At 64.2% G+C, this 135,799-nt stretch overlaps 4 protein-coding genes across 28 annotated transcripts in view; 2 read left to right on the top strand and 2 right to left on the bottom strand.

The window, feature by feature from the left end:
- The window catches only part of ARFGAP1 (ADP ribosylation factor GTPase activating protein 1), an 11,703-nt gene extending 4,665 nt beyond the window's left edge, over window positions 1-7,038 (top strand). For 2 of the 6 annotated variants that reach the window (XM_033410244.2, XM_033410241.2), the window contains 9 exons: window positions 219-305; window positions 781-877; window positions 1,661-1,717; window positions 2,841-2,873; window positions 3,489-3,518; window positions 4,218-4,274; window positions 4,769-4,828; window positions 5,374-5,450; window positions 6,448-7,038. In XM_033410244.2, coding sequence (XP_033266135.1) covers window positions 219-305; window positions 781-877; window positions 1,661-1,717; window positions 2,841-2,873; window positions 3,489-3,518; window positions 4,218-4,274; window positions 4,769-4,828; window positions 5,374-5,450; window positions 6,448-6,793 — 844 coding nt within the window. In that variant the 3' untranslated portion in view covers window positions 6,794-7,038. The remainder of the gene's footprint in view (window positions 1-218; window positions 306-780; window positions 878-1,660; window positions 1,718-2,840; window positions 2,874-3,488; window positions 3,519-4,217; window positions 4,275-4,768; window positions 4,829-5,373; window positions 5,451-6,447) is intronic. The other 4 variants (XM_004282346.4, XM_033410245.2, XM_049700094.1 and 1 more) reach the window with 3 other exon arrangements.
- Window positions 7,039-10,890: 3,852 nt separating this feature from the next.
- On the top strand, window positions 10,891-38,144 carry COL20A1 (collagen type XX alpha 1 chain). The gene is made up of 33 exons (XM_049700096.1): window positions 10,891-12,073; window positions 14,017-14,127; window positions 18,785-18,928; window positions 19,102-19,245; window positions 20,585-20,743; window positions 21,079-21,198; window positions 21,769-21,933; window positions 22,583-22,747; window positions 22,928-23,097; window positions 23,322-23,451; window positions 24,150-24,295; window positions 24,387-24,510; window positions 24,671-24,810; window positions 25,274-25,403; window positions 25,597-25,739; window positions 25,888-26,024; window positions 26,345-26,477; window positions 26,661-26,790; window positions 27,830-27,868; window positions 28,515-28,653; window positions 29,875-30,017; window positions 30,179-30,288; window positions 30,730-30,888; window positions 30,979-31,056; window positions 31,594-31,680; window positions 32,376-32,429; window positions 34,344-34,397; window positions 34,523-34,909; window positions 35,741-35,812; window positions 36,222-36,257; window positions 36,363-36,429; window positions 36,619-36,765; window positions 37,982-38,144. The coding sequence occupies exons 1-33, from the start codon at window positions 11,746-11,748 to the stop codon at window positions 38,005-38,007; spliced, it is 4,317 nt and encodes a 1,438-aa protein (XP_049556053.1). The 5' UTR covers window positions 10,891-11,745; the 3' UTR covers window positions 38,008-38,144.
- Window positions 38,145-40,024: 1,880 nt separating this feature from the next.
- CHRNA4 (cholinergic receptor nicotinic alpha 4 subunit) lies at window positions 40,025-57,539 on the bottom strand. Of its 2 annotated transcripts, XR_007472153.1 has the most exons (7): window positions 56,052-57,539; window positions 54,415-54,566; window positions 51,194-51,238; window positions 50,984-51,093; window positions 46,271-47,612; window positions 40,518-43,580; window positions 40,025-40,389 (listed from the first exon to the last, which is right to left on the bottom strand). XR_007472153.1 is itself a non-coding variant. In XM_004282347.3 (6 exons), the coding sequence occupies exons 1-6, from the start codon at window positions 56,719-56,721 to the stop codon at window positions 43,455-43,457; spliced, it is 2,445 nt and encodes an 814-aa protein (XP_004282395.2). In that variant the 5' UTR covers window positions 56,722-57,539; the 3' UTR covers window positions 40,025-43,454. The 2 variants fall into 2 exon arrangements, 1 of the variants encoding a protein (XP_004282395.2); XM_004282347.3 differs by having other exon boundaries at window positions 40,025-43,580.
- Window positions 57,540-74,051: 16,512 nt separating this feature from the next.
- Window positions 74,052-129,765, bottom strand: KCNQ2 (potassium voltage-gated channel subfamily Q member 2). 19 transcript variants are annotated; one of them, XM_004282349.3, is made up of 17 exons: window positions 129,264-129,765; window positions 114,485-114,575; window positions 113,007-113,133; window positions 112,565-112,740; window positions 111,444-111,569; window positions 107,451-107,561; window positions 106,677-106,772; window positions 101,374-101,468; window positions 100,246-100,275; window positions 95,734-95,802; window positions 94,847-94,876; window positions 90,738-90,791; window positions 87,141-87,364; window positions 86,606-86,714; window positions 86,050-86,181; window positions 81,192-81,315; window positions 74,052-80,551 (listed from the first exon to the last, which is right to left on the bottom strand). In XM_004282349.3, the coding sequence occupies exons 1-17, from the start codon at window positions 129,557-129,559 to the stop codon at window positions 79,817-79,819; spliced, it is 2,625 nt and encodes an 874-aa protein (XP_004282397.1). In that variant the 5' UTR covers window positions 129,560-129,765; the 3' UTR covers window positions 74,052-79,816. The 19 variants fall into 19 exon arrangements, 15 of the variants coding, with proteins under 15 accessions (XP_004282397.1, XP_049555739.1, XP_049555741.1 ...); XM_049699782.1 differs by having other exon boundaries at window positions 86,606-86,711; window positions 129,264-129,612; XM_049699784.1 differs by having other exon boundaries at window positions 87,141-87,328; window positions 129,264-129,612.
- Window positions 129,766-135,799: the final 6,034 nt, after the last annotated feature.

Genomic DNA, 135,799 nt, shown 5'->3' with positions numbered 1-135,799 from the left:
GCGTGGAGCTGCTGTGCCCCCCACCCCGGGCTGCAGCACCTCCCCCTGCTTCTTGCCGGCTTCAGCCGCCGAGCCGAAGCCTGAGCCACCCTCTGCTCCACGCTTTGGAGGAGCCAGGTGTGAGCAGGTGGGCGTGACGGCGCCTCCCAGAGACCCCGTGATCCTGTGGGCGTGTGCCCACCCCCTGTCGGCCTCTGACCTCTGACCCTCCATTGCAGAGCCTCTGGCCAGCTGCAGAACTCCACCCCCTCCGCGGACAAGGCTTTCGAAGACTGGCTGAACGATGACCTTGGCTCCTATCAAGGGTAAGGCCTCCGGAGGGCTTTGGGGAGCTGGGGCAGGCCCAGGCAGACCTGGCCCCCGGGAGTTTGGCCCCTGTGAGGGTCGGGGGAGGCTGCTGCCCACATGTGCAGGGGATGCAGAATCGGCAGGCCTCCTGGGGTGCTGCCTGGCAGCCCAGGTTCGGGTGGGGGGCTTGAGTGGAGAGAAAACCACGGCTCACAATGCTGGGGAGCAGAAAGGACGTGCTTCCTTCCTGGAACCTGCCCGACCTGTGGTCGAGCCTGTCCCACTCCCTGCAGTGACCGGCTGTCGCTTTGGGTCTCGCCAGGTCCTCTGGCAGGTGCAGCAGGAGGGCCTCGTCCCACCAACAGAGGAGAGCCTGACCCCACACTGGGATGTGGGAGCCGCCGTCCTCCGGGGTGCCCGTGTCCCGGGTCTGGGCACGTCTGCACCCCCAGCTGTTGGGAGCCGCAGGGCTGTTGCTTGTGTCCCCGCCAGGGCCCAGGAGAACCGCTATGTGGGGTTTGGGAACACGGTACCGCCTCCGAAGAGGGAAGACGACTTCCTCAACAGCGCCATGTCATCCCTGTACTCGGTGAGGACGCCCGTCCTGGCTGTCCCCTGCTCCCCAGGGGCCTCCCGGAGCCTGGCCGTCCTGGGATCCCGCGCTGGCCCCTCTCACAGAGGCCCCCCTCCCTTTCCTTCACTGACGGCTCTTCTTAAAGCGCCGTTTATGGTGTTTAATCCCACGCGTGTTTTGTCGTTCGTTTACTTTGGCTACAAAACATGTCCCTCAGATTTAGCAAGGCTCGTTTTCTCTGAGTGGAGCCCGCCTGGCTGCCCGCTCCTGGCAGAGTCTCCCAAGCATGTGGGTTCTGGGCCAGGGCTGCCCCAGGGAAGAAACGGGCCGTCGGCCTGGCCCGCCGTGCAGGAGCCCGTTCTCCAGAAGCGCCTCCCAGGCTGTAGTGTGTGTGTCTCCGTGTCACCCCGCCCCGCCATGGGGAAGAGGCCGCACGCACTTGTCTTCTCAGTTCCTCGCGAGGGTCCCTCCGCGTCTCCTTCAGGTGGAACAGGCCGAATTGGGATTTAAATGAAGAGTTTCTGTTTCCAAATTGCTTTCATCTATCTCGGAGGCTTAGGGGAAACAACCTTGGACTTAGAGGAAGGAGGACAGCTTTCAGTGCCCCCAGCGCCCCGTGGTCTGTCTGGAGGGGGGAAGGCATGTCTCCAGGGAGCCGGGCCAGGAGCTGCTTCTGGGGCCCTGGCTGTGTCCTTCCCACAGAACGTGGGTGCGAGGCGGCCGGCGCGTGTCTGAGGAGCACCCCCTTGGTGGCCATGTGTGGAGCCGCCACGTGGCTTGTGTGTCGCTTCCTTTCAGGGCTGGAGCAGCTTCGCCACTGGAGCAAGCAGGTTTGCCTCAGCAGCGAAGGAGGGTGTAAGTAGCCTGTGCCGTCACGCGGCCGCGCGGGCCGGTGGCTCTGGGGGACCAGGGGTCCTGACGGGGCTCAGGCCGCACGTCCATCTGCCCTGAGGGGGTTTCGGTGAGCAGCCTCTCGCCCTGGCGAATCCCCCAGGCCCCACGGACGTTCTTTGTTGTGACGGTTGGTGGTGTACCGGGCAGAGCGGAGCTGCCTGCAGGGGCTGGGCTGGCTGCAGAAGGCGGGTGCCGGCGGGGCGTCAGGGTGACCCAGGCTTCCCTGCCTCCCCCTCCCCCGGCCCAAGCAAAGCCTGGAGTTTCTGCTGTTGGGTCTCCAGGGTATAGACAGCCCGAGTTTCCTCTTGCCCTCGCCTGCTCCTGGGCTTGAGGCGAGGCAGGATTTGGGGGTTTTGCCAGGACAGGCAGCTGGGCCGTGGGCATGTGCTCGGCTCCTGGCAGTGACTGGGTGGAGGCCAGGCGGGAGGGGCCAGGCCAGAGGCGTGTGCGAGGGTACGGGCCTGGCGAGGAGACCGTGCCGTGGCGGGGACAGGAACGCCCGGAGCAGGGACGGGAGGCCGCCTGGGAGGCTGACCCAGAGCACACAGGCCCTGGAGAGGCCAGGACGGGAGTTTCTGAGGGCTAGAGCCCAGGGAGGAGCCTGGCGCTGGGGCACCAGTGCTCTGCCACGTGGCCTCTGCTGATTCTCTCCGGGGCTGTGCGGGGCTGCGGTGGGGATCCAGGCCTTTCCCTCTTTGCTTATTATGAGAGTGGCCGGGGTGCTGGGCAGAGGTGAGAGGTGTGACCAGACCGCGCTCGGCAGCGAGGGGGAGAGCTCGCTGGAGAGGGACCTGCCCCACCTGTGGGCCCGTGGGCGGCCTGTGCGCCCTGCATTCCAGAGCAGGGAGGTGGGCGTCGGCCCTGCTCCCTCATCCTGGCTGCCCCTCCCCTGACGGCCTTCCTCCAGGGGAAGCGGATGTGGTGGGCAGCTTTGCAGGGCCCCTTAGAGCTGCTGTGGGGTGAGCACCAGTGCCTCGCGGCCGTCAGGAGACCAGCACGGGTGTCTGGGCCCCAAGGACGTGCAGCCCTGGTGGCCAGCGTCAGGCGGCTGACCAGAAAGCCCTCTCTCTGTGTTTCCTTTCAGGCGACAAAGTTTGGATCCCAGGCAAGTCAGAAGGTAACAAAGGAAGCCTCTGCATTCGTGCTCTCAAGGGTTGCCCGTGCGTGCGTTCGCCTCCCAGGCTCACATGTCCACGTGTCACTTTGGGCGCCTGCGGGTTAGCAGGTGGAGGAGGCTTAGATCCTGCCCCGTCCCTGGTAGGCGGGCAGCCATAGGCCCCTGTGCCCTTGGCCTCGTGGGGAAGGAGGCTCTGTGCCATGTCTGGGCAACCGCACACGGGAGGCCCAGCGCCCCCCAGGGGACCGGGGTCTGCATCCTGTGGCAGCAGCGTGCCTCTGTCCCTGGTTAGCGCCCTCCCTTCTCGTGGGCGGCGTCTCGGGCCCTGGTGTTCGTCTTTTTCTCACACCTTGGCTGGCAGCCCCGGCGGTCCTGGCGTGGTGCCAGGCCGTCCAAGGAGCCTCTGGGGCCAAGGGCTGATCTCTTTGAGCCCCCATCTCAACTCCCTAACCGCTCGCTCCTACCGTGCTGGAAAGCTCCCAGGTGGGAGGTGCTGGGTCTAGAGAGCGTGCGGCGCCCACGGGACCGTGTCCTGGTTGTTGCCGAACACTGCTCCCACCGCCTCGCTCTCTCTCCCACCCCCACCCCCCGTCTCCCCATGCTGTCTGGGTGAAGTTCTGGGGTTCCAAGCAGCAGCCAGAGCTGGTAAGGCCGCGTCCATGCTCGTGCACGCCCCCCCCCACCGCGTGTCTGGCGTGTGCCCCGCTCTGAGGTGTCTGTGCCGCGGCTGCATGTCGGTGCTCCCTGTCTTCACGCTCAGAGCTGCTCCCCAGCCCGATGGGCTCCCGCGTGGCCCATCCACGGTGCTCAGGCATCCGCGTCTCAGGCAGGAGGCGTGGGATCCGGATCCTGAGGCTGCTGCTGCAGCGGTGCTGGGGAGTCCTATGCCAGTGGCGAGGGCCCCGCTCCGTGGTTGCCTCCCCTGTGTCCTGCCTGCCCCCCACCTGAGCTGCTGGCCTGGGCTCGCTCCCCAGCTCCATCCCCTTCTGTTCGAACTCCCGCAGGGCCCCTGGAGGGCAGGTGGGGCTTGGGATCCACCCGTTTGTGTCGGGGGGATGCCAGGGGCTGTTCTCCTGGGATGGATCCTGTGGGCTCCGACGGGCAGAGCCTGATGGTGGCCACCGGATGGGGTGGGCTTCCAAGAGCTGGCTGCCGTCCGAGCCCCTTCCCAGGGTGCGTAGGCCAGGGGCAGCGGTCTCCAGCCTCTGCGACAGCGCGGAGCATCGGGTACTGGCGGGCTGCTCGCCGTCTGCAGCCTCCCCTCCGTGGGCAGGGCTCGCAGTCCTGGGGTGAACGTGCTGCCACGTACGCGGCTTTTTCTCATCGCATCTGTCCTTCCAACAGGCATCAGAGTTGGGCCACAGTCTGAACGAGAGTGTCCTCAAACCTGCCCAGGAGAAGGTAACGCGGGGACTCCGGTACTCGGCTGCGTGCGTCTCCCGTGGGCCTCATTCGGGGGGCGGTGGTGCTGGGAGGCGCTGTACGGGCTTCAGACTCCCGTGCTCACTCCCCGTGTCCTCACGCATGCGTTGTGCCTATGGCTCTCGTCCCCCAGCCCAGCAAGGCCTGGCCTTTACTCTGCTCCCGCGTGGCTGTGTGTGTGCCCGGCCCCTCACCCCGGAGGAGGCCAAGGCGGCGAGAGAAGCTCCCGGGGGAGGGGGCGTGCGGTTTGCGGCCAGTGCCAGCCCGTGCTCGGGAGGCCAGCGGGGGAGGGTCCGGGCGAGACCGGCCCGGGCTGCGGTGTGGTCGGCTTGCTCCTCGCCCTCACTTCTGGGGAGGGGGCGACGCGGCGTGGAGACAGGTCCCCTGACAGGTGTCGGTGGGCGTTGTCCTTTGTCAGTAATGGGCAGCGGGGCATCTGCCTCGGCTATGATGATGCTGTTTCGATCCACCAGGTGAAGGAGGGAAAGATTTTTGATGATGTGTCCAGTGGGTTCTCTGAGTTGGCGGCCAAGGTAGGGAAGCCCCGCCTGACAGGCGGGCTCGGCTGAAAGCGTCGTCTCCATATTCCAAGGAGCCCGGAACCGCGAGCAGGAAGGGCTGGGCGCTTCACGCCCCGTATGGCTTCTTGGCCCGAGGGGCCTGTAGGACGTGAGGAGGGTCAGGTAGACGCTGCGGTGCCGACAGCCTGAGGAATATGGAAACGGCTTGACGGGCGCCCGTCACAGCCACTAACCTGTTGCTTCTTTTCTTTCTGCCCTTGTCTTGCTGCTGCCGACCTCCCCTGGTGAGTGCGCTGGGGGCGGCCGCCTTCTCTGCCTTAGCGCCGCTGGGGGCGGGGAGGGGCGGGTTGGCGTTTGTCCTGCTTCCCACCCAGGAGCTTCTCCGCTGAGCTCCTGGGGCCACAGCCTCTGCGTCCACACAGCGGGCATCCCACCGTCCCCAGCGCCGGGGCGAACCGCCCGAGCCCCGTGGTGTCGCCATGTTCCTAAACTTCACCCAGGTCTCAACTCTGCACTTGGCGTCAGAGCCCAGGCTGAGCGCCTACGTCTCCTTCCAGGTCCAGGGAGTCGGTAGCAGGGGCTGGAGGGACGTCACCACCTTTTTTTCTGGGAGAGCGGAGGACCCGTTGGACAGGTATACTGGCCCCCCTTCCCGAAGTGGGCCCCCTTCCGTGGCATTCTCCCCTGGGGTCTCTGGGAGGCAGGTGTGTCTCGCCCAGGGGCTCAGGGCTCACAGTGCAGAAACCCCTGGAGCCCTGGGGGTGCAGAGAGGCACGTCGGCCCCCTGACCTCTCGCTCTGAAGCCCTGCTTTCGACCTCGTGGGAGCTGCCACCATGCAGGGCTGGGGAGGGAGAGTCTCAGCCTCGCCTCTGTGGGACAGGCTGAGGGAGAGGGGGTGCGGCTGGGCTCTGACCCCCCTCCCAGGACTCCGGAGCATTCAGGGCTCCCGCCCGGGCCTTTCTGCTGCGAGCCCAGACTGGGCAGCCTTCTCCTTCTCTGACCCCAGGTGGGACCCTGGGGATCTGGTGGGGGGATGGATGGTCTCGGGCCAGGCCCAGAGCAGCGGCCGCTCCGGCAGTGGCGCGTGCTGTCCTGTCCGTGTGCCCGAGGCCTGGGCGTGTTTCCCATGCTCGCGGACGGGATGCCTCAGCGCTTCCCCCTCTGCGTGCTGTCCGCTGTGCTCAGTGGTGTGACTGTGGTTTGAGGGACTGAGGGACTCCACGGTGCAGAGAAGGGTCTGGGTTTTTTTCCCCCTTAATCGTTGCAGGAAACCAGCGCTTTACATTTTCCTTCAAAACATCCTGCGTTTGGGTGGGACTGGTGGAGAGTGGGCTCTGGTGGCAGGAGGCCTGAGTCCCTCCCACAGGTTCCACGGCCTCAGCTCTGTGGTGGAGCCGCCCTGAGGCTGGGTTTCCTCTGCCCTAGAGCGAGAACAGCGGCTCTGGGACCCTGAGTGGCACTGGCTGAGTGCCCTGGTTGGGGGTGGGGCTCTGGCTGGGGGCTTGGACTTGGCCTTGACCCCCGTTCTCTGGGGAGGAGCCTGGGGAAGACCAGGCGGCTCAGGGCCACGACGGCAACCTTCTGGACCTCCTGGTTCTGGGAGCCGCTCAGAGACCGCTCTCTGTCCCAGAGCCCCGGAGGGCCGGAGCTGTCAGAACAGCGGCGGGGACAGCTCCCAAGGCACTACCGACCGGAACTTCTGGGAGGCCTTCGGGAGCACCGACCCTGCTGGGGCCCACAGGTCCCCAGGCAGCAACAGCTGGACGTGTGCAGACCCCTCAGCCGACAAGACGAGCTCAGATGGCTGGGACGCGTGGGGCTCGGGCCCCGCGTCTACGTCCAGCAACGGGGGCGGCGACATTGGTGGTCGGGAGGCCTGGGGGGCCGGGGTGGAGGGCAGGGCCAGGGCCAGGGCCGTCAAGGAGGCGGCACCGCCGGCCGCCGTGGACGACGGCTGGGACAACCAGGACTGGTAGGGCACAGCGGCCGCGCCGCCGCCTTGCTCCTTTCCACCCAGGAAGCGCCGGCCGCTTGGGAGGACAGCCTCGGCCGGGACCCCAGGGGCGTGTGCCTACCTGTCCTGGCTCTCCTGGAGCCCCGGGCCGGGCGCTGTCGCAGGAAGTGCTCCCTGCTACTGCGGGGGCCACCCACGCCCAGCCACCACCCCCAGTGCGCTCGGTAATAAACGCCCTCCCCAGTGGTGCACGCGGCTGCCCAGTGACCGTGACTGAGGCCTGTCTCCTTGAAGCAACTTTCACTTCTCGGTCGCTCTCATTCTTTCTTCCTCTGGAAGAAATTGCCTGGCGTTTGAGAGCCGCCACCTGCCCCCTGCCCTCCGCTCCCCAGTCTGTCTCTGCACCAGTGCTGGCCAGCGTCCGCCCGACCCGAGCACCGCCTTCCTGGCCTTGCCGTCACCCTAGAGCCCATCATCAGCTCGGGGGGGTCGTGCAGCGGTGCCCTGGTACCCCGGCCTTCCTCGCAGCCCCTCTTCCAGCCTCCTTGCACTGTGATTTGGATCTCACTGTCGCCCAAGCCCACTCGACTTCGATGGCTGTGCGCCGGCCACCTCGTTCTTATGGTCCGGCGCTGACGACCACGTGACACGACGCCGTGCTCGGTCCTCTGTCCCCGCACTTGTTTCTGCCGGCCCTGAGGCCGTTCAGCCGGGCTCCCCCAGGCCTCCTGTGTGGTTTGTGGGCCACGTCCCTGCTCCCTGCCCCGCGGGACGGGCCGTCCCCGTGTGGACAGCCAGATGGCAGTGGCTCATGTGGCAGGTCTGCAGCACGGCCACCCACACTTCTCCCCAAGGAAGACGCCCAGTGGCCAGCACCTCTGCCTTTAGCTGACCCTGAGGGTCTCAGTCACTGAACCAGTAGTCTGCCACACGGATCTGAGGTCAGAGATCAGGCTTAGGGTGATGAGAAAACCCAGGTCAGCCCGGGAGCCAGGGTCAAACGTGGTCTGCCAGCCCGAGACCAAGTGTCCCAGAGCAGAGGCACTCAGGAGGGCCAGGTGTGAGGTGTGGGTCCTCACCAGGGCTGGTGGACTGCACTGCAGGCAGCTCTCAGATCAGCGCCGGGCCGGACGAGGGGGTGCGGTCTGTCCTGACACTCTTGTTTCCACGCTGTTGGGATCGGGACTCTGGGGTCCTGCCCCGGCCCTGAAGGCTTCGGGGGCACCTCGTTCCTGTCGATTCTGGTCCAGGAGGCCCTGCCCCGGAGGCCGTGTTCAGCTGGAGTAAGTTGCCCTCTGCCCGGGAGCCCCTCGCGCTCATGCGCATGGCCCTGAGGCTGACTGGTCTGAGATGTGCTCTGCTCTCAGGCATCACGTCAGGACACTAGGTGGGTGGCCCGAGACCCCTCACGGGCAAAGGACAGGCGCCCCTGCTGTTCTGCAGTTCTGTTTGCTGGGCCTGGATAGTGCCAGGCCCTCTCCTCCCGGCTGGGTTGGCAGTGAGGGCCTGAGCATCCAATCCAGCTCCCTTGCCACACACAGAGGCATCTGCGCGGCACCCTCGTCCGGGGGAGAGGGCAGTTCTATAAGGACAGTCCGGCGCTCCCCTGGCCCTGGGTAGACTTGGGGCCGCCAGCTGGCGGTCAGCCAGCCTGCGTCATCCTGAAACTGCCTGACCGAGGGCACCTGTGGCCGCCACGCGGGGCCGACTGGAGGCTCCGGGCTGGAGCTGTGTCTTCTGGGTGGTTCTGTGCTGTCCTGTCCCAGAGCAGCGCTATGGGCAGGGGGGCCCCGTGGTGAAGGCAGTCGGGTCTGGGTGGGGAGGCGGGTCGGGAAGCCAGGGCACCATGTAGGGCGGTCCTGGATCATTTTCTCAGCTGAGCCCCGGTCATGCTGAACACACGGGGCCTCTGCCTCTCCGGACGACATACCCGTCAGCTGTGAACCTGCCCTCGGCCCCCTGGCCGCTGCGTGCTGTCCTCCCCAGATTCCGGCTCCAGGAGGCCAGGCCAATCCACCAGCTGAGGCCTGGCCAGCCTCTGTCACCTGTTTGCCCCAGACCTTCTGGCCAAGACACCACGACTGACCAGCAGACACCTAAAGGCAGCCCTTGCCCAGCTTAGCTTCCTTTTCCAGAGCTTTCGCAGGTGACCTGCGCTACCCAGTCCAACCATCTCTCCCAGCCAGATGGCCCTGCCCCGCGGGCCCAGGCCTGCGGCACGCCAGATGCTGGTGGCTCTCCTGGGACTCCACGCCCTGAGCCAGTCCTGGCAGGAAGATGGGGAGTAGGGCTTCTTGGGCACCATCTGGGGGGCTTTCTGGGCAGTGGGGGTCCTGCCCTCTGCACCTCCTCCCCAAGGGGCCGGGGAGGCTCTGCTCAGCACTGAGGGCCGGCTTCTCGAGCGGTCAGGGCTGGGACTCCTGGGGCCACCTCCCCACTGCTGGGGCTGGGGGAAGTGGGGCCGTTGCTCGGGGTCCCCACCTGCACGCTAGAGTGAGGGCCGTGACGGCCGTGCCGCTTCCAGAAGGCCGACGGGACTTGCCCAGCAGGGGCAGCCTGGCTCTGTCCTGCCTTTCTGAGCTGTGACCGTGGGCAGCTTGTGCCCTGGCTGAGCCCTGACGCTGCTAGGTGGGCTGCGTGGCCTCGGGCCTCGGGCATGGAGCACGTGCCAGGTGCAGGGACTCCTGGGTGGGCACATGGGTGGGGGGCTGCCCGGAGTCTAGCCAAGAGCGCTCAGGACGCGCTGGCTTGCGAGCGTGGAGAGTGGCACCTTGGTGGGCTGCGTGAGTGTGCACACGCATGTTCCGAGCGCCTGTGAGCCGTGGACGTGGACAGACACGTGTATGCCAATGTTTGTGTGTCTGCGGCCACCAGGCCAGGCGCCCTCTGCCGGCCTCCACTCGGGACTGCAGGGCCTGCCTCTCCCCACCCCACCCCCACCCCCACCAAGCGCCAGCACCCAGTGCAGGGCATCCACCAGCACTGCGGCGTCCGGCGTCCAGCCATGGGGCCGCAGGCATGGGCGGCTGGCTCCCAGGCCACGGCAGGTCTCAGAACTACCTTCGTCTCGGGTCCTCAGGCCCCTCCCAGCTGCAGGAGCACCAACCGCAGGGCAGGACTGGAGGCCAGGAGGGGCTCTGAGGGTCCTGAGTCAAGGCCGGGAGTTGGCTGGATCCTGCAGCGCCTGCCCAGTGGCTGGGGGTCGGAGAGGGGGACAGGAACCTCCAGGGGCTTTGGGAAGGGCCCTGCCCCTCCAGCAGCATCCAGCCCCCGACCTTTGGCCTCTCCCAGTCTCCAGCAAACGTCGACTGGCCTGTGCTGCGCCCACCTCTCCCAGAGCACCTCTGCCTCCAGAAGCTGAGCCCAGAGCGGGGGCAGGGGGGGGTGGCCAGAGCCACCCTGGCAGCCTCAGAGCAGCTGGGGGGAGGGGGCCGGTCCGGTCCAGGTTGGGGTAGGGTGGTTCTGGGGGGTGAGTCCTGGGGTCCAGTAGGGGTTGGGTGCTTGGGGCCCAGGCTAGGTGCCCCCCCCCAGCCCCCGCAAGCCCTGGTTACCGGGCCCAGCCTGCGGGGAGCCTAGTCGGTTGGGGTGGGGCCTTCCGGGTGGGTGGGGAGGGCTGGGGGAGGGGCTGTGCTAGGCGGGCCCTCACGGATTGCAGAGGGTTGTAGAGAAGGGGCAGGTGTGGAGGAGGCTTGGGGGACGGGGCACTGGAGAGGGACCCATGAGTGGCTTGGGTTTGGGGTCACGGGTCTTGGGGCGCGTTGTGAGGCTGGCGTGACCCTGGGGTCCGGGGGCTGCTCCAGGCTGCCAGAGATCCCCATACCCATCACCCACAGCTTGGTGCCCAGGAGCACACGTGGTGACCTTGGTCCCTGAGGTGCGTGCCTCGTGGGCCTCTTTGGAACAGACCATGTGGAGTGAGGGATAAAGGTGTTTGGCCCCTTCGTGCCTTGGATCCCGCCCTGCGGTGCGATGGGGTCTTTTACACTGGGACCTGTGTCCCCCACGCTTGGAGAGCCGTCCTGGGCAGCAGATGGGAAGAGTGGAGAGCTGGGGAGGGGGGCAAGCCGCGGGGTGGGCGGGGGGTGGGCCGGGCAGTGACGTCGGAGGAAAGAGGCCTCATAAGCCACGGCCTCCCTGTGGATGCAGCAGGACCAGGGTAGACGGGAGTGCGCGGGACGGAGGGACGCTGCTCTGGGACTGGAGCAGGTTGGTGACTCGCCTCAGGGCCAGGTGGATGGGGAGGGGCCACAGGGGATGCACCCAGGTCTGTGATCTGAGGGTGACCTTGCCCTTCCAGACAGAGTGGGGGCGGGCTCAGCAGGACCGGATGCACAGTGTTGGGCTGGGGAGGAGGTCTGGCCCCCCAGGGTCACGGGTGGAGGAAGGAAGGCGCTGCGGAGGAGTCCTCTTCACAGCCTTGAATTCTGTGGGGAGGGGAGGGGCCTGGCTTGGGACCTGGGGTGCCCGGATAACCTGTGCACCATCCTCTAGCCCATCTGCAGCCCCGAGGACCCCCTTGGGCTCCACTGCCCTGGGTGTGTCTGGGCCGGGGCTGGCCGGAGGCCTGAGATCCTGCAGTACGTTCCCCTCTGCTCTGTCGGCAGAGGCCCAGAGGCAGCCCCCCAGGACCCAACCCCACTTTGGGGCTCCCCCCACCTCACTGAGAGGCCAGCTCTGGAACCAGGGGGCTGGTTGTCCTGGGTGGCCGGTCCTCAGCCAGGACACGCCCCTCCTGGGGCCAGCAGGGGGAGCGGCACAGCTGGGGTCCTGCTCCAGCAGGGGTCCCGGTCCCAGCTCTGATGCCACTCAGGGCTGTGGGCAGGGCCGCCCCCCACCTGGCCTTGGTTTCCTCCCCAGACCCCTTGGCCCTGACAGTGGCCACCCCAGGCTGGTCTAATGACAAGTGAGTGACCAGGGCAGCAGCCAGGCCCCGAGCTGGCCTAGCTGGCCTGTGGAGGAGGTCCCAAGGGCGGGATGCAGAGGGCGCGGGTGGGCAGACGGAGGGCAGCTGACCTCCCGATCCAGGAAGCTCCCCCAGGCCTGTGGGATGCTGGTCCCTGGGGACAGGAGGGCAAGTGGCTGGAGGCCTCCGGGTATGGGCTCGGCCCCAGGCCTACACAGGCGCAGACAAAGAAGCTCTGGCTTCGAGGTCAGGAGGGGACAGAGGGACAGACGGACAGATGGCTGAGTGGCCTCTCCTCCTCCCGCAGGCCACACACCATGAGCATCCATGTGTGCCCCCGCCTCGGGGTCGGCCTCTGGCTGTGGCTGGGTGTCACCCTGGGACTCGGCCAGGGACAAGGTGAGGACACGGGTGTGGGCTTCCTGTGGCCCCTGCCTGCCCCCCACCCCAGGCCGTACCTGCCCAGGGCACAGGTCCCCCAAGGGACCAGCCTCCCTCTGGCCCTGAGCCCCCAGCAGCTGCTATTCTGGGGGGACAGATGCTCAGGGGGCAGAGACGGGAAGAGGGGGCAGCTCTGCCCACAGTGTCGCCCTCAGCTGTGGCTTGACCATTTGGCCTTGCGGTCTTTCTATTTCTTTGGGCTTTTTTCGTTTTCCGGTTGTTGTTGTTTGGGTTTTTTTTTTAACAGTTATTAACACACTGGGTGTGCATTTAATTCCCTCTTATATTAATACTTTTTCCATCACCCCCAGATGCCTTTTCAATGTGAAATTTTCAAACAGCAGAATCTAGAGTAAAAAGTGATGCCCCGCCCCCAGGAGAGCCCACGATGCTGCCTCCAGCAGGTCCCTGCTCATTTAAGCTCCTCTAAGGCGCACATCACATCAGCCCCCTGCCCCCTGCGGGTAGCACCTTGGGCGGGTACACCCCATCCAGCGAGGGGACGCTTCTGCTCCCTACTGGACGTTCACAGTGTGTCCCTTTCGGGGTAACGCTGGTCGCAGTATCCTTTGCAACACCCCAAACCCGTGGAGGAGGGCTGCGTAGATTGACACTGGGAGGTGGTGTCCACGTCCCAGGGGCCGTCCGAGGCTCCGGTTACCCAGTGAGCCCCCTCCACCCCTGCCGGCCACATCCCTGGCGTGCACCCGGGTCCCACGGGTGATCAAGAGGCAGGAGACTGCAAGGGCTGGCCTCATGGGGGGCGGCAGGGGTGCATCGTGCCGCCACCCAGCCCGGAGCCCCGGCTCTGGTAACCGCCTTCTTACCGGTGGTGCATCTTCGTGGTTATACTTTTGCACGCAGGTGGTCGGGGCCCTCTGTCCCTGGGGCTCTGACAGGATCACCCCGAGGGGGCCAAATCACTAAGGGACCCCTACAGACACTTGAGTCCAGACAGCACGAGGTCCCTGCAGGCTCTGGGTAGACAGGGGAGGGCTAGGGCGGGGCGGGGCCCCACATCCACGCTGCCCTTCCCCGAGGGTGGCCCCGTGGGGGGTGCCCCTGGGTGGGTGCTGTCTCCCAGGCGCCCCACCAAGGCCCTGACGTGCAGACTCAGAAGGCAGCTGGGGATGGCCCCCAACATGCCAGGGGCGCGGGAGACAGAGGCTCTTCATGAGCTGGGCTTCCTGTTCACAAGTGGCTTTTCAAGGCCCCCGCTCCTGAGGCGTTCCTGCCTTTCAGCCCAGGCCCCAGGGATCAGCGGGGCCCGCCCAGCAGCCCGGCTCAGCTGTTCCCTGCTCTTAAGCGATCATTGTGTCTGCCGTGGGCTCCCCCCGGCCCTGCCCTTCCCCTGTGCCCCAGCTCTGAGGGGGGCCGCCAGAAGAAGCCCAGCTCTGTCCCCTTTCCAAAACTAGCCGCCTCTGCCAAGGAGCCCCCGGAAGCTGGGGGCCAGGCTGTGCCTGAGGGCTGAGGCCTCGCTACCCCGTCCTCCCCCCAGAGTGGCCGGGCCCACCCCAGGGCACCCCACCCTCATGGGCTGTGTGAGCCTGGTGGTGACCTTGGGGTCTGCAGCTGCGGGGACTCGGCGGGGACATCCGGGCGGGATGGCAGCTGCAGTGCTGGCTCAGTGCCCGCGTCTCCGGTGGGGCAGTTACGGTCGCTCCAGGAGGCTGGCCTCAGTGCACGGGGGGCGGGGGCCTCCCTGGACAGAAGTCTGCCCTCCCGGGTGCCGCCAGGCGGTCCCAGTCCTCTTTCAGCCCCGGGTGGGGCCTCTTCTAGAGTTCCCCCAGGTGGGACTGGCCCCCTCTGACCCCTGATGGGGCCCCAGCTGCCTTGGGGCCCCCACAGCTGGTTGGGGCGGTTGCCAGGGGGCGGCCCTGACCCCCGTCCTGCCTTCGCAGCAAGCGGCCGCCTGAGGCTGGCGGTGCTGCCTGAGGACCGGCTGCAGATGAAGTGGAGGGAGTCGGAGGGGAGCAGTCTCGGCTACCTGGTGCAGGTGAAGCCCAGGGCAGGTAGGGGCCCGCGCCTCCCCTCTGCGCGCACTGATGGTGACCACGGTCAGCATGGCGGTCGCTGTGCCCGGCTTCTCGCGACTCTGCCTCCCTCCTCCCCTCCTGCCCCGCTAACACGGGGAAGCTGTGGCAGGAGAGCGGGGCCCCTGGAGTCCCCACCGCCGTATCCCCGCGCCTGGCGCACGCAGAAGGCGCTCGCTCACTTGGAAGAAACAAGGATCCTCCTCAAGGTTAGAGCTCTTAGGGCTCTGCCAGCGCCCAGCGCCAGGGCAGACTCACGGTATCAGAGCGCGTCCCACAGGAGGGCAGGCGGCAGAGGCACCTGGCAACCCGACACAAACCTCCAGACGGGATGAGGGCTGCGAGTGTGAACAGCCTTTCAAAAGCTGAGGTTTGACACACAGACGAGCCCACAATCGTGGGTGTGTGATTGCAGAATGGGTACATGCACGATGCAAAGGCAAACTGGAGCTCATGCCCTGGGTGAGGAGAGGCCCCTCCCGGTCTCCACCCCCTCCGCTCCCAAGCAGAACCCCCTTGTTGACTCGCCTGTGGTTTTCTACTATCTCAACTAAGCCAAATTTATTTACCTTATTTTTCACATCTTTTTTATCTTTGCTGATTTCCTGTGCGTCTACTTATCCCATTAGTTACTGAGAGAAGTGTTTTAAATCCCCCATCGTGACTCTAGGTGCATCTTTCTGTGGTTTCTCACTAATCTTTGTTTTATACATTGAGACTCTGATATTAGGTGCATACAAATTCAGAATTATCATATCTTCCTAGTAGATTGAACCTTTTTCATAATGAACTATTCTCATTATCTCTGCGGTTGCAGTCTTTTCTTATAATCTCTTTTTTGTGAGCTCAGTGTTGGTCCACCAGGAAGCGTTTGCACTGAAAACCTTTTTCCTTTCATTTACTCAATTTTTCTTTAGCCTTTCATTTTAGATGCATCTTCTAAGAAGCATAGAATTTGTGTTGGTTTTTTTTTTTTATTTTTTTATTTTTTTATTTTTTTGTGTTGTTTTTATGTTACAGTCTTCTAATTGAAACATTTTTCCACCTACATTTAATGAAGTTACTGATATATTTGGGTTTAAATCTACTATCTTCCTACTTGTTTTCATTTTGTTACACTATAATTTTTTCCTCTCATTTCTTGTCTTTTTGTGGCACTGAATTTTTATGGAAAATTTTAAACACATGCAAAAGAAGAGAGCGTGATGTAATGAAGCCTCATGTTCCCAGAATTTAGCTTTAACAGTTATCAACGTACGGCCACTATTGTTCCATGTCTGTCTCTCCAACCCCTTCCTTATAGTGTATTATCTTAAAGCAAGTCTCAGACACTATATAATTTTGTCTATAAATATTTCAGTATGTTTCTCTAAAAGGAAGGACCAAAAAAATAACTCTGGTACCATTGGCATACCTAAAAAGTAAAAATATTTCAGAACCATCAATAAATAATTTGTTGTGTTAAAAATCTTCCAGCTTGCCTGATAAACATCTTTTGCAATTGACTTCTTTGCACTGAGATCCCAACAGAGTCCTTACACTGTGCTGTTCCCGTGTCTCCGGTAATGTTCCAGCTACAACAGCTCTCCTCCTTTTCCTTGACACTTATTTGTTGAAGAAAGAAGGTCGTCTGTCCGCCAGAACTTCCAACATTCTTTGTTCTGCTGATGGCATCCCCGTGGTGCCACTTTTATTGCTCCCCTACCCCCGTCTGTCCTGAAGATTGACAGGTCCCAGAGGTTTGGTCAGATTCAGGTTTGATTATCTTTTGTTGACAACAATCCTTTATAAGTGGTTCTGTGTCACTCCTGCTGCACCACAGCTGGAGGCCCACAGCGTCTAGTGTCTCTTTTTCATGTGTGAAGTTAAGATTGATGGGTAGGTGGGGGACGATTGAGCGCTGTTTATCATCCCATGTCCCCCTCTGCTCAGTAGTTACGTATCCCTTTACTCCTGCAGTGATCACCCAGAGACCACCGTGCCATCCTTTACTTATCAGCGTGTAGCATCCATGAAGGCTACGTTACCTTTTCCCACACAGGAGCAGCACAACTACATTTATCCCCTTTTCATGCATGTTAATCTATATCCATATTAAATCTCATAAAACATTTTCATTTGCATAGTGTATAAATTCGACATGAATTTGGACCAGCTCACGTGTTTACCCTTTTGTTGTTCTCTTTTCCTTCCAGCATGTCTGGGGTTATTTTTCTTCTGCCTGAAAATGTTTCCTTTAGTAGGGGTCTGCTGGTTACACATTCTTGTGTTTTGGGGGGTTTTGTTTGTTTGTCTGAAAATGTCTTTATTCCGCCTTCATTCTTGAGGGATATTATTGCTGGGTATAGAATTTCAAGTTGGAACTTTCCTTCAACACTTTGAAGACTCCTTTGAACATCTCTTGGTTTCTGTTGTTTTTCCTGAGAATTCAGTTATCAACCCAGTTGCTGTCGTAACGTCTTTTTCTTTTTCCCTGGCTGCTTTTGAGACTTTTTCCTCTGTTTGGATTCTCAGCACATTTAATCTGATGTTCGTGGGTGTGGGTCTCTTTTCTCCTGCTTCAGATTCACAGGACTTCTCAAATCGGTGCCTACTGTTTTACAGTTCTTTAGCTGTATCTCCTCAAACATTGCTTGTGCCCCATTCTCTCTCTGTATCTATGCCTTTTACTCTTTCTTCTATATTTTCAATCCCTTTATCTCTCCGTGCTTAACTTCGTGTTTTTTATTCTGACTGATCTTCCACCATTTATCTCTTCATTTGTGTGTAACAAGCTGTTAGGTCATTCTTTGAATTTCTAACATCATGTTTTGTGTTTTTCTCTTTCTTTTTTTAATTAAATTTATTTATTTACTTATTCTTGGCTGCGTTAGGTCTTCGTTGCTGCGCACGGGCTTCCTCTAGTTGCGGCCAGCGGGGGCTACTCTTCGTTGTGGTGCGTGGGCTTCTCATTGCGGTGTCTTCTCTTGTTGCAGAGCATGGGCTCTAGGTACACGGGCTTCAGTAGTTGTGGCACGTGGGTTCAGTAGTTGTGGCTCATGGGCTCTAGAGTGCAGACTCAGTAGTTGTGGCACACAGGCTTAGTTGCTCTGTGGCATGTGGCATCTTCCCAGACCAGGACTCGAACCCGTGTCCTCTGTGTTGGCAGATGGATTCTTAACCACTGCACCACCAGGGAAGTCCCTGTGTTTTTCCATTCTAGAATTTCCATTTGGAAATTTCCGTTTGGTTTTTGCATTCAAGAATTCCTTTTTTTATGGTTTGATATCTGAATTCATAGGCTCGTCTTTTAAAATTTCAAACTACTTAGCATAGTTATTTTAAAGTTTCATGACTCCATTATCTGGGAAATCTGTGGCTCTCTTTCTGTTGTCTAATGTTTCTCTTAACATTCAATCACATTGCCTTGCTCCTTCGTATATCCGGTTATTTTTTACTGCATACCAGACATTGTGACAACTTATAGAAATAATTTATGGCCTTTGATAACATTGCCTTCCTTCAGAAACAATTTATGTTTGTTTCTGACAGACAGTGATGTGAACTAGCAGTTTTGGGTCATCTTCACTCTGTTTTAGAAGTTAAGATTATTTGAAGTTGGGCTTCAGTCCTTTCAAGAGCCAGTCTATCCTCATTAACCCTTGCTCCTGGGTGGAGCTCTTCAGTGTCTCAACCCAAAGAATGGCGGGGGCGGGGGGCACATGCCAAGGACTCACTTCCTCAAAGGGCCTGCCTGTACTTCCCTCCCCTGTGCAGGCGGGCCCAGGAACCCAACAGACCTGGGTTTAAATCCTGGTTCTACCATTGAGTAACTGTGTGACTTGATTTTCCCACCTACAAAATGGGGGGATGGTTTTGTGAGAATTACAGCTTGAGTCATATGAAGCACCAACACCCGCGCCCTCCCGGCCTGTCCCACCTCCCCACGTGGGGCTGGACCCAGGCTGGGGGCCGTCCGCCCCGCCAGACAATGGACTATGGGGCGGGCGTGCAGGTCCTTCCTCTGTTATCCCCTTCCTAGCACCTGAGACCCGAGAACCGCTAGGTGCTTCCTGACCTCTGACTGCAGTCTCTCCAGTCGGTTCCACGACTGCCTCCCCTGAGAGCGTGGCAGTGTCCCCTTTGGAATAGTTTCTTTTTTTAGTCAGACTCACAGAGTCACAGTGGGACGTGTTTGCAGGTTCGCTGTTTGCCGTCCAGCCCCCGGCACACGGGCAGGTGGGGCCTTTCTCTGTGTGCAGCCCCCGTCTTCACACCTTCACGCTGTCCCCAGGGCTGTTGTGCTGGGCATCTGGAGGGTTTATGGGTCCTCCCTCTGGGGAGGATAAGTCCTTCTGGGGAAGCTTTGTAAAGGCATCTTATTTTGCTGCCGCAGAGATACATTCTTTCTCCATTTGTTACCCAGGAGGTCCTGGAGAGGGCAACAAAGACCTCTCCCCTTTTCCCCTCCCCCGCCCCAAGGGGAGGAGCTGGGGGAGGGGGAAGAGGAGGCGCCTGGAGGATTTTGCCCCTCCCTGACATACCTGCAGGCACACGCAGGACAGAGTGGGCGCAGCACACCTGCACGCACAGGTGCACACACGTGCACACAGCATCCACCTGGGCGGGCTCGACAGTTCTCCCCACCCCCACCCAGGGGACCTGGAGCAGGAGGTGATGCTGACTACCAAGACCCCCAAGGCCACGGTGGGGGGCCTGAGCCCCTCCAAAGGGTACACCTTGCAGATCTTCGAGCTCACGGGCTCAGGGAATGTCCTGCTGGCTCGGAGGGAGTTTGTGAGTAAGTCCCTCCGGGGGTGCATGTGTGCAGAGGAGGCTGGAGCTGAGCCCTGGCAGCCCCTCGACTGGGAGCCCCGTGGAGCCTGGACGAACCCTCGCGGGGAGGGTTGTGTGCAGCCCCAGGCCTCTCTTCCCTCCCTGGTGGTCCTGACAGCCCCTCGCATCTCTCTGCAGTCAAAGATTTGAAGAGTAGCTCTGCGAGCAGGAGCAGCCGGAGGCCACTGGGGGCAGCCCTGCAGCCCAGCCCCTCCCACGAGGGGAGCCCAGACCTCGAGCCCCCAGTGGCCTTGGCCCCAAGCCAAGACCTGCCCACGCCTGGTGGGTCCAAGCCGGGGGACGGTAAGTGCCTGGGACGAGGAGCGGTCCTGAGCTTCCCGCGGATCCTCTCCATGCGGCCAGGACGTGCTTCCTCCCTCTGACCTCACACTCCCCAGCTTCACTCAGGCTTGGCTGCCGCGCTCCTCGGTTCACTAAACCCACTGGGGCAGGTCATCTGCTCGGGGCGTCCTTGGGGCCCCAGTGCCTGGTCCCACCACCCTGACCCCTCTCAGGAGTCCCCCAGCCTGAGTGTGGCTGGGGAGAGGTGACACAGCTGTGGCCACCCCCCCCCAGGAGTACCTTGTGAGGAACAGCCCCCACCCAGGGGCCCTGAGGGGGAGGCCCCTGCCCAGCGCACCCCAGACCTGGAAGAGCACAGCCACGCCAGGGCCTCGGCTGGAGGGAGAGAGAAGCCAGGTAAGACGGCCAGGGTGCCAGCCTCCGCAGGCTAGCGGGATGGGACCACAGCACCGCACTTCCCTTGAGGCCCTGCAGGCAGGGCTGTGCCTCCCCCATCAGACCTGAGATGTCTCTGATTTTGTTTCTCCCACCAGACTTGGAATGGAAGAAGGTACCTCCTTCCTTAGCCTCATGTGGGGTCCTGGGGTCCGGGCCGCCTGCTGTCTCCCAGTGGACTTGAGGCCAGGGCCTGCCTCCCCCACTGGGGGGGCATCTCACCACACCTACCCTGCCCGGGAGCCTCAGGTGGGGTCTGGCCCTGGCTCTGGGGCTTGGCCTGGGGGCACTGTCTGTGCAAAACTCAGGGAGCCCCAGATCGAGGGGTGTGACTTTGTCTCCAAAGAGCTCTTGGGTCCTTTGGACAAGCCCCCTCACCAAACGATGAGGCCTCAGCCCAGAGCTGGCAGGATGGGCAGCTGCCTGGAGCTGTCCGTGGTGCTGACGCAGCGACCCCGGTTGGCACCCCGTTGGGCAGCCTCTGCCCGCTGGGCCCGGGTGTCGTGTTGGCCGGATGAGGAAGGTGGAACCCCCCTACCCCTGCCATAGACAATCGCACAGTGACCAGCACCGCCAAGGCTGATGGAGGGCAGAGGTGCCAGAGCGGCTGGATGTCCTGTGAACCCTCTCTGGGGGGGCTCGGAGGGCCTGGGATGATGGGCTGAGTTCCAGTGCGGTTTTCTAAGTCTGGGGAGACCCTAGTGCCTGTCCCCCAACACCCAGCTGCCCACCTCACTTGAGACCGGAGTCCTGTGGCTCCTTACCCTCTACCTGCCCCAGGGAAGGAGATGCTGGGGCTGCAGCCCGCCTCCGGGGCGGATCAGGGTCCTGCAGCAGCAGCGGGTCTCGCCCAGCACCTCGCCTCCCTCCCCTCCTTCCCCAGCCGGACCCCAGTTCCGCTGCACGTCCCCCACACCCGTGGACATGATCTTCCTGGTGGATGGATCCTGGAGTATTGGTCACAGTCACTTCCAGCAGGTCAAAGACTTCCTGGCCAGCATCATTGAGCCCTTTGAAATTGGGCCAGACAAAGTCCAAGTAGGTAGGTCCCAGCCCTGCCCTGCGCCCCACCCGGGGTGTCCTCACAACTCCTGCCAGCCCCCAGCACAGGCGATGCTTGGAAAAGGGAGTGAGAATCGGGGAAGGAGACACGCAGCCTCTGGGAACGAAGGCTGAGTTCCCACCTGGACAGGCAAGGGTGGGGTCCCGACCTGCACTGGGGGGACAGCTGGCTCCTGGGGGGACATTGTGTGGAAAGCGAGGCTTTGCAGATGTGCCTCCCTGGTGACCCGGCGAGGCTGTGTGTGTCCTGCCCGCCTGCTGTGTGCCCACCCCTCCCAGCCTGACTCAGTACAGTGGGGACCCCTCCCCTTCCAGGCCTGACTCAGTACAGCGGGGACCCCCAGACCGAGTGGGACCTGAATGCCTTTCACACCAAGGAGGAGGTGCTGGCCGCCGTGCGTGGCCTCCAGTACAGAGGGGGAAACACGTTCACAGGTCTGCCTGGCCCCAGCCCCACCCTCGGGGTCTATTCAGGTCTTGTCCTGAGGTCGGCTGCCCTCGCGCCTTTCCAGATTTGGAAACGTGTGTTCTGAACCACGCCTGAGAGCTGTGTATTCACGCCTTTGCAAAGGACAAGTCCACCTCGTTCATCCATGGTGAACGTGGTGTGCTGGGCAGTCCTGCTGAAACCAGGAGACTCCTCTGGTCGGTAGAAGCCCCCGGGAGGGCCCACCAGTCGCTTGGGGGGGCCCTGCCAGCAGCAGCCCCCCTCAGGGGGTCTCGCCCTGGCAGACCCCTCCCCCCACCGCAGGTCCCCTCCCTGTTTCCCGTCCTGGGGCCTCACTGCTCTTGAGAAGACAGCAGGGTGTGGGGCGCCGGCCCCTGAGTCTCTGGGTGCCTTTGAGGGAAGGAGAGGGGGCATCGCTGCCCTCCGGGCCCCCGCAGCCTGAAGGGGCCAGGACCGGCCTGGTGGGCGAAGCAGGGGGCCAGCGGCTGGTGGAGCCTTCGCGAGTGGGCAGGGAGGGTGCTTGGAGCTGCCAGCACTTTCTTCTCACTGCACCCAAGGCCTGGCCCTGACCCACGTGCTGGAACAGAACCTGAAGCCCGTGGCGGGTCTCCGTCCGGAGGCGGCCAAGCTGGTGATTCTGGTGACGGACGGCAAGTCCCAGGACGATGCCCGCACTGCTGGCCACATGCTCAAGGGTCTAGGCGTTGACGTCTTTGCTGTGGGTGAGCAGACCCCGGGCTCTCACGGGGAGTTTTCACAGCAGGTGGCTCCCACGCCCCCACCACCACCGCCCCCGGGGCTGCAGGTCTTGTGGCCTCTGAGCCCCAGCCCGCTGTCTGCGAATGGGGAGGACAAGTCCCTGCTCCGAGGCAGCCGCGTGAGTCGGCGTGGGCAGCAAGGCCGCTCTCTAATAAAGTGTCTGTAGACGTGTCCGTGCCCCCTCCTGTCTGCACGGGCCCTGTGCACGGCCCGGAGGCCTTGCTCTGCTCCCTTAACTGGCCGGTCATTGACTCTGTTCCTTGGGAAGGAAACTCCAGACTTGGGGGCAGGGATTCCTGGAGGCAGAGACCGTCCTCGGTGCCTGACCCCAGCCCCAGGGTGTGCAGGACGCCGAGGAAAGCACACTGGCCTCCCTCCTGGCCCCAAACCCACAGACAGCCAGGCAGGCATGCACAGCCTGAGGGGGACCTTCGGTGTCTAGCCCCACCTTCACACCAGCCCGTCTCTCACGGGGGCCCGGCCGGGTGGCCCCGCTCTGGGCCTGTGGAGTCTTGGGTCTGTGGCTTGGGAAGGAGCCTCTGCCGGCTGCATGCCTCGCAGGGGCCCAGTGGTCCTGGCTCGCGACGGACAGCTCGCCCCCCCCCGCGGCAGGCGTGAAGAACGCCGACGATGCGGAGCTGAGGCTCCTGGCGTCCCAGCCCCTGGACGTCACCGTGCACAGCGTGCAGGACTTCCCCCAGCTCGGCTCGCTGGCCGGCCTGCTCAGCCGCCTCGTCTGCCAGAAGGTGCAGGGCAGGCGCCCGCGCAGCGGCCCCGGTGAGCGAGCAGGGGTGGCACGAGGGCAGGGTCGCGCACGCGGGCCGCAGCCCCACCAGGCCCCGCCCACGTGGTTCTCAGGGCTCTGAGGATACCTGGGGGAGCATTGTCCTTCCCGGAAGTGGCCCCCAGGGGCGCAGGCAGAGCCACTGTCGCCAGCTGCCCCCTCCCGTCCCACAGTTACACCGGCCGCAGCCGCTCCGGCCCTGGACCCCCTTTCCGCTCCCACCGGCCTGGTCCTGACCCGGGTGACCTCCTCCAGCATCCACCTGTCCTGGACCCCAGCCCCGCGGCCACCCCTCAAGTACCTGATCGTGTTGCGGCCTTCTAAGGGTGGCGCCCCCAGGGAGGTGAGAGGGCCCCCCCTCACGCAGGCAGGGCTGGACCTGGGCCCACACGTGGAGGAAGAAGAGTGGCAGGGGCAGGGGGCTACCAAACCGCAGCCCCTTGCCCCCGCAGATGGCCCAGACCTGGACAGGGACGCAGCCGCGCAGAGAGCGCGGGCTAACCCAGCCCTCCCCAGCCCGCGCCCCCCGCCCCCGCCCCGCCCACTCTGTCGCGGCTTCTGTTCCAGGTGGTGGTGGAGGGGCCCGCCTCGTCGGCAGAGCTGCACAACCTGACCTCCAGCACGGAGTACCTGGTCTCCGTGTTCCCCGTCTACAAGGCCGGCGTCGGTGAGGGCCTGCAGGGCCCGGTGACCACAGGTGGGCGAGGGGGCACCTGGGCTCAGGGTTGTAAGGGCTGCCCCCGCCTGCAGCCTCCCCTCGGAGCCTGGCACCGGGTGGGGCACACCCCAAGCCTGTGACCGAGGCCGAGGCACTGGGCCTCTCCAACCCTGTGTCCTCTTCTGAGCACAGTGATGTCGTTTGTGTCGTCACCCCGGTCGTGGCTGGGACCCAGTACTGCTGCTGCCTGCACTCTTGGGGCTCCCGCCTCGTCCAGCCCGCAGGCCCCCAGGGCCTGCGTGAGCCGCCCCCCAGCAGCTCTACTGAGATACACCCTACGACCCTCCCATTTACAGTGTACAAGTCGGTGGTGTCCGTCTGTCCCAGCATCGCACACCCAACACCTTAGCAGTCACCCCCAGTCCTCCCCTTCCCCAAGGCCCCTGCCCACCCCTGATCTCTTTTCTGTCTCTGGGGTTTGCCATTCCTGGACCCTCCATATAAATGGGACCACACAGCATGTGGCCTTAAGTGAAACCAGGGTGGCCCAGGGCGAGCCGGGACAGGGACTTCAGTTGTCTGTGCCCCCCACCCGCGTTGGTCTTCCCCGCTCTGTGTCTCATCAAGACACACCTGGCCTGCGCTGCCCGAGACCCTTTGTCCCGCTGGTTTATGGGGCTGAATTCTGCCTGTGCTGCGTTTCTAAAGCCCCTCCACGCCCGCCCCGTCTCCCCCAGCGCCCCTGCCCCCACCCCAGGCGCTGACCTTGGCCGCAGTGATGCCCAGAGCCATCCACCTCACCTGGCAGCCGTCGGCAGGGGCCACCCGGTACCTGGTGCAGTGCTCGCCCACCTCCCCCGAGGGCAAGGAGGAGGGGAGAGAGGTGCGGGGCCGAGGGGGAGGGGAGGCGGGGGAACCAGTCTGGGCCGGGGGGGCGGGGGGCGCAGGCAGGGGCCAGCGTGAGCCTCCCGCAGGTGCGGGTGGGGCAGCCCGAGGCGCTGCTGGATGGGCTGGCCCCGGGCAGGGACTACGAGGTGTGGGTGCGGAGCCTGCGAGGGGCAGAGACCAGCGAGGCCCAGAGCATCCGCGCCAGGACCCGTGAGTGCCCTGCCCGCAGACTGCTGCCCACTCTGGCTCCCCGCAACCTTCCACGGGTGGGGGACCCCGACCCCATCCAGTAGCCCCATCAGCCCTGGCCATCGCCCGCCATTCCCCCGTACGTGTGGGGCGGTCCCTGAGGCCTTGGTGTGCCCTGCAGCCGCCCTGGCCCCCCCCAGACACCTGAGCTTCTCGGACGTGAGCCATGACTCGGCCCGAGTGTCCTGGGAGGGCACCGCGAGGCCTGTGCACCTGTTCAGGGTCAGCTACGTCTCGAGCAAGGGCGGCCACTCAGGACAGGTGAGGCCAGCCCCTGCCCGGGGCCGATGTCCTGGGCTGTCCAGGGGCATGAGTTGTCCATGGGGACCCAGTGCCCTCCGCCTCCCCCACTGGGCGCCCTGCATTCAGGGTCAGTGGGTGTGGCCAGGTCTCCCCAGGCACAGCCTCAGCCGGTACAGGGGAAGTGGAGGGTACCTGACACCACCTGGGCCCTTGTGGGCCCATGGGGGCGGCAGACGTGGAACAAGGAACCGCACACGAGAGCCCTCGTGCATGTGGGCGGGGGGTGCGTGGCGTCACGAGAGGCGAAAACACCGGCTTGTTGGGCGGGCTGGTGGGCAAGGCCCCACCCCCGTGCCATGGATCCTGCGCCCCGTCCCTGTCTCCCCAGTCTGGGGGTGGTCACAGGGCAGGCCTGGGTCTCCCTCTGGCGGGCGCTGCCCCCTCCGCAGCTGCCCATGTCCCCACCCCCACCCGCCTGCAGACGGAGGCTCCTGGGAGCGCCACCTCGGTCACTCTGGGCCCCCTCTCGTCTTCCACCGCCTACACGGTCCGCGTCACCTGCCTCTACCCTGGGGGCAGCTCCTCCACGCTGACTGGCCGCCTGACCACACGTGAGTGTCCCCAGGCTGCTTCCCTCTGCGCCCCTGGACACTAAGATCAACATAGCTGCTCGGTGTCTGCTCTGTGCAGCACCAAGCCAGGTGAGGGCGGGTACCTAGGCAGGTGTGACAGTGGGCCCTGTGAGCACTGTGCGTGAAGACTGGGGGCCCCTCTGCCACCCCAGCCTCAGTCTCCCTCTTCCAGGGAAAGTCCCCAGCCCGAGCCAGCTGTCAGTGACAGAGCTGCCTGGGGACAAAGTCCAGCTGGAGTGGGCGGCCGCAGCGGCGTCTGGCGTTCTTGTCTACCAGATCACGTGGACGCCCCTGGGAGAGGGGAAGGCCCATAAGGTGTCGGGGGAGAAGACCTTCCCCACCCCAGCTTCCGGGGTTCAGACCCCCATGCTGCACCCTGGGGACATTGGCCTTCATGTGGCCCAGGCCGGGCCCCAACGTGTGGACACAACACGGCTGGACACGCGGTCCCTCCTCTCCGCAGATCTCTGTCCCGGGGAACCTGGGCACGGCCGTCCTGCCCGGCCTGGGGAGGCACTCGGAGTATGAGATCACCATCCTGGCCTACTACAGGGATGGGGCCCGCAGTGACCCCGTGTCCCTCCGCTACACCCCCCGTAGGTGACCCCTGCTCTGCCCCAGACCCCTCGATCTGTGGGCCCCCGACAGGCAGTCCCCCGAGTCCCTGACTCTGCAGCTGGACCACTTGGGTCCTGAGCCGTCCAGGCAGGCATCCCTGGGATGGCCGAGGGTCCAAGTCACCTGGAGTGACACAGTGCCCAAGACGGTCCTGGAGCTGGCCTGGTGACCCTGTCTTGGCCGAGGCCACTGGGCAGCGTGGCGGGGCCGTGGAGTGGGAGGGTGGCAGACGTGGTGCAGAGCGGGGGACGTGCTGCCATCTGAGGCCCCCCTGCCCCTTGCTCCCCCGCAGTCAGCTGGAGCCCACCCTCCAACCTGGCCCTGGCCTCGGAGTCGCCTGACAGCCTGCGGGTCAGCTGGACACCCCCGAGTGGCCGTGTCCTCCACTACCAGCTCTCCTACGCACTGGCCTCAGGCTCGGGACCCGAGAAGTCGGTGGGTCTCCCTGGAGCCGGGAAGCCATCGTCCCTCATGGGCCCCTGGGTCCTGGGCCTTGGGGGAGACAACATCCCACCCTGCCTGTTAAGGGGGCCACTCTTCCATGGCAGGACCCACAGGGAGCTGAGACGCCCAAATGAGCAAAGACGCTCAGGTGACCATCTCCCCCACCCCCCCCAGATCTCCATTCCAGGACCCAGAAGCCACGTGACTCTCCCTGACCTGCTGGCGGCCACCAAGTACCGGGTCCTAGTCTCAGCCGTCTACGGAGCAGGGAAGAGTGTGGCAGTGTCTGCCACGGGCCAGACGGGTGAGTGGGCACTAAGACCCCCAGGCCCCAGCAGACCCCAGCCGGACCCAGGACCCTGGCAGGTCCCCGGGAGCCAGGATGTGTGGGCCCTGTCACTCCCGGAGGCACCCTGCACTGCAGACCTTAGCGGAAGGAGATCCGGTCTTCATGCAAGACCTTCCTCGGTGTAGAATGCCAACCGGGACCCCAAGGGTTAAGGCCACTGCAGTCCAGCTGAACGCGTGCAGGCTGACGTGGAGGGGATCGCGGCTGTGGCCCGGCCTGCAGGTGCCCAAGGCTGGGGAGCGGCCGGTGTTCTCCTGGATCTGCGTCTGGGAGGCGCAGGGCAGACGTCCAGCCTGCAGGAGCAGGAAGCCGGACGCAGACCACAGACGGGGCGGCTGCAGCGGAGCCCAGGGGGAGCCGAGGGTGGCTGGCCCCACCCTCGGGGTATCGGTTGTCCCTGGGGTCCCACCACCTGCAGGCCAGGACCCGGCTGAGAGGAGTCTTTTGTTTTGCTTTGCTGCTTTTCTTGGGCAATCAGACGCTCGGAGTAGAAGGCCCTCAGAGGCCAGTTAGCCGACCGCCCCAGCTTCCCTCTGTGTCCCCTCCGTGGGGTTGCCTGGTTTTGGCTTGAATACCTCTGGGGACGAGGGCCTCACTACCTGAGGCTCAGCACCCTTCCTATTTTTTGAGGGGGAGCCGCTTCCCGCCCTGAGGGTCCTAGTTTCTGCACGCACTCGCCTGTGAGTGATCCTGAGCGCCCACGTAGAGCTTGGCAGTGGGCAGGCCTGCAGAGCTGGGTCCCGGGATGGCGGTGCCCCGGGCACGTCCTCACACCCAGGCATCTCCCTGGCCCTGCCGCCTGGGGCGCATCTCCTCTTGGGTGCAGCTCCCAGTGGCAGCACCCAGCCGGATGCTGTCTTCCTGGGGGTGGAACCTGAGGCAGCAGGACACTGTCCCTGTCCCATCCCCGTCCCTGAGGTGTGGGGACCACAGGGCATGGTGTCGGGCCACAAGGGGCCCCTCCCCACTGACCCTGACCTCTGTCACCTCTCAGCAGCCTGCCCGGCCCTCCACCCGGATGGCTCCCTCCCAGGTAGGTCCCCCACCCTGTGTGGCAGCTGCTTCCCACCAGCCCCTAGCCGCCCCTGCTCTGGGTCCTTGTCAGGGGGGTGGCCTGGGACTGGGGTCAGGCAATGCTGGAGGCCCGGGTCCTGCGTGGCCTCCGTGAGCCTCTGCTGACCAGGAACGGGGCAGGCGAGGGGCTGAGCCAGGGTCCCTGGCATCGCATCTTTACTGCTGTGGGTCTGAGACAGCCAGAGGGAAGGCTGACACGTGGGCCCCCGTGGTCAGGGAGACCTGCCAGGTCGGGGCGGTGGGGTCGGGCTGCAGGCGGGGGCCCAGCTTGGGGCGGGGTCTCCCGCGGGATGTCCAGCAAGCTGCTCAGCCCCAGCTGCAGGGCCGGCGAGGGGATGGGGGTGGGATGGGCGGGTCCGGGCACTGAGGGCCACTGGGAGGCGAGGGCTGCGGGCAACAGAAGGGGCAGGACGGTGCTGCTTGCGTGTCCTTCCCCAGGCCAGGATGGAGAGAGAGGGGGAGGAGCAGGCCCCCGAAGGCCTGCGTCTCCGTCTCCCTCGCTGCCCCTGCTGCCTCCCCTCACCTGACACCTGGCTTTCTTCTCTGACCCCTCCCCCACCTCCCCTCCCGTCTCTGCTTGTCCCTCGCGCCCCACCCCTCCCCAGGCTTTGACCTGATGGCAGCCTTCGGGCTGGTGGAGAAGGAATACGCCTCCATGCGTGGCGTGGCCATGGAGCCCTCGGCCTTTGGCCCCATCAGGACCTTCACGCTCCTCAAGGATGCTCAGCTGACCCGCCGGGCCAGGTCGGGGCGGCGTGGGCCTGGGAGCAGGAGGGCACCCTGCGGGGGTTGTGGGGGGGGACGTCCCCCAGGCCCAGTGGCTGCACCCCAGAGCCAGCCAGGGAGACTCCCAGGGGGACGTGGGCTCCAGGAATCCGAGTTCCACAGATTAATAAATCTCTTGTGGGCGGAATGAGGACACGGTTGGGGGGGTCCTTCTCCGCATGTGGCCCAGGGATTGACCAAACTTGCAGACTTCTGGGCGGGGGCCACCAAATTTGTCTCCCTGAGAACTGCCTCCTTTTTGCTTTCATTTGATGCTGCGAATATCCGGGGTTTCTAAGAAACCACTGCTTCGTGACTCACCACGATCAAGGCTTGTGATGACCTCCGAGGTCTAATAGTTGCCCCACTTCGTATATGAAGGTGTCTTTAATCACTCATTGGAAATTCCACACGCACAGCATAATTTTTCTTAAGTTAAAATGTTTTACGTTGCAAAGGCAAATCACGTACTTTATAATAGAAATTTGAGAAATACAAAATGCAACCCTGGGGCGGCTAAGAGTGGAAGGGGCTCCTCCCTGGGTCAGGAAGGCTCCCCAGGAGGTGGCAGAGGGTAGGAGAGAATGGGAGAGGGGAGGGCGCTCAGGAAAAGGAGCAGCACGTGCCAAGGCCCTGGGGTCGCTTTGCTTAAAGAATTGCAGCCATGAGGCTGGGCTGTGTCTTCCAGGCCCTTGGTTATCCCAAGAGCAAAGGAAGGGCAAATAGGGAGGCTGCAGGCCATTAGGAGCGATTTTATTGGGTGACTCAAGACCCTGTTCCCTGCCCCTCCCCACCGCTGAGCACCAGGGTGGGCACGGCACCAGCACAGACCCCAGCTGCCCACCCAGTCTGAGCAGCTCCCAAGGGCAGAGCTGCCTCTGGGCTTGTGGGCTCCTGGCCCAGGAGACAGGCTCAGAGACTTTGCTGGGAGCCCTCGACCTGCACCCTCCCCACCCACGCAGAGACCCTGAAGAACGATCATCGTGGACACTGGCCGTGGTCCCTGCTGGGCCTTGGGGGAGCTGTTCCCGTTGAAACCTGACAGGCCCAGGCCGGGAGTCCTGCCCCTCACACTCCCCACGTTACTCATGGGGAAGCTGAGGCAGGAGAGGCTCAGCCTGGCCCCAAGGACACCACTCTGCGGTCCCGGGGGTCCGGCCTCCTCTCAGGCCTGCGGTCGCCCCTGCTGTGTCCCCACAGCGACATCCACCTGGCCACCCTCCCCACGGAACACACAGTCGTCTTCCTCCTGCGCCTGCTCCCCGAGACGCCCCGTGAGGTCTTCGCGCTGTGGCAAGTGGCGGCCGAAGACTTCCGGCCAGTCCTGGGGGTCCTGCTGGACGGTCAGTTGGAGGGGAGCAGTGGGCCCCGGTCACTCCTCGAAGGCAGGGGCCACTGGTGCAGCACGGCCTCTGAGGCTTTGCACGCCCATTGCGGCTCCACTCCGGTGCGTCCTCCTGCCTTTCGCCTGGGGGTCTCACGTGCTCCCTGCCCCGCCCCCCAGCCAGCAGAAAGTCGCTGACCTACTTCAGCCGTGACCCCAGCGCCACCCTGCAGGAGGCCACCTTCGACCTGCCCGAAGTGAGGAGGATATTCTTTGGGAGCTTCCACAAGGTCCTGGAAGGTCCTGGAAGGACCCACGCATGTGCCTCCCTGCCTAAGACCCTCCTGGCTCCCAAGTTCTGGGGCAGACCCCCCACGGGGCTCTGCAGGACACAGGCTGCCCACCCCCGTCACCGTGGCTCCCCCTCTGCTCCTGTGGTCCCCTCCACCCTGGACGTCCTTCCCTTAATTTGGGTCAAAGAGCTTCCAGCCCTTTCTCCTGCGTCCCACAAGTCCCTGGGAGGGGCTGTGCGGGATGTCATTTGGTCCATTTCACAGGAGGGAAACTGAGGCCCCGCGAGGGGGGTCTCACGAGATGGGGTGGAGTCAGGATCCTGACCCCAGGCCCCAGGGGATGGTCACCTGCCCCTCCCCGCTCTGGCCCTGGCCTGTGAGCGTGGAAGGGAGCCCTTCTTGGCCCGGGGCCGCAGGAGACCTCCTGGTGTCTCCCAGGTGCACATAGCCGTGGGCCGCTCCAAGGTCAGGCTCTACGTGGACTGCCGGAAGGTGGCTGAGAAACCCACTGGGGAGGCCGGCAGCCTGCCCACCACCGGCTTCGTCACACTGGGGAGACTGGCCAAGGCCCGGGGCCCCCGGAGCAGCTCAGCCTCGGTGAGCCAGACAACCCGGGGCTGGCGGACCCCCTCCCGCCCCCTGACCCAGCTGCGCCTGGCCGACCCTGCCTCTCCCCCCCACCTGCAGTTCCAGCTCCAGATGCTACAGATTGTGTGCAGTGACTCCTGGGCAGAGGAGGACAGGTGCTGCGAGCTCCCGGCTTCGGTAGGCGGGCAAGTGCCCACTGAGGGCAAAAGATTCTGGGGGTAGTCTGGCCATCCAGGTCATTGCCGCTCCAGGAGAAATCCAGACAGCCTTCCTGGAGGAGGCAGCCCCCAGGGCTAGAGCCGGAGCTCAGGGCGACTGGATGTGTGTCCTGGAGGCCCTGAGGCAAGGCAGGCTGGAGCAGGCCTGGAAGCTCCCAGCCCCAGGGGTGGCTGCTTCCACGTACTCAGGGCCACTGCCCTTTTCTGTGGGCACAGTTGTGGGCAGGGGTCCTTACTGACTCCCCTGGGTGCCCACACCGGGCTTGGCCATGCTGGTGGCCTGCAAGGGAGTGAGAGAGGGAGTCCTGTTGGGGGCTTGTGTCAGGCAGCTTGGGGGGTGGGCACCCAGGACCAGGTCCTCCCCCTCCCCCCCAGCCTCCCAGGGGTGGGTTTGGAGGCTCCCTGGACCCTGGTGTCCATGGATACCCCGAGCTCTAGGGTCGAACAAGAACTGAGGAAAGGGTCCATTTAATGGTGGGGGTCTCCTTTCTCCCAGAAGGATGGAGAGACCTGCCCTGCCTTCCCTTCTGCCTGTGCATGTTCCTCGCAGACCCCTGGGCCCCCGGGCCCCCAAGGACCTCCCGTGAGTCCAGCAGCTCCTTCCTGGGGTGACCAGGGACTCCTGGCATATCTTGCTGCCAGCGGTGATGAGGGTGGCCCCCGCATGCCCTAGCAGCCGTCCCTAGGCCCACCACCAGATGGGATAGACTTCATGAGTGTCCTGCCCGCCTCTTCCACCCCCCGGCCCACAAGTCCCCTCCTGCAAGCCCCTTCCTCCCGATGGCCACCCTCTCCCGAGCAGGCCCCTCTCTGGTGTCGGAGCCATCCTTCCCCGCTGGGGTGGGGGTCTGGGCCCAGCAGTCTGCAGTGCCGCGCTGGTCCCTGGCCACAAGGCGCAGCCACACAGGCAGCCTCTGTCCTGGGCACGCTGGGCTGTAGGGTAGCCCTGAGGGGCCTTTCCCCGGGCCTCCAAGGAGGCGGCACCAGGCCTGGGCCCCGCTGTGGGGCAGGTCCAGACCCTCTGGCCACCCTGAGGCTCCAGGACCCGTTCTAGCTGGTGGTCCACAGACCTCACCAGGGAGGGGCCAGGGCTGGAACCCAGACCCGCCTGAGCCCATGAACGCGGTAACCAGTTGGCTGTGGGAGGGCAGGGTGGGCCAGGACGCCCTCGCCCCCAGAGCCCCTTCTTCTTCTCCCCCTAGAGGTGGGGACTGGAGTCCAGGGCTGCTGGGGAGGCCAGCGTGCAGCCCGGCCTCAGCCTCGCTTGTGATTCTGCAGGGCCACCCTGGGAGGGATGGAGCCCCAGGAGAGCAGGGCTTCCCAGGGCCCAGGGTGAGTTGTGAGGCATCCTGGCGGGGGGGTGCAGGACTGAGCCCCCCGCAGCCCAACCCCAGGCGGGAGCGGGGCCCCCCAACCGGGCTGCGGGGCCCCAGCCTAGGGACCGCGTGACGGGCAGTCTTGGACGTCTGGCCAGGACGTGTGTCCTCTGCCCTCAAGTGTGTTTCTCTCCCCAGTGGCTCCACCGGCTTTGAAAGTTGCTGGTGTTTTCTTGGACGCGTGGCCTCCAGCGCCCGCTCCGCTGGGTTACCTCTTCTTCTTCGCTCGTGGGGCTCTAGGCTTAACGGAAACACCTGTGCCCTGAGTTGTGCCTAGTTTACCCTGTTGTTGTCTTTTGACCTGGCCTACCGTACGCGTCTCCAGGCAGATTTTAGGATCGCCTTTGTCTAGTGGACCGCGCGGGTCTGTCTCTACGGCTCCTGACTTCCGCACCGCGTTTCAAGGCTTTCCTCAGTCTGAGAGGGCCCACCCGCTCCTGGTCCCTTCTGGTGCTTCTAGCACCTTCCGACACACAACGTGCTTCCTCCTGCCTTCCCAGACCACTGCCCTGTCCGTCCTCCCAGTGTTGGGTAGCCACAGCCCCCGCCAACTTCAAATGCAGCCTAATCACATCACGAGTTTCCACGGACTCCAGAGTCCAAAGGACTGCCTCAGACGCGGGTCCTGGTGTCCAGCTCCGCCCTCAGCTTCCCCAAATCCTCCGTCCTCTCTGTGTACAATTTTTGTGCCCCATTTACTATTCAGTTATCTTATTTGCAATAGTTTTTTATTTTCAGATGGTTTTCTTGGAATTTCCTGGTTTAAATTTACATCACCTGTGAAAAATCACTTCACTGACTCCGATTTTTATCACATTCGTTTATTTTTCTTTTTCTGTTTCTTGTTTATTTGTCTGGTGTGGTGACACTCCAGAGTTTGTCAGAGAACCGCGGTGATAGAAGACGTCCTCATCTTGACTTTACAGAAATGCTTCTGGTGTTTACCGGTTGAGTGTGGGGCTGGCCTGGGAGCTGAGACAGATACATTTTGCCATGTGCTAGTCAAATCCTACCCTTATTTTATTAGGAGATTCTAAAACTCAAGAGTGGGCGTTAAGTAAGATTGAGCGCCTCATCTGCTGCTGTGGACGCAAACAAATCATTTTTCTTCTTGAAGCTATTAGTTTGGTGAACGATTTAATCTCTCCCACGTTCTGAGCCGCGCCTGCTCACGTTAAAAGCCGGCTTGGTCACCGCGCGCTCGCTGCCCACTTAACGGGCCGCAGGCTTCTGTGCGCTCAGGTTCTATTTGGGATTCTCGCGTTGATATTCACAAACGGGAATGCCTGTGGTTTGCTTTAGTTTGGTGCATTGATATGCCTGACTCACATGATTATTTGAAAGCAGGCTTTGTGTTTTTAAACTGCAAATCAAGCAGTTTAAATGGCGTTAGTGTCATCTGTCCCTTAGAGGTTTGGTAGAATGTGCTGGTGTCTGGGGTTCAGGGCTCTGTGCTGGCCCGTCCGGAGTCGGCCCAGCTCCTGGCTATACAGTGGGGGCATAGCAGGACCCCTCCCTCCCAGAGTGGTCTGCGAGGGTGAAGATGCCTGTGACAGGCCTGGGTCTGGAGACCATGGGCCGGCAGGAGGGCGGGATCGAAGGAGGGGCCGCAGGACGGCCACACGTCTTCTCAGCCCCACCACACACCCCCATGTCTCCAGGGAGAGCCCGGGCCACCCGGACAGATGGGACCCGAGGGTCCTGGAGGTCAGCAAGGGTCACCAGGCACCCAGGGCCGAACCATCCAGGGACCCGTGGTAGGTGTTGCCTACCCCCCAGCACCCACCCCCCGGCCCTCTCCCCTCGCCCTCCCGCCCATCCCCCCGGCCCTCTCCCCTCACCCTCCCGCCCATCCATCTTCCCCGTCCAGGGTCCACCAGGGGTCAAAGGAGAGAAGGGGGACCACGGACACCCCGGCTTGCAGGTAGTGGGTCAGACCACACTCGGAGCACCGGTGCTGTGTGCTCAGGACGGAGGTCTGGGGACAGGGCCTCCCCCTCCGGGTCGGACCTCGGGCCAGCCTGACTGGCTGCCTCTGTTCTATTCCAGGGCCACCCCGGCCTCCAGGGCACCCCTGGGAAGGTTGGCGTCCAGGGACCAAAGGTGGGAGAGGAGCCTGGCCGGGAGGGTCTGGAGATGGAGGCTGTGGTGGGACTTCCTTCTCTGCCCCACACCCACCTCCCCCCCTATCCTGCCCCCGCCAGGGCCTGGCTGGTGGGAGGGGAGTGTCAGCCCACACAGACTGCCCGGGGCGGGGGCAGGCCCTGGGATGGACCAGCCTCAGCCCGGCACAAGCACGTACCCCCAACAGTGGTGGGTTTTGGGGGTCACTGTGGGAGGGGCACCTGCCTCTGCCCCGCCCACCCCTTCCTTTGCCCTCAGGGAATGAGAGGCCTGGAGGGGACTGCTGGCCTGCCCGGACCCCCTGGCCCTAGGGTGCGTATCGCCTCCTCCGTGAGCCCCCAACACCACTCACCCCACCAGCCCTCCCCAGGTTTCTTGGGGCTGAGCTGAACAGTGACCGGGGCGGCCTCTCGGCCCCAGGCTGGGGCCTTGTCAGTGGCGGCGCTGGGCGCATGACAGTCCTTATCCCAGGAGCGCAGGGGCCGCGCCCCCCCGCCCCCCTCCCCACTCCCTGCATCGGGCAGGTTGCTAGGAAACGCCACCATTCCACACGCAGGAAGGTGCCTGGGCTCCCGGGTGGGCCTGGCTGGGGGACGTGGTCGGGTCCCCCTTTTCCCTCTCCGCCTCCAGAAACCCTCACCTCGGCGGCCCAGGCCGCCCTGCTGGAGGGCTGGGGGCACGGCCGTTCACTCGGAAGCACCTTCCCTCCCAGCCTGGTGTTCCTGGAGGTCAGAGCGGAGCTCAGGGGCTGGGAGCTACTCTGAGTTGGGGGTCCGGGGCCGGCAGCCCAGACCCGGCCAGGATCTCCCGGGGATCGGCCTCGCTGGGTTCCTGGAAGGCTGAACTGCCCCTCCTGCAAGAAGCCCCCGCGGGGGGCCCGTCCTGCGGTCACACCCGGGCTACTGGGACGCGGGCGGGGACGTATTAGTGCAGAACTACCGACAACGGGCGGGGCGTGCGGGGGGGGGGGGGGCTGCCTGGGCGCGGGGTGGGTAGGAGGCACGGCCTGCAGGAGGCTGGGGACAAGCTAAGGGGTCCCCTGATAGCTTGTCTTAGCTTTGCTCTTGGTCCAGAGCAGGCGGGACCGAAGGGAGGGGCCCCCGCACCGGAGCTGCAGCCAAACCGGAACCCCCGCCTTTGCAGGGCTTCCAGGGCACGGCGGGGGCCAGAGGCAGCATCGGGGAGCGAGGACCCCCGGGGCCTGTGGGGCCCACGGTAAGCCCCTCCCTACCCAGCCCATCCGCCCGACAGCAAGGGGGGGGTCACATGTGTGCAGACTTGTCCCCGCTGACCGCTCAGGGTGTCCTGCGACTGGCACATTGGTAGAGCAAGGCCAGCACTAAGCTCGCAGGGGAGAGAGCCCAGGCTGCCCCCTGCCCGGCCCAACACAGACAAGGTGGGGGGCAGGTGAGGGGACGTGGGCTCTGGGGGCCGGGAGGGGCAGACCTGGGCCTGCAGGCTGGGTGGGGCCCAGGGGGCAGGGAAACTCCCTCTCGCAGCGGGAGAGGTGGGTCCTCTGTCCTCTGGGGACTCCTGGGATGAGTCCCGCACAAAGCCTTCGGTTGGGGGGCGCGGTGGCGGGCGGCCCCGGGGTCCAGATGCTTCTCCTTTTCCTCCCACTCAGGGGCTGCCGGGGCCCAAGGGGGAGCGAGGAGAGAAGGTGAGTGTGGGGAGTCTGGGGTCTGGGCCGTCCCTGGGGAAGCAGAGGGAGGCACTGACTCGGGCTGCTCAATCCACTGGCCACGTGGCCCGTCCTCCCTTCCAGGGCGAGCCACAGTCCTTGGCCACCATCTACCAGCTCGTGGGCCAGGCCTGTGAGTCCGCCATCCAGAGTGAGTGGCCCAGCCTCCCGTGAGGACCCCAGAGCTTCCGCCTTCACCCGGGAGGGAAGGGACGCCCGGCGCCCGGTCGTTAGCGAACCCAGCCTTGCGGCCGTTCTCCTGGGCCACGTGCCTCGGACCAAGGCAGGGAGCGAGGGAAGGTCTCCCTGCCCCGCCCCCTCTGACCGTCCTCCCCCGCAGTGCACCTGCTGAAGCTCCACGCCTGTACCCACGAGAGCACCCGGCCCCCCATGCCCATCTTGGAGGCCCCCAGGGCCTTTGGCACGCACAGAGAGGCCCGGCTCCCTGGAGAAGGGGGGCACGGTGGCCCCCGCCCAGAGGACAGAGGTATTGGCCCCCGTGGGGAAGGGTCTCCCCCAGTCCTGGGGCCGGTGGCTCTGTGTGGCCCTCCTCCCCCAGGTGATGGGTGGGGAGACAGGCCCCCTGAAACCACACAGAACTGGGGCTGCCTGGCTGCCTGGGGCCCTCGAAACAGCCCCTTCCCCAACCGCCCAGCAAGCCTGAGCTTAGGGCCTCCTCCCCAGCCTCTGGTCCCCTCCCTCCCGTCCCTGATCCGTCCCCCTCTCCTTGGCTGCCACAGCGGGAGGCTTGGTCCAGTGACCTTGTTGTAATGAGTCCGCCCATCTGACTGGGGCTGCAGCGCTGTTCACGGCTCAGATGATGATGCTGAGATGGATGGAGAAGTTGATGAGGGGAGACGGAGCTTGTGGCCTCGATGGGGAGGAAGGAGACGGCTGGGGGTGGGATGTGGCGGCTGGGAGGACAGCTCTGCGCCGAGGACGGGGGGTGGACGGGGATGGGCGGAGAAGGGACCCCCCCGACTGCACCCACCACAGTCCCCCAGACATTGTCTTTGCCGTACGTGCCCCCCGTTTGTACCTGCCGTCCAAAGCTGGCAGGCGCTGTCATGATGCCCACCCCAGCCCCTCCCCCATCCCCACCGCACACTAAACCCCGGCCTCTGAGACAATGATCAGTGCCTGTTTGAGGTCAGGGACCCCCGACCCTAAGCTTCCAGCCTCAGCCTGAAGGCTGGACCCGCTGCCCCCAGGACCCGCCTTCCCCAGGTCAGCATAGGCCCCTCGAGAAGGGAAAGCACTGCCGCCTGCACCCCTTGGGCCGGCACATCCCTCCTGCCCCTCAGCTGAGCCTGGAGCCCTCAGTCGGACAGGCAGCCCTGGGCCGCAGCGGGGAGCGGTGGGGGGTGGGAGCAGCAGGGAGCGTCGTGCAGGTGCCAGAGAAGCAGCTGGGGTGGGCGCAGTGGGGCGTGTGGGGGCCTCAGGGGAGCCGGCAGGACTGAGGTGGGTGCGGGAGACCGAAGCTGGCCCAGTGGGAACCCAGGGAGGCCCTGATGGGGGTCAGCACCACAGTGGACACCCGGCCGGGGCAGGGGCCCAGGGGGCAGCGTCCTGAGGGGCGGGTCTGTGCAGACCCGGGACCCGGGGGCCTGGTCCACGCAGCTGTGCAGGCCGGGCATTGCTTCCTGACGGCTGTCTGCTGTCCGCCGCCTCCCCCAGACCCGCCCACCCTTTCCTCCTGCCAGGACGGTCGCCCTGCTGCCCCGAGTGAGCCCGAACGTCCCCCCACCGGATCCCGGACACCGAGCGCAGCTGGAGAAGAGGGTCTGGAGGCGGAAGGAGGGGAGGCAGAAGCCGGGCCCAGGAACCGTTCCTCTGGGCGCTTCCTGTTCAGATAAACCACGTGTACTTGTCAAGGAGGGTGCTGCTCATTGGCGGGGCCCCACGTCCGCCCCGTCGGGTGGAGTCCCAGATTCCCCACCCCCGTCTCTCGGAGAGGAGCCGCCATCCATCCTCGGCCTCAAGGACCCCCTGCCATAGTCTCCCTGTAACCCTGGGGCTTGCCCCCACTTCCTGTGAGGCCACTGCAGCCCCCAGGCCCTGGTGCCCCGGTGCCCCCGGCCGGCCCCTCCAGAGCTCAGGACCCGCTTGGGGGTCTCAGCCTCGGCTGCACTCTGAGTCCGCAGGGTGGGGGTGGGCTTGGTGAACGCTGGTGTGGCTGCCCCGGGCCCAGCCAGGGGCTCCCTGCCTCCCTAGTGGCGGCCCCTCCTCTAGAGTCATGAAGTCTGGCTCAGCCCCCGTGTGCTCAGGCCTCGTGGGACCCCAACCCGCTGGCCCCTCGCCTCGTCACTGCCCCGCACGCCTCCCCCTCCCTGTGACCAGCCTGGACGCCACCGTCTGTGCAGTGCCCATTCCCCACCCCGCTCCCCATCCACCTGGGAGGCTCGCCAGCCAGCCGTGGGCCCTGGGGTCAAGCAGTTCCCTGAACACCAGGACGAACCGGGGGCGGGGCCAGTGAAGGCTCCGAGGTGACACTGGGGCAGAGACAGGACAGAGTGGGAGGAGGAGACCGTGGAACGTTCCGGGCAGCCTGGGGCCGGGCCTGGCTGTGCCTGACCCAGAAATGGCAGGAGGACAGAGTGAGCTGAGCACAGGCCCGGGAGGGGTCAGCCCGGGGAGCGGGGAGCGGGGCAGGGGCTGCAGGGAGGGGTTTGGGTTTTGTCCTCAGAGCGACTGGAAGCCCCGGGGTTCTGAGCAGGGGCTGCCGTGACCTGGTGTCTGTGTGAACGACCTGTAGATGAGAGTGCAGGTGGCCAGGTTGGGGGGATGCCCACTGGCATGGAGGTGGCTGGACTGGGGAGGTGATGGCTTGGAAGGGGTGGGTGGGGGCTGAGCCCTGGGCGAGGTGGGGTCCAGGGGCCCAAGAGCAGCCAGGTGGGGGGGGTAGGGGCTGGGTGGGTTGGCGAGAGTGGGGTTCACGGGGGCAGAGTGTGGGTGCTGCCATCTCAGAGCAGCAGTGAAACAGACTGGGCTTATCCCAGGACTGAGTCTCTCGTGTCTCCAAGGCTGGGCGGGGAGGGCCGGGGGCAGCAGCAGGAGGGGTGGACGCTGCCAGAGACCGCCCGTCAGGATGCAGCTGGCAAGGGGCAGAGGAGAAGGCTCCAGAGCTGGGGAACACCTGCTCAGGAGGCAGGCGACGCCCCCGCAGCAAGGGCGGGATGGGCAGGAGTGGGCACTGGCCCCTGCATCGCCTCTGGCCCTTTACGGTCTGAGCTGCCTCGAGGGCTGACATGAAGCCCTCACAGGACAGTAAACGTCCCTCCCCAATTTCCCCGCGCGCACACACACGCGTGCATGCATCTCCCCCGTGGGCACACGTGCTTCCGCACATTCACACGCGCAGCGCTGCTCCCGGGTCTGGGAGATGAGTTAACGGGAAACGCGACATGTGAGCCGCACGACCGCCGAGCAGGTCTCGGGAGTTGAAGGCGAATGCGGGTCCCCTCTCGTCCATTAATTTAAAATTACAGTATCTTCAAAGAGGGAAGGACGGGTAGTAATAACATGGAGCTGAAATGAACAGGTGCGAGGAAACGTGGCGTGGGAAACAAAAGGAGAAATAAAGTCGGTGAGGCAGGCTCAGTAATTACGGGCCCAACTTCAGACAGGCTGTGGGATTCGGGGGAGAGAAGCCACCCAGGGGCTCCGGGGAGGATAAAAATGGAAAAAGCATTGCATCCTCATGAGGGTCTCCAAGAAGAAACAGGAAGTCAATGGAGGGGGCAGAATGTTGAAAGAAGTACTTTTTTAAAGATTTGAGAATTAGAGAAGGATTTAAAATCCCAGATGGAAAGTCTCAGAGGGCGAAGTGGGACCGACTTTTAAAACATACCCTTAGATTCACTGATGCAAAAAAACAAAGACGGTGGCGAAATTCTTTAAACGCTTTTCTACAAAAAGACAAGAGTCGCCCTACGTCAAAAGGTGGGGGAAATGACCTCAGAGTGTTGAAGGGGAAAGGCTCGAATTTTACGCCCAGCAGAATTACTACTGAAACGAACAGCGTGAAAATACATTCTGAGGCCCACAGAGTCTGAGAAGGCAGGTCACGCGTCACAGGGGATCCTCTTCGAAATCTGGTTGGTGACGTTTTCTGCAGAAAGGGAAAGTAACCAGCACTTAGGCCCGATACACGGAAAATCCCAGGTAAGTAAAACCCTAGTGACATTCGCCGTTCACAGAATCGTCAAGCCCTCCCCAGACCATCACATCGGTGGCAACCTAGACTGGATTCCAGGCTGTTCCAGAATCCCTGAGGCAGCCGAGGTGCTTGCTTTCTTTGGAGGTGGGAGGCATGATGGAGACAGTTTTCATATCATCTTGTTAAGCTCTTGAAAGACACCAACACTCTTTAAGTTAGGAGCAGCCGCCAGCAGGGAAAACACTGAACATATAACCTTCAAGATTAGCCAACGAGATCAAGTCTTCTTGTATGTAGAGGGACAGAACACATGCAAACAGAAAAATCAGAGAGATGGCCTAACCATATCCCAGTGTAGCAGAAATTACAACGAAGAGCGGGGAGTTTAACCCTTCAAAAGATTGCTTTCTACTTCTAGCCGTGATGGAGTAACCCACACTGGACCAAAAACCCATTAAAAAGCAAGGAAAATATACGAGGAAACTGTTTTTAGGCATTTTAATGTAGAAGGGTCAGTGTTTCAAAAAATGGTGCTGAAACAACCCTCTCCCAGGTGTGTGAGGCCCCCAAGGTGTCAAAACATCACAAGACACAGAAAATGAAACACAGTCAACGCTAAAAGGAGGAGGACACCCAGTGGGACCTACACACAGTGGCTTGAGTCAGAATGACCGGACAGAGGCCAGCACAGGTGACAGAGACACAGACTTGCTTTAGTTTATTTGGACAGAAGAACACGACTCAGCAAATAACGACAAAACTGTTTATGGATGGAGACACAGCCATGGTGGGTGTTGACCGCACCACACCTGGTGGAAGACCACAACAGAAAGGCTGAGAACGGGGGGTTCCACTCACACCAAGGTCAGGGACAGGCAGAGACCACCTCTGGTGAGGAAATTAGAGCCATCACTGCCACCGGGGCACAGGCTGGAGGGGGCTGGAGGGGGCTCTGGGGGATGGGGGCCTTGGGGTCGAATCTAGTAAAACTCACTGATCTGAGGGCGTAAGACCAGGCATTTTGTCATAGGTAAGTTTCATGTCAATCAAAACAAACCAAACAGAAACCTGGAGGCAAATACCGCACAGTAGCGGTCATGGTTAATTCGGTGGGAATGTGGGCCATGTACTCTGTGTGCAGATTTTCTGACTTGTGTTTGGGTCTCAAAAAACAGAAAAAGCGGAAACCAGAAAAGGGAAGCATCCCCATCCCTGGGGCTCCTGCTGTCTCCCGACCCAGAAAAGAGCATCTGCAGCTGGGCACCCCCAGGGCTCCCCACAGCTGCCCCGTATCTGGCGCTGGATCCGCTTACGTAAGGAGGATTGAGGCGCTGACATCTGAGATCTGCGTCCTGGCTGCGTCCTCGGGGGCCTGGCCCTCCCCCGCTCCGCCGCCTGGTCCTGGGTCCTGGGGAACGCCCACCCGGGCTCTCCCCCAGCATCCTGGGATTGGTGCCCCAATGGCCCCAGGAGGCAGGTGCCGATCCGAGATGGGCAGATGGGGGCCTGGATGTCCAGGGGGCCGTCCCGAGCTTCACAGGCGGCGGGGTGGGGGGGCTGCAGGCTCCAGCCTCCTCCGACCTGGCGTTGCCCTCCAGCTGCACCTCTACAGCAGCATCTCTGAACTTCACTAAATTATTCACTCCATCCTCCCCAGCACCTTGTGCGGGACCCAGGCACAGCCTGGGGAGTGGGGAGACCCAGGGCTCCAAGGGGGCCGGCTCCAACCTGCCAGCCACACCCCCCATGCATGGGGTCTGGGGAGGTGGGAGCTTGACCATAAAGGGGAGCGATTCTTTCGGCCTGGGGGGCCCCCCACCCAGGTGCCACTCCTGGGGGAGGGGCCACATTGTCCAGGACCCGCCTTGGCACCTGGAGCCTGAAGGTTTGGAAGAATCAGAAGATGGGGGGCAGCATTCGCCCACCCCGACACCACCCCCAGGGCTGGTGTTTCCCCAGAGTCTCCAGGGACACTGTTGGTGCCGCCCAGCGCTTAGCCTTGGGGTGGGGGGACACTGGGCCCCCAGGGCCATTGCCCGCGCACCTCCCCCCACCACCTCGGGCAGGGCAGCCCCCGCATGGTGTGATGTAGGGCTCCTGGGCTGGGGGGAGGCCTGTGGAGGGTCCCCTCCACCCCCTTGATGTTCTCAGGGGCTCCACCCCCAGGGACCACACTCCAGAGGGTCTCCAAGTCGGCCAGATGAGCTGTCCTCGGGTCCCCCCAGATCACCATGGCTACTGTGTCAGGGAAGTCCTACCTGTGTCTATGCCCCAGAGGGGAACCCACGGGAGGTGTCGGGGAGCCCAGTCCTGAACGTGGCTCTGGGTCCCTCACAAAGTACCAGGGCCCACGGGGGTCTGGGGGCATCACAGGCCCCTGCGAAGTGCTGGCCCGAGACCCCGGCACCCCTGGAAGGCAGACATCTGGACTCCCTGGGGCTGAGGAACCCTCACCCAAGGGGGACCTGCCACTGGATTCTCCCGAGCAGGACCACGTCTCATCACTCCGTCACCAAGTCCCCGCAGGCACAAAGTCTGGGTTTTCGTTAATCTACTCAGAACAGACCAAGATAAAATCCCTGCTTGGACCCTCCCCTGGCAAATGAGGTTCGAATGTTTGCTGACTCGCCTCTGGGGTCAGAGAGAGCAGGTCTGAGGACCCACGGGTGCCCCAGGCCCGGGTGGGAGAGGCAGCCAGGCCTGGCTCAGTGCCTGGGCCTCGGGGATCCCACAGGGACGAGGGGCTTTGGGGGCTGAGAGGGGCTGAGCGTGGCCACGGGGCGTGGCCCTGGGACAGTCAGGGCTGCTGGGACATTTGCCGAGAGCGGTCAGACGTGCGTCCTGGCGGGAGGCCATCATGTCACCATGCTCCGGATACGCCGCCCTGCAGATAGACAGGCATTTACCAGCCTCCCGGGCAGGTCCCCAGGAGGCAGCTTCCAAGGCCATCTCACAGCAGACAGATGATGGGGGGCAATCTGGTGAGTGGTATGATCGCATCGAGTGCGGGGAGTCCCCTAGATCATGCCGGCCAGCCAAGGCGGCAGGAAGAGGCCCACCGTCCCCAGCAGGCAGACGAGAACGAACACCCAGAGGAAGATGCGGTCGATGACCATGGCCACGCACTTCCAGTCCTCCTTCACCTGCGGACAGACACACATGGTCACTCCCGGCTGCACCCTCAGGCCTCACCGCAGCGCGAACCTTCTAGAAGCTCTCTTCCTATCCTGGCCTCCAAGGGCACAGGCACACCTGTACTGGGGTGAGAGGTGGAAAGGGGCCACAGAGAAACGGCTTGTCCACCTCAAGTCCGGGCTCAGAAGCAGTGGGCTGCGGGGTCAATGCCCTCTACGGGGGCTGGAACGCAGAGCCACTGCAGGGGACAGGGTCCAGCATGGTAGCCCCACCTGACTTCACCTGCCTGAGCTCCAAGATGGTAGTGGTGCCTCTGGAGGGATGCCAGGGTCCGCACTGTCACAGTGCAATGTGCTCTGGGTTTGCTAAAGCTGGCGGCACCGTGGGGACCAGCCAGTACACCCCCATTTGCAGGTGGGCAAGTGAGGCGCAGGGAGGGGGCACCCACAGCCCCTTGGCTGTGCAGGGCAAGAGCCAGGAGCAGCCTGAGCAACGGGGCCTGGTCTCCAACAAAAAGCCCAGGGCAGGCTCCACGGTGGTCGGCGTCCCAGGAGTGACAGCTGAGTCCCAACTGCCCTTCACTCCTGCCCCCTGCCCCGGGGGTGGCACTCACGGCCGGCTGCCCATGTGGCTTGAGCCCCTCATGGGTCAGGGGGTCTCTCGGCTCTGTCCCTAAAGCCGCTTGAGGGCGAGGGTCACATGTGAAGGAGGGCACAGCCCTGTGCTGCCTCTGAGCCGGGCAGCTGCCGGGGCAGAGGGCTCCATGCAAGGGCGAGCGGGGACCCCGGGCTTGAAGTGGGTGCACACACGCTGAGTGCAGCACCTGTGGTTGCTGCCTTGGACTCGACGAGGAAGGTGACTGCACCATCCCGTCTGCAGGTGGGACCCTGAGGCCCAGGGCGGCGCAGGATGGGCCGTGGTTACACGTCCACACTGTGCGAGCAGGTCCCGGCCTCCACCTGGTGTGACCCCACGGCAAAGGCTCAGGGAGGCCACAGGTGGGTCCTGGGTGGGCAGCTGTCAGCCCTTGAGTGACCAGAAAGGATGCGGCCCCCAGGCTCAGGCCAGCCAGGCGCCAGTGGGTCTGATGGGCCTGGGCAAGGGCAGGCTTGTCACACCCCGTTTGGGGGCCGTCGAGGGAAAGAAGACTTCTCACTGCTGTTTCGTGCCCTGATTTTTAAAGTAATCAGAGGCGTCCTGATGGTTTTAAGCCAAAGTTTATTGTCAGGAAACCAGAGCAAACGGGGTCACTATAAGCGAGGGAGCACCAGGACCCTCTGTTCTGGGAAGCAGCCCCGCGGCGCGCGGCCTCCGCGCTACCCTTCAAACCGCCCCTCCTCCCAGGATGAAAGGCTCGCAGACAAAACTGCCCCAGCCCGGATCCCAGGCTGGTTCCTGTGAAGTCACTTTGCTCCCCAGAGCCCGGGGACGATGCCCAGAACCAGAACCAGGTCGCCACAGCCAGGCCCGCGATGCTGGTGGAGGGGTCTGGGGATGAGGGGCCGGCCCTGTGCTGAGGACCGCTGGGCCTCCGAGATCCTGGTGACACTTCAAAGGCGTCAGTCTCTGCTCAGCAGGCCCTCAAGCCCTCACCAGAGCCAGAGGTCCTCTCGTCTCAAGAGCTGGCTGCAAGATGGAACCTTCCAGAAACCCCCAGGTGGCCTCACAGCCCCTTGGGATTCAGGGGGATGACCAGCCGGTACAGGGAGACCGGCTCACTGCTGGAGGCGGGGCCCAGCCACGGGACAGACGCATGTCCGGAAAACGATCACGGGCCATTCCCAAGAAAGCAAAGGGACCAGGAGGTTCCTGGAGGGAACGGCAGTGTCACACCCGCCCCCAGGTCCAGGGAGGGGACAGCAGTGTCACGCCCGCACCCAGGGTCCATGTCACGGGCAAGAAGAAGCTAATGCGGGGCAAGGTCAACGCAGCATAACCGATGCCCAGGTTGAGCAGCCAGTAATGACCAGGCTGACTGACCAGTGCCCTCCCCCTACCCACCTGTCTCTGCCCATGCCCTGAACTGGGGCTCGGCCGCCAGCCTGGACCCACCCTCACAGGCACCCACGACGTGGCCAGTGGAGCCTGAGCCTCGGGGAGCAGCCCCACTGCCACCCCCCACCAGCTCCACGGGGCCCTGAGTCTCAGCCATGTCTGAGCACCCGCCCTGCCCACCCAGACCCCGGGCGCCCTCTCCCCAGCTGGGCACAGGGGCGCCGGCCAGAGAGGCACGGCTGTGTCCCAGGCCTGAATTCTCCCCGCCAGGCCGCTGAGGCCACTCAGCCCCCTCCTGTCTCCTCTCAGCCCCTCTCACCCCAACCCCAGGGCCCAGACCCCCCCGCCAGTCCTTCTCCGGGAGCCCTTGGCGGGGTGGGGGGTGCTCGAGATCGGGGGAGGCGCTCACCAGGTACAGATGGTGCTGGCAGCCCCACCCCCGCCTGCAGGCTCCCTGCGCCCTGGAGCCCCAAGGGGGTGCCCGAGATCCACTCTGCTCTCTGCCAGCCACTCAGTCACCGCAGGGACCCCCGCTGGTCTCGGAGGCTTGGGGCAGAGGGAGCAGACGGCGGGGTGGGGGTGGGGGGCCTCCAGCTGAGCAGCGGCTCTGGGACCTGGTTTCTGGGTCTTTCACCGGCCACCCCCTCCTTCAGAGTGGACAGGGCAGCGGGGCCCGTCCAGCACGGCCGTGGCACGGACTTACCGAGAAGTCCATGTCTTCCGCCTTCAGGTGGTCTGCGATGTACTGGACTCCCTCAACCGCCCGCGCCAGAGCTGGCGACAGGGGCTGGGGTGGCGTGCCGGCGCCGGGGGCCTTGAGCGCGGCATTTGGTGCCTCCGCCTCCGTCCTGCACTTGCACTTACAGGGGGAGGCCTGGTCTGGGGGCGGAAGCTCGGCCGAGGGGGCCGTGGTCAGCGAGGCAGGGGAGCCGTCCGCCGGGCGGTCGGCTGGGGAGGCGGCCTCCTCTCGGGGCGCGCAGTACTGGATGCTCTGGGACCGGCACCTCACGCCGCCCTCTGCCACTTCGCTGGGGCCGGACACGTGCTGGACGCTCAGGGACCGGGCCTTGGCAAGCCCTGGGGCCCGGGTGCCAGTGGGGGGGCGGCAGGGCCCAGGCGAGGGGCACGGGCCGGCCTTCTCGGCCTCTGAGGGCCGCAGAGCAGAGGCCTGGTCTGAGGGCGACGTGCAGGCCGGCCGGTCCGGGCCGCAGGACGGGGTCGGGGATGGGGCGGGGCCCCTACTCCTGAGCTCGGGCTCCCCCCGGGGCTCCGGCCAGAAGCGCGGGGCTCCGGCCGCCTCGGGCACGGACCCGACGAGCCGCCGGCAGTTGTCCTTGACCGCGGACGGCCGCTTCATGAAGAGCAGACGCGGCACGACGTCCAGGAAGACGCGGCGGACCCAGGCGGGCATGGTGTGCGTGCGCGGGGAGCGGTGGTGCACATTGAGCACGAAGACGGTGATGGTGATGGAGAGCGTGACGAAGGTCATGGTGAAGAGCAGGTACTCGCCAATCAGCGGGATGACCAGCGAGGTGGACGGGGTGATCTCGGTGATGAGCAGCAGGAAGACGGTGAGCGAGAGCAGCACGGAGACACACAGCGTGACCTTCTCGCCGCACTCGGATGGCAGGTAGAAGACGAGCACGGCGAGGCAGGAGACGAGCAGGCAGGGCGCGATGAGGTTGACGGTGTAGAAGAGCGGCAGGCGCCGGATGACGAAGGCGTACGTGATGTCCGGGTACACCTCCGCGCAGCACTCGTACTTGCGCGTGTTGTAGGTGCCCACGGCGTCCACGATGACCCACTCGCCGCTCTCCCAGAAGCCCAGCTGGTCCACGTGGCTGTGCATGCTCACCAGGTCGATCTTGGCCTTGTCGTAGGTCCAGGACCCGAACTTCATGGTGCAGTTTTGCTGGTCGAAGGGGAAGAAGGTGACGTCGATGCTGCAGGAGCTCTTGTAGATGGCCGGCGGTGTCCACTGCACCCGCCCGTCGTGAAAGAGGTGGGCCTTGGTCAGGTGGGTGACGGCAAAGTCCCCGTCCGCGCTGGGTGGGAGACAGAGAGCGTGGGTGAGGTGCCCGGCACCCGCGGCCCGGAAGCTGTCTTCTCCCCTGCCCGCCATACGCGCCCCCACTTCGCAGTGGCCTCACCCAGGACGGGGCGGCCCTGGGCTCGTTGCTCCCCTGCCCGCATCGCTGTCACCACCCCTACCCTGGGGGCAATGCTCCGTGGAGACCGTCTCAGCGGCCCACATCGCGCCTGACGCCCAAGCTTGATGGTGGTGATGACCGTGATTATTTGGGGGCCGGAAAGGCCGTCCACGCCACATCAGGGGCCCCAGGCACACAAGTGGCCCCTGGGCAGCTCGTCCCCTGCGGTCACCCCAGAGCTGGGCAGAAGTCGGACCTGTCCGGCCACCTTCTCGTGCTCCAGACTGGTGTTTTCTCCCCATTGACCCCACCCCCCCAAGCTTAGAGGCAGGACCCCCCTTCCCGCACAGGTGAGGACTCCAAGGCCCAACGAGGCAAAGACCAGTCTGGGCCCACCCCAGGCAGGACATGGACCCCAGGCCCTCAGCCCTCCTGCCTCTCCCTCGGCCTTGGGGTGCCCTGTCCACAGACCGGGATGGGCAACAGAGCGAGGGGCTGCTGTCCCAGCCCTTCTCCTCGTGGGCAGAGTGCCCAGCCTGCAGCCCTAGCCCTGGACCTCCCAGACAGTGACGTCCACCTCAGTTTTCTCCACCAAAGACACCCATGGTGGGAAGGGGGGCACACTGACACCGCGAGAGGTGAGGCAGCCGGCTGTGGGGACACAGGGACACCTGCTCACGGCCCCCCGAGAGCCCTTCTTGCCTCCAGAGTCAGCCACTCTCTTCTCTGCAGCTGGAAGCATCCGGTCCCCAGTCTGGGTCCTGAGTGGGTGTCACCTGGGCCTCGGAGGCCCCTCTGTCGGCCTGTTTCCCACGAGGCCTGCACTGCCCACGCCGACCATGCGTGGTGCCCATAGGCCTGAGCTGCCCATGCTGACCGTGCGTGGTGCCCACAGGCCGGTTGAGGTGGCAGCCGTTCCCCCAGCCCCTCCAGCAGCCCTGCCGCTTCGGCTCTGAAACGCTGATGGGAGACCTCGCCCCCTCCCCCCAGGACACCCCCCCAGACAGCTGGCCCCAGCACTGAGGGCCACCGGACGCTAGTCACCAAGCCCGTGTCTTCACACTCGTGAGCGGAGGGCACATCAGCCCCGGCCAGGTCCTCAGAGGGCCTAGGGCTCTGCACGTGGGACCTGGCGCCTAGCGCAGCCCCAGGAAGAAGCAGCTTTCCCCAGGGCACGCTGTCACTACCTGTCACCGCTGCACGAAGTCCCGCCCCCCCCACAGCTGGTTCCTGTGTCCCCAGCAAGCCCAGGGGTGTGGACGGCGGGACCGCATGACAGCGCACGTGGGAGGAGGGCAGCCCGAGCCGGCTGGCCCCGTCCCTGCTCCGGGCCGCAGACGCCCATCCACGTGAGACCCTCTGGCTGACAGGCCGACGCAGGGGAGCCCCCAGTGGTGGCATGGCCTCACGTGCACGCCCTCCAGCCTTGAAGGGGTGCCCCAAAGCTATCAGAAAAGCACCCCCGACCCTTCCCCCCGCCCAGCAGCCTGCGCTGACCGCTCAGCCTCACTCAAGTGCACGCGGCCCTGGCCGTCAGCTACCCGCTGCCCCTGGAAACAGGCCTCCTCAGTGGCCGTCCGGCCAGCGTCAGCCACCAGCTCTGGGGTCTGTCCTCACCCGTGCCCAGCCCCATCCAGAGCGGGCCTCGGTGCCGATCTCCATTCCCAAGAGAAGCTGGAGGTCCATGCCGCTACCTCCCAGGGGTCTTGGTAAGGAGGCCAGAAAAGGAGGGGGCTTGGGTGGCGGCCCCACTCCTGGGCTGCCGTCCCAGGGGCTGTACGGCTCCCAGAGCAGTCCTGACCACGCCCCCCTGGGTGCCGGGGTTCTGACCCTGGTACCTATGTTCTGGATCAAAGAGCCACGCAGGCGTATTCCATGCCAGGTCCCAGCGGGGCAGGGGGCTGGGGGAGCTGAGCGTGGACCCGGGGGGCCCGGGTGGCTGGAGAACTCCAGGGCGCAGGATCAGACCGGGCAGCTTGCAGAGGGAGAGCGGAGAGCCCGCCCCGCCTTCCATTCCCCGAGCGGCCCCCCCTTAATGCAGCCCCGAAACCCATCTCCTCCACGTGCGGCCGCTCTCCCACGGCCATTACTGGAATCAGTTAAGCTGGAAGAGAAGCCCAGTCGTTCTTAATCAAACAGCAGCATTTTGTAGGTCAGGCCCAAGCCTGGGGGCCCAGGAGGGCTTTTGTGCAGAAGCACTGAGGTCTTGGGGGGAGGGCAGGGCTCTGGGCAGACGGCTGGGACCAGAGGGGACCGAGTGCTTCCATTGGCTGTAGCTGTAAGTGCTGTGGAACTGCCGCCACCCAGGCCCGAGTCTGCATCTGCCCGTGTGGATTCAGCTCAGGGTGAGCTGGCCCGGCAATGACACAGCGGGGACGCGGGGACGCGGGAGGGCACCAGGCTGCCCCGAGGTCGGGGACACCTCGAGGATCCCGGGAAAGGACAAGTTCAAGGACGCCAGCCCTCTGGAGCCCAGTGTCTGCCACAGCCGCGCCCCAACACCCCGGCCTCTGGGCGGAGCCCAGTGTCTGCCACAGCCGCGCCCCTAACACCCCGGCCTCTGGAGCCCAGTGTCTGCCACAGCCGCGCCCCTAACACCCCGGCCTCTGGAGCCCAGTGTCTGCCACAGCCGTGCCCCTAACACCCGGCCCCCAGCACAGAAACATCCTCCAGGAGATCAGACTTCAGAGCCAGGGACAGCGGCCCAGATAGAGGCTGTTTGCTTGAGTGCGGTTAGCGGGGTCTGGGGAGACTGCGAGCACAGACAGAGGGGCAGGAGGAGGGCGGGGGCGCGGGCAGCGAGCCGGCATGGGGCTTCCTCCCCTACACCTCCCGGCCTTTGTTCCCCGACGCGGTCCGCTGCGTGTGCAGGGCCCACCTTCCCCAGACAGGGACTGACTCTGGAAAGGACTCCAGCCTGAGGGGGAGCAGCTGCAGGGCCTGCAGTCATCCTGGGAGGAGCTCAGACCCCTTCCCGGCCCGTGAGTGACCGAGGCCCCTGCCCCAGCCTGGGCAGGGACGGAGCCCCCAGGCGCCACTGCTGCCCCCAGGACCCCGTCTCCTTGCCACTTTGCCCGCTCATGGGCCCGCCCCCCACACCCCAGGCCTCCTCACCCTCCTTTACTCACTCCTCCTGCTTCCGAGCCCGCCCTCAGCCCACACAAGCCACCTGCCTCTTGCTCACACCGGCCCTGGAAGAGCTGCTGGCCGGAGCACGGCTGGACCCGGGCACCTGCCATCCTGCCGGCTAAGAACCCCGGGCTCACTTGTTGTACAGGACGATGTCCGGCCGCCAGATGAGCTCAGAGGGGATGCGGATGGAGGTCACGTTCTCGTAGTCAGCGGGGTCCCAGCGCAGCTTATAGTCATGCCACTCCTGGGGGAAGCCGGGGCGGGGGGGGCGGTGAGGGGGAGGGGCGGGGGGAGGGGCGGGGGAGGGAGGGGCGGGGGGGCAGTGGGGGCTCCCTCCCACTCACCTGCTTCACCCACACATTCGTCGTCATCATCTGGTTCTTCTCATCCTAGGACACAAACGAGAAGAAGGCAGGTTGTGACGCCCTCGGGTTCAGGAAACGTCTCTCTGGCCGAGTCTCCTTACCCAAAAGTATGGGCCAGGGCTGAACGTGGAGAGTGGGGGACCTCAGGAGGGAGTGAGCGCCTTGTCCCTGGAGGCAACCAAGCCCAGGATGGCGGGCCCGGAGGGGACTCAGGGCCAGAAGGAAAGTGAGGATAACATTCAACTGACTTCACTCGTGGCCAGGCCCGTCCCCCCTTCCAGCGACCGAAGGGTCTGAGGAGAAGGGAGACGGCGCCCCTTCCCAGGCAGCCGTGCTGGGCCTGCCCACCTGCATTGCTCCGTCCTGGCTGGCGGGGCAGCTGCCCTGAGGATGGGCTCCAGGTTAGCTGGCGTCTGCCCCTCCTGCTGCACCAGGGCAACACACTCACTGGCCAAACTGCCCCCCAGGGCCTGAGCCTCAGGACCTGAAGGTGAGGGGCTAAAACAGGTGAGGTGGGAGCAGGAGACCCAGCAGGCCCCTCTCCAGGTCACTGAGTGGGCATCTGTCCAGATGAGAAGGGCCGGACCACACACGCTGTGAGCTTCCTTCTGGCCTCTGCACCTCCCCCGACTTCACAGCCCTCCCGGGGTCACGGACGGGCAGTCAGGCCCAGCAGAGGCTGGAGGCCTCTGGAGAAGACCGCCAGGCTCCGTGCAGGGACGTAGGGGTCCTCACACCCCACTCTGAACCAGCCTCCAGGGACCACGGCCACACCCAGCCCACTCAGAGGGCAGCTGGGCTTGGGGGCTGGCTCCTTGACCAAAGTTTGGGGCAGGACACTCAGCAGCTGATGGGGGGGTCCCCTCAGAGAGCAAGGAGCCCATGGGGACCAGAGAGGCAGGGGCTCTTTCCCTGGGGGAAGAGGGACTGGACACGGGACACAGGGTGTGGGGAGCAGCGCCTGAACGAGCCTTCCCCGACTTGCTGATGGCCCAAGCTTTGCCCCCATCTGCCCCAGACCAGGGACACACAGGCCGTTGGGACGACTGCTGAGGCCAAAGAAACCAAGGGTGGTCAAGCAAGCAAAGTGCCCAGGGCCGGGGGTGTGAGCTGGTGTCCCTGGGAGCCTCCCCTCCTGCTTCCCCCAGGGGACAAGCCCCCATCAGCCAGCTCACAGGAGGGGACATCTCCTGCGGCCCAGGCACCGCCCTTGGTCCTGCTCTCTCTCGGGGCCACCTGGGACGGGCTGCCAGAGGACACTGACGGTAAGTGTGACTTGAGTGGGGCCCGGACACCACGTCCAACGACCTCGACCTTGGCAGTGCAGCCCCGCGGTGCGGCCCCCATCACCACGTCCCTGCCCTTCCGCCCTGGGGACAGGCTGCCAGGCTCTGCCCCAGCCCCCACCCCCAGGCTCAGAACAAGCTTCTAGGTGGCTGGGCCTGGCCTCCTCCCCTTCGTGCCAGCCGCCCCCCCAGCGCAGCTGTCCCCCCAGGCACCCGTTTGAGGGGCCCTCTGTGCATTCCAGCACCTGCAACGCCAGCCGGGGCCCAGAAGCGCCCAGGAATTCCCCAGCCTCCTCTGCAGGCGTGAACTCACACACACAAGCACTCTGCACCGGGGCACAGACCTGCAGCAAACACCCGAGCCCCACAGACAGTGGGGCAGGGAAGCGGCCCCTTCCACAAACGACCAGCACCCAGATGGGCAAGGACGTCTTGTCAGCACACACGCGTGTGCAGGAGTGCCCTTGGCCAGCGTGGCTGCGGACAGCAGAGCCTGGGAGCAGCTCCTGTCCTGCCTGGTGCTGCCACGGGGCCTCGGGTGGGTCCCTCGCTGGTGTCTCGGAGCTGGTGTGCTACAGGCTGTCTCTCCTGGGCAAACCGGGGAAAAGCGGTGATGCGGGGCGGATTTTGCGACGTGGCAGGGGGGTGGATGAGACAGCCCCAGGAGCTCAGGTAGGGGGCCGGCCACGGTGCAGCCGACCCAGAACATGAAGCCACAGCCGCCACTGGGAACAGCATTTGCAAATGCAGTGGGTCGGGACCCCTGCCCTCCTGAGTTGTCTTCTGACTGCGCCCCAGCCAGGAGTACTTTGCGGGAAGAATTTAAGGCCTGGTTCCAGGAGGCCTGAGGGCACAGGCCGGGGCAGGGGGACTGACCGGGTCGCTCTGCTGATGGGGCCCAAGCGTGGCCCTTTCTGTCCGCGTGAGTGTGGCTACCGCCCCTCCCACCTCCCAGAGCCCCTTGGATGTGGCCGGCTCAGCCCCAGATGGAGCTGTCACACTCATCCCATTTCACAGGTGAGCAAAGCAGGGCCCTGAGGGTCACCCAACACCTGGCATGAGCCAGGAACCAGGGCCTCCAGACTCCAAAACTGGTGGCTCCCCGCTCACGGAGCCCACTTGGGGCTGGGGTCCCGGCAGGGGCGTAGGGTGGGCATTTGGAGAGACCTACAGCCTCCTGCAGCTGCACGGCTCCCTCTGTGGAACCAGAGCTGGCTGGAGACCCCAGCCCGAACCCAGGCGGCCTTGGGCCTCCTCGTGGCCAGCAAACCAGGCTCCCAGAGGCCGCCCTCCCTGCCAGGCCAGAGCCCGCCCTCCAAGGCCCTTGGGACCCTGCCCCAGGCTGCGCAGCTACCACCCAGCCACAGGACGGGCTCCCACCCCAAATGGACGCCCCGGCCCCTCCAGAGCCGTGGCTACTCAGAGGCTGGACCCCTCCTCCAAGCAGCTGCCTTGGTCCCCAACCAGGAAGGGAAACACATCCGAACCAGGTGGAGGTCCGGGTGCTGCCAGGGTGCCGCACGGCCTCACCTCACCCCACGCAGTAGCACGACTTACACAAAAGCCCTAAACTCTGCCACTGGCCCCACAGAGGTACTTCTGCTCTCTGCCTCTGAAGATGACAGCCTGGACCCCCTGCTGCAAATCTGGCCCTTTGAGCTTTTCTACATGGAAAGCGCAGGGCTTAGGGGTGTCGCACAGAACCTGCCTTGCCTCCCGGCTTGCTTAGGCGTGTGTTCTGGGCTAAGGCGGGGCTGGGGCACACACAGTCCATGTGCAGCTCCGATGCGGCCCTCCCAGCTCATACAGCCCCCCTGCCCCCGCCAGCCCCGGGGCCACCTCCAGGCCAGCCCCTCCCAGACACGGGTGCTCCCTTCAGGTCACTGCCCCCCACCCCACCCCCTCATCACCTACCACGTCAATGAGCTGCGCGATAGACAGGCCAAAGTGGACAAGCACTACATCCGAGATGTTGGCCACGGGCCGGGACCACTTGTTGTAGCCGGAGAAGAGTTTCTTCAGCAGCCGCTCCTCCGCGTGGGCCCGGGTCTCCACATGGCTGCTCACTGCGGGGACCAGCAGGTGCGCGGCTCAGGGGCAGGGGATGGTGGCCGTCCAGGATGCCCCCTTGGGCCTCCTGCCAGGCCGTGCTCAGCACCTGGGCTCTCTTCCAGCTTCTCACAGCACGTCCCTCCTACCTCAGGACCTTTGCACATGCTGCCCTACTTCCAGCCGCAGTTTCTCCCCTACCCCCTGGGTCTGTAAGGGGGTCTGTAACTTCCTCAGGGAAGCCTTCCTAGCATGGTACCCCTCACCATGAAAGTAGATAACCGGTATGATAAGGGCTGATTTGGAAGCGTCCCCATCAGGCTGTGACTATGGGAGGGAGGGACTGTATCTCTAGCCACCAGCAGTTCTCAGTACTTCGAGAACCTTGCCTCGAAGTACAAGGTGGGGGTAACCACAGGACAGGAGGGGGCAGAGGGCAGCGGGGGCAGACCCAGGAAGGGAGATGGAGAAAGGAGAGTGAGGGTCCAGCTACCGAGAGCCTGTTTCCTCTGGCTGTGGCATCCGCCAGCAATCACCCAAGAAAAAAACGTGCTTTGACATGTAAGGGGTACTTTAAGTGCAAACCCCGACAATGAACCTGGCACCCTGTGTTCTTGGACGAACACACAGCCTGCCCTCGATGATCAGGTCTGGAGTGAGCCTGGGGAGGCGACCCCCCTTTCAGCCCTGCCCATCAGCCAGTCTGTGGCCTGAGGGCTTCCCTGCCACTCCTGGGCGACTTCGCTGGGACCACTGCATGGGGGGGCGGGGGTTTGAGGAGGGGGACAGGAGACCCCTGCCGCTCTGCTCCTCTCAGCTCGGTCCTGCTCACCTGGGAGTCACGGATGGACATTAGGAGGGCATCCACAAGCACCCCTGGGATCAGTCCTAGACCCCCAGGACCCTTCACTCCCAACCCAGAGCCCCAGCCTGGTCCCTCTGACAGTAAGGTGTAGCCTACTCCTCACTGGGGAGGCCAGAGAATTACACTCCACTCACCCCTGAAATAGGAAGGTGGCTTCCCAGGGAACGGGGAGCAGGGGGGCTAGAACTTCCCCTGTCCCAGTGGGCCTGGGGGAGCAGGTTTGGGTGGGGCCCTGCCAAGGGCAGAGGCCACCCCTCTGATTCCCTAAACCCCGGTGCAGGGGGGAGGTGGGCAGGCACCATGCAGTCTGCAAGGAAATTTGGCACAATGGATAACTGGGGGTGGGGGAGGGGGGAGATGGACCGCGCCTCTCTCCATCCAAGTTGGAGCTTCTGGGTCCAGCTCTTGAAACAGCATCCCCCTCACCCACCCAAACCCTGCCTGGCTCAGCCCTCGCCGCAGGACAGCCTTTTGCGTCTGGAGGGGGGGTGGGGGTGGGGGTAGCCTCCGCGGCTGCCCCGTTGCGCACACCCGCGGCTTGGGACCGCATCCAGGAGCCTCCCTTCCTCTGGCTCCGGAGGTCCAAGGCCGCCCTGAACCGGGCGAAAGAGGGTCCTTCTAGCGCCCCGAAACTTACCAGGCAAGAGGCCGGCCCCCAGCAGCAGCAGCAGAGGCGGCAGCAGCTGCGGCGGCGGCGCCCCCGGGCCCCCGAGCTCCATGGCGCACCGAGCGGGCTCTAGATGCGGGCGGCTCCCAGCCCCGCCGCGCCCCTGCTCCGAGCTCCGCGCGAGCCCAACTTCATGCCCCCCGGGCCGCGCGGGCAGCTCCGTCCGCCGGGCCTGCTTCGGCCGCTTCTCCCGCGGGGCGCGGCGGCGGCTACCGCCTCGGGAGCGCGGGGCTGTGGGCTCAGCGGCGCGGCCCCGCCCGGACCTGCCCGCCTCCAGCAGGCGAGGAGGAGGGGGGGAGAGAGAGGAGGAGGGAGCGGGAAGGAGGGCGAGGATCGGAGGGGGAAGGAGGGGGAACGGACCGCGAGCCGAGAGGGGGCGCGGAGGCTGCACTCTGCCCGTGCAGGGCCAAAGTTTCCTTCGACCTCCTGCGGCTGGGGACGTGCCCGAGCCACGAGTGGGGGCCCGGTAGTCACTGCGTGCGTCTGGGGAATCCCTGCGCGGTCTGGTTCGCGGACCACGAGACACTGACCCCCTCCCCGTCCCCAGCCCAGCGCCTCCAACGCCTGCCTGGAGGGAGGACGCGCACCCAGGGTCTCCGGGCGCCAGGAGGGGAGCCCCGCACGGTCTGGTCAACTTCATCACCCCCGCCCCGCTCTGCAGTTTGGAAATCACAGGTCTTCCCCAACCAGGCGTTCAGGACACAGTCCACCCCCATCGGCCTGTCCCTGGCGGACCGGGAAGCGTCCAGGGGAGCCTCGGCCCCGCGGCCCGCCCTTCGGGGTCGGAGAGGACCCTAACGCCCCCGCCCCGGGCGAATCCTCCTCTTGCTGCCTCCAGGTCCGGCCTGGGCCGGTGTCCGCCGCCCCCCGCTCTGCGCGGCCTGCGAGTGGGTGGCCTGCGTCGGCGTGAGGGCAGCCCCCATCCCAAGCGCGGTGGGCAGCGGCTGAGGGGCGGCCGCGGAGCGCCTCGGGCCCAGGTGCCTGGAGAACACACCCTTGGCGCCCCCGGACTAGTCTTGAACAATGTCGGCCGCAACCGAGATGCCCGGGCAGCGCGCTGGACGACCCGGCAGGGGCTCCGCCCTCAGGTGGGTCGAGGTGACCGCCGGCAGAGCAGCAGGTGCTCGGAGGAGGGGCCGGGAGGGGCCGCTTGTGCGGCGGAACCACAGTCTGCGGCGCACACACTCGTCGCCGCTCCGCAGAAACGCGAGCCCCGTAGCCATCCCTGTTCGCCGTGCGCCGGGGGCTCTGCGGGGGCGGTGGGGGGAGAACCCAGCCTCCAAACCGAGACTTCGGGTCCCGGGATGAAGGCAGAGAAAGAGGGGCTGGAGTTGCCCCCGCGCTCCTCCTGAGTCGGCGCCCCGCCCCTGAGGGGGCTGAATGCGGGTCACGAGCCCCTCGTCCCCGCCCCTCACAGGCGATGCTCGGCAAGTAGCAGGCTTGGTCCCAAGGCAGCAGCTTCCGTCAGCGAAGGCCCCGCCCCTCCGCAGCCCCCGACCCCCGCCCCTCCCAGCTGGTCTCCCCTGGCTCCGCTCTCCTCCTCTCCCCCCTCCCCCATCTCTCCTGCCCCTCCCCCAGCTCTCCTGCCCCTCCCCCAGCTCTCACGCACTCTGGTCCCAGGTTTAGCTCATCACACCTCACAGAATTGCTCTGAGGCCTCCAGGGCTCCCCTCTCGGGAGCTGTCTATCCACTCTGGCTGGTGCCTATAAATAGAGCTTTCCAAAAGCTTGGCCCTGAGCAGTGGCCAGTGTCAACAGTGACGGTCACCCTCACCCTGTCCATGGGCTTCCTAGATGCTGGCCCAGGCCACTGAGGCACGGCTCCCACAGCAGCCCTATGAGGCAGGCCCTTCGGTTACCTGTGTGTCCCAGTGAGGAAATGCGCAGACAGAGGAGTTACCCGCGTGCCAAGGTGATGCAGTCACTACCGGGGTTCCAAGCGGGCCCTCCAGCTTCAGGGTCTGCACCCTGGCCTCCCCGGCCTCAGGCATAGCATGTCCCAGGGCTGGCCTGTGCCCCTACAGACTGGAGCTCCCCAGGGTCTGCCCTGCCCCCTGGGCGACCTCCTGGGCTGCCAGCCCCAGCACACAGCCCGCCCCGGACCAGCCCACAGACTTCCTCCCTCTCAGCCCCCACCCCCAGTGCAAACCCTGGGTTCCTCTCACACCCTTGGGCCCCTTCCCCGAGCCAGCTCTGCACCAGGAACCAGAAGGTTCTCTAAGGTGAAGAGTTGCACTGAACCAGGAGCTGGGGAACAGGCCCGGCCGACGGCTGACTGCGTGCAGGGTGGTGAGGAGGGCCAACCCCGACCCCCGCCTCTCCTGGACTGCTCCCCACACGCAGCAGAGCACTCGGCCACACGAGGCTCAGAACCTGCGAAGCCCCCCCTCACAGAGAAGGGACGGCGGGCGTGGGGGATGAGCCCTGGTGACTCCCGGCGGGGTCCCTTGTCTGCCCCTGCTCTGTGCTGTCCCGGGACAGAAGGTACCTTGCTCAGCAACCTTCTCCTGGTGGTAGAGGCCAGCCACGCTCCAGGTCCCTCTGAAGTCTCCTCTAACCAGCTCAGCACCTGGGAAGCAGGGGTTCCCTCACTTGGCAGCACAGGAAGGTGATGTGTGGACGGGGTTTCTCTGGCTGAAAAGGCGAGATTGTCTTGTCCCGTCGCCCTGCGGCAGTCCCCACGCCTTTCGGGATGGGGATGCTTCCTCAAGCCTCTGCCTTTAGGCTCATCTCTCGGGACTTGTGAAATCTGGGTGCTCCTGAGAATGTTAGGCTGAAGTCAGAGGAGAGAGGGTGATCTGGCCCAATCTGTGAAGGCTTCCCGGAGGAAGGGGCACCCAGAAATGCAGCCCTGGGGACTGCACAGGGAATCGCCTGGGAGTCTGCTTAAGTTCCAGACTCTGGCACCCCCCCCTCAGAGGCTACTCAGCCCGGGCCGAGGCCCCCATCTCCATCTGCTGACAGCCATCCGCAGACAACCCTGACTCAGGAGGCCTCGGACTTTAAGAGCTGGTTTGGCCCAAGCACTCGGGCAGAAGATCTGCCAGGCCCCCACCCAGCCTGGCATCCTGGCTGGGCCGGGTGCTGGCGTCGCCCGGTGGCTGGGGCTGAACAGGGAGAGGGGCCTGGGCTCTCGGCAGGAGCCTGCAGCTGCTCACTGCCAGGTCAGCTCTGCATCCCTTCCCTGCACCGGGGCCAGCGCACGCAGTTGAGAAGGTGGGCCTTAATGGCCATTCCCACGGGTGAGCCCAGCCAGAGAGCCCAGCAGGCCCATCCCTCCTGGCGCTCGAGGCCACACTGGGGTTAGCACGGTGCTTGGGGCCCCGGTGGACCCAGGGGGGCGTCGCATGCACACGTTCACACACATCTGTCCAACCTTGTTTGCCTTTCCCCACAGACTTGCTTATGCAGCAAGATTAATCGGGCCTAACTCATTACTTTGCACAGCCCTCCCTCCCCACCTGCGCCCGGCTGGGAAGCACTCATTGCAGGAAGCTAGTCATCATCTAGTCCTGTCGTAGGAGCTGAATTAGTGCTTACTCCAGGCCGCCAGGCCCCTCCCTCCCGCTGCTCCTGAAACTGCTGTTTCAGAGGAAAGGAAAACCCCCAGTTCATACACGACTGAAAACGACTTTGGGGAACAGGTGCCTCCGCATCCCTGCGTCCTGGAGCCTTTGTGGCAGGAATGGTGCCCTCTGATCTGACCCCGGGTGAGGCCGAGAGGAGGAAGGGTGTGGAGCAGGCCCCCGAAGACCCCTCCCCGCACGCCCCCCCGGCCGGTGCCAGGCTGCTGGCCAGCGTGAAAAGTCTTCTCTGCAGAACCGGCCTTCCCCGCTCCGTCCACTGCCCCCTCCAGCCTCCACCCTGTCCCAAGGACATTGCCATGGTAACCAGTTGTTGGCATAAACGGGGACTGGAATTAAAGGTGGGACTTAGGTTGGGTCTGGGGCTGAGGGAGGCAGGAGGGCAGGCCTGGGAGGCGACGGGGTGTGGGGGGGTGGGGGGGCGTCAGCAGCAGACCCCACGTGAGCCCAAGGGCAGTGCTGTGAACACAGCGGGCCAGGAGGAGGTGTCCTGCCTGTACACCCACACCCCTGGGGGACTTTCTCCTCCAGCCCTTCAGCCGGGTCCAGCCACAGGGGAGGGGTGGCTGACGGACCCCCTCCCAGGCCCGCCCTCCTGCTTCCCTCAGCCCCGGACCCAGCCACGCAGGCCCTTTAAGACCCAAACACCCCTGAGAGGGGCCACGTGAAAAGCCTGGTGCTCCCACATGGACTGTGGGGATGAGCTTCTCGCCCCCCACTTCTGCCCCGTGGCCATGCTTCGCCTCTCTTCCTAGTGCCCTTCACCCCCTTAATGTCACATCTGTCGGCCCCTCCCCTGCCCCCGCCCCCCGCCAACAATGGAGGATTCAGGCTTTGCACACGTGCCCGGCACGTAGTAGGGCTGGTAAACCTGTTGAACGCGTGGGTGGATGGAGAGTGGGTGAGTGGGTGCCTGGCAAGAGGGCATAAGGGAGGCTGGGTCCAGAGGGGGTCCCCGTTGCGTCACACGTCAACCCTACCCTGGCTGAACCCCACACACCTGAGGGGATCCAGGTGTTTGGAGCTGGTGCTGGGCATCCGGGCAGGTGCTGCCCAGGAGGGAGGGATGGTGACCACGTTGGGCCAGGCAGGAGTAAGGATGCTGGGATCTGGGGAGGGTTCAGAGACTGTCTGTTCCTTCCTCATCCTTTCCCCATCATCTGTCAGGATTGGATCTGAAGTGAACCTACTGGCCTCACCTCCCTGGGGCCTCGCAGGCCACCCTGCCCTCCCTCAGGTCGGAGATCGCGCCCACCCCCCGAAGCAGCCCCCGCAGCCAGTCCTGCAGTGGGACCTCCCCACGCACACACAGGGGACCACGCCCCACCAGAGCCCCACGTGGGCCCTGGCACCATCTCTCGGGGGCTGTTAGGAAGATCCTGGCCTGACCTGGGATCGCATCTCTCAGTGGGAGCCCTGGTCCAGCACACACTACGGTGAGGCCCCGAGGAAGGGGCACTGTGTCCAGCTCCTGGGTCACTCTGACTGCTACATGAAAACACGTATCCATCCTCCTGGGCCAGAGGCCTTGCCGTCACGTCCCCCAGGCCCCTGCAGCCTCCCAGATCTCAGCACCACGGACAGCGACACCCACAACCCCTCCGCCCCCCACACACACCCCTCCAGCCTCAGTCGTGACCAAATGCCTTCCCTGGGGCTCCTGGCAGAAAGCCCATATTTGAGTCTCTCTCTTTGCCCATTTCTTTCAGCAAAAGTTTTGAAAGCCATCAAGTGCAGGAGGAATGTGAGAATCGGGGCCATTTCTCCAAAGGGTACGCGCCGTCATCTTCCCCCACTCGCAGGTGGGTCCAACCAGGTGTCTTAGAGAGATGCCCTTGCTGACCAGCCAGAGGCCACACCGACGCTGGGACCAGGGGTGGGAGAGAGGGGAGAGGGCAGCTGAGAGGGCTCGAAATCACTGAACGTTCTCCTTGCAAGGAGGAGTGGACAGTAGCACAGAGGAAGTGGAGACCTGGCCTCCCCTCCTCCAGGTTCTGGGTTTCAGCCACGAGCCCAAGCTGTGCTGTGCCAGGATCAGGACCTGCTGCCCCAGCAAGTCTCCTCGTTGCCTGTGTCCCTGACGTCCCACAGCCCTGGTGGAGGGTTGTGCTGTGCAGAGCCAGACATGCTGACAGGTGCCCTTCCTGCCAGGGCGCTGCAGGGCCCCTTCTCCCTCGGAGCCAATCTGGCAGGGGCTCAGCCCCACTTCCCCACCTTCAGGGGCCCCGCTGCCGTAGCCGGGATTCCTGTGAGCTGGACTTTGTCCTACGACACTTTGCAGCATCTTTTCAGATGGTATCGATCCACCTTTGGCCAGCCTCCAGTTTCACAGCTCTGCATGCCTCTGCCTCCCACCCCACCCCCACCTGCCTCTCTGCTAAGTAGTTAATTATCTATAAACACACTCCAGAGGAGGGCGAAGCACTCTTCAGGGTGAGGAAGCAGCTGGGATGAATGGGATCCCTGGCCCTCGCGTCTGCCCCCAAGTGTTCTGTTGGGCCAGCAGGCGTGGCGGGGGGTTGACGGCCCCCGCCGGCTGGTACCTCTCTGAACCTCCGTTTCCCCAGCTGTTAAGTGGGGCTGGTAACAGTCCCCGCTCATGGGGCCGTCGTGAGGGTGGAGGGGTCGGGTCGGCCAGGCACTTGGTGTCTGGCTCCGTGTCTGGCCAGTGCTGAAAGGTTGCTGCTGCCGCTGAAATGACCATTAAACGGGAACCGCCTGGCAGCGCTCAAGGGAAGGCCCTGCGCCGACAGCCAAGAGCTGGAAGCCGGATGCAACTCAAGTGCCTTCAGAGGCCAGACAGGGGGCCCACGGGCCAGGCCAGGTGTGGCGCAGACCCAGGGCCTTCTCCTTGCCACCTGTGGGCCCTGCTGTGGGCTGCAGAGCATCCCAGAGGCCCTATGCCCAAGGACCCCCATGCAGGGCTTCGTGCCCCACGGCCTAACCCAGGACCGGAACAGCAGGTGTCTGGACGCCTGCCGGCCCTGTCACCCCTGAGGCAGCAAGTCCAGCTCTTCCTGAAGAATTACGTTCTGACAGCCCGCGGCACAGAAAAGCCCTTTGTCCCCGCCAGCCGGCCACCTGCTAATGAGTCCCAGCCTGGAGTCCCCTGCCTGTGGGGCAGAGGGTCACAGCATCCCTCAGAGGAAGGGGGGGGCGGGCCATGCTGAATGGCTGAGGGCAGGCCCGGTGGGGCTTCGTGACCCTCCGAGGGGAGCCCTGAGTCCTCCTGGAAGGTTCTCCTCTTTCTCCTTCGCCTCTGAGTCACCTTGTCCTCTCAGGTCCTGAACCTGGCCCTGCAGTTCCAGGCGGCGCTCTGCCTGGGGTGGGAGACCCCACAGCCTGCCAGGCTCCCCTGGGCCAGTGTGAGTGCCGTGTCGGGGCTCCTCCTGCACGTGAGGCCTGGACCCCAAGCTGCCGCTCCTGTGTGGGTTCCCACCATGTCTAGTGCGACCCCACACGTGTGTCCCCGGGATCCCCCCGGGACCTGCCCTCTGTCAGCACAGCGGGGTGTGTGCTCTGGGCCTAGCCCCAAATCGCCGGTTGAGGGTGTCCATCACCCCGTCCAGATCCTGAGCCCCTTGAGGCACGCAGCTGCCAGGTCGTCCTGGAAGAGGCACTGGGCAGGCCACGGGCACGTCCTGCCCAGACCAGTCTTGTCCACTGCCCAGGGACCTCCAAGGCGTGGAGGAGCCCCTCCTGGGGGTGGAAATCGGAACTTGGTCCTCAGAAACTGGCCCCGCCAGCCCCGAGGGAGGGGAGAACGGCCGCGTTCATGCCTCCTGCTGGCCCCTGGGCTTGACCAGCCAGGCCACGTGAGGGGTCTGTTCCTTGTGGACCTGGGGCAGAGCGAAGGCCCCTCCCCCGATTGTCACCTCCACCCCTGGGCATGTGCCCTGGTGGCCCCATGTGTGTGATCCAGGAGACCCAGACCCAGAACTGATCCCGCCCCTCTGGCCACAGGCCTCAGGCAACCCCCCGTCAACTCAGTCTCCCCACCTGTAAAGTGGGGCGCTGCCCCTCGTTTCCCAGGCTGTTCTTAACCGAGGGAAGCTCCCTGCTACAGTGGGCGCCAGGCTGGGGTGTCAGTGTGTCTGCCCCGGATGCCAGCCCTGAGGTTGGCCCCCTTCCCGCCAGCTGAGACCACCTGCACTTCGTCATCATCCCAGGTTCCTTGGGAAGCAACACAGTTGGGCCCCTTGGGCCAGGGCGGACCTCCCCTGCTGGACCTTCTGGGCCAGTTTCCTGGGGGCCTGAGTTCCCACAAGCACAGGCTGGCAAAGGCGGCTGGCCTCCCCCACCAGCGATGAAAACAGAGTCGGCAGCAGAGACCTGGCGGAGGGTCCCGGGAAGGCTGCACAGCTCCTGCGGGGTGGGGCCTCTCTGTGGCCTGCTGGCTGAAGCCCAGCACAGAAGTCAGGAGAGGAAGCCCATGCACCTCCAATCAAAGTGCAGGACCAGCTGCAGACCCGGAGGCCAACGACCCTGGGGGCCCCAGGCCGCTTCCTGGGCGAGTTTGCACAGGGAGCTCGTGTGGAAGCTGCGTGCCATCTTCCCAGGCAGCCTTCCGTGGGCCTGGGCCTGGCCGGCTCTGCCCACTTCCACCCCCATCTTGTGCCCAGCTGTCCTGCCCAGGAGGGGACTCAGCAGGAAAGGCAGACCACCCACATGCACAGCCTGCCCGAATCGGGGGGCGGGGGGAGTGGGTGGGCGCCCACAATGGAGCTCGGGTCCCCAGGCCCGGCAGCCGATTGCAGGGCACGGAAGCGTCCTCGGCCAGTGACTGGGTTTTTCAATCAGCACATTCCCCGGGCAGCGGGCAGCGGACGGGCGGGCGGGGCCCTCGTCTTCAGCATCCTCTGTGTCCTCTGTGTCCTCCAAGCAGCACTGGGCCCCTGAGATTCCAAGGCCGCTCACGCGCCACGGCCCGCAGCTCAGGAACCGCCAGCAAGCCCGCACCCACCGTGGACCCATCCTCAGTGGGACCCCTGAGTGGATGAGATACCCCCAAACTAGGTTCTGGGGGCCCCGCTGGACCCCAGGCCACCGTCCACCCTGCAGAGCCCAGCACCACCTGCTCTGTCCAGGTTCATGGACGCAGGGAGGTCCAGCTGGGCCCTCAGCCTCTCAGCCTCCGTCCCTTCCTGGAAGGGAACGCTGGACGTTCAGCCTCAGGGAGCTGGGATCCAGGCCAGGGGAGGTGCCGTGGAGGGAGGAGAGGGGCTTATTGATTTGTCCTTATTGATCCCGTGTCGGTATCTGTCCTTGGTCCTGCCTGGGGGCGGGGGTGGGGGGGAGTGCTACTCCTTTGGGTTTCTGAGCCCATCGTTTCAGGGATGGGGATTGAGGGGGGAGAAAGGGGGCCCCTTTGCAGGGCGGGGTGCTTTTCTATTCCCGGCACGTTCTAACGTTTGTTGTACCAGATGGACGGTCACTGCATCTGGGGTGCCATTAGTATTCTGCCACTCACACGAGGACAACGCTGAGGTCATCTGGCCAAGGAAAGGGCCCAGCCGCGGGACCCCCGCATCACAGCTGCACGCCCCCACTTCCCAGCCCGACCCCCGGTCCCCAGAGCCTCGTGCTGCCCCCACCCACCTTCCTCCTTGAGATGAGATGCGCCCGGAGCTGGAGGCTCTGCTCCTGTTGACAAAGACACGTCCGCAAATAGCTCCTGGCGGCAGAGACCCAGGAGCCAGGAGCTAGCCCAGCCGAGCCGCGGGGCCTCAGCTACTTGGGCAAGGCTAGAGCTCCCCTCTCAGGCTCCCATCCCTCCGACTCCCTGCTCCCCTCCCCGCTTCTTTCCTCTTCCTTCCAGCCCAGCGAGATGGGGTGGGGATGGGGGGCTGCCTCGACCACTCCCAGCCTGGGGCAGCCAGTATCTGTGCGGGCTGTCCCAGAGCCACCACCCCACCCCGCTCCAGCTCGCTCGCTCTCCAAAGCGATTGACATGTCCCTGGCCTGTTCTCAGGGAGGCCCTGGACCTCGTCCCAGTCCCGGGTGGAGATGATTACCCTGACGTCCGTTGCAGAGTTTAAGTGCGTTCTCTTGGCACTGGAAACACAGATTCGGTGGTGGCGAGCTGGGGGTGGTGGCGAGCTGGGGGTGATGGCGAGCTGGGGGTGGTGGCGAGCTGGGGGTGGTGGGGGCACCGTCCCTTCCTTGGCTCGGCCCCCCGGAAGGGCCGTTTCCTCCACCGAGGGGCCGGGGGCTCCTCACCAGGTGGAACCTGCTGTTGCGAGCCCTTCCTGCTGCCACGGCTGCAGGCTCCCTGCGGGGCAGTGGGCTGGGACACGGGTTGGCGGCAGACAGGATGGGAAGGGGGTGCTGGGGAGCCCGCCCTGACGCTCCCCATCTTTGCAGAGATGCTGCAGAGCGTTTGCAAGTTTGGAAGCTGCCATGGGGAGCGCTGGGTCTCACTCAGAGCACGGCTCGCGTCTCTGTAAAATCAGCGTCACGGGCACCGCAGACCTGGCTGCGCAGCGGACGGATGGCAGGACCCTCCGAACAGGCTGCCCACTGGCCTCCAGGAGCCAAGCTGGGGCCATGGCCCTGCAAACACCTCCCCAGACGTGGGCAGCCCCGCAGGAAACCGGAACAGGCAGGCCCATCACCCCTGCGCTCGGACAGAGCTTCAATCCAGGAGGATCTCGAGGACAGAGGGACAGGGGAACCTGGGACCACGTTGCCCCCGTTCCCGGGCCCAAGGGGACCCCGGGGATCTGACAGGGTCCTCTCTCGCCTCCATGTGTACAGTGCGAGGTTCTAGAAGGTTCTAGCTGGGCCCTTCCCTGCTCGCCTGCCCGTGCCCCCGCCAACACCTAGCTCCTTCTTGTCATTCGGGTCCTGGATGAAAGACCACCTACCAGAAGGCCTCCTGACGTCCCTCTCAGAGGATGGGGTCCCTGCCGTCCCCCCCCCAGGACGGGGCCTGATGTGTGGTTCAGGGCAGAGGACTGGGGACGAGGGGTCTGTGGCAGCAGGACCCCAGCGGGCAGCTGTGGCCATGGCTCAGGCTAGGTTGGGGGGCGGCCTGGGCCGCCCAGGTCACGACGCACACCTTGGGGCCCTTCCAGCCCAGAAGGGCGGTCAGACAGCCGTCGTCCAACCTCCTCCTGCCATGGGCCCACCCGGCAGCCCCCACTGCCTTGGCGGTCACCTTCACGAAGTGACCAGGAGAGCAGGCCTCAGGGTGAAGGGAGCCCGGGAGCCTCCCCTCCAGGCCGCCCCCAGCCAGGCCTCATCCGGCTCCGCTTCTCCCACCTGCCTCTCCCCTGGGGTCCCTGCGTCCCAGGCCCGGCTCAGACAGACGGGTGGGCGGGCGCTGCAGGCCGCTGTGTTTCCAGCACAGGACGGAAGGCCGGCTCCTGGGCCTCAGCCCGCAGACCACTCAGGGGCCGGAGGTGGAGCCCTAGAGATGCAGATTTAAAGGAAACTCCCAGGGTGGCACTAAGGGGGAGTCGCTGGTGCCACGGCCGAGAGCACCATCTCCAGGGCCCAGGCTCGAGTCCAGCCCTCAGCTCCAGGGCCCAGGCTCGAGTCCAGCCCTCAGCAAACGTAACCGGCCTGAGCCGCCCTTTCCTCTTCGGCAGCTGGGCTGAAAGGTGTACTTATCCCCAGAATCACCGTGCACACTGCAGCCGGGGCCCCACACGGGGTCCTGCTGTCTAGCCAGCACCACCCACGATGGGAACTGACCTCGGGGAGGCTGGACACAGGAAAAGGGCTTTCCCAGGAAAGGCACAGCAGAGGGACCTGGCGTCCTGGCTGGCCTGGGGGTGTCTCTGCAGGGCCCCAGCCCCCAGAGCTTATAAACCATCGCCTGACCACAAAGGGGGCCTCCCCGTTCTCCGCAGACCACCATGGCCTGACCAGGTGCCGCGGGCCTGCCCCTTTAAGCAGAGGAGAGCTGCCAGGACACTTGCCTTCTGAAAGAGGGAGGTGGGTGGGCTGAGGGCAGGTGGCGGCGGTGTGGAGGGTCTCCACCGGCCCCATTCACCCACCCTCAGCCGCACTCACCCACCGGCAATCCTGCAGGATGACACCAGGCTGTTCCTGAGGAGGTGGGTTCTCCACTTGCGACCTGTGGGCTGAGCTGCCGTGGTGAGACCCTCCGCCCGAGGGGCGTCCCTGTCCTAACTGCAGCCGCAGCAGGATGGCCACCTGCTCGCCGGGCACTTGCCAGGGACTCGCCTGGACCAGGGTGAGCTGTGCCCGGGCAGGACCCCTCCCCACTGATCTCTTCAACTCTGGGACAAGCTGGTGGGGGCTTTGATGGGGGCAGATAAGCACCTCGAGGTCCAGCCAGTGGACCCTGGCCCATGACTTCGGCCCACGTAGCCCCCTGCGGGGGAGGGGCAGAGCCTGGCTCCTGGACGGCCCAGTTCTTCTGCGCTGGGCCTGGCTGGCAAACAACGATACCCGTGTGTTATCTCCCACGGCTTCCACGGCCGGGGGCTGGGAGCGTCACCTGCAAGGGGCGTTGGCACTAGCTGTCGGTCAGAACACCCCCACGTGGGTCCCTGGTGGCCTTGGCTGGATTCCAGAAGTGAGGGTCCCCTGAGAGAGGAGCCTGTGGGTGTGTGCTGTGGCCACCACTAGAAGACACCCTACCTGGTTCATTTGTCCTGTGAACACCCATGCCTCCTGCACCTCCCCCACTCTTGGCGCTTTCAGTACCGCGGGAGCCACGGGGATGCCGCCGGGGGTCCCTGGGCTCCGAGAGTCCTGGTGGGGAGCACCCGGGGTGGGGATCCCGGCCAGTCCCCAGATGGGTGGGAGGCCCTCTTCCTCTCCGACAGGGACCCCATCCCCGCGGAGGCCACGCCTGGGGTGCCCAACGGCAGCGCCCGGGGGTGCCGCTCGGGTTCCCTCCAGCCTGGGGGTGAGTCTCCCCCTCACAGAAGGAGGGCACAGGTGTCTGGCGTTTCTGCCTCCCGTCCTGTTTCTGGAGGGCCAGGCAGGGGCCCCGGGCGTCTGAGGCCCCTCGCCGCCCCCCAGCTGGCTCACTCTGCTGTCCTCAATTCTGAGGCTTGCCGGGAACCAACCTCTCAGACCCCGTGGACCCACTTCTTCCGGAAGCCAGCCTGTCCCACCCTCAGGGTGGCTCTCTGAGAGCTCAGGGGAGCTGTGCCCACGGGCAGAGGCACTCAGCCCGCTCCGCCGTGTCCCCGTGGGGACCTCCTGTCCCCCCGTCTCCCCCGGCACCTCCGGCCAGGCTGCCCAGCTTCTCTGAGCCTCAGGTGCTTCTCCTAAATAGGGAGGGGGCTCTGAACACAGGCCAAGCGGCAAATGGAGGACAAACTCCCAGCAGGGGTACTTGTCCTGGGAGAGGAGGGCCAGGCGCTGGGCTGGGCTCCCAGGTCAGCCTCGGGGTAGGAGGCACTGGGCTCTCAACAGGGGGCTCCATCAGGCCCACTCCCCCCTGCACAGCCGTCATCGGCCCTACTCTGCACGCCCACCTTCACCTCTCTCCTTAGGTAGCCCTCTCCCTCCCTGCCCCAACCCCCATCAGAAGCCTGGGGAGAGGCAAGGCTGGGGGTCACAGGCCCCATCCCCCGGGCCCTTGTCTACAAGACAGGCGAGCCTTCCCGCCCGGGGTTGGCGGGCACCCATCCTCTGGGTGCAGGCACAGCAGAATCTGGGCGAGCGGGCAGGGATGGGGCACGTGAGGCACGGATGCTGCAGGGAAGGTGCCCCTCGGCTGGTCGGGAGCCCAGGGGATGCCCACGAGTGCGGGCGCTGCAGGTGATGGGGACTTGGGAGGAGCAGGTGTGACGGGGCTCTGCCAGGGAAGACAGCGCCAGGACCAGGGCCCACCGGGGACCCTTATGGGGGAGTCTGCCCTGGAGCGCGGCCTGGGGCAGGGTGGGCAGCCATGTCCTGAGGTCAAGGTGGGGGCAGAGGCAGGGTGGAGGATGGGGGCCCCAGGTGCCCCACAGCACCAGGTCTGTGCCTAGGTGGCCGGGGCCCCCAGGGTGGGGCGGACAGCAGGCAGTGGTGCGGGCAGCCAGGAGGATTCAGTGTCTGCGCCAGCCACAGGGAGGAAGTTAACAGCAACTGATTCCAATGCAAATGTCAAACCCACCCTGTGATGAAAAATTAGCAGCTCTGAATGTCAAGGAGGGAGTCCCAGCTCTAGCTGTCTGGCTCCGGTGGGCGGGGCGGATGGGGCTGAGCTGTTTTCTCCAGCTCCTGGGCTGGGGGCCAAGGGAAGAGGCGGCTGGATCGGGGCCACTGTTGGGTGCAGACTGGCCACTGGGCTGTCAGAGCGCCCATTGTCCCCTCAGCACCCCCAGTCCAGTAGGTCTCTGAGGGGCTCAGGGGCGTGGCCGTGCCTTCTCCCCTGCCTCTCCACGGTGCAGAGAACAAAGGATGCCTTCAGTAGGCGCTCCACGGATGCTCTTGGCCACGTGGGCTCTGGCTCTAGCGAGCATGAGTCCTGCGCCCAGCTCCCTCTCTGTCCACTGGCCTGTGGCAGCCCCGAGCAGGTCCCACCCAGGCTCTCTCCAGGCAGGAGGGGAGGGTCCCCAACTGCCTCTGGGCTCACTGCTCCCAGCCCGGCCTGGTCTCAAGGCTGTGCATGAAGACCGACAGGCATGTCTGAGAAGAACAAGCCACGTGCCGGCACCACCAGCTGGACCTCCCTCTGCACGTGCAGAAATAAAATGCCAATTGCTTGAGCTAAATCGTTTCATCTTAAATTGAAAAAGAAATTATAGTTTTGCATCTTATAAAAGCAGATGATGGCTGCTACAGGGCAGGGTTTCCTGAGGACCCAGCCGTGCCCGGATTTTGGGACTTTCCTGGAGTCTAAGCCCAGCAGGTCTACAGGGACTCGGGTCCGCAGACTCAAGGAGCTGGCACTGGAGAGACGGGAGGGCCTCAGGAGAAGGGGCCCATGGAGGAAGATGGAGGGACGGAGGGGCTGAACGCCACCCCCGGGATGCAAGTCCACGCGAGGGAGGGGCGCTGGTGCAGGGCAGCGCACAGGCCACGAGGAGGAAGCAGGAGCGGAGGTGGCCCCCGGAAGGACCAGAGGGTCGGAGAATGGGAGGAGGGAGGGGTGGGGGTGTGCCCAGAGAGAAGCACGACCGTTGCGTGCTGCGGGGACGGGCAGAGCCCCCTGGGGAAGGCCCCAGTGTGGGGAGGAAGGGTTTGGACTTTTCCCTGCAGGCACTGGGGAGCCACGGAAGGCTTCAGAGCAGGACGGTGCCCAGGGCAAAGGGAGCAGAGTACAGAAGCATGGAGGGAGGGGCCCGGGGCTGGGCTGCAGGAGGGGGCGAGGCCAGCCAGGCAGAGGGTCGCAGGGGAGAAAAGCAGGACTCGGTGAGGTAGGAACGCCTCTGCTCACACACACAGAAGCTTCCAGGCCTGCCCTCTGCCGGGAGAAGCGTGAATGTGCGGTTTCTGGGCCGGCAGCGGGGTGGGCGGGTATGGACAGCTGGTTTCCCATAAACCCCCATGCTTGCGTTTGAGGTGCGGTCTGGGGGCTCCTGAAACACCAGGCAGTGACTCGGGCTGGGTCCCTGCTCAGTGAACCCTCTGTCCTGCCTGTGAAAGCTCCGAATCTCACAGCGGGGCTGCCGGTGGAGAGCTGGACGGGGCAGTGCCACCTCCTCCCTCCCCGGCCTCGCCAGAGCCCAGAGCCCTGAGCTGCAGGGCCAGCCTCGCAGATGTAGTAAAGTTTGCAGACAAGCCCAGCGCCCCTGCCTGCCTCTTGCGCTCCTGGCACGGGTCTGAGCTGAGCTGTGTTAGGAGAAGGTCAGGGAGATTTGCTCCATCAGCTTCCGGAAAGGGAGACGGTAACGACAGAGGCCTTGCTCCGGGCGGCAGTTCCAGTTACAGGAGATGGCTTCCACTGGGCACCGGCCAGCCCTGTGCCCGAGCTCCCGCCCTGCGTTTCAGCTCCTTGCAGGGATGGTCCCCAGCACCGGACATCATTGGCTGGGACCCCGGAAGGGTGGAGGGTCAAGGCTTGCCCCAGGGCCCGCTGCACCCAGAGCCCATCAGGATTGCTAACCCAGGGTTGGACTGGGCTCCGCCTTGAGACAAATGTGCCCTACGAGCCAGTGGGGGCAGCCTGTGGCCACCCCACTGAGCTGTCTGACCTCTGACCTCACGCGCACAGTGGGGGCAGCCTGTGGCCACCCCACTGAGCTGTCTGACCTCTGACCTCACGCGCACAGTGGGGGCAGCCTGTGGCCACCCCACTGAGCTGTCTGACCTCTGACCTCACGCGCACAGTGGCACCTCTGTCCGTAACACCTGTGCTCCGGCAGCTGTCATGAAAGGTCAGGCTTCACGGGTGGTGTCCATAGTCTGGCTTTCAGATTCCATGAGCCCAAGGCCTGTGTCTGCCTCTTTCTGGTCGCTGCTCCTGGGGACCGACGCTAACCTGTTTAGCGAATGAATGAATGAGTGAATGAATGAAGGGCACCACTCCCAGAGAAGCCTTTGGGCCTGTCCTGGGCGGAGCCGGGGCCAATTCCGAGAACATCCCCCTCGTGGCCTTGGGACCCCATGGGCTGCAGGCTTGAGGGTCCAGGCGGGGCTGGGGCTGCGGCCACCCCAGCTGCGTGAGCCCACGACTTGCAGAGCAGTAGAGGGAGCTGGAGCACAGGCACTGAGCAAGTGGACGGACGCGGGGACCCAGGCCGAGGGGGCCTGGAGGGAGGAGCACCTCCTACTGGCCTGAGGCCTGAGGGCCCAGCTAGCGTCCCAGCCCCTTCCCCGCCAGCCCACCCTCCACAGGAGCCCGCACAGCGGGAGCCCTCCTCTCACCCCTCAGGCCCTTCCCGAGGCACCACAGAGTCCAGGGCCAGGCCTGGGGACGTCCGTCCAGCAGAAGCCGCCAGGCAGCCTTTCCAAGCGAGCACCGACCTCAGAATTGATGGGTCCCTGGGAGCTGCAGGGCTGCCCCAGGTGGGCTCCAGGTCCCCCGGGAGTGCTGCCACCTAGTGGCATCTGGGCGCGGTGGCCCTGGGGCCCAGGAAGGGCCAGAGGGGGCGTCCTTCCTGGAGGGGCTTAGAGGTGGGCAGCGGCAGAGCACACCTGGGGGTTGGCATTCCCCACCAGCCTCCCGACAGCCCGCCCCTGCCCACAGCACCTCTCCACCATGTGTCCTGTCACTCCGTGACCACAGCCCCTTCTGATCCCCCCGGGCCCGCGCTCAACATGCTGGATCCCCTGCCCCGTTCACCCTTGGGCACTCAGAGGCGCCCCACGAGCTCATCCGCCTTCTGGGAATGCACCACGGCAGGGGGGACATCATCTTCCTGCCCCCAGGCAGGTGGAAGGGGCAGGGCATGGCAGGGGTGGTGGGCAGATTTCAGGATGGGAGAGGGGCGAGCAGACGAGACATGCCCAAGTGGCCCTGTGGCAGCAGGCGCCCGTCACACCCCTGAGCCAGCACCTCTGGGAGGGAGAGCTCAGCCTCCCGGGTCTGCCATGACACCTCATCTCTGGAAGCCTCCGCCCTCTGGCTCTATCAGATGGGCAAGGACATGGCAGGACCCTGGTTGGTACTCCGGGTGGACAAAGGTGAGCCCAGCAGACGACCCCAGGCCTGCAGGCAGGGGCCCAGCTCTCACCCAAGGACACCCCAGCCCAGAACTTTCTGGAAGCCTTGCAGCCCAGATGCCTCCGGTGGGTGGCCTGGGCCTGCCAGGCCCCCCGTAACCCCCCCGCTTCAGGCCAGGTTGCCTGGGAAGCGGCTGTGGGGCAGCAGTCCAGGCCCGCTCACTGCCTCTCGGGGTCCTGGCCTGCTGAGCGATTCTTCCTACTCAGCTGACCCCCGGGAGGCCCAGGGAGGGTCCAGTGGGGTGGAAAATTCCAGAAGGCGGTGGGCTCAGCTCACGGCCGCATCTCAGACCCACCTGCAGCCGGGCCCTCGCTGCAACCCCCCGGGTGGGAGATGGGATGGCCTCTGGAGAGAAGGTACGGGCGCATGACCGAGCAGGTGCCACGCCCAGCAGGAGGGGCTCTGAGGACATCGGAGTCCAGGCCGGGCCCCAGCAGAGAGTTCTGGGTCTCCACCCACCATGCAGACCCACGTGCGCGGAGCCCACGCCCGAGAACAGGGCCCCGCACACGGGCACCCACCCACCATTTCCTAAGGGCCCCAACCTGGAAGGTTGGGTCCCAGGGCCCCTGCCGTCCCAATGGTGGAGAGAAGGGCCAGGTGGGGATCTCGAAGGACTCAGGCCCCAGGCCCAGGTTCGTGGGCGTGGCTTTCTGCTGTGTAAGCCACTGGCTTATGGTCCTTCATTAAGGCAGCGACAGGACCTCGGCAGTGCCCAGCGCCCTCACCCTGGAGGGCAGAACCCTGCGTGAGCCCTGCCACAGGCCAGCAGCCCCGAGACGCAAGGAAAGAGAGCACACACCGTCCAGGTTGAATCACTGTGTTTTACTAAGTGCACAGGTCCACTGGGCATCCAAACTCGTCCCCGTGGCGGTAGAGCTTTCCAGAACTTTCCACATGTGTCCCTGCCGCCAGATTCCACACCTGCAGTCCCCGGGCAGACCCGCACTGGGCCCTCCTGGCGGCACAAGTGTCAACCTGACAGTGAGTGGAGTGAGAATCTCGGCTGGTCCATAGAAAACTAGAGTTCTTTCCCTGGGCGTCTGTCCCTAGAAAACGGACAGCGCACACGTCACCTGTCACGGGAGGGGTGTGTGTGACACACCCAGGAGAAGAGGCCCGGCTGTGCTGCAGGGACTTGCGTGAGACGGTGCTCGTCAGCACTGAAGGCATCATGACATATTCTTTGGAGCGTGAACGTGAACAAAAGTGCAAAGACAGCCAAAGCAACAGCGCAGGTCGGGGACTGCAGCCGCCTTGCGGCCGGAGGGCGGGCGATGGCTGTGAGGACGGCGTGGGATGGGGGCACAGGGACCCCCCGGGCGGGCGGGTGGGCTGGGCCCCTGCAGGAGTGATGCCGTGAGGCCCGCTGCCCACGCTGCGCTAGCTATGGACATGGTCCTGCAGATCCTGAATGGAGACAGGCAGCGGGGTTCTGTGTCGGTGCCTGGAGGACGCCAAGGGGGCAGGGGGTGACCCTGGTGAATTTTCATCAACGTGCATTAAGGCAACAACTTTATGAAACCCAGTCAGAGCTGCACGTGCGGCATTTGGCAAAGTCCGCTCACCCACCTGGAAACCCCAGGACGGAGGACAACCCCCCATGAGGGTCCCCTCCTCTCCTGGCACCTGATCTGCCCGTCCCGAGGGTGTCTCTGGACAGGGCCATCCAGCCACACCTCTGTCGGGCGGGGGCACCCATGCAAGGGTCCAAGACAAGAGACCACCCAACTCCTCCTCCGACCCAGAGGGCATCTCTTTCTCATGCTCTCTACCGGCTTCCTAAGCTCCCCTCTCCCCAGCATCCCCTCCTCTGGTGTCTGCCGCCAGCCCCCACCCCTTACAAGACAGCAGAATCCAGCCAACTGTGGGACCCACTCAGGGGGGGCAGGTTCCAGGGGCTACAGTGTCCGGGCCTGGGTAGCAGCTCTCCCAGATCCCTTGGAGAGAAGGCAGGCATGAGCCCCTGATCCCAGCACACCGCCTCCTTCAGGAAGCTCTCCCTAGTTGTCTCTCCCACTTGGCACTTGGTGGCGAGCGGCCCTAGTGGAGCCCGCCCCTGGGGGCGGGAACGCAGGAGGCAGCTGTCCTGGGACAGCCACGCAGGCTCCCCTGGGCACCACAAGCAGGCAGCCCAGCCCCCCTGCCCCACACCGAACGTCCGTGTATCCAAGCAGGCGGCCTGGAGGTCTGCTCAGGGGTCTCAGAGAGCAGGGCTGTCCACACCACTGCTGAGGGCAGCTGAGGACCACGCAGGACAGCGCCGGCCAGGGAGGGAGTGTTTGATCGGGAACCAGTGTGCACTGGGGGTTATGGGGTCACGAAGCCCCTCCTGCTGTGCAGAACTCCCTGGGTGCAGGTGCACCAAACCCTCCAGGTGGGTCCTCACCGCCAAACCAGCCCTCTTCACACCTTGCTTATTCAAGGGTCTGACGTGGGGGGCGGATCCGATCTTGACTTCGCAGCGGGAAATCCGGGCCAGATGCCTCCACGAGCGCCCAGCACCTTCTTTACGTTTGGGGCGAGTGTGAAATAGTGCAAACAAGGCTCCTACAAAGGCCGCCCCGCAGCCTCCACCCTTCAGGCCTTCGGAAGCGTCCAGAGATGTCCCAGGGCCTCGTTCTGTCCACAAACAGCATGGACGGGGGCGTCTGCCTCACGGGGCGGGGAGCAGAAGAAAACAGGATGCCTCCCCCGTCTCTCCCGTGTTTACGTCTCAGATCAGTGGCCACCGGGGGACAGGCCCAGGGAATGGAGAAGTTAAAACCAACCAACCTGTGAAAGCCGTGAGCGGCCGCCTGGCCGGTACCTCTGCTCTGGGCTGCACGTGGCGATTACAGGCCCACCGGGGGCCCTCGTGATGCGGACTCACAGGCAAGTACCCCCAAAGGAAGGTGGGGCCGCTGTGGTCTCCCACGGGGAAGGGCCGGGCAGGCAGGCCCGGAAGGGAGCTCCCTGCCACCTGGCTGAGGTCCCTCCATCCTCCAGGACAGCCACAGCTCACGCTGTCACGCAGACAGAAGAAGGGGGTGTTGGGCCAGAGAAAGGAGAGGGGGCCGGGGCCGGGCCACATGGCTGAGGAGGGCAGACGGAGGCGCCAGAGCCCCCGCGTCACAGCTGGACGCCCGTGGACGCCAGGACCTCTTGGTCTCTGGCTGACCCGACGTCCTGGACGGCCTCCAGGGCAGCTGGGGGGGGGGGGCGGGGGGGACCTGGATGGGCTCGAGTGGACCGTGTCCGGTGCTGCCCGGAGGCCTGGGACAGCTGGAACCACGACCCAGGGATCAACGTCCCAGGACTGTCTGCAACTCCAGAGTCGTTAATTCCTCTGCTTAAAGCAGGCAGAGCCACAGAGCCAGACGACGTGTCTGCGCACGTGGGTGTGTGAGCGTGCGTGGGGGGGGTAAGCGTGCGTGTGTGCGCATGTGGGGGTATGTGCGCGCGTGGATGTGTGAGTGGGCGTGCGTGGGTGTGTGAGTGTGCACGCGTGGGTGTGTGTGTGTGCGCACGTGGGTGTGTGTGTGTGCGCACGTGTGCGCGCGCACGTGGGTGTGAGTGCGTGCGTGGGGGGATGTGAGCGTGCGCCCATGGGTGTGAGTGCACACGTGGGTGTGTGAGTGCGTGCGTGGGGGGATGTGAGCGTGCGCCCATGGGTGTGTGAGCGTGCGTGCGTGGGTGTGGGTGTGCACATGGGTGTGTGAGCGTGCGTGCATGGGGTGTGCACGTGCGGCGGGGGGGTGAGAATGCATGTGCATGACTCTGTGTGCCAGCATGTGCGGTATGTGTGCGTGCGTGTGTGCTGCACGTTCACAGGCGTGAGTGTCAGCACAGGCGTGTGTCAGGGGCTGGGGGGCGGCGCGTGCTCTAGTAACTAAAATGCTTGTCCTGGGAAACGTTCGCCACACCTGCTGAGGAGCAGGGCGGGTCCTCGGCAGTCACACGCGCGCCCAAGCACGCCGACTTCCCAAAGCGCCCAGCTTCTTTCCTTCTACACTTCTTGAAGGTGGGGACCCCAGGGCAGTGGATGGACGCTGGGAGGATCACGCACTGTTTGGGCCGGGGTCTGGGGGCCCCTGAGAAGGAGCCTCTACTCCATCATCTCCCAAAACTGCCCCCCCAAACCGTCCCTCAAGCGGAGACATGGGTCTCCTGTCTTCCAAGGGGCCGCGATTTCACAGAGGAGACGCCACAGCCCCCTTGCTAGCTTAGCACAGCCCCCTTGCTAGCTTAGCCCCCTTGCTAAGTGCAGCACGTCTGACAGTCTAGCCTCAACCCCTCCTGCTGCAACCTCGGAGACCCTCCCAGCAGTGGCCTTGGGGCCTGCGTCCGGCTCAGCAGCTCTGGGGACAAGAGGTATGTCTGGGCCGGCACCTCCCGTCACCAGGGGCCCACGGCACAGGGAGCGTGTGGGACAGGACACAAAACTCTCTCCAGTGGCCAAGGGCCCCTCCCAGTAGGGTCGAGCACCCACGGCCACCGAGATCCGACAGGGGAGGGTCCGTGCTGCTGGCGGCCTGACCTGACTCTCCCAGGGCCAGAGAGCAGGGGCTGGGCTGGGCAGGATGTGCACGTGCTTGGCCCAGGGGCCTGCAGCTGGGGCCTCCCTCTCCCACGGCAGGAGGGCGAAGGCGGGCTCAGACCTCACGCAGAGGAGCGGCCACTCGCCGGGGCCCCTTCACACCAGCCACACCGAGTACCACACTGGGAGGGGCTTTTCTCACCACTGAGGGTCTGAGGTGGAGAAACACTGCCTTCGAGAACAAGAGAGGGGGCACGGAGCAGACACGCCGGGCGGAGGGGGCCGGTGGGGCCACATGGAAGGTTCCACGACCAACCCCTCCCGGGAGGCTGGAAGAGAGGGGTATCCTCGTGCTGCGGCCCTGAGCGCACACCACGGTTTCCGACTCCGAGCCTGGATCCTCCTGCACTAGGCCCAGCCCGCCCTCCAGCCGCCTGGCCAGCAGCCCCAGCAGAGAGGTGCACACAGGTGGGACCCTGGGTGTCCTGGCGAGGGCGGGGGCCATGCACAGAGGCTACTGCAGACACTGCTCCCCAGAGATCTCAGAGCGTCAGGACCCTGACAGCCAGGGGCACGTGATGTTGCTTTCAAAGTCCTTCCCAGAGAGCAAGCGGATTCCCTCACTGACCAGGACGGACACAAGCACCCTGAGGAGACAGCGAGGCTCTCCCTGAACCGTGTGTCACCCCAAATGCCAGAGGCCCCCGCGCACTGACAGCTGGGGGCCCAGGACAGGGTCCACTCCGCCTCCTGGGGCTGGAATCCCAGCTCAGAGCTGCTGCCCCACAGACCCAGGTGCCCAGGATAGGAATGACGGGGGCCACTGCTTCCCAGGATACAGACCCAGGTGCCCGGGATAGGAATGACGGGGGCCACTGCTTCCCAGGATACAGACCCAGGTGCCCGGGATAGGAATGACGGGGGCCACTGCTTCCCAGGATACAGGGTGGGGATGGGCAGCTCTGACTCCAAGACAGCAAGAGGTCACAGCCAAGGGGCCGGTGAGTGGAGGAGAGCAGGTGGGGGACGGTCAGCTCCGCGGGGACAGGAGAGACGCCTACAAGACAGAGCTGCCTTGGCCTCTGGACGGCGGGGGTCGCCCTACTGAAGATTTCCCCGACGGCTGTGGCACTGTCCAGCCCGGGCCCCGTCAGGGGCTGATGGGAGACAGGCAAGGCAGGGTCCCCAGGGGAGGACAGCATGCACATCTGCTCACCATGACCAGCCCGGCCCAGGACCCCAGAGCACAAGCCCAGTGTGGGGCAGTGCCCCAGCCTCCCAGCACCTCTCCCCACAGGCAGGTCCATATAGCAGTGCTGGCCACAGCCTGGTGACCAGCACCCGGCCAGGGGAGAGGGGAGAGGACACGGGGGCACACCCGCCATCTTCCACATCCAGAAGGGAGCCCCCAAGAGCCCCCTTCCAGGAGCCTGTGGAGCGGGCCCCTCCCCACAAGAGCCAGGTTCGGGAGGTCTGAGGGTTGCTCTGCTCTGGGGTGGTCCCAAGCCTCGCCCCCCTGCCCCCTGCAGGCCAGGGTACTGGACTTGGGGCCGGCTCCCATCACAGGACACTCAGAACCCACAGGAAGGAGGGCGACACTGACCAGAAGCTCTGGGTGGGCACCCAAGACAGATGGGGCAGGACAGGAAGGGGGGGCGGAGACCAGCCACGCCCGAGGGGCCAGCCACCGCCCACCCAGGCCTCAAGGCCACTGATCCTCACAAGACAGGCCTGCCCCTCGCTGCCACCCTCACCCGGCCCCGCTCCCAGCCCATGCCTCGACCCAGCCGCCAGGGGCCCGTCCTCAGCCTTGACCCCGGCCTCTGTCATGCCCAGGCCAACAGTCTGCAGAGTCTGCAGAGTGGGCACGGCCAGCCAGGCTGCCCCTCGCTGGAGAAGAATTTCTGCCGACCTCCAGTGCGAGACCAAGGGCCGCGTCTGCCCGGCACCCCACACGGGCACCCGGGCTGCGCTACTCTAAGCAAAGGGCCCCGGAGGGTCCGCCTCAAGCCCGGGAGGCCAGGAGTCAGGGGCAGGCCGGCGGGCGGCCTCACTTCCGTGGCCCGGCCCAGCCCACATCGCCGAAGGGGCCCTCGCCCGTGGCAGAGCGCGGCGGGGGCCCGCACGGGGTGCAGAGGTCCGAGTCCGTGTCCGACTCGCCCTCCGCAATGTAGGGCCTGACTTTGGCGCACGGCGCGGCGGCGGCGGCGTAGCAGCTGTTGAGGGCGTCCAGGTTCTCCTTGGACTGGGAGATGCTGAAGCCGCTGAAGGAGCGTTCCAGCTCCTCGTGGTCTACGGACGGGATGGAGATGGACGTGTCGCTGTCCCGCAGGGCGCCCTCGTGGGGCCTGCAGGCCGGGCCGTCCTCCGACCTCAGGAGCTCCGTGCTGGCCCGGTGGCCCCCGCTGTAGGCGGACAGGGACCGCTCGTGGGCGGGTGGCGGCGGGATGCGCACCAGCGAGCCGTGGTCCCCCACGGGTGAGGTGCCGTGGCCCTGGCGCGGGTGGCACTGCTGCTGCCACGAGGTGGAGGGCGGGCACTGGGCGGGGGGCGCGGCAGGGGGCGCCGAGAAGTTCTTCTGGCCCATGGAGCTGGTGGAGCGGATGAGCTTGATGATGCAGCCGTTCCTGCCGCCGTGGTCCCGGCTGTCCTCGGGGCTGTGGTATGGCGGCGCCGGCTCCGGCTCCTTGGCCCCGAAGTAGGCCTCGGTCTCCGTCGGGGGGACGCCCATGCGCTGCGTGTAGATGTTCACCAGGAAATCCAGCTTCTTCTCCATGGACAGGACCTGCAGGAGGGGCTGCTAGGCCATGCTGGGCTGCCCCCCGGGGCGGGGGCCCATGCTGCTCCCCGGGGGCGGGAAACTGGGCTGCTCTCCGGAGGGGGGGGAACTGGGCTGCTCCCCAGAGGGGGGGAACTGGGCTGCTCCCCAGAAGGGGGGGAACTGGGCTGCTCCCCGGGGGTGGGGGTAAACTGGGCTGCTCCCCAGAGCGGGGGAACTGGGCTGCTCCCCAGAAGGGGGGGAACTGGGCTGCTCCCGGGGGTGGGGGGAAACTGGGCTGCTCCCCAGAAGGGGGGCGGCCCAGGATGTTTCCCACAGAGGTGCAGAGGCAATGGAGGGCAGACTCCCCACAGCAGCTCAGCCTCTGACCCCACCTGTCAGTGTGTGGCCTCAGGACTTCAAACACGGACCCTCCTGCTTGTCTGGGCCGCCCTGTGTCCGCTGTGGGTTCACCCCTCAGAGCAAACTCTACAGCGGGTAAGAACTGGCCATTCCTTTCCTCAGCCCCCGTCAGGGAAGCGCCCCAGGCCCGGGGGGTGCTCCTGGGGGCCCAGGGTCCAAACACAGCAGCCCTCCCTCCCCCCAAAGCTTGAGCTCTCCCCCGCAGGGTCCATGCCGACACCCCAGGACCCCCAGACGCTCCCACCTGCTTCTCCACCTTCCCCAGCCGTCCCATCATGCTGGGGTCCTCGGGCAGCTCTGCCTCAGCCGGGCCCTTGCCTCGGTCTTTGTCCGCTATGGCCGGGCCTCGCCCCACGATCTGGTCCACTCTGCCGGGAAGAGACCCCGTCCCCAGCATGAGTTCAGGTGGGAGCAGTGGAGCCCGTGGCCCTCTCTTCCTGGGCCAGGCCGCAGCCACCAGATCCAGGCTCCGGGCTGAATCCAGAGCCGACCGGGGGCAGCGAGGAAGCAGGACAGATGGAGCCCGGGCGCCTGGCCCTCGTCCTGCCCTCCGCTGCCCTCGGGGCCTGTCCCCGACCGTTCCATTCCAGTGGGGCTGGCACATTAGCAAGGTAAAGAGAAAGGAGTTGGGGCCAAGCACCCCTCGGCTCCCCCGCCCCCACCCCCGAGCTCTGCTCCTGGATAACGTGCCGCCGAGGCCCCTGCCCACCCGGGGTCTGGAGGGGATGGAGTTAAACGTCTGCAGCGGGAACCACAGAAGCAGGGGGGCGTGAGGACTTCGCGCCATGCGCCGGACGGGGGAGGGGACACAGACCAACACAGGAAACCACCAACGCACAACCAGAGGAGGGGACAGACAGAGCCACTGGCAACCAGAGAGGGGGGTCCGTGCGTGCTCGCGCGTGCGCACGTGTGTGCTTACCGTGCATGCCTGTGCATGCACTTGTGTGAGAGTGCGTGGGCCTGTGTGTGCGCACGCACGTGGGAGAAGCAGAACGCAGCTGAGGTGACCTCAAACGAGGCCATCAGTCACGAATGCCAACAAGAGGGGAAGGAGGCCTCCTTCAGGGCAGAGGCCTTCTGCTTGACCCATGCGGCGTCCCCTGTCCCCTGTGCTGAACGGGAAGGGCCACTGAGCGGCTCGGAAGGGACCTTGGGAGTGGCAGGGTGGGCGCCCGACACCCTGAGCCCCAGAAGTGCAGCCACGTGGACGCTGGGCAAATGCACCAGGGCCAGGGTGCAGCTGGGCGGGACAGCCACCCAGGCACAGGCCGCACAGCCCCGCCGCTTCTCTGGAGCCTCAAGCGCGAAGTGCGCCACCCAAGCTCCCGAGTGGGGAGGGGCGCCAGCCCCTACCCCGCAAGCAGCGTCACGGGAGCTGCCGGCCTGCTCGGCCGCCGTCCTCACCCACAGCGCCGCCCTAACTGCCTGTCGGGGCTCAGGGTGCTCTGTCCTTGCTGTCACGGAAAGCAGGAGGGGGTCAGGCTTTGCGTCGGCCGCGGGGCGTCATGCTCGATCATGCGGTGGCAGGGCGGGCGTGGGGCCCTCGGCTCCCAGCAGACGCCAGCGGGGACAGAGCGGGAGGAGGGGTGTCTGGTGCTCCAGGCGTCCACACAGTCCAGGCACGGGCGCTCAGCGCCTTCGCCCCTGCCACATGACGGGCCGCCCTCCCGGCCTCTCCCCTGGGAGCCTTGGCCCAGGTCAGCCTGGAGCTGCCCCCGGTGGGTCTTCCGTGGAGCCTGTGCCCCCCCCTCCCCTGGGCCTCGGGCTTCACCCGTCCTTCTGGCTCCTCCGTGGGCATCTGGCTGCAGTGGTCCGGGAGGCCTGCGGGGCCCTCCCAGCCCGTGGCTGTGAACGCCCAGCCCCTGTGCCCTGCAGCAACGCCCAGGAGGGTGGGCTTGTCTCAGGTACAGCTTCCTCGGGGCTGGAGGACACGGGCAGAGCGGGGGACACGGCAAACACTGACTGGGCTGCCCGGGGTCAGGCCTGCTCCCCAGGAAATTCCCTTGTCATGGGAGAGCCGCCAGGCTGAGACGCCCAGCGCACACCGACCCTCGGCCTCATGCACAGAAACCTGGGCACACGAGGGTCGGGCGCCCCCAGTCACTCCAACGGCCCAGCTGCCAGCATCCCTGCCGGCCTCCGGGACGCCCCTGGGCCCCTCTGCCTACTCGGCGGGCGTGTCCGCCCTCACCCCACGTCCTTGCCCTGGGCTCTGCTCTCCCAGACCTGCTGGGGGGCGGGTCGCGGCCATCATTTCCATGCTCCGGGGGAGCAGGAAGGCTCCCAAGTCTGAATTCATCACCAACGAGCCTGCTTCTGCTGACTCGCCGCCTCACTGCCTGCCCCCCACTCTGCCCATTGGCTGGGACCGTCTTCTTCAACAACTCTGACCACGGTGAAAACCGGAAATAGAGCCCCCAAAGCTCTGGGGACTCCCCGGGAGCTGGGCTCCCGCCAGGACCTGCTCAGTCCGCACAGCAGCCCAGGTCGACCCACTGGCAGGTGGTGGCAGGGGTCTGAGGCGGTGCTGGGGCAGGGCCCCACGTCTAAACACACCTGATCCTTGGGGGGCTGCCGCCCTCTTCTGCCCAGGGAGCCCCCACCCCCAGCGGACGCCACACAGAGGTCGGTGGAAAGGAGCCCCCCAGACAGCCTCCCCAGGACCCCGCCAAGAGGAGCAGCTCAAGGGCACCCCAACCCAGCCCGCCAGGGCCTGCAGAGGACGTCGTTTTGTCAGGGACAGAGAAGCAGCCCCTCCGTCCCGTCGAGCAGAGCGGGTGCTGCCGTCATGTGGCTGGAGCGAAGGGGGCTGGCCATTCCACAGAGACAAGCGGGAGGTGTCCTGACCTAGGTGAGTACTGGGGTGACTCTCTCGGAGGGGCCGTGGGTCCTTTGGTGGGGTACTTCTTGTGCCGGGGAGTTGAAGGGGGTGGGGGGCCCACAATCATATCTATCCTGGCGAGTAAACAAGAAAAGAGACACCAGGAAAATGCATCGTGAAGCAACATGAAAGGGGAGGCAGCCGGAAACTTGCAGAGACAGAATGAATGACCCGCTGAGAGCAGCCGTGACCTTTCTCACAAACGGGACGCAGGGACATTGCGCTCCCGTGACCTCAGATGTGGTCAAGCGAGCACTGGGTGAGGCCACGAGCTCGCGGTGCCCCATCTGCCCGGGCAAGGGTGCACGTCCAAGGACACGTGGCAGCTGGCAGCAAAGTGCCAAAGGACCCCGGGAAAGACACCAAGGCCCTGCCAGGAAGCGACAGACATCTGGTTCCTGCGGGGCTCTGTTTGTCTCGTCTGTTTTCCAGACAGAAGGGGAGGGGGAGGGGACGGCCTAGGACAGAAGAGCCTCGTGGAAAAAGCTGCTATCGTGAGTGGCGGCGGGCCGGCCGTCAAGACCCAGGGTGGCCTCTCACGCACACGCGTGTGCCCACACCTGCACACACGTGGACACACGCACGCTTGCACACACGCACACACCCTCGAGTCTGCACGCAGGGCACACGTGTACACACCCTCGAGTCTGCACGCAGGGCACACGTGTACTCACGTATACACGTGCACGCTCTCGCACATCATTTACACGTGCACAACGGCACGCGCGTTCGCGCAAACACACAGGTCTACTCATGCTCAAGGAGGCCGCTGAGCAGATGGCCTCCCGGCCTGAGCCTGGGGACAGGGAGGGGCTGTGCCCTGGCCTCACCCCACGGGAGCAGCCGGAGGCCCAGAGGGGCCTCTCCCCTGGCATCCTGAGCAGGGCGGGGAGACGCCACCTGCCATGGGGCTGGGATCTGGGCTGACCCCCAGGACCGCCCCAACCACCCAGACCCCCACAGCCAGGGCCTAGGCTTCAGGGCCAGAGAACCGGCAGCCGCCTCATTGGAGGGACCCCAGGAGGGGCCTGACCGGCAGGAAGGCAGGGTCCATTCCAGGAGAGACCCACGACAGCCACGGGCCTCCTCCCAGGCACCAGACACACGTGTGTGCGCCCGCTCGTCTGTGTGTATGGTGCGTGCCTACGAGCACACACGTACTCGGTGTGCGTGTGTCGGTCCTATAGGACACACGTGTGAGCACAAGGCTTAGAGCATGGCTATGTGTGTACACATGTGTGCTGGCACACGTGGGCATGTGGGAGTGGACATGAGTCTGTGTGTGTGCATGTCCTGGGTCCTTGCTGTGTCTGTACACACGTGTGTACAGCTGACTCCTGGGGTGAGCAAGCCAGTGCTCACATGCAGCCAGAGATGGCAGCGCCAGCGTGTGCCCGGCTGCGGCCCACCAGGCACATGTCCAGCCCCACCGCCTGCTCCGGCCGTGGGAATCCGTCTGTGCGGTGGGGAGGGACAACCAGCCCTCCGTCTGGAGGAACAGGTGCCACGTGGCCTAACTGCTGCCTGATGGGCCCACGGAAACCTGCACCTTCACCTCTCAACAGAACTAACTCCTCTCCCCAACACACACGGGCACACATGGGCAACATGCGTGCGTGGACACACGACACACGTGGCACAGCACACACAGACACATGCGCACACACAGACACATGCGCGCACCCACACATGTTTGCCAAAACATGTGTTGCACCCCTGTGCACACATGCACATGCATGCACTTGTACACATACACATGTGTACACACACGTGCACCCGAGGCCTGAACACGTGCAAGCACACACGTGCATTCACGCATGTGCATATGCACGCCCGTGTGTGCGCACAACACATACACGCTTGCCCATCGCAGCACGGGCAGGAGAGAAGAGAGAGACAACAGAAAGGTTAAAAACAGACCACACGAGGACATGGGAGAAAGCCCACGCGGGGCCGGAGAGGAAGGGCCCAGATGTGGCAGCTAGCGGGGCCAGCCGCTGCGCCCACAGCGCGTTGCCGCCCCACCTCTGGCAGGAGTGTGCAGCTGCGCCACGCCCCTGTCCCTACCCCACCCGGCTTTGGCCCGGAGGACCCCGCTCCACGCCCCCGGGCCCAGCAGGCGGGGGAGGTGCTCTTGCCTCCCTACCCCCCACCCGGCTTCGGCCCGTAGGACCCGCCCCACGCCCCCGGGACCAGCAGGCGGGGGAGGTGCTCTTGCCTGGACTGCAGGTTTTTGATGCGGGATAGCATGTCCAGGTGGCCGGCCGAGTACTGCTCAATCACGTCCATCACGTCGTAGGGCCGTAGGCTCTCCTTGAACTTGCGCTTGGACACCAGGAACCGCATGACACTGGAGGGGGTGGTCGGCAGGCTGTGAGCCCTGGGCACAGACCACCGAAGGCAGCCCCCCAGCGTCCACCTGCCCTGGCCCGCCCAGCACCTCCGAGAATGTCTGCTGGATGACTCGGCCCTGTCATCTGGGCCACCCACCTGTCTCGTACCCCAGCCACACTTGGGCCCCGCTGCGCAGAGGACCCGTGTCCACCCAGAAACCCCTGTGCCGCGGCAGCTCCCAGCCGTCTACTAGCAGCCTTGGGCACCCGGCACCTGGGACGCAGGCGATGGCTGGGACGGCAGGTGCCTCGTGAGCCGCGGGGGCCAGACTGAAGGGGTGTCGGCCGCGAGGCATCCCTCCCGAGCGCGTGCCCTCACACCAGCCCCCCAAGGCCCCGCGTCCGTGGACGACTCTGCGAGGGAGCCCGCCGGGTCCTCACCACACGGCCCTGATGCTGACTTTGAGGCCCGGGGTCAGATCCTCCGTCACAAACTCGCAGTTGCAGCTCTTGTTGTCGTCCACAATGTCCTCCCCTGGGAGACTTGCTTCTGGGTGGAAGGACACAGCCCGTGAGGGGCTAGGCCACCCCCGGGATGGAGGGGGCCTAGTGTTCCGGCCCCACAGCGCACACGTGTCCGAGGGGGCCTCCGCCGGGCACAGCCACACTCCAGCCCGCCCCCGTCCTGCTTTTCCAGCCTGCTTCCCTCCACTGTGCTCCTCAGGGAGCAACCACCACAAGGGTGTAAGAGGGCACCCCTGTGCACAGACAGAAGGGCAAGGTGGGATACGTCCACACAGAGTACTCGGGGAGCGTCAGCCGTAAAAGCAGTGATGCGCCGGCACCAGCTCCACGGGTGGGCCTGGCAAACACGGAGCTCGGGGAGCAGAGCCCGACGCAAGAGGACAAGCCCGTGTGGCCCCATCGCATGGAGCTCCAGGACAGCAAACCCCAACTCGAGGGCTGCCCGACCCACCTTCCGAGTTCTGCCGGGAAGCGGCGCCCCTGGCGCGGAAGGCCTGCCGCGCGCGGCCGCGCTCCCCGAAGCTCCAGCTCTTGGGCACCTTGCTTGGGCTGTCCTCCAGGCTCTGGTCGGCGCTGGGCGACCGCCGGACGGTCTGGGCCTGAGGGGACCCCTTGCCCTTGGCAGCCACGCCGCGGGGGCTGGAGAAGACACGGTCTTTCAAACTGACCTTCTGACTGCTCCCGCGAGAACCGACAGACGGACAGACACACAGAAAGACAGCAAGAGAGGTCACTCTGCAAAGAACACTCGCTCCCGCTGGCTCCTGGTGGGAGGACGGGGTGCCCTGGCCGTGGGATGGAGCACGGGCCGGGGCGGGAGGGTCGCTAGGGCGAGCGGGGACAGGTCAGCTCCACCACAGGCTCTCCGGGGCCCGCTCAGCACTCAGTCTGGCCGGTGAGTGGTCAGTGGACTCTGAAATCACCTTCAGCTACCACCAAAAGGTGCCTGAGACCTCGCCACACCGTCAACCAGGGCTCCCTCTTCAAACGCCCTGGGCGATGACGGCTCTTCCCTGGGCACCTCCTGAGGGCCCCCGGCCACTCCAGCAGCTACCGTGCCTGCCCTCCACCCCCGTAACCGCCCCAGGTCAGGAGGGTGAGGGCTGCAGCTGGCCCCCGGGCCCCTCGGCCGAACCCCAGGGAGCTGCCTGGCGAAACAGGTCGGGGGGCGGGGAGCACGGAGAGCAGCACGAGGGCCAGGGTCTGCCCACCTCATCTCCACCCAGGGCGCACAGGCTGCACCCCCCGCCAGGACACGGCCAGGAACGGAACGTCCACACTTCCAGAGGGATGCTACGGGTGCCGGCCGAGCCCCGGCCCGAGGCCGCAGACAGGGGGCGACCATGGCCGTACAGCCACAGCCCCGTGAGGGTCTTTGGGCCTTGTTGCCCCGTCTCTTGGTAACCATGGAGACGGGTCTGACACCCCATGTTTGTTGGTTCTAACACCCTCCAGGCAGCAGGCAGGAGACAAGGGCAGTCTCTGGTCAGGGTGCGGTCAGGCCCGGGGCCAGGCGGCCACTCATTTCCTCCCGTGGACAGTTTCCACCATCTGCCCAGGAGGAGAGTGAGGCCCCCATGAGCCCACTCACGCCACCACACTCAGGGGCCACACTCAGAACCTCCCGAGGGGCCTCTGCGCCGCCCTGGGGCCTGGGAGCAGCCCGCATGGGTGTCTGGCAGGGCCTCTGCTGTCGCTGGGAAGCTCCCACCACCAGCTAATGCCTCAGACAGCGCCAGCGCCACCGCAGATGGCCCGGGTCAGCTGCTTCCATCGGCCCGAAGGGGACCCACAGCAGAGACATGTCGTTAGACGGCGCAGAAATGACCCACCGTGGACAAGAAGCAGCCCGTGGCCTGGTCCGGCCAGCCTGCACACTGCGGTCCAGGCCGGTGCCCCTGCCCACCAGCCCCCAGGCAGCCAAGACCATCTGTGCTGGTTCTCAGGCCCGAGGCGTGGAGCCCACTCAGCGGGGTGGCTCCTTCAGAGACCCCGTGAACACAGGAGCTGGGTGTCCGCCAGCCTGTGACTGCTGTGCCCGGCACGAGGCCCAGACGGGGGGGGACCGACAGGTAGCAGAGCCAGGCTGTGGAGGCTGCTATGAAGATAACCCTCTCCTCCCTTTGCTCCCGAAGGAGACCACCAGCTGGTCCAGGGAGACCGTGAAACAAGGGCCCCACCAAGCCAGGACCGCTGGGGCCCCCAGAACTTGGGCCCACGCAGCGGACCGCGATGACAGAGCCCCAGGAAGGAGCCTTCCCTGGCCTTGGCCTGGCCCTGCCGTCCCTGGCTCTCAGACTGCTCAGACCGGGGAGGGGTGCCCTGCTGGAGGAGGCCACGGGTGGCTGTCTGGACCTCCACGCTCATCACAGCTCAGGGCTCACAGGCACGCGGCCCCCAGCCACCCCAGGCCCGCCTCAACTCCAGGTGCCCGAACGCCGACGGTCCTGCAGGTGTCGAGAGAGACCCTCTGTCACCTCACAAGCCAAGGACAGAAGCATGCGCGGGACGGGGCTCCGGCAGCCCGCCCCCAGGAAAGAGCACGGGCCAGCCCACCTTCCAAGTGAGGGGCATTGACACGGGGCCAGGGCCAAGCTCAGGAGGGTCTGGGGAGAAAGCGAGGCCCAGCCTCTCCTCCCCTGCCTGCTACCCTCCCCAGGGCAAATTCCCAACAAGTGACACCAGCCATCAACGGGGACAGGCGAGCGGGGGCCCCGGCTGAGCGCGGCTGCACCCTGGTCTGCACGGCCGGCCGGGGCCCAGCTCAGCGGGGAAGGAGCCGGCGTCCAGAGAGAGCCGCCTGGCCCACCGCTGGACTGCGGACGCCCAGGGAAGGCGGGGGGGCGGGGACGAAGTGACGTCCGTGAGACGCACACGGCAGGGCCAAGTGAGGCCTGGGCTCCTGGCCCGGCCACGGGCACCTCTGGCCTTTCCGGTTCCCGGGCAGCCTGATCACGGCCCCCGACCCGACTGGCCAGCCTGTGGCCAGAAGCACCCTGGACGCCAGCTCTGGGCAAGCAGGACGGCTTCTGCCGGGGCCCCACATCTCCCCTCCCGGGGCCGCAAGAGCCTCCCCCACGGGGCCTTACGTCGGGAACACACAGGCAGCACGGGCAGGTGGGGCAGGCGACCCTCCGGGCCCCTCTCGAGGGCGAGAAGGGTTCAGAGCATGCACGGATGCAGATGTGCAAGCATGCCGCCGCCCTGGAGCCCCGACCCTGCTGCCCGGCCCCTCCCCACGCCCGCCGCTCGGCACCCCTGCTTCCGGGGCCATCATGGACCACATGCACACGATGACCGGTGAGTGCAGCTGCCAGCACCTGCAGGGCCGCACGGGGCAGGGAGGGGCGGGCAGGAGGGGGCCCCAGAGCAAGCAAGAGGACAGACGCTTCCACACCCCCGAGAGCAGAGAGGGGACAGAGAGAGGAAACGTGCCGGCAGTCAGGGAGCCCACGGGGCAGAGATCGGGCGGCCTTTCACCGACCCGTTTCCAGCCTGCCCTAAACCAGGCCTGCACGTGGGAGGGGGAGCCATGGACCTCTGGCTTTCCGATGTGTCTGGTGTGCCAGGACCGCGGGGAGCGGGCACACACACGACAGAGCTGCCTCCCGGCGGGCGGGCGGGCGGGCTCCGGGTTGAGGGCAGCGGCCCTCCCGTGCGTAGTAGAGGTGCTAGATGGACGAGCCGTGGAAAAAAGGCTCGCGGGAGAGCAGTCAGGCCCCTGAAGGCGCCCTTTCTGGTTTTCAGAGCCCCTGGCCGGCCCCCCTCCTGCTTGGAGCACGGCATCGTTTGGCATGGGGAGAAGGAAAGGGGTTACAGCTCCACGGCCACCGTCACCCAGGCGGTTGGTCGTCTGGAGCCAGAGGGGGCCTAGGGCTCCACCAAGGGGCCGGGAGGCGAGCTGCCAATCAGAATCGGGGCCTGGGGGGCCGGGCGGGCGGCAGCCTCTCCCTGGCGCATCTAGAACCTCTAATAAGCAAAGTGCTTGGAGCGGGAGGGGGACAAGAGCCGTGCAGCAATGGTCGTCCGAGCGACGTGTCTGAGGTACCTAGCGTGTCCTGGGCAGCATCCACACAGGGACTCTGTGCACCGTCTGCCTTTACTGGAAATGAGGAGAGGACAGTTAGTCCCGGGGGCGCCGGCGACCCAACGCGACCAGAGGGAGCCTGGGCCGGGCGCGCGGGCAGGAGGCGCAGGGACACGAGGCACCAACCACCCGGGGCAGCTCTGTGCTCAAGCCGCACCCGCTACAGAGTTCGCATCTGAGCGAGGAGAACGAGGGAGCCGCGCATAAGGTCCTCCGTCGGCCTGGAAAAAAAGTAGTCCCTATTTTTGGAGAGAAAAAAAAAAAATCCCAGTTTTTTCCTCCAAAAATACCTTTTCCTTCCAGCGTCAGTTTGGGGCCACGTCTTTCAAAAGATGTATTATTTTTTTTTTTTGCTATATTCATGCCAACAACAAAAATAATACATGGGCTGAGGCTGTGCTGGTTCTAGAGGGACAGGATTCCAGAAAGCTCACGTTTCAGAGGAAAAACGTGCAAGTTCGGCTTCACAAACCAACCCAGCCAGCGGCCCGATCAGAAGTGGCCTCGGTTTACCCAGAAGGCAGTGGCTGCCCCTCCCTGGAGGGGAGCTAAGGAGAAGGGGGCTTGGGGCTCCTGGACTTGAAAGGGCCGCCAAGGTCGGGCCTTGGGTGAAGTCCACCCCGTGCTGAGGGCAGAGACGGACCTGCGGGCGGCCCTTCAGGAGACGCTGCCCGTGGTCACCCTGCCCAAGAACCTCCCCAAAGGCCCAAGACTCAGCTCTGCACTAGAACCTGAAAACTTGTAATCAAAAATGAGAAGAACCAGCAAGAACTTCAGGAAACCCTTCACTTCCCCGGGGCCTCGCTCTCTGCCCCCACCTTTGCTTCTGAGACCGCGGTTCTCAAACTCTGTGCCTGACAAACCCAGACGCGGCCAGCGGTCTCGACTCACAAACGTGTTCAGTGTCCCCACGTTCACGTAAACACCGACGGCACCTGCCAGCGTCCAGACAAGGATCTCCCCACTGACGCCAGCAAGGCAAGGTCAAGTCTCCTCAAGGAGCCCTCGCTCGGCCGCCCCGGCCTCGCCCTGCACGCAGTCCCCTGCGAGCATGCGTGCTTCCCCAGTGGGACCTTCCCCAGTCACTTCGGGTTGTAGAACAAAACTAACTAGAGGTCGGCCCCGGGTGGAGGGAGCTGGGGTCCAGCTGTCCACCGAGCGCACCCACATGGGGGCAGACCTCCCCAGGACTTGGACCCCCCGCCAGCAGGAGCCCCTCAAATGTAGGGCAAACGTTCTCTTCCAGAGTGCACCCCCGAGGCAGCCACAGCCCCACCAGGGCCTGCAGGACAGATAAGGAGCCTAAAGACCAGATCCCCATGGCCAGCTCCCCCCAGGGGTCCCCAGGCCCGCCCCGCCCCGCCCCACCCGGAGGCTCCTCCCCAGGGAAAGAGGACCAAGCGGGGTGGGGTCTTCCAAGCCCCCACCTTGACCAGCTTCGCGAGCCCACAGCCCAGCACCGCCGAACCGACCGTTTCCTAGGTGACCGCCCACGCCTGGCTCCCAAGCGCACGAGACTGGGGAGAGGCTCTCTAACCGCAGTGACTGTCTTTAATTGTAACGAAAACTTAAACAGCCTCACGCGGCCAGCGGCTCCGGCATGAGACAGCGCGGCCTGAGAGTGGGACAGAGCGGGGGGAGGTGGGCTGCTGGTGGCCTGGCCCCCCCCAGCACTGCCCCTCTGCTTCGGGGGGGGCGAGGAGCCCCAACTCCAGCCCGTTGCCTCTGGGTTCCAGGCTGGCGCTGGGGTTTCCTGCCCACAGCAGCCAAGTGGAGCTTCACCCCATCAGAACTGCCGGCAGGCAAGCCCGGGGGCCCGGGCTCGAGAGGGTGGAAGAGGCGCCCACGGACACTCACCAAGACCAGACTGGACAGACACGCACCCGAACACGGCACACTGCCCCCCGCGACGAAGAGGGGAGCCACAGGACAGGGGCAAAGCGGCTGGGGCACAGGGGCTCCCCCAGGCATGGGAGGGGCGGGGGCAGTCAGAAATGGGGTGGGTCAAAGGGCAGGTCAGAGCCACACCCAGAGCAGCACAGCCTGAGACCCCTGCCTGCCCCGCCCCCAGCCCCACACCTTGGTCTGACGCCCACACAGCCACGGGGCGCGCCCCCATCCTGAGCCAGGACCGGGGCTCTCACGGCAGCTGAGGGAGGGTCCCTGCGTCCACCCCGTCCACCTGTGCTTCACAGGACAGGGTCCCCTCACCAGGCAGCCCAGGGCCAGGCCCACCCTGCCGTGGGTCCTGTGGCAGGCTCATTTCCTGCAGACCTACTATGCACTGGGCGCTACAAAGGGGCTCACGGCTGCTCCAGTCAGGGAACAGAAATGCCACCTGTTTCCTGGCTGACCGGTGTGCATCCAGGAGGGGCAGGGCCTCTGTCCCAGGGCCTCGGCCCGGGGCCCCCAGGGGAAGCCGCTGGGTCACAGGCAGGGACACACGGACACGAGGGGAGGGAGGGAGGAGCAGGAAGCGGGGGGGCGGGGGGAGCCACAGAACGTGCCAGAGAGCCGGGGGGCTCCCACGTATCCTCACCTTGAGTCCTGCTTTCAGGGTCAGCACCTCATCCCCAAAGACAGAGCAGACGTGAAAGGGGCCCGAGAAGGGCAGTGACATGATTAAAGGCACTTGGGGGGCAGGCAAGATTTTCCAGATTGGGGGAGGGAGGGCAGGAGAGGAGAGAGAGAGAGAGAGAGGCTGAGACGAAAATTGTCGGGAGAGGAGATAAAGCAGGGCGACGAGCACAGGAAGCCGCGTCAGGCCGGAGGGGCCGGACGGGTGGGCGGGCCGCGCCGAGGGCCAGAGAGGCGCCCACCCCGGCCGAGCCACGGGCAGCCGCGCCGCCTCCCCGGCCTCAGGGTCCCGGGGCTCACGGAAGGGGCAGATGGCAGCACCGACGGGATCCCACAAAGCACGCGAGGCCCTGCTGCACGCCCCTCCCCGCCCGCCCTGACCACAGCCCTGCGTCGGGCCCCCTCGCTCCCAGCCTGCCCAGGAAAACAGAGGTCGCTGCCTGGGCTGAACCCGCTCTGGTCCAGGTCTGAGGGGTTCACCACTGCTGCTCTTTGGGCTGCTTCGGGGCAGAAGCGCTGCCGACCTTTCCGACCCCAGGCCCCAGCTGACAGCCCCCTTTGGGGACGTGGGGGTGGGGACACATGCCCCCTTCCGATGGATGCCGAGGGTGGGCTCAGCCCAACGCCTCCCCAGCTGGGCAGCCAGCTGAGCCGCCTCTGATCCAGGAGGGCACTAATGTGGGCAGGCAGCGTCTCTGGCCCACGGCCTCGGGGACAGGGCTCCCTCTGCAGGTGTAGACGGGGCGCCGGGGGACCCTGAGCTCAGAGGTACACAGCGATACGCGGACGGGCTGGAGGTCACCAACTTGAACGTTGTGAACTGGTCTGGGTTTTTTTTTCCAACACTAGGAAAACAGCAGGGTGCTGCCATCCCTCCTCTGCCTCCAGCAGAAATGATCCCTGCGAGTCCCCATCTGGGGTCCCAGCCTCAAGCTCGCCTAAAGCAAACAGAACCGCAGGGGCCTGGACAGACCCAGGGAGGGGGAGACCGGTCCCCACCGAGGGCTTGCGAAGCAGGGCAGGAGACCCTGCCCCGAAGGGGACCCTCTCCCACTCCTCGAGAACCTTCCACAAACCGAGACCTGACCGGGGTGATGCGAAGACCCCTCCTCAGAGCTGCCCCTCCTCCCGCCGTCTGACCCTGACCTGCAGTGTCGGGGGGACACCCCGTGGGAGTGTCCACCTGGGTCGCCCTCGGCTCAGAACAGCCCAGGCCCTGTGCTGGAGCTGGTAGGACTGCTCCCCCGGAAGCCCCCCGCGTCCAGTCCGCGGGGCTACAGTCACAGGAGGGCAGGAGCTGCCCCTCAGCTGCTGAGCAGGCCCGGGGCCTGGGGAGGGGCGTGGCCACGGGAAGCGTGATTTAAGGGCCCACATCACCAGCAGGCAGGGCGCCACCCTCAGCAGCACGCAGGCGCATGCACAGCCCGGAGGCAGCCCGCGCCCCCCGAGGACACAGGGCAGGCGCCGAGGCAGCGGGAGCAGGTGGCACTGACCTTGGGGATGGTTCCGGCTGGGGCTCCTTCCTGCAAACAGAAGCACAAGCCTGCTCGCGGGCAGCCCTCCGGGCCGACCCCGTGCACAGCCCAGAGGACCCCCCAAGCTCCCACAGGCCGGGGGCTGCGTGTGAGGGGCCGGAGGAGGCGGGTCCCAGGGGACAGGGAATCCGGAAGGGGTCACGAGAAGTTCTGAGGCTGCGGTCGCTACCGCCCCGTGTTTATGGACACGCGCTTTCATCAGAATCACCGACATTAACAAACTTTCAGAGAGGAAGTGTGGAGGAAGCTCCTCCACAATGGACGCTCAGGACGGCTGAGGTCCTTCACTCAATCACCCCCACGAAGGCTTTTTCCAGATAAGGTCACGTTCACAGTTCCAGGGCATGGATGTGTCTTTGCGGGGCAGGTGGGGGGGCACCATTCAACCCACTCGGCCGCTCCGCCCACCGAGAGCCCTTCCTTGTCGGCAAACAGGCCTGGTCACGGCACCCTCCCCTCCCCTCTCCTGCAGCCCAGCCCATCTCCTCCGCACCCCCCTCGCGCATCAAGCGCTCGAGGAGTCGTGGGGTTTGTGACTGGGAGAGCCAGCAGGTGCCGCTGCGTGTGTCCACCCGACGCTCCAGGGACGTGCACGGCTGGACTCTTCTTCCCGCCTCAGGCCAGAGCACCAGCCTCCTGGCCCCACGTGGAGCTCCCCTCTCTGTGCCCACCCCGCACCCGGCCGCCCTCAGGATGGGAGCCGAGACCGGGGTCAGCAAAAGCGGAAAGCCACCGGCGTCACCGGGTCCCACGGCAGCCCGACCACCAGCATCCTGCTGCTGCCAGCCCCTTGCCAGGCCCCGAGACGCCGTGCCCCGAGTGCCAGCCCAGGTGCCCCCGCTCACCTGAAGGTGAGTCCAGATTTGCTCTTGAGGTTCCGAAGCAGCTCTAACTGGTTCAGCGGCGGGATCAGTCTGCGGCAGGAGGACAGGTGAGTGGGCCCCCGCCCGCCAGAGCCCCAGGGGCCCTCAGCCCAGCTCTCACGAGCATCCGTGTCTCACGCGGGGACACGGGCTGTGCCCGTCACAGGCAGAAAAAGGGGAGGAGTGCACGGCGGCGGCAGACCCCAGGGAGCCCGGGCCCCCACCTCTGGGGCTGGGGCACTGTCTTCATCCTCCCGGGGGCCTCAGCCCTGGGAGTGCGCGGGGCCCGGGCCATCCCTAGAGGGGATGCCTGTGTGGGGCTGGTCCTGCAGGGAGGACAGGGGCTCCCGCCATCCCCCTTCCCAATCCCTGAACACCCTCAGGGGAAGCACAGTTGCAAACCCAGCCCCCAACATAGTGGCGCTCCCAGACCCCTCTCTACAGAGCCACTCGCTCTACCAAGGCTGAGTGGGGCCGAGGTCACAGGAAATGACTGTGCTGGGCAGAGCCCACAGGGCTGCAAGCGGGCCTCCTGGACGGCTGGCCTGGCCCCGCTCCGAGCCCCTCTTCCCAGAGGCAGTCACACCTACCAGGACAGCCGCACGCCTGGCCCGCCTGCCGGCCCAGCATTCAGTGCTGCGACCACCGGCCAGGAAGCCGAGGGGTGAACAGTCCCTCTGGGATGCCAGGGAGGGTTTTGTACCCCTGGGACATTCCTGGGGAAGGCCAGCTCTCCCACCTCCAGCTGCAGGAGACTCACCCGAGACTCGAGTCCCCACAATGTCTGGGGACACTTCTGACCCCAACCCCACCCCACTCCCAACTCCTCCAGTGGATCCTGGCCACCTTAGGCTCTCACACAGCTTCCACGCCATCAGTGACGCTGCGTGTTTCCAGGCCCTGGTCTCTGCTTCCTGACCCAGCCCCACCTGCTGTGACAACTCCGCCTGCTCTCTGACACCCCCACCTACTCTGTGACATGCCACTGTCTGTGACACCCCACCTGCTGTGTGACACCCCACTTACACTTTGACATCCCACTGTCTCTGACACACCACCTGCTCTGTGACACCCCCACCTATGCTGTGACATCCCACTGTCTGTGACACCCCACCTACTCTGTGACACCCCACCTTGCTCTGTGACACCCCACCTGCTCTGTGACACCCCCACCAGCTCTGTGACACCCCACCTGCTCTGTGACACCCCACATGATCTGTGACACCCCACATGATCTGTGACACCCCCACCAGCTCTGTGACACCCCACCTGCTCTGTGACACCCCCACCTACTCTGTGACACTCCCTCCTGCTCTGTGACACCCCCACATACTCTGTGACACCCCATTGTCTGTCACGCCCCACCTGCTCTGTGACACCCCACTGTCTGTGACATCCCACTGTCTGTGACACCCCACCTACTCTGTGACACCCCACCTTGCTCTGTGATACCCCACCTGCTCTGTGACACCTCCACCAGCTCTGTGACACCCCACTGTCTGTGACAACCCCACCTGCTCTGTGACACCCCCACCAGCTCTGTGACACCCCACTGTCTGTGACATCCCACTGTCTGTGACAACCCCACTGCTCTGTGACACCCCAGTAGCTCTGTGACATCCCACCTGCTCTGTGACACCCCCACCAGCTCTGTGACACCCCACTGTGACATCCCACTGTCTGTGACAACCCCACCTGCTCTGTGACACCCTCACCTACTCTGTGACACTCCCTCCTGCTCTGTGACACCCCCACATACTCTGTGACACCCCACTGTTTGTGACACCCCACGTGCTCTGTGACACCCCCACATACTCTGTGACACCCCACTGTGATGCCCCACCAGCTCTGTGACACCCCACCTGCTGTGACACCTCTCCAGCTCTGTGACACCCCCACCTGCGCTGTGACACCCCACCTGCTCTGTGACACCCCCACCTGTTCTGTGACACCCCACCTGCTCTCTGACACCCCCACCTGCTCTCTGACATCCCATCTGCTCTGTGACACCCCACCTGCTCTGTGACACCCCCACCTGCTCTGTGACACCTCACCTGCTCTGTGACACCCCCACCTGCTCTCTGACACCCCCATTTGCTCTGTGACACCCCCACCTGCTCTCTGACACCCCACCTGCTCTGTGACACCCCACTGCCTGTGACATCCCACTGTCTGTGACAACCCCACCTGCTCTGTGACACCCCACCTGCTCTGTGACACCCCATCTGCTCTGTGACACCCCCACTGGCTCTGTGACACCCCACCTGCTCTGTGACACCCCAGCTGTTCTGTGACACCCCACCTGCTCTGTGACACCCCCACCAGCTCTGTGACACCCCACCTCTGTGACACCCCCACCAGCTCTGTGACACCCCACCTGCTCTGTGACACCCCACCAGCTCTGTGACACTCCACCTCTGTGACACCCCCACCAGCTCTGTGACACCCCACCTGCTCTGTGACACCCCACCTGCTCTGTGACACCCCCCCACCAACCCCCAAACCCAATCCTGAGCCTCCGGCCTTCTTGAGCCTGGGGACCCCTGTCCCTCCTGTGCACCTGTGTCCAAGCCGTCCTGGGCACCCTCACCCGGTGCACAGCACCACCTCCCGCCACACACACAGCCCTGGCTCCAGCCCTCACTCCCTCCTGTCCCCTCCCACGTCCCTGGTGTCCTCCTCTCCCTGGGCCTCCCTGGATGCCCAGCCTCCTCGTGTGATGTGTCCTTGTCCTTCCCCTGCTCACACTGCCCGCTGTCTCCGAAACAGGAGGATCTGTGACCCCCCTGCACCCTTGGCCCTGACCCGCCCCCGCCCACCTGCCAGTCTGGCTTTGCTTTGGTCCCTCCCAACCCCTCCTCTACCCAGCCACGCCCCCTAGCGCCCATCCGAGTGCCCCCTCCGCCGGGCTCGCCCCAGTCACTGCCATCTCCAGGGCCAGCAGGGGCGGCCCTGCCCCTCTGTTCCCTCTGCCGCCCAAGCCCGGCCAGGCCTGGAACCTGGGAACACTAGCCCTCTCTCTCCCCTCCCCACTCCCCCTCCAGGTCTCTCCTGTCCTCATAGGTCCAGACCTAGCAGGAGGCCTGCGCGGTCAGGTCGGCTCACACCGTGGGCGCAGCAGAGCCCCAGGACTGGACACCGGGACAGAGCTGCTCTCCCCACCCCCTTGGCCACCCACCACGGGGCCTGGAACAGAGACCCTGGGCAGCTGGCCCCACTCGGCCGCCACACACGCAGGTCCAGGGTAGGGGCACACAGTTGGACGTCATGCCTTGGACACACAGAGGCAGGGGACAGAACACGGACGGGCAGGGCCGCGGACAGAGACGCGCAGGCACCACGCACGTGAGGGCCACACACAGCCCCAGTCGTGGAGGACGAGGGTGCAGTGGGCGATGGGAGTGGGGGACACATTGGGGGGCGTCCCCAGGAGCGAGCAGTGGCTAGTCTGGGGTCAGACACCTCCGGAGGACAAGGCCAGCCCCCAGGCCCGGGGTGGGGATGGGGTGCTTCCACAGACGTCAGGGGATGGGGGGCTTCTGGAGAAGATGGACCGAGGGGGCCACCGGGTCTGGGAGGAGCCTGTCGGGCTCTGAAGCAGGGTCCCCCCCAACTGCCCGGCAGCCTGGAGCCCCAGGGGTCCAGGGCCAGCAGACGGGGGAGGATATGCTGCTCCCACCACCACCCTCTGCTGAGCGAAGCCCGTGGGGCCCGTGGCCAACGGTGAAAGGCAGGCACTGCTGGGGCGGAGATGCCGAGGGGTCAGGACCCTCCCGCCCCCGGAGCCTGGCCCTACACTGCCCAGCACGGCACCCTCTTCTCTCCTGGGAGCGGAGGGGTTACCTTCCTAACACGGTTCCCACGCAGGGCGCCACGGGAGGCGCAGCACGGTACCACCACTCCAAGGGGAAGCACAGGGCCTACAAAGGGGCCTGGCCCCAGGCACAGGGGCCCTTGTGGAGCAGTGCAGCGCCCCCGTCTGGGCACGGGGCCCCAGACTGAAAGTGCAGCAGGAAGACAGCCGTGCGGGGCAGACACGGTCAGTGGGGTCACACGGATGGACCGCAGGCCCCCTCCGCCCAGGGCCTCACGTCTCCCTCTCAGGGCGGGGGGCGGATGCAGAGAGGGAGACCCCAAGCCCAGAGCTGCCTTCCAGGACCGGGGGCCACTGGCTGGGGTGCCCCCGAGCTGGGATGGCTGATGCCCCATCTCCACCACCTCTGCACTGGGAGTAAGTGGGGCCCGTGGGGCGGGACCCCAGCCACTGAGACAAGGCAGGAAGCAGACAAGGAACGGAGGACACCTGGACAGACAGACCAGCACGAGAAAGCAGCTGGTGGGGAGGGGCGGTCGGGAGAGGGAACCGGGGAGCGAGGAGGGCACATGTGGCTCCAGGCGGGGCCACAGGCTGGGCAGGGTGGGCTCGGGGGGGCCCCGGAACAGTCCCCAACAGAACAGAACCACACCACACGCTTTCCGCCCATGCAGTCCTACCTGGAGGCCCCGTAGGTTTGAGTTTGCGAGCTTTTTCAAGTGTTTTCACACACACACAAAGGGAAAGGAATGAAAGATTTTAAAAGAACGGGATAAGAAAAAGAAAATGAAAAAAAAATAGTCCAGGAAAGTGGGGGAAACAACAGAACAAAGAAAATTAGCACGAGGGTCAGTCCTGCCTCGGCCGGAGGGCTGAGAGCACAGTGCCTGCAGCGGTTCCGGGAAGCGGGTGGCGCCAGGCCCCCACCACCCTGAAGCTGAGGGTCCCCGAAAGTGCCCGCAGGACGGTGCTGGAGGAGGGAGCGGGCAGATCCCGAGAGAGGCGGGTGGCAGGTAGGGACCCGCAGGAGGACCCTGCCCCAGGGGGAGGGCTCCGTGGGTGGACACCCCCAGGGGCAGGTAAGGGGACTCCCCGGGTTGAGAGGCCCCAGGGCTCAGCGTCAGCCCTGAGGTGGGAGGGCGGGCTGGCAGGGCAGCGCCCAGCCCGGGGGCACCTGACCTGCATGGACGCTGGCCAGCCCTCGCCCTTCTCACCTCAGACCTTGTTCTAAGCCGCAGCCTGGCACAGACAAACCCCGGGGGGCACAAGCCGTGCCTGGAAAGCCGCCTGCTGACCACGCAGGCCCCCAGGGAGGCCTCCCCGGCCCCCTCATCTCCCCCTCAGGGCGCCTGGGGGTGTCTGTGCTCTGCCCTGTGGGGACCTCGCTGTGGGGTCTGGGGTGCTCTCCTTACTTGAGCAGAGACTCTTGCCCTCACTGGGGGTCAGAGGGTCAAGGTTATCCTTTTGTTTCTAAACACGGGGCCCCCTGGAGGGGCTGCGGTCCCCGGAACCAGCTAGCATTTACCTCCGCAAGCTCTGGGGGGCTGTCGTCACAAGGTTTACACACTATGCACCTGACAGCAAGGACACTAAGCAGGGGGCGGAATGAAGGTGAAAAATAAAAGCCGCAAACTAGAAAACAGAACAAAATTAATCAAATAATCACACACGATTCCTTTTTGAAAAGTACATACATTTTAAAGAAAAAGAAACAAAAAATAACCAAAATGATGAACAACAACCGAAAAATGGGGTTTAAGAACAAAGGGGGCTGCACACAGGCAGTGCTGGGGAGGTGGGGGAGGTACCTGTACATGGGGACGGTCACCGTGCGCTCATAGTACTGCCACGTGGAGTGCAGGTCCGTGCGTGACAGGTTGGTGGCGTAGAACCTCCAGGCGGACTGCGGGGAGGACAGGACGTCAGCTGGGCACTAAGGGGTCCCACCGGCCTCTCCCAGGGCCTCGCCCCTGCGCACCCCCGTGCACGGGGCTCTGGACTGAGGGCCCGTGCTGCTCCCACCCCTTCAGGCCTCAGTAGCCTCTGCAGAATGGAGACGCGGCGGGGTGCGGGGCACAGGTCAAGCACCCGGCGAGGCTGCAGGGAGCTTCGGTTCTTTCCTTCCATCTGCCCTACCTGACGCTTGGAAGCCGTCACCCGGCATCGTGGTCACCTTCCTTCCCTCCCCGCCCCCTCCTGCCCCCAGCCTGCCCCCCCCAGTCTGCATTGGTCCCTGTGGGTGGTAGCGATGGAATGGTAGCGCGTGGCCTCCTGTGTCTGGCCTCCTTCCTTTAGCACGTTCTCGAGGCCCATCCCTGGTGGAGCCTGCATCCGAGCCTCGTTCTTTCTAAGGCTGAACAACATTCGGGCGTATGGATGGACCACATCTGTGTATCTTTCACCCAGCAAGGGACGTCTGAGCGGTCCCCACCTTTCAGCTCCTGTGAATAGTGCTGCTACGAACACCTGTGTGAAGCTTTTTGGCCGAACATCTGTTTTCAGCTCTGTTGGGTGTATAGCTAGGAGTGGGATTCCCGGGTCATGTGATATGTTTAACTTTTTGAGGAACCACCAAACTTTTCTACAGTGGCTGCACCATTTCACATCCCCCCAGCAATGTACGAGGATTCTGATTTCACCACATGCTCATCGACACTTTTTCTTTTAATTTTAGCCCTCCTGGTGGATGTGAAGCGCTTTTGATTCGCATTTCGTTCATGAAGAATGATGTTGAACATCTTTTTTTTTTTTTTTTTTTTTTGCGGTACGCGGGCCTCTCACTGTTGTGGCCTCTCCCGTTGCGGAGCACAGGCTCCGGACGCGCAGGCTCAGCGGCCATGGCTCACGGGCCCAGCCGCTCCGCGGTATGTGGGATCTTCCCGGACCGGGGCACGAACCCGCGTCCCCTGCATCAGCAGGCAGACTCTCAACCACTGCGCCACCAGGGAAGCCCCTAAACATCTTTTAATGTTCTTATTAGCCATCTGTGTACCTTCTTTGGGGAGATGTCTACTTAAATCCTCTGCCCATTTCTTAATTGGGTTGTGTGTCTGTTTGTTGTTGAGCTGTATGAGTCCTTCATATATTTTGGATACCAGACCCGTATCAGATATATGATTTGCAAATATTTTCTCCCATTCTGTGGGTTGTCTTTTCACTCTCTAAAGAGATGCTATGAATAGTGTCCTTTAACGCATGGAAGTTTTAAATTTTGCTAAAGTCTTATTTATTTTTTTCTTTTATTGCTTGTGCTTTTGGTGTCATATCTAAGAAACCAAAGTCATAGAGATTTACATCCATGATTTCAACTAAGAATTTTAGTTTTAGCTCTTACATTTAGGTTTTTAATCCATTTGGAGTTAATTTTATATTGGTGTGAGGTAAGGGTCAAACTTCACTCCTTTAAAAATGGGTCTCCAGTATCCCAGAACCACCGTCAAAGAGACTGTCCTTTCCTCATTGGATAGATGTGGCACCCAACTATTGAGACTTGTTTTGGCCCAACCCATGGTCTGTCCTGGGGAACGTTCCACGTGCACTTGAGAAGGATGTGTCCTCTGTGGTTGGTGACACATGTCTAATGACAGATGTCTGCAGATCTAGCTGCGTCGTGGTTTGTTCAAGTCCTCTGTCTCCTTAGGATCTTTTGTCTGGTTTTTCTACCCTTTTTTTTTTCTTATGTATTTATCTTTGGCTGCATTGGGTCTTCATTGCTGCCTGCGGGCTTTCTCTAGTTGCAGCGAACAGGAGCTACTCTTCATTGCAGTGGCTTCTCTTTGTTGTGGGGCACGGGCTCTAAGCGCATGGGCTTCAGTAGTTGTGGCACTCAGGCTCAGTAGCTGTGGCTTGTGGGCTCTAGAGCGCAGGCTCAGTAGTTGTGGTGCACGGGCTTAGTTGCTCCGTGGCATGTGGGATCTTCCCAGACCAGGGCTCAAACCCGTGTCCCCTGCCTTGGCAGGTGAATTCTTAACCACTGTGCCACCAGGGAAATACCTTTCTACCCATTTTGAAAGTGAGGTATTGAATTCTCCAGGTATTACTGTAGAAACGTCTATTTCATCCTTTAATTCTGTCAGTTTTTGCTTCATATAGTTTTAGGACTCTGTTGTTAGTATATAAATGTTTATGATTGTTAATCATCTTTATAAATTGCCTCTTATCAATACATAACAGCCTTCTTCGTCTTAACTTGTCTATTTTGTCTGATACAAGTGTGGCCAACCCAGCTCTAGGTCACTGTTTACATGGAATATCTTTTTCCATTCTTTCACTTTCAGTGTATTGTCGTCTTTGGATCTAGTACAGTTGGATAGATTTTTATCCATTCCTCCAATCTCTACCTTTTAATTGGGGAGTTTAATCCATTTACATTTAAAGTAATTACTTATAAGGAAGGACTTGCTTCTGCTGATTTTTTGTTTCTCAATTCCTCCATTATTGCCTTCTGTAGAGTTTCATTTTTTCCTAGTTATTATTGAGTCCCTTCTCTTTTCCTTTTCTGGTATTTTTTAGTTGTTTTCTTAAGGGCTACCCTGGGATTATGATTAATTCCATCTTAAATTTGTAACAATCTAGTTTGAATTAACACCAACTCAGCTTCAATAGTGAACAGAGACTCTGCTCTTGCGCGGTCCACCCCCTTTATGTTGTAACTTAATTACAAATTACACCCTCTACGTTGTGTGCCCAGAAATACAGATTTATGATTATTGCTTTATGCCTTTGTCTTTTAACTCATATAAGGGAAAAAATGAGTTACAAATCAAAAATATAATACTACTCGCTTTCACATTTACCTGTGTAGTTAACTTTACCAGTGTCTGTGTGGCTTGAGTTACTGCCCAGGGTCCTTTCACTTCCGTCTGAAGAGCCCTCTCCAGCATTTCTTGTAGGGCAGGTCTATTAGCTAAAAACTCCCTCAGCTTTTGTTTTTATGGGAATGCTGTGATTCTCTTTTGAAGCATAATTTTGCCAGACCAGAATTCTGGGTCGACAGTTTTTCCTTTGCAGACTTTAAACACGTCATCCCACTGGCCCCCATGGTTTCTGATGAGAAATCGGCAGTTACCCTCACTGAGGACCCTTGGGCACCAAGAGTCCTTTCTCTCCTGCTGCTTCCAAGCCTCCCCCTGTCTGTGGGCTTCAACAGTTTGATCATAATGAGTCCTGGTGTGAATCTCTTTGACTTTATACTACTTGGATGTACAGATTTATGTCTTTCATCAAATCTGGGAAGTTTTCAGCCTTATTTTTTCAGGTATTCTTTTTGCCCAACCCCTCTTCTCTTTCTGGGGCTCCCATTATGCAAATATTGGTACATTAGATGGTATCCCACAGGTCTCATGGGCTCTGCTCATTTTTCTTCACTTGTTCTCTTTCTGCTCCTCAGACTGAGTAACTTCAACTCACCTGTCTTCAAGTCTGCTGATTCTTCCTTCTGCCTGCTCAGATCTGCTGCTGAACCCTCTAGTGCATTTTTTCATTTCAGTTATTGTATTCTTCAGCTCCAGAATTTCTATCTGTTTCCTTTGTATTATTTCTATCTCTATGGACAGTCTCTATTTGGTGAGACATCATTCTTCTGATTCTCCTCATTTCCATGGATTCCTTTAGTCTTTTGTGCGTATTTAAACAGCTAATTGAAAGTCTTTGTCTAGTAAATCAAACATCAGGGCTTCTTCAGGGACAGTTTCTATTACTTGTTTTTTTTTTTTTCCTGTGACTGGATCACACTTTCTTGTTTCTTTGCATGCCTCACAATTTTTTGTTGAAAACTAGACATTCTGGGTACTGTAATGTGGTACCTCTGGAAGTCAGATTCCTCCCCATCCCTGGAGTTTGTTGCTGCTGCTTGTTGTTGATTGTAGTAGTTTGTTAAGTGACTTTTCTAAGCTATTCCATAAACGCTGTATTCTTTGTTGTGTGTGGTCACTGAAGTCTGTTCCCTTAGCTCAGTTGTCAGATGGTGACTTGACAGACGTTCCCTCAAACCCAAAGAACCAAAGAGGAAACAAATGCTCTCAGCCTCTGCAGACCGGCCCTGTGTTGGGGCACTCCTCCAACATCTGAGAAGGTCACTTACAGCTCTGCCTTAGCCATCACTTCCTGCTTGCACGGAGTCTAAAGATCAGCCTGAAGTGAGCAATTAGTGTCTTCTCCCGTCACTTCTGAGCCTGCATCCAGCACTGGGCATGTGTGTGCCTCCTAGATCCCCCAGTGTGTGTGGGTCCTTCCCAAGCCCTAATTCTTCCACGTCTCCTTCCCAAACCTCTGAGCTTCTCAGAGAGGAGGGGCAGAGGGTAGGTGCTGCGTGTTCAGGCCACGCTCCTTCCCTGTGCTACTCAAACCTCTGAACCACACGTAGTGCTGTGACTTTATGTCGATAGTGGGTGGGACTGGGGGGCATTTCTGTTCTTCTTCACACTCTTTTGCATTTAAAAGAAGTAGCCATTTGAAGTTCTTATGGTGAAAGACACAGGCATACATACATACACAAAAGTAGGCTGCACCAGGGCAAGACCACATCTTTAAGAAAGAAATGCACTTGAGGGGCCAGGGCAGTGTCCAGCCAGCAGGAAAGGCCAGTCAACTCCAAAGGTCCACTGGGTCCCCTGGGCTCTGGGAGGGGCTGCAGGAACGCTGGGCCCATCGGGCAGCCTGTGCTCGGGCCCACACTCTCAGGATGGCTCATGGAGCACTACTGAAGGCCGAGTGGCCACTGTGACCCCCAGTGATGGGGTGGGCATTGTGAGTTGGGGCAGCACAGACATTGCTCTGGCACCTACCTGCGTGGGGAATCTCTGAACCCTGATTCCACTGCAGGATGGGTGTCAGTGCTGTGAAGGGACACCTCGGGGGCACCTGTGACAGCCTGGCCCAGGACCCAGGGCCCACAGAACGCTGGCCAGCACCCGCCTTGCTGCTGCCTGTGCTGTAGCTGCCAGACAGCTGAGGGCATCTAGGCCGGTTCTCAGCACAGACTCGAATTCCCCAACAGGGAGACGGACGCGAAGCAGGGCTCCACTCCAACACCGTGGGCCCAGGCCAGGGGTTCTGCCGGTCTACATGGAGGTCCACGTGGCACTGCGTGTGGGGGGCCACCCGGACTCACCTGGATCAGGCCTGCCGCAGGGTTCCGCCTCTTCTCAAAGTGCTTCTGACGATGCTGTTCTTGAACTTTCAGGGCAAAGCCAGACCCCAAGATGCCCTGCAAATCACTGGGGTCAGACGGTGCCCCAGGGACCACAGCCCCACACAGTTCCTCAGGGTCAGACCATGTCCGGGGGACCGCAGCCCCCCCACCCGTGCCTGCACACTTCTAGCTCCACCTTCCCGCCTCCTCAGCCCCCAGTGCCAGGAGACAGGCTGGGGGGAAAGACTTGGATTTGGGGTAAAGGGAACTTCAGGCTTACAGGAGCCTGGCGGGGCCCACTCTGAACACATCTCAGCCCAGAGATTAATCCTCCTCCCCAATTTGTCCACACTGGAGTGAGTGGAGAGGTGTGGTCCGGGGTCCCAGAGAAGGGCCACCAGGAGAGCAGCAGCGCCAGCCCCGCCCCTCACAGCTGCGGGTAGAGGGTTAACAGGGCCCTTGCCTCTTCTGAAGGAGACCTGATGGAGCTGTGTCACCATACAGCACCGCTCCTGGTCACAAGGACCCAACTAGCCAATCCCACAAGGCTGGGAGGCGCTGACGGTGACCCACAGACACGGGTCAGAAGGTACAGCCTGGGGCGGCACGTTGTGGAGGCTGCCACATCCACTCCTGGGGGCTGTGGGCCTGCTGGGAGCCCTGCCCCTGCCCCACATGGCCCCGAGGGCAGCTGTGGTCACCAGGGGAGCCCAGACCCCGTCCCCAGCAAAGGCAGGAAGGGGCAGGACTCACAGCAGGAAGAGCGAAGAAGGAGACGCCGATGAGGGTGAAGGTTGCCGCCAGGAGCCTCCCGTTCCAGGTCTGGGGGTACTTGTCCCCGTAGCCAATGGTTGTCAGGGTGATCTGCGGACAGCAGGCCCCGTCGCTCAGCCAGGCCGGACAGTGGCCGCCTGGAGGCCCGCGACCCGAGCCAGACCCTCCTCCTGAGGCCTCAGGGCAGCTGGACAGAACCCCCGCCGTGCCGCCTTCCCAGGGCCCGAGAGGCCAGGGTCACTGCTGGCTGCCCTTCCCACCTCAACGATCACATCCACTCTCCGAACCTCTGCTCCTTCCCTGTGGGCTGGGAGTGGGGGTCAGGCTCTGCTCTCACTTCACACCCAGCCAGGGGCCAAGAGGCTAGGAGAGAGCCAGGGGCCTGAGAGGTGACAGTGCCGAGGGACCTTCCAGGGACGCGGAGAGGGTCGTGTGGGCCCTTCGGAGGGTGGCTTGTAAGCTGAGGCCAGGAGAGCGGGAGGGGCCGGGGGTGGGGCTGGAGGAGGCGACAGGAGGGGCGAGACTGGAGAAGGAAAAGGCCCCTCCCCAGGGCGTGGCAGGCAGGGCCACGGGTTTAGAATTGCTCTGCAGTGGGGAGCTGGCAAGGAGGAAGTGGGGCCCGGATGGGCCTTCCCAGGAGCCCAAATGAAAGGGGCCGTTTTCAGGTAGCTCCCACAAAACCTGCCAAAGTGGAGGCCCAGGCCTGGTGTGCAGGACCACCAAGGCCACACACACAGGCAGGTTCGGAGGCTCAGGACAGACCACGTGGCCGGCTGCGCTGGGAGGTGGGCCCAGGCGGGCCCTGAGGGGCGAGGTCTTAGCCAAACAGCGGGAGGGGCCGAGGTGCGAGCAGGAGAGGGAACTGGGGGCACCGGCGGCCCTGGCCAGGCGGCGGACAGGAGCAGAGTTTGCTCCTCGGGGGACTCGGACAGCAGGGTCAACTGGCCCCCGCGCCAGAGGCACGGACATCTCTCACCGTCCACCCACCGTCCACCCTGGGAATCCATCCCCCGGACTCTGGGGCCATGCAGAGAGTCCACGCAAAGCCCACTGTGCAGTCTGAGGAAAGTCTGCGAAACGGGGCTGAATAATCTTGGCTTCGCCAGCAGGGACTTCTGTGCTGGTCACCTGCGAAATCACAGCCAAGGCATTCGGGCCTGCATAGGAGGTTCTGGGAAGGAGCCAGCGAGCTGGGCGCAGGTAACGGGGAGCCGGGTGGAGCGAGAAGGACACTCGCTTCTCACCAGGAGCCTCCCGGTGACTGGGCTCCTCTACTCGTGACTGGGCTCCTCTACTCGACTGCTCTCAACAGAGACTAAACGCATTTTAAAGACGTAAAATACTTAAAATCGCGCCCTCCCCCCGCAAAACTCGGCAGCGCGACAGGAAAGGCTGTGAAAGGACACAAGCCGAGGGCGAGGGCAGCGAACCGCCAAGGTGGGGGCCGATGCGGGCCTGACTCAGGGCCAGGAGGTGGGGAGAAACCCAAGGCATCTCGGGGCTCAAGGAGAGGCCCCCAGACCTGGCACTGATGTGGGCACAGGGCGCGCAGGGCAGGATGGCGAGTCTGTGCCAGGGCGCCCGCACCCGCCCCAGGACCGCACACCCATGTCCTCTCCACACAGGCGAACACTGGAGCAGCAAGAGGGGAGACGCTTCCCCTCCTGCCCACCCACCAGCAGCCGGGCCCGTACCCCCCATGCCTGGCCCTACTCTTGGGGACCCCAGAGCTGGTCAGAAAGCCTCCCACGGGGCAAAGACTTCCTAAAAATTCCGTTATCCCCGGACAGAGAGAAGAACAAAGTGTATCCATAAAACAAAGAGTCTTGGAAACGAGACTAAAATCACAGAGTCAGGTGGAAGACACCTCCCAGGATGTAGGCAAAGGGATGAGGAATCTGGACAGGACACATTCCACGGCCCAGCGGTCTCACCAGCGGCCTCGGAGCCCCGGGAAGAAGGGAAGGAGGAAGCGGTAGACTTTTGAAGCCGCAAAGGGCACCAGCCTCCTGGAAGGAAGCCCCCCCTCCACAGGGCCCACGCTCCAGAAGAGCGGCAGGGAGGGAGGGGCCCGGCCGCCAGCAGGAGCGTGGAATTGGGGCACCTTCAGACACGCACGTCTCACAAAAACTTCTTCCCTCAGAAGACCATGACCTCCAAACCGAGGGCAGACTGGGGGTGCTGGGGACTCGGCACTCGGGGCCCAGCCCCCAGGGGCCAGCGTTCACGGCCGGCGCTCGGGGGGCTGGCTTCAGCGCGCTGCAGTGGGGGGACTCCCCCGACGCCAGTGAGGCCCCTCCGAGGACCCCAGGCCCACGGAGCAGAAGAGGGGGGACTCCGGCAGGACGATTTCCGAGAACGACAGGGAGAGGGAGGGAGCTAACCGCACCCTAGCGCAGAACAAAGCGAGCCCCTGAAGTCAAGTTCACAGGGGAGGGAACTCCCCGGAGGGTCAGCGGTTACAGCTCAGCGCGCTCACTGCCGAGGGCCTGGGTTCAATCCCTGGTCGGGGGCTAAGATCCCGAGAGCCGCAAGGCGCGGCCTAAAGTAAAGTAAAACTAAAGCTCACAGAGGGAACCCCTTGGAGGCGGGGAATGTACAGATGGGTTCCCCGTCTCCTGGGGGGCGGGGCGACGGGGGGGGATGGGAGCGGGGCACGGGAGGGGCGACAGAAGGGGGGATGGGAGCGGGGCACGTTTTCACTGTAACACTCAGGCACTATTTGGCGTGTTTAAGGTTTTGATTCAATTCTTACAGATGGGGAGGCCCCCCCGCAGGGCCTGCGCAGGGCAGGTCGAGAGAGCGGCCAGGCCCGGGCTGTCCGCTCAGAGGCCGGACGCACAGCGGCTGTGGGCTCCGACGCGCGGCTCCCGGTGCCCGGGCCTCAACTCCCCTCTCCTGCCGAGCCCGGCCAGGCTCCCGCTTTCCCACGTGGTCGCTAGAGGGACACAGACTCCGGGCCTCATGGCAATTAACACAAGAACTACAAGTAAATTGCTCTCCGGCTTAAAGGCCGGGAGAAAGCAGGCACCCCTCTTGCCAGCGACTGGATTTGCAGCATCTGCCCCAGGTCACGTGGTCCTCGTTTTCAGAACTGGGTCTGGGGTCCCAGGAGACAATGGGCTCAAACCTCCCACGGGACCCTCAACCGACCCCCGGCCCAGTGCCCCCGGGCTGAGTGTCTAGTACCCCCAGGAAGAGCTCACAAAGGAGGGCACTCTGGCCCCCCTGCCTGGGGACGTCGTGGAAACGGGGAGGAGCCAGGCAGAGGTCCGTTCAGCCCGCGGGGCCCAGCCTGGTCTCCAGAGGGCACACTCCGAGAACGCGGGGCATCGCCTCTCAGCGCGGGAGGGCCCTGCAGAGGGCGGCCCGGGAAGGCTTTTCTCAGAAGAGACCACGTGCACCCGGTGACAGGAGAGAGGCCCTCGAGGGGCTCAGGAGGTGGGTGGCCGTGAGCATGGGCTGAAAAGGCACCAGCTCCGGACCCACCCTGGGCGGGGGCAGCCTGGGAAGTTGAGCTGGGAGAGCCAGGGCGTCCATTTCCCCTTTTTCACACTCTCCTGCCCATCAACAGGACCGCAGGACCCCCCTCCCCCCATCACAGAGGTCACACAGGTGGTCAGTGAGGAAGGAGGGAAGGTGACTGGCCATGGCTAGGCACAGGCTCCCTGAGGCCAGGCCCCTCTCCACCCCACACAGACCGGCGCATCCCCTACCACCACCCCGCCTGGGTCGCCACATCCACGTGGCATCACCGTCAGTAGTGGCCTGCAAGAGGCCCCAGAGAGACGTCTCTGGCCCGGTCAGCCAGGGAGAGCTGTGCATCTCCTGTCCAGGCCCAGGGGTCAGGGGCACACCCCGGAGTGGGGAGCAGGGGAGGGCAGACAACGCGCAGCAGGGACCCCGAGGAAGGCCACACCCGGTAAGCGTGTCCTCAGTGAAGGGCAATGGCCCCAGCGGCTGGGCACTCACCAGGCCCCACCAGAGCGCGTCCGCGTAGGTATCAAAGTGATCGTTCTCCCCCTTCTCCGCCAAGTACACCAGAAACGAGGCCAGGATGAGGCAGAGGAAGCCGATGTACCAGGCAGTGACCAGCTCCTGAAAGAGGCACATCACAGCCGCTGGGCCAGCGTCCAGCCCGACTCTCCCCCGGGAGCACGAGGCCCCGCCTGCCAGGAGGTTTGCTGGGCGCCACATCCCCCGGGCTTCAGCGGGTGGGCACCCCTCCCGAGAGCCGGCCACAGAGCCCCAGCAGCCCCGATCCCGGGGCAGGCAGGAGGGGGAGCGTGTTTTCCAGTTCCAGCCCCGGGTGGTCCCACACCTACGCACCTCACCCCTGGAGGACGGTGGGTATGGACGGCTCAGCGCCGCATCCACCCAGGAAGGGAGTGTCCCCAGGCGGCCGTCAGCCCGTCAGGCTGGAGAAGCTTGGGCTGCTGGGACCCTACCCCAACTTGCCTGAGCCTGGGGGAGACACCCCGACTGAGTGCCCTCCCTGGGGGTCCAGCACCTCAGCACCCTGGGGACCACCACCCTCTCTGTCCTGCCAGCCAAGCCCCAGCCTCCGGGCTCAGACAGGAAGGGTGGTGGGGAAGGGACTCTGGGGCCAACAAGCCCACCCACAAGAGGACGGCCTCCTGCTCAGACAGGAAGGGTGGTGGGGAAGGGACTCTGGGGCCAATAAGCCCACCCACAAGAGGACAGCCTCCTGGCGGAGCCTGCCAGGGCGGGGTCTGGGCGGGCAGGGCCCCTGGCAACACAGGGACGGGATCTGGACGGGCCATGGGGCTGCAGCCCCCTCGCGGCTCCCACGGCCAGCGGCCACCATGAGCCTCACCCTAAACGGGCAGGAGCCCGGGTGCTGGGGGGCAGCGGGTGCTGGGGGGCAGCGGGTGCTGGGGGGCAGTGGGTGCTGGGGGGCAGTGGGTGCTGGGGGGCAGTGGGTGCTGATCCGGCACGGCCACCCAACCAAGGAGCGAGCCGGCTCCGGGCCCAGAGGGACCGGACAGCAGACACGCTGGAGAGAGGAGGAAGACGGCCAAGTCATGGGGAGACGCGCAGAGGAAACGAGGGGCTGGGTCCCGCCTGCTCACCTTGCTGTGCGCGTAGACCACGGAGCCCAGCAGCTTCCAGGTGCCGCCGCGCCGGTCCATCCGGATCATGCGCAGGATCTGCAGGAAGCGCAGGCTGCGCAGCGCCGACGTGGCGAAGACGTTGCCCTGGGAGCCGGCGGCCAGCACGGCGATGGACGCGATGAGCACCATGACGTCTGCGGGGACAGCGAAGGAGCTCGGGCCGGCCCCCTGCCGCGCAAGGGCAGCCCCCACCAGGGCCCCGGGAGGACGGACAGACGGAAGCACACAAAGTGCTGGCATGGGCCTGGCTCCACTGTCCGCCCAGCCCAGCCCTGCCCTGGGCACGGCCGCCCGACACCTCATAACCACGGGCTCTGACGCCAAGAGGGCAGGTGACGAGAAACTTCCAGAAGGAGCCGATCCTGCAGCCCTGCCTGCCCCCCCCTGCAGCGGGCCTCACCGATCACACAGAAGGGCTTCCGCGCAAACTTGAGCCGCCCCCTCCAGCCGCGGTACCGGCAGCAGCAGCCCGCGGCCCAGATCCGCACGAAGTACTCCACGCCGAACACCACGATGGTCACGATTTCCTGCAGGGGAAGCCACGGCTGAGCCACTGCCGGCTCCGCTGGGGGGGGGAGGGGAGAGTGCTGTGCGGCTGGTGTGGGAGTGGGGACCCCGTCCTGTGCAGCTGGTGTGCGAGTGGGGACCCCGTCCTGTTTAGCTGGTGTGCGAGTGGGGACCCCATCCTGTGCAGCTGGTGTGCGAGTGGCAACCCCGTCCTGTGTAGCTAGTGTGGGAGTGGGGACCCCGTCCTGTGCAGCTGGTGTGCGAGTGGGGACCCCGTCCTGTGCAGCTGGTGTGCAAGTGGGGACCCCGTCCTGTGCAGCTGGTGTGAGAGTGGGGACCCCGTCCTGTGCAGCTGGTGTGCGAGTGGGGACCCCGTCCTGTGCAGCTGGTGTGGGAGTGGGGACCCCATCCTGTGCAGCTGGTGTGCGAGTGGGGACCCCGTCCTGTGCAGCTGGTGTGCGAGTGGGGACCCCGTCCTGTGCAGCGTAGCTGGTGTGGGAGTGCGGACCCCCGTCCTGTGTAGCTGGTGTGGGAGTGGGGACCCCGTCCTGTGTAGCTGGTGTGGGAGTGGGGACCCCGTCCTGTGCAGCTGGTGTGGGAGTGGGGACCCCGTCCTGTGCAGCTGGTGTGCGAGTGGGGACCCCGTCCTGTGCAGCTGGTGTGCGAGTGGGGACCCCGTCCTGTGCAGCTGGTGTGCGAGTGGGGACCCCATCCTGTGTAGCTGGTGTGCGAGTGGGGACCCAGAGGGCAGAGCCGATGGAGGGTCTCAGGTAACTGCCAAGGGGGCGGGGCTCCCATGCCCGGGGGCGGGCCCAGGACACAGCGCAGGGTGGGCAGGGGCGGAGGGCTCCCCGGAGGTGCGTCAGCTTCCCTGGGGCCCCATATGCCTCCATCACCAACGGCAACACAGAAATTACCTGTGGTTGCCATGGCGCCTGCTGTGAGCTTCCCAACCCCCAGCCCACGCCCACATCTGCCAGGGAACACCCCACACTATGGGGTGGAGGGGGCCCCCGGGGCCCTCAGGCTCTAGTGAGAACAGAAGACAGGAAAGGGGGTGGGGACGGGGGGGCGCTATCAGGCACTGTGACGACACAGGGAGGGGCCAGCCTAGGCTGGAGGGTAACAGGGTGCCGGGGGTGTTCGGGGGAGGGACGGGTGGGGGCTGAGGATGCGGCAGCATCACCAACGTGGGGGGGAAGCTGGGAGGGACCCAAGGGCTACCAGGAAGAGCAGGGGCCATGGGTGCCAGGAGGACGGGGGTCCCTGCCGGTGGGCGTCTGGGAGATCAGACCAACGGGACCGGGGACAGGCTGCCGCCCACGGTCTCCGCCGCCATCAGGCCCGTCTGCGCCGACCCACGGGACCCACCAGGATGTAGAGTGCGCCCTCCGAGCTCTTCTCGTACTCCTTGATGGTGGAGAACACAGACAGCACGAGGCAGGAGAAGACCAGCAGGAACCTGGGGGCCGGAGCAGAAGGCGGTCAGCCAGGCCGGGCAGCCAGCCGGCGCGGAAGGCACAGGGCAGGGCAGGGGCACGCGGCAGCCCAGGGCTCCACGGTGATGCCTGGGCCCAGCTGCTCTGCAGGACGCCCACCACACTCCCCCCGCCGCCCCCACCAACGTCCCTCGCCAACGTCCAACGTCCCTCTCAGAGGAACCACAAACGGGGGACACTGCCTTCTGGGCCGCTGGGCAAACAAGAAATGAGTGAACCGCACAGCCCGTGCCCACGCAGGGCACCCCATACGCAGTCACCCCTCTCCTCATCCACAGCTGTTTCCTCACGAGGCCCCGAAGTAGACACTTCCTGTCTCCCGGCTCACACCAGCCTCACACACACCGTCCCAGCGCCCTTGGCCGCCGGACCTGTGTCTGCAGGCGGTGCTGGCGGGGGCACTAACGGAGCCGGGAGCCGATGGGCAGCAGGTGTCCAGCCAGAGCGGACAGGGCGGGGCTGGGGTCCCAGGGAGCAGAGCCCCTGAGGGCTGAGGTCAGCGTCCAGGCCTCCTGAGGCACAGAGCACCTGGTACGGGAAGCTGGGCAGGGACCCCACACCACGCCCCTCCCACTTCATCACCACTGGGACACCCCCATCACCCCAGAGTGTCGAGACCACCATCCACCGTGGTAGTGGTGGAGGAGGGGAGATGAGACCCTTCAGAGCCAAAGCCGCGTGGTCCAACCTCAGCCGGGCCACAGCGACAGTGACTCGGGCCCTACCCCCCCCAGCCCAGCCTGCGTCAAGGAGCGGCGGCCCCGCCCATGTGCCCCAGAGGCCTGACAACCAGGCCCAGAGAGGCGCAGACCCGCCTCCACATGCAGCCCCTCCCCAGAGCGTGGCCCCGAGGATGTCTCCGGATGCGCCCCCAGCTCCAGGGCAGAGGCGCTACGGGCAGATAACAGAGGCCGCTGGCACAGACAAAACGCACGCAGGGAAACGGTCACGTTTCAAAACCTCAATTAATTTCCTTTGCTCATTAGCCAATTTATTCAATTAGCTGAGCCCTGGGGGAAAAAATGTCCAGATGTCTCATGTGCCTTATACTCGTAATTCTCTGCCTGCGGTGGGAAGGAGCCCACGTGCCCAGAGAGGATCTGTCAGGGTCAGAGGAGATCCCAGGGTGGTGAGTCAGGACCCCGGGGCCTGGGCGGTGGGAGAGACTGGCAGGATCCCCAGCTCAGCTCAGCACTGGGCGCGGGAGTTGGGGGGACGCATAGCATGGTGTGGTGGGCTTCCCTGTGGAGGTGTTCACAACGCTGCAGGATGAAGTGCTGGTGGGGCCAACAGGGAAGGGAAAGTGTTCCTTGGCAGAGGGAAGGGCAAGTGGACTGGCGCCAGGAGGGGGTCGGGGGGGGAGGGGGAGACAGTGTGTCCAGGACCCGGCAGCGGGCAAGTCTGACCAGACTGGAGATCGGGGCCCCGGGATGCCTGACGCCATCGTCACCTGTCAGGGAGACTGAGTCCAGGGCTGCGCCCATGCAGGGCAGCTCCTCGTGCTTTATAAAAACATTCCTCTAAAGAAAAACAGGAAAGACCCAGGTCCCAAGGTGACCAGGCCCTCTCAGCCCCGCCTCCCCAGGGCGCTCTGACCAGCATCTCGGAAACTTCCAGAATGGCCAGGGTACGCTGCACAAAGCGCAGCCCTTCCCAGCAGGCAGCTGCCAGGCTGTCGGGAGCCCCACCAGCAGCTCAGGAGCCAAAGCTGCGGCCCAAGCGCCAGTGACATTCCAAGTTTTGTTTTTGATGTGTTGGGACAGATGGTCGCAGGCGACACCGCCTGGGGCGCGCAGGGGGTGCAGCAGGATGGACGCTCCAGAGAGAGGCCAGCACACCCACACGACAAGGAGGAAGGAGAGGCAGCAGCAGACTCCCACGCGCAGCGGGCACCCCAGCCACGCCTCCAGGTGCAGGCAGGGCCCCCGCAGATCAAGAAAGGGACAACTCCAAAGGGCAGTGGTGCCCCCCCCCCCGGCCACTCACAGGTAGCCACGATGGGGAAAAGGCACTTACTTCCAGGTCCCCTCCTGTCTGCGGGTAACCCTGTGACCGGCGACCACCCCTGCCCAGCACACAGCCGCATCCTGGGCCCGGAGACGTCCGAAGCCCACGCCCATCCAGCGAGGCTGAAAGGGGCTCCGCCTCTGGCCTCGTGGTCCCAGGCACGGCATCCTCCATTACAGGGGACACTTCCCTGAGGCCCAGCCCCCGGGGAGCCAGGGGGTGGGGGGGCCAGCCCTCCCGCAGGACGACGCAGGTGATCACCCCCAGCCCTGAGGCCCATCGCAGGGCCGCCCGCTGCCGTTATGCTGGGGCCCTGGGCACCGGAGCATCCTGGAGACCCTGGGGAGTCTGAGCCAGGCGGGGGCCTTCCTTCCCAAAGACCTCTCTTGCCTCGGTGACCCGGGTTCTGGCTCCTGGCAGGCTCATGGGAGCTGCCAGCTGTGGCTCTAAGGGACTCCCCTTCTCCCCTCTCCTCCTCTGGAGAGGCATTGGGGAGGTGCAGGGTGGACGCCGCCGCCACTGGGAGGCCCCGGGAGGCAAGCTGTGTGCTTAGCACCGACCCCCAGGCCCCAGAGGACGTGGTGGCTAGTAGCTGGGTCCGCTTCCTCCCCAGATGGGATCGGTGAGCAGTTCTACCCGCCCACAGGCTGGGAGACCCGTCCCCCTGCTGCAAGGTTCAGCTCAACGGCCAGCACCATCCTGTACATCTCCCCAGCACCGGGACCGAGGCCCCAGGGCCCTGGGGGAGGGGAGTTCTCATGCCCTCCAGCCTGGGAACTGTCCAGGCTGCAGGAAAAGAAAGGAGGGGAGGCAGGAGGTGGCTGCAAAGGCAGAACATGGCGGCTGATTATGATAATGAATTCATCGTCAGGATGCTTCCCTGGCAGCGGTTGCCAAGGAGACGAGCAGCTCAAGCAGCTGGTCCCCAGCCCCAGATTCCAGGGGCTGTGATGGGGGTCAGGCGGAGCGGCAGGCCAGCCAGGGACCTCAGACCTTGCTCACCTGGGCAGGGGGGAGGTAGGCCACCTGGAGAGTGAGCATCAGAGCAGCCGCATCCCAGATGCACAACCAGGCCTGCACCACCCAGTTCACGAGTGGCCACGAGGTGGGGCGGGCCCCAGCACTGCAGGACCCACAGCAGCAGGAGAGACCTCAGCCAGACATCAGGAGGGACTTCCACAGCCTGAGCTCTGGGCAGAGATGGACCCCTCTTTTGAAACAGGTGGAGGCACGGCAGGGTCCTCAGTGTAGGGATTCTGACGCATGGAGAGACAGGCAGGGCAGGCGGGAGGGACTGAGGGTGGTGGAGGCTTGGGCATCGGCCAGGGGAGCCCCCCAGTCAAGGCCTGACAGCACCCCTCGAGGCGGTCAGCCCACCCACAGCCGTGCCGCAGGTCCTGGATGCACACGTGTGCGTTCTGCCTGCCCTGCACTCTCGGGAGGGGGCGGCCGCCACCCCCAGAGGGAGACCCCACTGCTTTCGGCTCTCCCCTCCCACCCCCTCCCCCCATCTGACTGCAGGGAATATTTCTTTTCCGGAAAACGTGACAAGGTCTCTGCCACCTCATTCCCACGTCTGGTTCCCACGGTTGGGAGGGCACCAGGGGGGGTGTCATGGTGCCCAGACTCCCCGCTCCCTTCAAGGACTAAGCTGGGCGATGACTGCGATTATTCACCTCATTCTACATATTCAGTGAAATACGCCTTTCATAAGCGAATGGCAGGAAGTCGTGTTACCAGCACCCCACTTGCTCACCCCCAGCCCCTGGCTGGCAGAGCTGGGAGAGAAGGATGGGGAGGGGTCCCTGACATCAAGCACCACCCCCCAGGCTCCAATTCAGCTATGCACCAGGCAGGCGACAGCCCAGCAGATTGGAAGAAGGTGCTCATCCGTTTTACAGATGAGAAAACGGAGGCTGTGATGCAGCTCACCGCGGCCACGCGGGGCCGAGCCTGAGCACCCTTCCACTGGCAGGGTCTCCCCAGGATAACGTCCATCCCGATAAGGCCGGGTGGCCTGGGAGCCCAGGAGGGGACGGGGGCGGAGCCGCCAGCGTGAGGTCCAAGCTCCCACACCGGGTCCCCGGGGAACCTCCCGCTGCCTCGTCCATCAGGACTGCAGTTGGCGCTGCAGCCCGGAATCTAATTTCACCCTTAATGAACTGCTCTGCCTCCAGTACCTGGGGCCACTGCCAGTCTCTGGGCGACAGGAAGCCTGGACTCCTGATGGCTGCTCCGGGCGCAAACAAGCCAGACGCGAGGAATCGCTCTGAGATCCCGCCGCGGCCCGAGGGAGTGGGAGGCCGTGTGCAGACCCTACCCTGGAAACGAGCCCCGCCCACAGGGCCGCCCACCCAGGCCCACTGCAGTCCCGCCAGGCCCCCGTACACGGCAAGTAAGTGCTCAGTAAACGCCTCAGGCCTGACAGGCCCCAACCCAGGAAGTCCCAGACCCTGGGAAAGTCCAGCTCCGGCCTTGGCATTTGAGGCCTCCCTTGAATTAAATTAAATTGAATAATTGCACATTCTGTGGATTTCACATCAATTAAAGAAAAAAACAGAAACAGGCCAGGTTGTCAGGGACTGAAGCAGAGGGTAAGGCCCATCCGCCCGTCTGTGCCCAGGCAAGCCCTCCCCACCCGTGCCTCAGCTCCCCTCTGCGCCCTCCCCACCCGTGCCTCAGCTCCCCTCTGCGCCCTCCCCACCCGTGCCTCGGCTCCCCTCTGCGCCCTCCCCACCCGTGCCTCGGCTCCCCTCTGCGCCCTCCCCACCCGTGCCTCGGCTCCCCTCTGCGCCCTCCCCACCCGTGCCTCGGCTCCCCTCTGCCCTCCCCACCCGTGCCTCGGCTCCCCTCTGCCCTCCCCACCCGTGCCCAGCTCCCCTCTGCGCCCTCCACACCCGTGCCCAGCTCCCCTCTGCGCCCTCCCCACCCGTGCCTCAGCTCCCCTCTGCCCTCCCCACCCGTGCCTCAGCTCCCCTCTGCGCCCTCCCCACCCGTGCCCAGCTCCCCTCTGCGCCCTCCCCACCCGTGCCCAGCTCCCCTCTGCCCTCCCCACCCGTGCCCAGCTCCCCTCTGCACCCTCCCCACCCGTGCCCAGCTCCCCTCTGCACCCTCCCCACCCGTGCCTCAGCTCCCCCCTGTGCCAGCACAGATTTGGGCGGGAGAGCCTACCCCTCTGCCCACACTGCTCCCCGCACCCCCTGCCACCAGGGGACCTGACCCCATCCTTCAAAGAAGGACACTGCTCTGAGGCTTCCTGGGGGGCAAGGAGGGCCCCAGCCTCCCCCAGGATGCCTTAGCATCCACACGTGGGGATCAGGCAGCCGCTGGCTGGGTGATTTCCTGTGCTGTGGTGCGGGGGTCCCCCTCCAGGTGTGTTCTCTTCCACGGTCCACACTGAGCTCTGTCCTTGTAAGTCCTGGTCTCCCCCGGCCCCGGCTCACTCTGGGGGTCCCCGTCTTGGGGTGCGTCCCCCAGGCCTGCCACACACACCCCCAGCACAGCCACCTTTGGGGTCCCTTGAGTGCCAGGCTCTGTCCAGGGAGCTGGCCTGACGAAACGGTCAGCATGGCTGACCCCCGGCCCTGCGGGTCCCATAGCCCCAACCGCGCGGAAGCCTGCGCAGGAGCGGGGTGAGGAGGGGAGGGGTCCCCTGTGGGAGGCACTGCCGTGGACAGGCCTCTGAGGTCAGGGCCCAGGGCAAATACCATCTTTCGGGGGAGAGGTGCTTCCCCCGCCACGAGGGGTCAGTTTGGACCACCCTGGGCATCTGACATCCCCTTCGTGAGCACAGGAACCCATGCAGGCGCTCAGGGTACCCCCACACCAGGGCCCCTCACAGACCCGCCTCCCCAGGTCGACAGCACGGCCAGGCCTGCTCCCCCGGACTCTTCCTGAACACCCTCCAAGCGGCTCTCGGGCTGGCCCACTCCCCCCGTGCCCCATGGGTCATAGCTCAGTGGTCCCCTAAAAACACTCCTGGTGTTCTGCCGGCCTCCATCTGCACACCTCGAGTGACAGCCATGGGCAGGACCTCGGTTTAACAAGCCCCCTCCCGGACCAGCCCTGGTCCTGACCCCGGGGGGCCACCAGGCACGTGCTTGCCTGGGTCCTTCTCCAGGCCAGAGCGCCGTCTGCTCCCCAGCCATAAGCCACCGAGGGCGTAGGGTGAGGGATCAGTGACAGGGCCACCTCATGCTCCCCCGACCCCAGGGGCACCAGGAGCCCTGATGACAGAGACAAAGCCCAACACTCGTCCAGCAGAGACTTGTCTGATTCCACGGGAAAATCCCCACCACACACGGTTAGCACGAAGGAGGACGACAGCCTGAATCCGGTCTCCTTTAAGAAACGCAGAGACAGGCACAGATGCCCGGAAGGCAATCGGGAAAGACAAACGCCCCTCCTCAGCTTTTCTGCATCTTCTCCGTTTCCTACGGTGGACGTGTGTAATTTTCATAATCAGAAGAGGTAATGGACCATAACCAAGTGTTTCTCTAAGAGGCCGCCAGCCCCTCTCGCTCAGACCACGCAGTGCTGTCTGCCCACCACCTAGCCTGAAACACTGGATTTCCGTCCACACGATATTAATTCAGCTCTCAGCTAATCAAACCGCACAAAGCGGAGAGGACCGTCTTGGAGAACGTTGACCAAGGAGGAAAGAGCTCTGTGAGCACAAGAGGCTGAATCGGGAGGCGGAAGCAAGCGGCCACGCGCCTGCCCCAAGCGCCCCGTCCGCAGGCCAGCCAGTGATGGGCCAATCTCCCCACTTTCCATGTCCCGCACGGAGCTCGCTTGGAGAGATGGCCGTGGGCTCGTGATCAGGACCGCGGCCAGCGCCCTGCACGCCGTCCCGCCTCGGCTCACCCGGGTCACCCCCGCCAGAGGCTGAGCTCCAAATGCTCTCACTTCCTATTCCTCCGGGTGAAAGTCGAACCCCGGGTCAGGCCCTGCCCTCCTGCTGGAGGGCCCGTCCCGGTGCTGCCACCACATTCCACCAAGGCTTGGCCTCCAGGGAGAACAGACTTCTAAACGCCAGTGGACCCAGCCAGGCCCGGCAGGACTGGCAGCCCTGCTCAGAGCCCTGCTCCCAGGAACAGAAATGGATCGGCAGGTGCTCACCCAGGCTCCTCCCACTTCCACATTCCACTCCCCTCCCCCGCCCCCGCTTCCTCCCCCGAAGCCTGGAATCCCAGGAGAAACTGGCCTTTTCCTCAGACAAACCCTTCCAATATTTTTTTCCAAGCCTAAATGTAAAAGCAAGCTCAGAAGTTCTAAGCTCTCTAGTCAGGTCAAGACTGAGGCTCCAGGGAAGGAAGGGGTGGACCAGACAGGACCTGGAGGAGGGAGGGGCCTGGGCGGGGGCACACGCAGCAGACAGCCAGGGACAACCTGGGAGCTGAGACCTGTCCCCACAACAGACGATGAAGGAATCTCTGGAGACGCTGTTTCCAACGAGTCCGAGTAGGACTTTCTGGAACAAACGCGGTTCTGTACCTTTACAGAATTATGCCAGGGGGCTTCCCTGGTGGCGCAGTGGCAGAGAATCCACGCTCCCAATGCAGGGGGCCCGGGCTCGGTCCCTTGCCAGGGAACTAGATCCCACATGCACGCTGCAGCTAAGAGTTCACAACTAAGGAGCCCACGTGCTGCGACTAAGACCCGGCACAACCAAATAAACAAATAAATAAATATTTTAAAAAACATCCCGGGTAATCTGAAGACATTAAAGACCTAATTTTACTCAAGCCGGGTAGCCGGCAGAGCCTGAGGACGCTCAGCTCTGAGTACATCCTGGAGATGAAGGTCAGACTCAGGGCTGGCGGCTGGAACACACCCACCCTCACGTCTCAACCAAGGGAAGCCAACACGGCCTCTGCGAGGAGCGGCCGGAAGAGGCCCGCCCGCTCCAGCGCACCCTCCCTTGGGCCGATTCCAGCTGCTGGGCAGTGGGACCGAGGCTCTGGGCCGCTGGTGGCCGAGAAGAGGCGAGAGCCCCCTCGTGGGTGGGCACCCGCCCCAGGCCAGGGGTCTCCCCACCGTCCTTGGGGCTGCTGGAGAAGGCGCAGCCCTCACCCAGCCTCTGCCGGGCTTGAGCGCCGCTGGCCCCGCTCACCGGCGCGCGCTTGGGTCCGTCACTCAGCCCGGCTCACCTGCGCCCCGCCCCGCGGCATCAGGGCACCTGGTAGAAGTCCTGCCGCTGTCCCTGTTCTCCCTTCAGCAGGCACCATCCTGCCCGTTCCCCAGGGAACCCCCTTTGCACTTGCCAAACCCAGGCCTTCACAGTAGGGAACTCTGGGGCCTGCATGCCCCGGGGCTCTGGCTGGGCTGTGGATGAAGCCACCCAAACGCACTGGGGCAAACTGAGGAATGTGGGCCTGCAGCCCCACTGGGAGGCACGCAGGCCCCAGAGCTGCCCACCCAGGGCCTCCAAGACCCAGGCATCCCCAGCCCTGCTTCCTCCTGGATGAATTAGAAGCTTGGTGCAGCCCAGCTTCAGACAACAAAGACCAGCCCTCTCCCTAACTCCAGACCGTTTGCAAAACAGCACCCGGACCACCTCCCCCCCAGCTCCGGCCATGGCTGCCTTAATTCACACGAGGAACAGACAGGCTTTAGAAACAGTCATTTCTCTGCCCTGACCCCTCCTGCACGCGCCCACCTCACCAAGAGGGGTTTTGGGGGTTCACCGGCACCCACCAGCTGCCAGGGGAGCAAGCTGGGAGCGGTCATCGGGCCACAGCCGCCTGCAGAACAGTGGAAAGAAGGCCTAGGGGGCAGGGGCAGCTGCGTCAAACCCTCCCCTCAGCATGGAAGGCAGAGTCCCTGGGGGACAACCTCGGGGCCGCACGCCCCTCTTCTTTCTACCTCGGATCTCACCAAGCTGGCCCGGGCTTGCTGGCCGGGTGCCCCACAGCTGGGAGGGAACTGCATGGCACGGATGAGGCCCGTTTCCCGATGCCGCAGAGCTGTCAGCAAACCGCTGTTGGAAAGCACAGCCGGGCACCAGCCTTCAGAAGGGAGTGGCTGTGCTAGAAGGAGTCTCCCATGCTCCGGGGCAGCGCCAGGAGATGGGCTCAGCCTGGCGGCCCACGTGACACTAAGTCACCACACGACAGCTTAGGAGGGGGTGCAGCTCATCAGGACGCAGCCCGTGCGGAAACCTGGGGTCCCCTTTACGGTCTGGGGGTCCATTGGTACAACCCGCTCGCAATGGTCCTTCTCAAGCCAAAACCGTTCTGGCCTCTATGCTCGGAGGTCCAGGGCGCTGGGACCATTCAGCCGTGGAAGGAAGACCTCCCCCAATACCCAGGCAGCTGTAGAACAGTGAGGTCCTTTAGGAAAACGGCCAGTCCTCCTGGACAAACACAGCTTCAGACGGGGGCCCCGTGTCTAATCACGCGGCCACGTTCACAGCAGCCCCAAACCCCTCCATCCAGGCGCGGTCACTGGCCGACGGGACTGAGAACACACCCGGGCCGCGCGGAGGGTGGACGGCGCAGGGTGCTGTCCCGGACGCGCCCGCCTCCCTCTGCCTGGTCTTCCTCCTTGCTGAGTGACAGACAACGCGGCCAGGACCCCGTGAACGTCACACGCTCCGAGCACTGTGCTGAGTGAGTCACAGGAGACAAGCACAGAATGGTGTCCCCACGTCACAGATGAGGGGACACCGGGCCCAAGGCAGGATTCCCCGCCAGGCCCCCGCAGAGCCCACGGTCCCCACGGCTCACCGTCCTCTGCCCACGCGCGCCCCCTGAACCATCACTGGTTATAACCTCACACCACACCTGATGGGGCGTGGGGGTGACGAGGTGACGTCCGTGACTAAGGCACGTACCCGGCGATCTCCATGCAGGAAAGGCCCTCCGTTTACACTCGAGAACGTTTCAGATGACCCGCCCACGAGGTGACCCAGGCAGCACGGTTTATAATGAGGCTGCCGGACACAGGCCAAGGTCTCTCACAAGCCTTGGCTCAGGAAGGGGCAGAAGGCTGCAGTCCAGGGCCAACCCAGCATCGTGAGCCCCAGGCCTGGCCCCTAGCCCCACCCCACCCCCGTCCCCCACAAGGAAAGGGTCGCAAGCCCGCAGTGCCTGCAGCACGTCCCGCCCTGTCGTGCCGAGCGGAGGTTCGGCCCTCCGCGGGGTCCCCCACCGCCATCCTGGCCCTCAGCACCTTCCACGAAAGGCCCCAGAGAACTCTCGGTCCTCTGGAGCCTGTCCCTTCTCCGGGGCATTCAGAACGCAGCTCCCGGGGGTGGGGGCAGCCTGGCGGGCTTGCCAGGACGGACTGAGGACGCCTGTGAGCGGTGGCCAGGAGCAGACCCCGGGCCTCACCGTGGACACGCAGACGCGCGGGGATTAACACAGCCTAGGATTCACTTACTGACCAAAACGGACCGGGAAGAACCCCCTGAGACGCTCTATCCACCACCAGGCTCGGGCTGCGCTCCTGGAAACAATCCGGTCTCTTCACAATCGTTCCGGGTTTAGGTGTTTTCCGAGGCGGTGCCCACATCGAAGCCCCCCGCCGAGTCTCCGTAGAGACTAGTTTCAATGTTTGACTTGTACTGGTTTCTAACAAAACAGATTTTTCTTTGTTCTGATCTGTGAAACTGTCAAGAACGGAGCTTCCTACCGACCCCATCACCCTGAGGACACAGACCATTTGCGGGGATTCACGACAGTGTAATTAGACACCGTGATTAAGAAACATTTCATTAAAAAACACTTCATTGTCTTATTGTGGGTGAGAAATCCTACGATGAGGCCTGAGGTCTCCAGACAGCCGACTGGGGACAGTCTACTGAGCCCTGGTCTCCGTGGAAACCACAACCCTCCTACCGTTTTCACCTTTGGGGAAATTTCCGTAAGATTCTCCAACTCTTCAATCAATAGACATTTCTTCCCCAGGATTGCAGCGAGGTCTGGGAGCTGAAAGAAGCTGAGAATACAGCCATTCAGACCCCAGTCTCCTCTCAGAAGCAGACACCCAGGGCCACTTGCCCTGGGGCCCCCACGCCCCCCAAGTGCAGTCACACCGAGGAAAAGAGAGGCCAGCACGTGGGCCCACACTTGCCCACCCGAGGGCGGACAGGTGAGAGGGGGCAGCGGGCGGCCTGCACGTGGGTTATCCGAGGCCACGCAGGGGACTGCAGCTGGGCCCTGAGGCCCCAGGCCCCCATCCCGCTGCCCCCAGCCACAGGCCCCAAAATGTCAGCGGCCCCCCGAGACCCACCTGGACGCCATCCGAGGACGGAGGGGGCTCGTGGACTAGCCCGAGAGAAGGCAGCTCCCAAGAGTGAGCCGCTCAGGCGAGCCCCGGCCTCCAGGGGCCAGTCCCTGCCCTGCAGTCACCGGCATTTTCCATCCCACCTATTTCAAACACAGTCTCACCTGGCAACTCCAAGTGGCTTTTGGATGTTGGAAATGTCACCCGATCTGCACCCCAAGTTCCCATCACTGGGCCGAGACCCCTTCTGTCCAGCGTGAGTGGGGCAACTCAGGAACTCGACCGTCTCAGCCTCGGTTTCCTCACCAGTGAAAATGGGGCCACAAAGTGAGGAAGCCCTGAGACCAGCGGACAGCGGGCCGGCCCAGAAGACGTGCGGTTCCCCTCCCCTCCTAACTTGAGCTTCGGGGAGACCCCCACCCCCTCACCATGGTGGAGCAGCTGCCGCTCCCACCCGTGAGGGGAGGGCGCCGCGCACCCAACCCAGGCTCTCAAAGGACCCCCAAGGGCTCGCCTGAAGCAGATGAGTAGCCCCTGGGGCCCCACTGGCCTGGACACGCATCCTGAAGTGTTTGGGGGCCTTTTCTGTGGCTCACACCCCCTCTGAGAAACTCATGAAAACCCTAGACCGTAGCTAGAAAATCCTCTCGGGTAAAGACGCCCTGCTCTAGGGGTGCACAGACCCTCGGAGCCCCGAGACCTGCCTGGGGCTGTGAAGGGCAGGCAATGGTGAGCTGAGATGCACCCCTTCCCCACCCCACACGGCCCAGCTCCTCGCGACAGGGCCCCCACTCACTGCGGACGACACCAGCCTGCCCGCCCAGAATCCCGGCCAGGTCTGGGTGAAGAGCCATGCGGGGCTGGGACCTGCCCAACCGCGGACTGCTCTCCCTCTCCAGCCAGAGCAGAGGAAGGGACACTGCAGGGGCCTCGGGGCTGGGAGGGGTGGCCCGGGCGGGCTCCCCTCAGCCTGGTCCAGGATCCTCCTGACTCAGGGAAGCCTCCCGCCCCCACAGGCAGCAGCAGCAGTGATGGCGATGGCTCCAGGCCCAGAGGCACGTCCATGGAGACAGCCCGTCCGCAAAGGGCAGGGGCACCTGGCCTGATACGCACCAAGCCCAGAGCCCAGAGGGCGGCCACCTCCCTCCCCGCCTCTGACACCCAGAGGGCTCAGCACACCTCTCCTTCCAGAAGCCAGGCTTTGCTGGAAGGTGGCCCAGGAGGGCAGCTGCCCCAGCCCTGCGACCACTCCCAGCCCCCACTGCCCCTCCCAGGCCCAGCTCAGGAGGCTTGAACTGGTTTAATCAACAAACCAAACAGACGAGGGCCAGTCCCTGCTGGGGGGCGGGGGGTGCACAGGGGAGGCCGCACCACTGGAGACCAGCATATGGGGGCAGTGAAGCCCTCCTGAGTCCAGTGGGCTGGGCCCAAGGATGGGCTGGGCCTGCGGACAGCTAGTGAATTCCAGGCCCGGGGAGCCGGGGGGTGACCGATGAGCAGCAACAGCGGGACAGAGATGTCGCCGTTCAGGAGCACCCCCGGGCCGGCGCCAGGAGGGTGGAGACCCCACGCGGTGGCCTCCACAATGCCTTGGGGGCAAGGGCAGCTCTGCCCCGTTCACTGCCCCTGGACCCTCACACACTGCAGGCCCACCTGTCCCGACTCGGGCACTCCCGAGGTGGGGGCAACGCAGACCCACACCCGAGAGCAGCTGCCTGGACCCCAGTCCCCACACTCCGTTCCCAGCTCTGAAGGCTGCAGCTTCCAGGACGCAGGACGCACGGAGGGGCCGGCCACTTCGGGCCTGGGCAGGGAGAGGCCACACAGAGGGGACCCCGGGAAGTGCTGCCGGCGGGGACCTTCGTGCCCAAAGCATAGCAAACCCTCCAGCAGCCGCACCACAGGCCAGACAGGAGTGGGGGCGCCGCTGGGCTGTGCCCAGACACCAGAGGCCACCTCGGGCCAGGACCTGGCTGACCAGAGCTGGCCCCCGCCCGGCAGGGAGAGGAGGCACGGGGCTCTTCCAAGGAGGAAGAGCGCACCTGGGCATGTCCACCCCGGGAAGAACCAGGTCACCTCCCTGGGGCAGGCGGGGGCTGACACAGTGCCAGGGGAGCCTCTGCCTCTTGGGACTCCCGGGGTGGCTCAGCGCTGGGGCTGGGGACAGTGGCCAGGAGGCCTCCAGGGCTGTGGTGACCCCCAGGACACCTATCCCTCCAGCAGCTTGGCATTTCCTCCCAGGGTCTTCTCCCCCACCCACAGAGGGTCCGTCCAGAGCACACACTCACAGGTCACAGGCACACTCACGGGCACACACCCCCTCATCCCAGGTGGGCACTTGGTCGGAGACGGTTTCCCAGAATCCACCCCTCACTCCCATCCCCAAATGCCTCTTTCTCACAAAATGGCCGAGTCCTGGGCCCAGTCTAGCTGGGATGGGAGAGAGCGCCTGTAGGCTCAGAGGCCGTGCTCGCCACCAGCACAGGCGCGCGTGCGCGCGCACACACACACACACACACACACCACACGCTCAAACACCCGTGTGCACACAATGCCGGCCTGTGGCCACCAGCCCTGGCGCAGGAGCCAGGAGTTCCCTGAACAACGGGCCCAGGGCCACCGACAGCCCTCCCAGGGCCAGGGCTGGCGGCCCCCCTCTTCCTGGGGGTCCACTCTGCAATAAAGGGGGTCTGGAGCCCAGAACGCGCGCAGGGGCGTCAGGCATGCACCTGCTCCTCCAGCGAGCCGCGGCAGGGGCTCGAGGCTGTGCTGGGGGGGGGGGGGCGACGCAGGCCAGGCCAGGGGTGGGTGCAGGCACCACGGGGCAGGAACAGCCAACTATCTACCCTGAGCCCACGGCTGGGGGCGGAGAGTAACGACGGGACCCCTCCGCCATTGCAGCACCCCAGAAGCGCACCCTAGAAGGAGGGCCAACCCCTCCCCCCATTCCCTCTTCTTTGAGGGAACCCATCTAGAGGGGGCCCTCTAGGAGTCCAGGTCCAGTGACAGGACGGGCAGCGCCGCCCTCCCTCCCTGGTCGGCCCTTTGTTCGGTGCAGTGGCCGTGGGGAGGGGCCTCTCAAGGCTGAGGAGGGGAGGCTGGGGCGCTGCACATCTCCCCATCCTGCGGGGGAGGGACTGATGCAACCCAACCAGGCCGCTGGCGGGCGCGGGAGGGGGACAGGCGCCCCCACCCCGACCCCAGAACTCCTTCCAACCAGACGTCTCCAAAATCGCTCTCCAACCTCTGCCCTTCTCTTGAACCAAGGTACCCCAGGCACACGGTGTGACTGACGCGGGCGCTCGGACACACACGGAGGCCCTCGTAGCCCGCAGCTGTGCGCCCACGGGCCACCAGCGGCCGATCGCCCGGGTGCCTCGCGACCCGCGCCCGCCGCCCGGGTGGGCACTCACACGTAGGCGTGGTAGATGAAAGCCCAGCCGCGCGGCCGCTCCAACACGTTGTAGAGGAAATTCTGCAGCTTGCGGTAGAAGGCGTTGCGCTTGGGGGGCTTCCCGGCGCCCGCGCCGCCCGCGCGCGGCTTACTGAGGATGCTGCCGCGCTTGGGGGCCTCGGAGCCGGCGATGAGCAGCGCGCCGTCTCGGGTGGAGTCGGGCGCGCCTGGGTCCAGCCCCACGAAGCCCACCTTGAGCTTCTTCTCCCCGCTCGGGCCAGGGTACACGCCGCCGTTGCGAGACTTCTGCACCATGGTGCCGGGCGGCGCCCGGGCGGGCGCGGGCTCAGCGGGGGCGGCGCGCGGGGGGCGGCGCGGGCCCGAGCCCAGTTCCCCGGCCCTGGAGCCGCATGGCCAGGCGGCGGCGGCGGCGGCGGCGGCGGCGGCTCCGCGCTCCTGCCGGGCCCGGGCCGCGCGCGGGGACGCTGCGGCCGCCTCGCTCCGCGCGCGCCTGGGCGCCTGGCCCGCGGCCGCGCCGGCTCCGCCCACCGCCTCGCCCCGCCCCCCCCTCCGTTAACTCCTGCGCCGCCGCCCCGGCCGCGGGAGGGAAGGGGAGGAGAGGAGGGGGAAGAAAGAGGAGGGAGGGTCAGGCTGCGCCACCCCGCCGAACTCTTCCCGCCCCTCCGGCCACGTGTGCCCTGACGAGGGGATCCGGCCCCCTGGTCCCCTCTGGGGTGGGCAGGACCAGGCAAGCACACGCCTGAGCAGAGACCCCAGCTCTCCCTGGGATCCCCAGGCGGTGCGGTGCCGGGGCCTGGCCCCAGGTGAATTCTTACCAGCTGGGCCCGGACTGGACCCCTTGGAGCCGGGGAGGCCAGGCTCTCTGTTAGAAGGCCCAGCTCCCCGGGACCTTATGCTCCTGGCCTCTAGATGGGCCAGGCATGAGGACGCTTTAGAACCCAGGCCCTTGGTCGTGCAGGGAGGCCTTTGTGGAGACTTCCTTCCTAAGAGGTAGCGTGAACTGGGCCTTGGAGAGGACGTCCCCGCGGGGGAGACAGCTGGGGAAAGGTGGGGGTGTGCAGAGGCTTCTCGGTAGGAAGGAGGGTCAGGAAGCTCAGACCTGAGAGACACCCCGGGGAGCCTTGAAGTCCCCCAAGGGGCCTGGGATTTGTTCTGCAGACCCCAAAGAGGCCGGAGGCAGGGGCAGGGGGTTGGAGAGTGGGCCCCAGGGCAAGACCTAGGCCTCAGGAGAGCAGGCTCTGGACGCAGACGGCAGCGTGTCCCCTTGGCGGGGAGTGGGCAGAGTTGGCCTCCCCTGTGGCTGTGGGTGTCCTGGGGGGTCACTCAGGAACCTGCTGCTGGAAGACCAGAGGGCTCATTCCTCAGCTCCCGAGGGGCCCCTGCACACTCGATGCTGTCAGCTCCTCACGATGCCCCCCCCGGACCCCCCATCTGCACACCTAGGATGGTGTTGGCTTCAGGGGCCCCTCCTGACTACACCCAGACTCCTCCCACATTCACCTGGCATCGTGGGATGTACCAAGCAAAAGGCCCTGTTTAGTAGCTGGTGATGCCCTCACCGGTAACGGCTGCTAACACAGGACCCCTGGCACCAGGTCAGCTGTGTCGTTTGCCCTTTGGGTTCCAAAGGCATTGGTGTGGTTTTGTTTTTCTTCAGTTGGGCAGAAAGCATAATGGACAGTGCAGGCACAGGGCTAAGTCATCTAGAATGTTGGGGAGACCACAGCGCATGCCACACCCACACCTGTGCACACAGGTGCATCCCAGGGGCCACACTCCTGACCCCCACCTCCCTGCCTCCAGGCCTGCTCACTAGCTACAATCTCCAGCGTTAGGTGGGTTCTCCCCCGCTGAGCCCAGGCCGAGGGAGGAGACGGAGGCCCTGGCTTACGAACGGGAAGAAGGGGCCACTGCGTCCCGCGCGCACTGGGTCTGCACGGGGGTGGCGTCTGGGGGACACACATGCTCAGTCCTCAGAAACTGGGCGAAACACCTGGGACTCAGACGTGCAGACACCACGAGGGCTGGGCCACCCCCTCCTGCTGAGGGCAGGCCTCCCAGACCCTCGGGTGCCACCTGGGCTGGGCATGGTCCCTCCCTGGGGGAGCCCCTCCCCAGGGTTGGATGGAGGGCAACGTGAGCCCACGGTTAGCGTGGCTCACCGAGGATGAAGGGGTCACCTGTGCAGGTGACAGGTGTCCCTGTCACCTGTGCAGGTGTCCCTGAGACAGCAGCAAGGTTTGGGCTCGGCGTTCCAGGGCACTGAGCAGGAAGAAAGGACGGCACGTCCCTGAGGTCGGAGGGGCCCCTGGCTGCCTTCATGACCTCCTGGGGGAGGCGGTGCTGAGAGGGAGCCCCCACCCGGCTGGAAGGGGACAGGGCTCGGTTGCAGGCATCCCCCACCTCCCCGAGCCCCTGCTCGCTTGTCTATGGTGGCGTTGGCACCAAGAGCTTCACCGCATCTCTTGGAGGTTCTGGAAGGCGAACACCGCATCATCCTCTGTTTAGGGTGTCCTTTCCATGATCATTTGTGTTTTCAGTTTCGTGTCTTGCACACCACGGGCTGTGCACTGTCAGCAGTCTGGTCACCAGTGCCCCCACCCCTGCCACCTAGGCAAAACAGGTCGTTGAAAAGAGTCAGTCGGGGTGAATTTCATGCAAGTGACAGGAGTTCCATTTATTTAAAAATAGATGGGAAAAGCTTTCAGGCTCAAGCCATCTTTGCCAAGACTGCACTGACGGGATCCAGAGAAGGGGAGTGGAAAAATTCGGAGGCACGCAACGCCCAGCCCCAGTGTGGGGAGAAAGCTTCCACCAGGACTCCGGGGCGGCCGCTGCCACGCCGGGCGCTGTCCTTTCAGCACCACCCCAGAACCTGCTGAGCCCAGCCCAGTCTTCTTTTGCCCTCTCCCCTGGCCTCCCCCTCCTGTCCCCCACATCACCGGCTACACTGAGCTGTCACATCACAGGCCAGCTCAGAGTCTCACCCCCTGCCCCCCAGTACTCCTGTGTGTTCCCTTCCTGTGGGGGAGCTCACCACGCCGGGCTGTGACCTTGCTTCCCGGCCCGGCTCCACTGCCTTTGGGTGCATCTCACTCACCGTCGTGTCCCCCAGAGCCTGGCACAGATGAGGCCCACGCTGTGAGGTCAGGGCATGTCACAGCGGCTGGTGTCGGAGGCCATATGGAAGCATCTGGATCATCCCCTCTTTGGGAACCTTCATGGTGACCCTTCCCACGGCTCAGACCACGGGCTCAGCATTTCCCGGGAAGCCACTTCTCCACAAGCCCGGGGGTTGTGACTCTAGCTTCACAACAGACAGATGGTGGAACCAGAAGACTTCAGAGCACAGGGGAGCGAGTGGAGAGGATGCAGGCTTCCCCTGGCCGTCTGTCCCGTCCGTCTGTCTGAGGGCCACCAGCGGCAAGGTCCCGCAGGCCGTCCCCGGGGGAGGCAGCTCCGGCACCCTGCTGTGGGATCCCTTTTTGTTCAGCCCCATCTGATGCTTTGTTGACACCTGCAGTCACCAAAAAGATACTTACCTCCCGGTGTTCAGCCATGCTCAAGTTCATGGCCAGTGACCACGTGGACATGGGGGGCAGACCCTGAAAAGCAGAGTTTCCTGTTTCACCACCACCCCATTTCCTCCCAGTAGAAAAGGAGCAAGGTGCTTCCCCAGCCACACGCCTCCAGAAAAACAGATGGTCCCGCAGAGGCCCAGAGGGAAAACTCCACCAGGCCGAGAAACAAGACAACTTGGGGAAATGAGAAGAGACATGTTCTCAATCACATAACCTGGGTCAGGGCTGTTGTCGTCTTCGTGCTGTGATTTGGGCAACAGGAAGCACCTACCCAGACAGAAAGCCCCACCCCCTCCAAGGAATTTTCCATTATTAGGAGGAAGGGCTGTATTATTTATCCAGCTCATGGGGGGAAAAAAGAAGTGAGGAAAAATTCAAGATACGAAAGCACTGATTTTTTTAAACGTCTTGCACTAAAGTCAACATAAATTCAATTTATAGGGCTTTCTTTTAAAGGCTCAGAACCCTCAACAAGCTTCCCGAGCCCCAGCTAATTGCACGCGGGAGCTGACCTGCATTTCTCAGCCGCCAATAACACCTTGACGCCGGGAGTCCATGGTCGCCTGTGACAGCGGAGACAGGCTGGGCAGCAAAGGTGGCCCTGGAGGCGTCCGGATGGGTGGGAACCATCTTGTGGATTCTGGGCTCTCAAGGGGGCCCCCTCTTGGCCATCTGCCCTCAGGCCCCGCCCCCACTCTCTGTGGGGGACCCGTTTCCAGGAGCAAGGGGTGCGGGGGGGTTTGTTTGGGAGGCTGTGCCTTTTGTCATCTCTGAGGTGTGATCCAGGCCCCACCAGCGCTCTCTCTCTCCGAGTCAATGCTTCCATGACCCACTTTCCTCACCGTGGCCTCTTTACCTGTGTGACCTGGCCCGGCGGTCGCAGACCCCCACCTCTCTACCCCACGTCCCTTCCTCCCAGCTCCCCGCCCTGGGCACACGGCAGCTTCAAGGACCCTCAAGCAGGTAAAGGGGGCTTTGAATATACTGTTCCCTCTGGCAGGAATGCTGTTCCCTCCATTAGCACCCGAAGGTCCCTGTGGTTCTCAGGGAGGCCCTGCTTGTGGATCTCCCCTGAGGTGCGACTCCAGCCCCAGCTCTCAGGTTCCCCATCACAGTCTGAAACTGTGTTACTTGTTGGCTCACCACCTGTTCATCCCCCAACCCCACTAGACAGGGAGCTCAAGAGGAGGATGGTGCCACACTCACAGCCCTGTGCACACACCCACGGCCCTGTGCACACTCACAGCCCCGTGTACGCTCATGGGCCCGTGCACACACATACAGCCACATGCACAGGCACACAGCCCCGTGCACACTCTCATGGCCCCGGCCCAGCCCACAGAAGCTGCTCGTCACATTCCCTGACTGAGCGAACACTTCTTTCTAGAGCTAGATGTTGCTTGGAGCCTCTAGCCAGGATGTGTCCCTGGTGACCGGCCCGGGGCTTGTGTGGCTTAGGGTCTGCCCAGGTAGACCACAGGCGGATGTGAGCTGGAGTGCGATGCCGTGGAGACAGGCTGCCCACCAGCAGAGCGGTCAGCCACCCTGCCCACACACGGGCGTGGGCATCTGGGTCCTGGCTGCCAGCCCACCGCCAGCCCCGGCTCACTTGGGTGCCCGGCTTGCTTGGCCAGATGTCCAGTAGGCTTTGGACAGAGCTGTCCAGCCTGGCGCAGGGCCCACCCCCGGCCCCCTCACCCAGGACAAGGTCACCACACACTAAGCCAGGGAGATGGGACAGAAAGGCTGGACTCTTGGACCAGCAAAAGCAGGACACATCAGCCTAGACAGAGCTGGAGCCTCAGCCAGCACCACGGGCTCAGGCAGGGTGGCCCCTGATGAATCAGTCCACCAGCAAACGCGGCTCCACCCCACAGCGTGGCCAGAGGCAGGGTGCTGCTGGCTGCAGGGCGTAGCCCTGGGGCGGCACCGCGGGCTCATCCGAGCTGGCCAAGTGACCTTTGCAGAGCCCAGGGGTCCTCGCTGGTCGAGTGAAGAGAAGCAGCTCCCACCTCATGGGGCTGCCAGTGGGTGCTGAAAGGAGGTGACCCTGAAAACACCACCCAGCACAGAGCAGCATCCACGAAGCAGCAGGGAGATGCATGGTGACGCCAGTCCTGGCTTAGAAGCGCCCTCGTCCTTGGTTTCTTACAGACCCTCCCCCATGGGAGAGTCCCCCAGCTCAGACGCGCTGACCCCCTCCCTTCTTGGCATCCACCCACAGAGATGAGATCCACTTAGGCCAGTCATTCTTACCCAGGGCAGCTTTGTTCCCCAAGGGACATCTGTAACGTCTGGAGACATTTTTGGGTGTCATGATGGGCACAGGTGCTACTGGCATCTAATGGGTAGAGGCACAGAACAGGCTCCTCACCCCCACAACAGAGAATTATCTATCCCTGGATGTCAATAGTGATGAGGTTAAGACACCATGATTTAGGTTAACAAGGTCTTCTCTCAAGTCGCAAATATTTCCGAGGAGTTAGCCATTCACCCCTTAGTATAAAATAGTGCCAACAAATGGATTTTCTCCCTAAAGCTCCTAATAATACCCAAGCCAAGGGATGAGAATTTTCACGGCAGGACTCCACAATGTTGGGAAGGAGAGCAACTCTCCCCGATCCCAGGAAGGGCTTTGGGCGGGGCAAGCATCTGGGTGAGGGGCACACTTGCCAAGAGGCAACAGGACGGCTCATCATCAGAGTTCGACAAAGTAACCCTGCGTTTTCCATGTTGCTATTTTCTAGCCTGATGACAGAATCTACCTTTACACCATGCAGAACAGTGCAGTGTTTGCTTCTGTTTCACGGCTCTGTCTGTGTGTAACTGGGCAAGGTGCTGGACCTCTCTGGCCCTCGTAAATGATACCACAGGATTGTTACAACCATTCGCGGAGTTAAGGTTTGCATAGCACTTAGAACAATGTCTGGCATGAGTAAGCATTATATAAGCT

This window comes from Orcinus orca, chromosome 16 (assembly GCF_937001465.1).
Source record: "Orcinus orca chromosome 16, mOrcOrc1.1, whole genome shotgun sequence".
NCBI classification, from domain to species: Eukaryota; Metazoa; Chordata; class Mammalia; order Artiodactyla; family Delphinidae; genus Orcinus; species Orcinus orca.
The sequence above is the reverse complement of the archived record's forward strand: the minus strand, read 5'-3'. Positions and strand labels throughout refer to the sequence as shown.

Coding starts and splice junctions, on each gene's coding strand:
- COL20A1 (XM_049700096.1), top strand. CDS start 11,746: ATGCAGAGGGCGCGGGTGGGCAGACGGAGGGCAGCTGACCTCCCGATC. Junction 22,748..22,927: donor GCGCCCGCGCAGCGGCCCCG/GTGAGCGAGCAG, acceptor CCCGTCCCACAG/TTACACCGGCCGCAGCCGCT. Junction 35,813..36,221: donor CGGGGCCTGTGGGGCCCACG/GTAAGCCCCTCC, acceptor CCTCCCACTCAG/GGGCTGCCGGGGCCCAAGGG.
- CHRNA4 (XM_004282347.3), bottom strand. CDS start 56,721: ATGAAGTTGACCAGACCGTGCGGGGCTCCCCTCCTGGCGCCCGGAGAC. Junction 51,094..51,193: donor CGAATGTGTGGGTGAAGCAG/GTGAGTGGGAGG, acceptor GGCTTCCCCCAG/GAGTGGCATGACTATAAGCT. Junction 43,581..46,270: donor CGGAAGACATGGACTTCTCG/GTAAGTCCGTGC, acceptor GTCTGTCCGCAG/GTGAAGGAGGACTGGAAGTG.
- KCNQ2 (XM_049699790.1), bottom strand. CDS start 129,559: ATGGTGCAGAAGTCTCGCAACGGCGGCGTGTACCCTGGCCCGAGCGGG. Junction 113,134..114,484: donor AGGGCGCACTCTACATCCTG/GTGGGTCCCGTG, acceptor CTTCCCCTGCAG/GAAATCGTGACCATCGTGGT. Junction 100,276..101,373: donor GTGACCGTCCCCATGTACAG/GTACCTCCCCCA, acceptor CACTTGAAAAAG/CTCGCAAACTCAAACCTACG.